We start from the raw sequence: 121896 nt of genomic DNA, 5'->3' as shown, positions 1-121896 counted from the left end.
GAGGGAGGTGAGAACAGGTGACGGACATTGCCCCGCCTCACCAGGGAGACTAGCTTCTTGCTCGGATGGGCCCATCAATCCATGGAATAGAGGGGGGTTAATAGAACACGTCAGTCATCAGTCCCATCCTTCAGTCTGGGGCTCCTAGTTTTATCATCTAGTCTCTGCACAAATACCCAGGCCTGACAGAACCTGAAACTCTCTTGCCCCAACCAAAGCCATCATCACCATCAACTCATGAGCATCATCAGTGTACCCACTTGGATGGAAGGGGTGTGTGAATGTGATCTCCAAAGCTCCCTAATCCCCTCACACACTGCTGTCCTGGGGCACGCAGCACCTCTGCTCCCACCGACACTGCCACCCATGCCCTGAAGACCCCTTGGGTCTGGACTTCTCTTTGGCCCTCATCCTCCTCCCTCCTCCCATCTTAAGTCCTGTTTCCTGCCTGAGGGATTTCATTCTATCTTCCTCTGCCAGCTTTTTCCTCTAAGTCTCATACTTCCCCTGGTCTGTGGGTCTCTGTTTTATGATTTCCCAAACACATTTAGAGCTGGAAAGGAGCATTAGTCAAGTGTTTTTCAAAATGATGTCCTGTGGAACAAAAATGGTCAAATAAAACCGGGGGTTTCTGCCTCCTTAGCCCCACAGAGCTGTGCACTGCCTGCTTACTTGCCCTGTTTTGAAACCCCGGAGAAGCCCACGATGATCTCATTAACTTTCATGCCTACTGTGTACTACACAATTCTCCAAAACATTTGGTCCTCTACCCTTTTTTCCCATGGAGCAGTTAGCATCTCATGTTTCTGGTGTTTTGAAGAGTATATTTTAGGAAACTTCTGATTTGATTTTTTCTCTTAATATGTGAGATTAATTTATGAATCTCTGCCTTCTAAGCCTGTAAACTATGGAGGCCCTGACTTCCCAGGTGAAATAGCCACATCTTGGCTTCTTATGGCCGCACCAGAACAGAACCTGCCACCTCAGGGCCAGGCTGCCTGGACTCTGCCCTCCACACCCAACCTGCCTCCCCCCTCACTCCCTGCTTCTCCCGTGTCTGGCGTGACCCTCTGTGGAGGGCTGGGATCCACTTTAAGCCTGTGACTGACCTGCAGTTCACATACTAGTTTCTAAGGAAGGGTAGCGGGCATGGAGGAGGCAGAATGAGGAAAACAGCCCTTTTCTATTTCTCAAACGGCTTCTGTGCTTCCCTTTCACTCAGCTAAGCCCAGCCCAGGTCCCAGACATCCCTAGAACCTCCCAATCAGGAGCCTGGCCTGCCTCCTGCCAGGCTGTCCTCTCCAGATCGTAGAGGCCCCAGATGTCACAAGAGATGGATGGCCCCCCCCCAAAACTTGCTTGCATGCTTCTGCTAGCCCAGCAAATTGAGGCTTCTTTAGCCAGCCACATCTCCTCCTTAGAACTAGGAAACAATTGCTCAGAAACATTCCAGTTTCCATCTGAGTTAAGGATCCACCCCAGCCTCACCCAAGTCCCAGTCTGCAGGGGCTCCTGCAAGGAGAAAGTTCAACACATACCAAGATCAAATCCCAAGGGTTTTCTGAGACTACAGGCTTGGCCCTGGTGTAAAGGGAGAATGAATGGGTGGGGCTAGGTTTGGATAGAATACCTGATAAGGAGCTCAGGGATTGTTGGGCCCCCCTGGCTCCTATTCCAGACTCACCCACACCCTGGTGCACAGGAGATGAGGCAATGGCTGCTGTGGCCCTGTGCCCACTTCCCTTTTCCCAGCCCCTGTCGCCTTTGCCATGGGTACCCGTGCTGGGCCCCTCTCCCTTAGAGACTATGTCCTAATGAAGCCTTTCACTTTTCCACACTGAATTTTCATTAAGGAAATTGTTCGTCAATGCAGCCTCTAAAAAAATCATTTTCCACTAGGATGGGAAACATTGCAGTCTCCAGGGAGGAGGCCTCTAGGGATGCCTGCCCTCATCCTCACACCAGGCCATCAGCAGTCAGTCAGTAGCTTATACTCAGGGACTCTGCTGATGAGGGCACTCAGGTGATCAATCAATCTTGACTTCTTTCCCCGGGGAAAAGGGGCGGGGTGGGAGAGATGACTAGAGTGCACTCTAACCTACACAGTGGGGTATGTTTCACTGTGAAGGGCATCCCATCGGGCAGAGAGAGAAGACCAGAGCAAGGGGACAGCTGGGAGCTGGTGAGGATTCCTAAGTGAAGCAGAGTCCAGGTCTCTGCCATCAAATGGAGGGGACCATACTAAGGACACTCAAAGCCCAGACTGGCCTGTTAGGAGGACAAGAGGGGGGTTCTGCTCTCACAGAAAAAGGTATAGTAGAATGATATGGCAGACCAGCAGCTTGCTTTGGGCATGACCTCATCTGTTCACTCTGCCTGCAAGCCCCCCCCCCCCCCCAGCTGATAAGAATCTGGTGCTGTTTCCTGTAGTCCAAGGGTCTCAGACAATGGTGTGAACCGCTGGCCCTACTGGAAAGGTCATTGTTCAAGGAAGAAAAAATAACACACCAGCACAAAGCCAGGGCAAGGACCTACCTAAATGCAAGGGACTGTTTACAAATCTCAGATTTCCAAGGGGGGGAACACAATGGGGAATTGTTTGTGGTGAGGCTGGAGTCCCCTCTAGAATACTCCTGGGGGCGGGGGATAGCTTTGATGGCCCAGACAGGTCTCATGCTCTGACAGGGATGGACAGTGATGGCGCGATGCCTTCCTGTTTATCAGGAATACATGTAGGGCAGGATTCCTCAAGGAACAAGTTTACATCACAGATAAGGGGGGGAGGGGTTCCTGAGCCTCATTCCTTCCATCTGGGCCTCACGCTGTCCCATTGTTCAGGGACCCCAGGGCTGAAGGGGTTTGCTAGGGAGAAGGGAAGACAATTTTTTTGTTTTGTTTTGTTTTCTGAAAAACATCAACTCTTTGTTTTATGGCCTCCAATTTCCATGTTGCTTTTGGAAGCAAAATGTACAAGGTATAAGACCTTTGCAAATAGCCAACTTCTCTGGAATGGGGCACCTTGGCTTAGTCATGATGGAGCCTTCTCAGAACTGGGGGCCCCCATGATGCTACAACTCACCTTCAGCCAGCCTGGGAATACATAGGGAGCTGATGCAGTGGCCCTGGGGTCAGGGCCAATGTAGGTGCTCTTTTTCTCAACAATCTCCCACCCTGCCCAAAAGTCATTAGAGCTTTTAAACCACTACCCACAGGCTGCAGTGCCAGTGCATGTGTGGTGGGAGGGCCGGGCAGAAGAGAAACAGATCCATATCACCCCATACCCCTTGGGACTGGCAGTCCCCATCTAGGGGATGAAAGGAGGGCAGCTGGGTTAGAAGGGCTACTGTGGGTCTGGAGAGACCATGAAGGCAATCCTGCCTGAGGATATGACCTGTGATGGAAGTAACATTAGTAACTCTCATACTAATCTCTAAATACAACAGGAGCACAATTCATGAATAAACTCAGAGGGATGTGATTCAAACAAGTGAAGAGCAGTAAATCCTGTGCATCCAAAAATAGAAGCAAGCTTTTCACTAGCCACTCTCAACCTTCTAGGTCTAAAGGGTTACAGTCTTCCTCCACAACATGCTAACAGTGCCCTCTGGTGTTTGAGAGCAAAACAAGGCATATGAATATACAGGGTACGAGCACATCCATCAATCCAGTGGATATTAAACTGCCTCTGACTGTGGAATCCCGAGCCAGACACCACGAGGGGAATAAAGGTTAATAAGACAGACAGGCCCCTGCCCATAAAGGGCTTCCAATTTAGTGGGAGAGACAGATCTACACCTGTAGACCAAATGGAGAATGACAGGGCTACAATAGGGGTATAAGTGGAGTCCAGTGAGAGCACCTAGAGATGAAGAAGTGGACCTTGTGCTGGGTCCAACAGGCTGAGGATAGAGGTTATGGCCCTTCGGACTGTGAATCCCAGATGAGGGCCCAGTATGTCAGGGTAACCAGGGCAGAGTGCCAGGGGTGAGAGGTCCTGGGAGAGGCAGCTGTATGGGACCATACTCGTGGAAGGCCTTGGATGCCAATCTCAGCGGGGGCCATCCGAAGTAAAGAGCTAACAGATGTCTTAATGATAATTTGCAGAAGGGAAAGGGGTGGCTGTGTCAGCAAAGTGAGTGGACCTAAGAAACCATGCAGAGAAAAGGCTTTTGCTGCAGTCTTGTGAGGCCCAGGGGTCTGAACTGAGCACTGGCGATGGGATGAAGAGGAAGGCAAGCATTTAAAAATAGTCAAATTGACAAGAAAGAGGGTGGTTGAGCATAAAAGGAAACAGAAAGAGATTCTGAGGTTTCTGGCCCTGGTTTATGGTTCTTACAAAGGTAAGCATTAGAGTGAGGAGAGCAGATACTTTGGAAAAATTTTATTAATATCCATTTCAATCCTTCACAAGTGAACTATCTGTTCTAGGTCCTAAGCTATAAAATAAAACAGTAATTAATTCTAATAGGCATATCATTTGTGAAAATAGGTATTTAAAATATACAAGATGAGCCTGGGCATCTTGAAGTGCCAAAAAAGTAAAGAAGTATTAAAAAACAGACCGAACACACACTAATAAAGATATATAAAAAGGATATAGGAGCTCCCAATGGCCAAAGCTAGAACAATTTGAGCAACAAAATAAATAAAGTAGTATTGAATTATAACCCAAAGTATACTATACATTTCCATGAGTCCATACTGATACAAATGATTAACAAAATAAATAACTGGGAGAGAATAGGAAAATCGCCTGTGCAAAAGAATTCCAAATAATTTATGTAGATACTCTTTCCTCAAGGAAGGAGGGGGAGTAAATCCCCATTCATTCATTGTAGGCTACATAGCGTTAACTTCCTTCCAAAAGGAATAGTATGGAAAGGGGGACAAGGAGTAACTTTACAGTGGAGAAATCTGACAAACACTACTTTGGCCAGATGATCAAGATCAACATCAACATTGAGAAGTCATGTTGATATAGTATGCAACTTCAATATGATGGGATGACAAAGGCACTTATGTCTTCCTCCCCAATCCCATAAACCTTGTCTAATCATAAGAAAAACATCAGAGAAATCAAGATTGATAGGCACTCTATAAAATACCTGACCAGTAATCCTCAAAACTGTCGAGGTCATCAAAACCAAGGAAAATCTGACAAACTGTTACAGCCAAGAGGAACCTAAGGAGACATGATGACTCAACTCTATGTGGTATCCAGGATGGGACCCTAGAACAGAAAAAAGACATTAGGTAATAACTAAGGAAATCTGACTGAAGTATGGGCTTTAGTTAATAACAACGTATGGACATTGGTTCATTAATTGTGACAAATGTATTACACTAAAATAAGGTGTTACTAATAGGGGAAACTGAGTTTGGGATAAATGGGGATCCCCTCTACTACTTTCACAAATTTTCTTTAAATCTAAAACTATCCCAAATTAAAAGTTTATTTAAGAAAAAAAGCCCAATTATTTAGTAGAGAATGACTGATTATAATGAGGCCCAGATGAAGAATAGAACATTTCAAAGTTGGACTTTCTAGCCTATAACAATGAGGTTGGCTATTCACATCAATGGAGAATAAAGGTGTAAGAAATAGTTGATAGGTGTGAGGTGCATATGTGTGTATGTGTACCAATTGCACATGGAGATTGGGTAGCTGAATGGGTGACAAAAAGCACCACTTATCCCTACTACCCCTGCCACAAGCTCCACCTCCCACCCACTGCAGCTGGAGTCCAGAGGGCACTGTTAAGAGGATCATTACTTTCATTTAAGATTATGATTCTCTGGGGGGATGAGGACAAATATGTGGCACCTTAATCAATAAAGAAATTTTAAAAAAAAAGATTATGATTCTCACACTTTAGTATACAAATTAACTCTTTTTAAAGGAAAAGATACTACCCCAGATGTCTGAGAATATGCCTGGAGAAACACTAGATTAAGAAACTAAAGTTTTAATCTTGAAAAGTGTATTTTCAGTTGTGAATGATCACTGCAAGAGCTGATTCTTCAGGACAAGCAAAATACTGTTAGTGAAATAAAAGTCCACAACTAAAAAAAACTTTATCACTTGCAGAGCTTTGACACAGAGTCCTTGGACAACTAGGATAGGAAGCATAGCACGGAGTCCTCAAACTCACAGGAGAGAAAATGGAGAAAGAGGGCATAGTCATGGGGAGGCCTAGGACAGTGATGGCGAACCTATGACACGCGTGTCAGCACTGACACACGTAGCCATTTCTGATGACACGCGGCCGCTGAGGCGGCCGCATGCCGAGGATGAAACATTTGCTGCTCCTGAGGATGAAACATTTGCGAAATAATGTTTTTTCCTCAAAGTGACACACTACCCGAGTTATGCTCAGTTTTTTGGCAAAGTTTGACACACCAAGCTCAAAAGGTTGCCCATCACTGGCCTAGGATGATATTGTGTGGCAGGCCCAGGAAGCAGCAGCTCAGAAGGAATAGGTTCTCAGAGGCAGATCATCCAGAAAAGAAGTGCAACTGAAGTGATCTGATGCTTGGCCTATAAGGCAAATTGTAGTTTGAAGCAACTGATCATGTGGAACATTTGGGAAGAATTACCCATGGGTATATAGCAAATAAAAAATAGGCAGGAGCCCTAGCTGGTGGATAGCGCGTCAGCCTGTGGACTGAAGGGTCCCAGGTTTGATTCTGGTCAAGGGCACATGCCTGGGTTGTGGGCTCAATCCCCAGTGGGCTCAATCTCTCTCATCACTCTCATTGATGTTTCTCTCTCTCTCTCTCTCTCTCTCTCTCTCTCTCTCTCTCTCTCTCTCTCTCTCTCCCCCTTCCTCTCTGAAATCAATAAAAAGATATTTTTTAAAAGGCAGGTATTTACTTCATTAAAAAAATGTACAGGAGAGGAAAAATAATCATGGTATATTGCCTGGCTTAAAAATAGTGATGCAATTATAAAATAGAATGAAAAGGGAAAGGTTTAAAGGTGCTAGAAATTTATGTAACATAATAGGAAGTCAATAATGTCTAAGATTACTAAGTAAAGAAGTGGCTAAAGGAAGTGGAAAGTTGTTGCCTTTAGGGAGGACTAAGAGTAGGAAGGGTGAGTCAATAGACTATTTTTCATTATAATCCTTTTTGTACTACTTTAAGATTTTTAAAAGTCTATATTACTTTGTTTATATACTTAAATAACAAAAAGACGCAAATTACAATCCCCCGCCACTGTATGTGATTCCAAGTGAAACTGGTCAAATCTGAAGGCGAGCACCATGCACAACTCAATATAAGTCTCCAGGAACAGCAATATTGAACCAAAAACCCCTTCCTCTGCCGTTAGTGACAATGACCCAGCGAGCCCCCTAGAACTCACTATCTGGTGCTGGTCCTGAGTTTGCCCTACTAATAATCCAAATCACACAAAATCATCATAAACAAACAAACGTGAGATAGGTTCTATTCAATCTCTCCCAAGACCTTCAGCCAGGTTCTCATCCTAGCTGCCTTGCTTAATGTAACTATCTTGGCCTGGCTCCCTACCTGCTGGAAATGCCAGAGCCACCAGGCTGAGAGGGTGTGTGTGGAGGTGTGTCTTCACTCATGCTGTGGAGGTTAGTGGAGTCCCTTCTGCCCCACGTGAGCACGGAGTCCAGGGCCCCACGCCTTGTAGCAGTGGCCTATTCTCAGTCCAGTGTGGACTCCTTTGCTGGCTCACCTCCCTAATAAGAACCTGTGTGTTTATTTGCACAATGATGAAATCTGTCTCTATAAAGTCGATTTCCCTGTAAAATGCTTCCCTCCAAAGCAGAGTCTATGTTCTAAATGGAAAGTTCTACATTTAAGTCTTTGAATTTTATAGTTTTCCTATTCCCTCATTCTACCCTCCAGATTCCTTACTGTGCTAGATAAAATCCAGAGTGAATTTATAAGGAGACATCAATGGAGAGAAAGCCTTTATTTGCATAACAAACCTGGGTGAAGTAAGAGGAGGCATATGAGCACCAGATTAGGGTGGAAGAATCTTGGTGGAAGAGAAGAAAGGACCCTCTGGGAAAGAGACAGAAAGAGCAGAGGTGCTAGCTATCATAGCCATACACATGTTCTGCGGTTGGCATCTGGACTGCTCTGTTCTCACTCTCTGGGACTTCTCTTTCCTTGTTCATTGTCTCACAGTCCCAAAGGGCTCCCTCCCCAAACTTGGTGGAGGAGCACAGCTTTGTAGCCAAATGTGCTTGGCAGCAACTACTTAGAAGCTGTTACTTGTATTTGTTGCAGCTTTTAGTGATTTTGACACCCTTGGACCGCCAGGAGTGGCCCCTCCTGCCACCAGAGGATTCTGGTTTCTCTAATAAAGAAGGTTCTGGCCAATCAGTCCAAGAAGGGCCCGAATTCTCTTCCAGGCTGGTGTCTCTGCAGTCATGCCCCCCCAGAGTAGAAGGTGCTGCGGCAGGGGATGTCACCTGAGTTTTCAGATATGTAGTCTGTGGTGAAAGAAAGGTGGGAGAGGAAAACTCAGCCCTCTCTCTCCCAGGTGCAGGTCCTTAAGCCCTTCCATAGCCACTTTCCTTCCCAAACTAAAGGCACCACAGAGTCCCCATCTGGTGGCATGCCCTCCTCCTTTCTTAGGCACCACAATCCCCCCACCCCACCCCACCCCACCCCAGTTCTTAGACCAGACCATCGCTCAGTCCCACCTGTGACTTTAGGCGAAGGTGCACACTCCTCACACTCCCATTTCTTACTGTTGGATCTAAGAGAGGAGCAGTCCCTATGGGTTCCACGGGATCCGCATGTAGCACACAGAACGAGGCTCCACCTCCTACAGGAAGACAAGGAAGGGTTGTGGGCACAAATATAACACTAACTACCGCTTTGGGATGTCACTACAGGGTAGGCCTTTGCTGAGGGCTTCCCAGGCATCTTTGCTGTACATTTCACCCATGATGAATGTGTGGCTGTGTGCTGATCTCAGGACCTTGCAGTTAGGCACAGACACTCGAAAGGCGGATTTGGAAAGGAATTGGCCCCGAGTATCTCTCCACTGGGCTCAAGGAGAAGCAGACCTGCAGAGGGACCTGTTCACCTGCGCATGAATGAGTCCCGGGCTGCGATGTGTTTGCCCTGAGGTCTGCAGCAAAAGTGAATTCTTTGCTCTTAATAACTGCCAAGGTCTAACTCTAAGATGGCACTGATGAGAGATCTTTCTAGCCAGAAGCCTTTCCCTACCCTTCGTCCTCAAAGTTGTCTCTGCCTTGTTCATACAGACAGATGGGGGCATCACAATGCTGATAGCGCTGATACAATTCTGAGAAAGCCCCTGGTTCGAGTTCCCAGGCAGCATCTCTGCAGTGGGAGAAGAAACAGTAAGGGACACATCATTGGTTGGTGAAACCACTGTCCTCCTGGGAAGAACTAGGAAGAAGTCAAACTAGCACAGCAAAGGAGTTCAACAGGCTGCCTGAATAATTTCAGCAAGGTTGGGAAGGTGGCCTGACAGTGGGAGAGGGTTGAAGCCAAATGAATGGAACATGGGGTTCCTTAGTTTCACACTGGAATTGGAGAACCTACCCCTCACCCCGGGAATTCTGATCCCCAAAGCACCCTTTTCAGAAACATGCCTATCCCCAACCCTCAATCCTCCCTCTTTTCTTTTGATACTTGAAAAGCTCTCCCTCTACCCATTTCCTCTTCACCATATAACAATGCCTTGGCTGCTTCTTCATTCTCTAACTATCCTCACGCTCACCTCCTCTCTAGAAATCTAGGCAACCCATTCCCTGGCTCAATTCCTGCTTTAGAGTTTCCACTACCTGTCTGGAATGTGAATTCCCATTCTTAGCATTTCTTGAGGAAACTCTTCTCTATTGTTGCATTGTGGACATTTGAAGAAATGCTTTGCTGATGTGTGGGCATATTTCTGTAAGAGAAACATGATAAAACTTTGTGTTTGTAAAGACTCTATCTTTGATCACCTTATTTCCACCTCCACCCTCATCTCACAAAGAGGATGTTGCTAAGAAAGCTTGACTGGGGCTTACAGGAAAAGGAGTTTGGGTGTGTTAAGGTGAGGGCTGCATATTCCGGTGCCAGACCAGGGACCAAAAGCTTAAGAAAGTTCCCAGGAGTGCCTCAGCTGTCATCTCTGGCTATAAGGCTTAACAGTGCTAACCCAGAAGGGCTGGGGGACCTGTTTCTCTTTTCTTCCATGCGAGGAAGCAAGACTGATTTGGAGGCTACTTGACTCATTCTAGGATGAGCTCATTTGCTCTAGCCATCCTGAGGATTTTCTGCTCAGTTTAAATCTTATCATGAAGGAGGTCCTACAGGTCAAGGGTGACCAGAGACTGGGCTGACTTTCCTCTGACTTCCTGGAACCAGCCCTGCATACAGGCCTCCTGTTGAGATTGCCTGAGCATTCCCAGGGGCTCTGAACTAGGACAACTGTGGAAGGTCCCCTGGGCAGGGAAAGCCCCACCTGTATGCACTTGCGGTGGTAGAGAGTTTGACTACAGCATGGACTCTGGATGTTTTCAACACTTGCTTGGGATAAGTCTTCACAACACAAGACACAGCTTTCCTCTCCCACATTCCCCCGTTGGATGTTCTGTGTTGGGCGATGTTTTTCACAAAATGATCTGTGGCAGAGTAAATAAACTTGGTTTTGATTTATCTTGATGGAGTTTTCCAGCTGCCGGACTTTGGGAGGGCAATCAACTTCCCAGGCTGGTGCTCAGAGGGGAGGGGGAGGAGAGGAGGAGGAGGAGGGTGAAGAACAGCCTTCTCACAGCTGCTCTCCCACTGAGCAAAACTCCCGGACTATCTCTACAGCCCCTCATTCCTGAAAGCCCTACTTCCTTCTGAGCAGCTGTCTAAGAACCTCAGCTGTTTGTAATTTAAGAAGGGGACGGAAGGAAGAAGTAACCCCTGTGAAATTGCCAAGTCAAGACACTGTTTCTCATTATTGAATGGAGGGACAGATTCCCTGGTGAATCAAAACAGGCCCGTGAGAACTAGACTCTGATTTGATTAGTGGCTAATTAAAAGCAAGTTGCAAAAGGGCAACACGACTTTTCCCCTTCATCACTCACTTGTACTCTCCAAAAAATTGTGAAAGGCAACCCCTTTCTTGGCCACAAGGAAGATGGAAGTTTCTGACGCAATGATCCTTCTGGCAGTTGATGGCAGCTCCCTTTTTCTTGCACACAAAGCAGATCTGCAAATGAGAGCCCAGGCAGTGCTCAGGGTCCCAAGAAAGACAAACAGACATTCTGTGGCACATTATTCTTTGGAATGGAAATTCTGTGAAGCAACGAGCATTCCCTTTCCTCAGTGGACCTGTAAGCTCTGGAGCTTCAAGCAGCACTGAGTTACTTTGTTTTCCCAGGATGTTGCTCCCTCTCCTCACTTAGGATACTATGCCCCAGAGAAGCATGGAACTTAAGAGAAGGATCAGTTGGGAAATCCAGGAGTCCTCTGACTTCTAAATTAGCAGCTAGGGGAAAAGAACTAAGGCAGGGATGACCAGGGAGGTATGAAAAGAGGCCTCGCCCAAGGCCCTCATTCCAGGGGATTCTAACCTTCCTAGAAGCCCGGGCTGCCTCCTTTTTGATGTCTTCAGGCAGGAATCCATGGAAACCTCTGTTAGACTGGCCCCGCTGAAGCAGCTTGCTAGAGAGAATCTGGGGAGTGGGAGGCCAGCAGAACCAGGCTGTCAACATTGGTGATCAGTGAAAAAGTGCAGTGGGGTAGAGGAGGACAGAGTAGAAATAGAGCTTGGTGGGATATATAAGCATTTACAGAGTAATTTACTTAATAAAGGCTTACGCAGTATTAACTATTAAGTTGGATGCTCTAAGTGCTTTTCAAATATGAACTCATTTAATCCTCAAGACACAGAACTGCAGAGCCTGAGCTCTTTCCCATCTTTGCTGTGCTGCCTCGCATTATTAAGGACTGCTTTTGTGTGCTGGCACTTTGGGGAAACATTCCCTGTGGTTGGCCATTTTATGTTTACCACAACCCTGTGATACAGATTCTATTTGATCCGCATCTTACAGAGGAGGCCACTGAAGTGCAGCACGGTAAGCAAGCAAGGCTGGGGTCACAAAGCAAGGAGGCAGAAGAGCTGGCATTCACATCCAGGCCTCCAGAACCCACACTCTTACCCCTTCTGCTGTACTGACCCCTCGGTATAGAATAAATACTCTTCTCAGAGTATGCTTTGTATAGGAAGGGAAACGGGGCTTTAAAATGTTCTAATTGTAGTCACTCTACCTTATTGGGAAAGGGGAGGAATTGAAACTTTTCTTTTAAAACACGTTTTAAAGGGCCCTTTGTTTCTGAAAGGCCCCCAAAGCAAAGTCTAGAATGGGAAATCAAGGGGAAAAAAAGCTAAATTGTTATGTACTCATAAACAATGCATATGTACATATATTGGAAGAATGTTAACACCCCACCCCCACTCCAATAATCTTCCAAAAATACTGGAGAGAGTGCTGGACTTCCTGCAGTAATTACATCTTATGTGAATGAGGATTCAGGTTATTTTAACATGATAGAAAAGGTGACCCTATAAGGTTAGATAACTTGACACTTGGATTATAGCCATATATTCTTTTTAAAAATATATATATTTGGGTGAGGCTGAATCCTGGGTCTGGGCGAGGCCGTGCGCCCCTGGAGCCGGGCGAGCCCTGGGCCCCGGGTCCGGGCGAGGCCGCGGGCCCCTGGAGCCGGGCGAGCCCTGGGCCCCGGGTCCGGGCGAGGCCGCGGGCCCCTGGAGCCGGGCGAGCCCTGGGCCCCGGGTCCGGGCGAGGCCGCGGGCCCCTGGAGCCGGGCGAGCCCTGGGCCCCGGGTCCGGGCGAGGCCGCGGGCCCCTGGAGCCGGGCGAGCCCTGGGCCCCGGGTCCAGGTGAAGCCGTGGACCCCTGGATCCGGGTGAAGCAGTGCCCCTGGGTCCAGCCGAGACCAAACCAGAGGGAGTCGGACCTGCATTACCACCATTTGTCCACCATCCAGAGCTGAGGGGTCAGTGCCGACATGTACTCATAGGGAACCGGTGGACATTGATATTGGGTTTCAAAAGAACTGTTGGTCCAGAAAGAAACTCACTACAGACTGATTCATTTGCCTGTCAGCATAACTATTATTGCTCGTCGCACATTCAATTCTTATAAGTATATCTATAGTGACACATGATTTCGCTCATCTAGGGGAAATGATGAACAACATAGACTGATGAACAAGAACAGAACCAGAAACAAGGAGGCATCGATCGGACTATCGGGCCTCAGAGGGAGGATAGGGGAGGGTGGGGGGAGGGCGGAGAGATCAACCAAAGGTCTTGTGTGCATGCATATGAGCCTAACCAATGCTTAAGTTCAACAGAGGGTTGGGGCATCCAAGGGGAGGGGTGTGGGATGGGAATGGGGGGATGAGGACAAATATGTGACACCTTAATCAATAAAGAAATTAAAAAAAAAAAAATATATATATATATATATATATATTATTGATTTTTTTACAGAGAGGAAGGGAGAGGGATAGAGAGCTATAAACATCGATGAGAGAGAAACATTGACCAGCTGCCTCCTGCACACCCCCCACCGGGGATGTGCCCGCAACCAATGTACATGCCCTTGACCGGAATCGAACCTGGGACCTTTCAGTCCACAGACCGACGCTCTATCCACTGAGCCAAACCGGTTTCGGCATAGCCGTATATTCTTAATTAGGCTTAAAACATATCTATTTTAACACTAATTATCTCAGAGCTTTTGGACTATATGAGTGATATCAGTTTTATATATACTTTTAAGTATTACTGTTTTCTACAATGAGCATGCATTATTTCAATAAACAGGAAAATCAACAGTGAAAGATTAGAAACAGCCCTAGCCAGTCTGGCTCAGTGGATAGAACGTCGGCCTATGGAGTGAAGGGTCCCGGGTTCGATTCCAGTTAAGGGCACATGCCTGGGTTGCAGATTTGATCCTCAGTAGGGGATGTGCAGGAGGCAGCCAATCAATGATTCTCTCTCATCATTAACGTTTCTCTCCCTTCCTCTCTGAAATCAATAAAAATATTTTTTAAAAAAGATTAGAAACAATCTAAATGTCCTTTAATAGAGATTTGTTTTAATACTTTTTGGCATAACCATACCATGGAATACCAATTAGCTATTAAAAAGAAAAAACTAGCCCTGCCGGGTTTGGTTCAGTGAATAGAGCGTCGGCCTGCGGACTGAAGGGTCCCAGGTTCAATTCCAGTCAAGGGCATGTACCTTGGTTGCGGGCACATCCCCAGGTGGAGGTGTGCAAGAGGCAGCTGATCGATGTTTCCCTCTCATCGATGTTTCTAACTCTCTTTCCCTCTCCCTTCCTCTCTGTAAAAAATCAATAAAAGCCGAAACCAGTTTGGCTCAGTGGATAGAGCATCGGTCTGCGGACTGAAAGGTCCCAGATTTGATTCCCGTCAAGGGCGTGTACATTGGTTGCGGGCACATCCCCGGTGGGGGGTGTGCAGGAGGCAGCTGGTTGATGTTTCTCTCTCATCGATGTTTATAGCTCTCTATCCCTCTCCCTTCCTCTCTGTGGAAAATCAATAAAATATATTTTTTTAAAAAAAATCAATAAAATATATTTTTTAAAAAATAAAAAGAAAAAACTAGATCAATATGTTAAATATGGAATGACCATAAAAAAGCAAAATACAAATGCAAAACACTGTGTATAGTGTGTGTATTTTTATGTTGAAAATGTATATGCTTGTAAATGCACTGAAATTAATCAAGACCTGACACCAAAACCAGAAAGAAAATCACAGACCAATTTTTCTCATGAGCGTAGATGTAAAAATGAAACAAAATTATTAACAAATTAAATCCAGCACCATATAAAAAAGGATAAAACATCATGACCAAGCAGGATTTATATCAGAAACGCAAAGTTAGTTTAACATAAAATAATTCAATGGATAGAACAAATCACATCAACAAATTAAGGGAAAAAATCATGAGCATCTCAATAGATGCATAAAAAAGTATTTGACAAAATTCAAAACACATTCATGATACCCTCCAGCAAACTAGATATAAAAGGGAACCTATTCAATCTAATGAAAAGAACCCATGAAAAACCTATAGCTAACATCAAATTTTAAAGGTGAAAAATTAGATACTGTCCTCTGATGTTGGAAACAAGACAAGGATATTTACTCACATAACTTCTATTCAACACTAGATTGAAGGTCCCAGCTAGTACAAAAAGTCAAGAAGAATAAATAAAAGACATAAAGATTGAAAAGGAAGAAATAAAACTGTCTTTATTCACATATAACATAATTATATACATAGGAAATCCTAAGGCATTTATAAAAACAACAACAAAAATAGCTACTGAACTAATAAGTGAATTTAACAAGATTGCAGGATATAAAATCAATGTACAAAAATAAATTGCATCTCTATATACCAGCAACAAACATGAAAATGAAATTTTAAAATAGCATAAAATCACAAAATATTTAGAAATACATTTAACAAAAGATGTGCAAGTCTTCTTCATTAAAAATAATTGCTACCTGGCTGGCGTGGCTCAGTGGTTGAGCTTCGATCTATGAACCAGAAGGTCATGGTTCGATTCCTAGTCAGGGCACATGTTCAGTTTGTGGGCTTGATCCCTGGTGTGGGATGTGCAGGAGGCAGCTGATCAATAATTCTCTCTCATCATTGATCTCTCTCTCTCTCTCTCTCTCTCTCTCTCTCTCTCTCTCTCTCTCTCCATCTCTATCCCTGGCTGGTTTGGCTCAGTGGATAGTCAGCCTAGAAGGGTCCCGGGTTTGATTCCGGTCAAGGACACATGCCTGGGTTGTGGGCTTGATCCCCATTTGGGGGCATGCAGGAGGCAGCTGATCAATGATTCTCTCTCATCATTGATGTTTCTATCTCTCCCTCTCCTTTCCTCTCTGAAATCAATAAAAATATATTAGAAAATTGCTAAAATATATTTTAAAAGACCCAAATAAATGGTACACTATATCATGTTCATGGATTGGAAGATTCAATATTGTCTGTCCATTCTACAATGCAATTCCCCATCACAATTCCAAAAGGCTTTTTTTAAGAGAAAAATTTAAAGCTAACTATAAAATTTATATGGTAAAGGAACTGATAACCAAAACAATCTTGGAAAATACTGCAAACTTACAATACTTAATTTCAAGACACTCTAAAGTCACAATAATCAAGACAGTGTTGCACTGGTGGCACTGGTATAAGGATCGACATACAAATCAATAACATAAATAGATCACTGAGATGTACAGGTCAATTGATTTTGAAAAAGACACCGAGATAATTCAATGGGTAGGCAAATATTTCTTGGGACACACAAAAAAGCATTAATGATAAAAATAAATTGATAAACTGGACTTCATCAAAATTAAAAACTTATGTTCTTCAAACAGCATTATTAATAAAATGAAAATAGAAAACCCCAGACGAGTTAAGATTACATTTCTGGAAGAGATTAAAACTGCAATTAGGACAGACTTATTCAGCCACTCTTCTCTTTCCCATCAAAACTTACTTGTCTCAGAAATTCCAAAATGGTGGCAGAGTAAGTAAAAGCTACACCAGGGGTCCTCAAACTTTTTAAACAGGGGGCCAGTTCACTGTCCCTCAGACTGTTGGAGGGCCGGACTATAGTTTAAAAAAAACTATGAACAAATTCCTATGCACACTGCACATACCTTATTTTGAAGTAAAAAAACAAAACGGCAAAAACACCCGCATTGTGGCCCGCGGGCCGTAGTTTGAGGACGCATGAGCTACACTGACATGCTTCCAGGACCAAACTGGAATTACAACTAAAATACAGAAAAATGAATAATCAACTGAAGACTAGCTGGAGAGAACCCTGATAACCAAGGATGAAAAGTGGAGACTACATAGAGACTGGTAGGCAGTGCGGAGGTGCCAAAGGGCTGGCTGGGCTCCCCAGACAGCAGCTGAAGTTCCAGAGGGATATCTCAGCTGTGGGGGGTACCCACTGAGACCTCTGGGGTCTAAAGAAAATGAAAAGGCAAACCACAACAGGGAGGAAATAGTCACAATACTACATATCTGCAAAGAGACTGGTAGCCAGAATATATAAAGAACTCTGAAAGCCCAGCTCGTGTGGCTCAGTGGTTGAGCATCTACCCATGCACCAAGAGGTCTCCAGTTTGATTCCCAGTCAGGTCATATGGGCTCCCCTTCTCCCTTCCTCTCTCTCTCTCAAATCAATAAAAAACATATTTTTAAATATGTAAATGTATTTTACATATGTAAATGTAGACACACACATCCTGTCTTTCCTTCCTTCCTTCCTTCCTTCCTTCCTTCCTTCCTTCCTTCCTTCCTTCCTTCTTTCCTTCCTTCCTTCCTTCCTTCCTTCCTTCCTTCCTTCCTTCCTTCCTTCCTTTTTAAATATATTTTATTGATTTTTTACAGAGAGGAAGGGAGAGGGATAAAGAGTTAGAAACATCAATGAGAGAGAAACATCAATGAGCTGCCTCCTGCACACCCCCTTCTGGTGATGTGCTCACAACCAAAGTACATGCCCTTGACCGGAATCGAACCTGGGACCCTTCAGTTTGCAGGCTGACACTCTATCCACTGAGCCGAACCGGTCAGGGCAATAAAAAAAAAAAAAAAAAAAAAGAACTCTTAAAACTCAATCAGACAAAAGAATCCAATTTTTAAAATGGACAAAATATTTGTTCAGACACTTCATAAAAGAAAATATGTAAATGGCCAATAAGCACATGAAAAGAAGCTCAATATCTTAAGTCATCAGATAAATGCAAATTAAAACCACAGTGCACACACCTCTTAAAATGGGTAAAATTTAAAAGACTGACAATATCAAGTTCTAGCAAGAATATTGTACAACTGGAACTTCATAAATTGCTAGTGGGAGTGTAAATTGGTACAACCACTTTGGAAAGTGACTTGGCAACTTCACATAAAGTTAAACACATAGTTAACATACAACCGGTAATTCTACTCCTAGGCATTTTCCCAAGAGAAGTGAAAACACATGTTCACAAAAAGACTTGTGCATGAATGTTCACAGTTGCTTTATTGATAATAGCCCCCAAATGGAAACAATTCAAATGTCCATCAACAGGTGGATAAACAAATTAAATATTCATACAACAGACTTCTATTGGGGAATAGAAAGGCTACCAACACATGCAACATGGATCAGTCTCTAAAACACTACATTGAGTGAAAGAAGCCAGACACAAAAGAGTACAAATTGTATGATTCCATTTATATGAAGCATAATAGGCAAAAGTAATCTACGGATCAGTGATTATCTTTGAGGGGACTGACTGGAAGTGGGAGGAGGGAACTTTCTAGGATGATGGAAATATTTATTTTGATTCAGACAGTGTTTACATGGGGACATACATTATTTATAACACTAGGGGCCCAATGCACAAATTCATGCACCTTGAAAGGAACTATGGGCCGTGAGGCTGCTGTGGGCACAGGGGCGGGTCTCGGGCCATCCTCCGCGCCCCCACCCAGCCCCTCCCACAACGGTCCCCAGTCCATCTGCCCATAGCCCCACTCTTGCCGCCGCCACTCCCATGTGCTGACAGTGCCGGCCCCATTTGCACCCGTTGAGCGATTGGGGCCAGGACCAGCAGTGGGTGCGAGCGGCAACTGCTGCCCTGATCACTCCTCAGGAGCAGGGCGGGGGAAAAGCCCTGAGGGGCTATCAGGGCTGGCATCCGCTGCTCGCATCCACTGACGGTGCTGAGTGATTGGGGCCAGCAGGAGGTGCAAGTGGTGGCTCCTGCACCAGCAGTGGATGCAAGCAGGGCCTGCGCTGGCAGCTGGTGCAAGTGCCAGGCGGGACCATGGCACGGGAGCAAAGAATTTTCAGTAACCACCAGAGGCTTGCCCCGATGACAGCGACTGGCACCCCACCTTGATCTGGCGCCCCCCATTCACCTGCTCCACCATCCCACAGTGGCTGACGCCTGCCATGTTCTGCGTGCACCCCTTGGTGGTCACTCGTTGTTCAGTTGTTCCACCGTTTGGTCTATTAGCATATTAGGGTTTTATATATATAGACTAGGGGCCTAGTGCACAAAGATTCGTGCACGGGGGGTCGGGGGGGAGTGGGTCTCTCAGCCCGACCTGTACCCTCTCCAATCCGGGAATTTCTGTCTGTCTTTGCAATCATATGAGTGAATTGTCTGAGACCCCAACCCAGTTTGGTTTGTTGCTCACAGAATAATAGAGGCTTTTTTTTTTCTTTGCTTCATTGGTGGAGATTTCCTGGAAGTTTTAGGATATCTTCCCTTTAATTTTTCATAGACACTTTGATTTTACTTATGTCTCTCACCTTTGCTTTTCCTCCATCCCCCACTGCAACAGTAACTTGCTCCAGGCTCACTTTGCTTTAGTGTCTAGGGTATCTGTCTGCCACCAAAACTACGATTCCCAGCATTCCTGGTGCTCCCTGCGCTCTTGGTTTTCCCTTCCTGCTCTGTCTTTGTCCCACGGCCTCCTGCTCTGCCAAGTCCTCCAAGCCACCAGCTCTCCACCTGGCGCCTGTGTATGCAAATTAACCCATCTTTCTTGGGTTAATTTGCATACCCACTCCTGATTGGCTGGTAGGCGTAGCAGAGGTACAGTCAATTTACATGCTTCTCTTTTATTAGTGTAGATTATGTAGGATGGGGAAAGGGAGAAAGATGGGAAATACTGTTTTGGGAAGAGACTTTTTATTGTATATATTTTTATATTGTTAAGATTTTATACCAGGTACGTATATTACTATTCAAAAAATAGATTTTAAAAGAAAAAATTTACTAAGGAAAACAAACAGGGTTGTGGATCTGAGGCTGGATAAAAAAACAGAGAACAGACTGTATAGCAAAAGTGATAAGATATTCAAAGCAAAGGGGGCCTTATACTCACAAGACAGAAATAGTGCACGCTGAGATTGTCTTTCTGAAGAAATTCCCCTAATTTTTCAGGATCCCCAGGTTCTTGAAGGCATAGCCGGCATACTGGAAGACAGAATGTTAAGAACTCACGTTGGGAGCATAACCATCTCTCTACAAAATCAGAGGAGGACAGTATTGGGAAGGGGGCCATTTTGATAAGGAGGGAGGTTGGGATGAAGTGTTACTTGGTATCACTTGGTCTTTATATCATTTTGGCCACATTTGAAGGAGTTGACTACAACTGCTCACTTCATAGTTTCTTTTTTTTTTTAAAAATATATTTTATTGATTTTTTACAGAGAGGAAGAGAGAGGGATAGAGAGTTAGAAACATCGATTAGAGAGAAACATCGATCAGCTGCCTCTTGCACACCCCCTACTGGGGATGTGCCCGCAACCAAGGTACATGCCCTTGACCGGAATCGAACCTGTGACCTTTCAGTCCGCAGGCCGACGCTCTATCCACTGAGCCAAACCGGTTTCGGCTTCATAGTTTCTTAAGTGGCCTTATTAACTTGTTTCTTGAACTTTGGATGTGACATTTAAAAATTATGCACCCTGAGTTCTCAGCATCTTAGATAACCTGGGAAGGAAGTAGGATTGACAGTGAGAGAACCAAGTTTGCTGCCCTACACAGGTAGTCTTTGCTGAGCTTGGGAGGCATCAGCTGAACAAAACCTCCAGTCTTTCTTACCAGGCCCTGAAGATGGCTTCCTCTGGGTCACCCTCCTCGTCTTGGCAGATTTTCTATACAAGAGAAGGAAGAAGTACAAGGTAGTCTTAGAGGATTCTGTCAATATCTCTTGTAACATTTCCCTCAAAATGCCATCCATGGGTCTGATGAAGTACCAGAATACCTAAAGACTAAGACATCAGTTTCTTTTTCTATTTCATATATATATATATATATTTAAATTTTCACCTGAGGATATGTTTTTACTGATTTTGGAGAGAGGAACGGAGGGGGGGAGGGAGAGGGAGAGGAAGAGGAAGAGGGAAAGGGAGAGGGAGAGGGAGAGGCGGGGAGGGAGGGAGGGAGGGAGGGAGGGAGGGAGAGAGAGAGAGAGAAACATCAATATGAGAGAGATACATTGATCAGCTGCTTTCTGGACACACCCTGACAGGGATGGAACCAACATCCTAGGTATGTGCCCTGATCGAGAATCGAACCCCAAACCTTTTGGTACACAGAATGATGCTCCAACTGAGCCACCTAGCCAGGGCTTCTATTTCATATTTTTTGAAAGCATAAAACATACCTACTGAATTGCTTGAATTGTGTGAGATGGTATCCATCTTTCTGTTTCTGGTGCCTGTATTGACTATGTTGATTGAATGAATTCAGGAGCAAATGCCCTTTTACTGTTTCTTCTGCCATCTACTCTGAATCTCAGGTAGTATCACATTCACAAAGCATAATAAAATGATACTAAATTGGATTAATAACTTCCTATTGTTAAGACATTATTCTTGGCTAGAGATTATTCATGTGTTAGCTCAATGAATCTACAGAATGTTCTTAAAAGTGCTATTGCCCTGACCAGTGTGGCTCAGTTGGGTGGGTGTTGTCTGGTGTACCAAAAGATTGTGGGTTCAATTCCTGATCAGGGCACATGCTCAGGTTGTAGGCTCAATCCCCAGTAGGGGATTTTGTTCTCACATGGACGTTTCTCTCTCTCCCTTGCTCGCTCTCTAAAAAATCCATAAAAAATCTTTTAAAAAGTGCATCCTATTATTATGCATATTTTCCAGATGAGGAAATGAAGGCATAAATAAAGTAACCTGTCCCAGGTCACCTCATTAGCAAGTGTTAGAGCCAGTATGAACCCAGGAGTAGGGTCCAAGAGCCAGCACTTTCCTGGGAGGATAGGTTACCGGGCAGCTTCTAAAATACCAATGGTGTGTGCTTCCACACTACCCAACCCTCACTCCCAATACCATGCAAAGGGGGGACAGTACAGTGTATACCACAGGCCATTGAATAATGTATCCCAAATTCCCTTACGTCACCTGCTTTACCTGAATCTTCGACATGCCTTCTCTTTTATAGGCTTCATTCGCTGCAGCCTCTCTCTCCTATCTTGAATTATATTTATTATGAGGATAATAGAGGCTCTTCCAGCTATGAAAATAAACAGGGTTTGGTCAGCAATTTAATCCTACAGTTGGTTATCAAGTTCCACAGGGTCAAAGCAACAGAATATAAGGGACCCACCCAGTATTAGTGCTAGTAATAGCCAATAACTATTAAATCGTGCCAAGAACTATTCTGGACATTTTACCTGTGTTAACTTACAAAACTCTCCCATGCACTAGGTGCCATTATTTTCCCCATTTTTTAAGATGAGGAGACTGAGGCACAGGGAGGTCACAGAGAGGCACCTGCCTAAAGTCAGAGGTACTGCTATCACTCAGCCTGAACTGGCTAACGGGTTGTTTTCTTTGTGCCCGTTAAAATCACGAGGTGGCATTCAGGAAAAACGTCTCCTTTTGCCCCCAAGTATGGGTGCCTTAATTCTGCCCAGTAAAAGGCGAGCCAAGCTAGTCCTTTCCAGGGAGGAGCTGGTGGTATGTCAGCTGCTTAAAGCAAGGGCTCCCTCTAGTGGGAGACAAGAGGTAACACAGACAAACCGCTCCTGTCGCTTTGCCCCAGGCTCAGGTGGCTGTCAACCTTTGTCTGTGGAGACGACACCCTGCCAGTCCTCCCCCTCCCCAGTGTCAGCAGACTGGAAATTGAGCTTTCATTGGCCAGGGGGACAAAAGTAGCAAAACCCACTCCTATGAAGGAAGGACTGTTTAGTCAGGGGAGAGGAGAAGTGAGTGAATCAGGTCACTCCAGGGACAAACACCCCAGGACCATGTCCTCATGGCTGGGGAGCCCCGAGCATCTTTTAGGACTTCCAACTGCTCTGGATGAATACAACCAGAGGCAATACCGCCCTTCCTTTCTCTGTCTCCTCTTTTAACCCACGAGCTGCACCTGCAAGAAGCAGTGACATTGCCCTGGCCGGTTTGGCTCAGTGGATAGAGCGCCGGCCTGCGGACTGAAGGGTCCTGGGTTCGATTCTGGTCAAGGGCATGTACCTTGGTTGCGGGCGCATCCCCAGTAGGGGCTGTGCAGGAGGCAGCTGATGGATGTTTCTGTCTCATCGATGTTTCTAACTCTCTATCCCTCTCTGTAAAAAATCAATAATATATATATATATTTTTTTTAAAAAAGAAGCAATGACATTGGATGGCCTCTTACTCAACAAAGCGCTTGGACAGGCGGGAAGAGAAGGGCGAGCACTAGGGGGTCCACGTGAGCTGACTACTGAGCGGTTCCGAGTTTGGGGGAGATCCTGATCGTCTAGCAATAGAAATAAAACCTTGAAACTTCGGTTCTTTGCATCGCTGGACCAAGACGTTTCTTGAATGGAGTTCTGTGCACACTGGTAGTTTCAGGAAGAAGCAACAGTCTTCAAAGCATGTAAGGAGGGACGGTGCAAAGGCGGGCTTCCACGAGCGGCTCGGGCGGAGATTTCCTAACCGGGCGATGCTCCTTTGAAACGGTTACCAAGTTGTTTTGCTGGACAAATGCTGGGTAAAAGCTTGTTGAGAAAATGAAAAATAAATAAGCGTGTTCGGCCCCGCCGCCACAAGAATAAACAATGATTACTTTGCAAAACAGGTGTCGGTGTGGCCACCACCGTCCCCCAGAGGTAACCGCCGGCGAAGGGGCTCAAGAAGCATCCCGAGAGTGCCAGACCAGGGTCATGCCGCGCCTGCAGGGAGGCTGGTGCGGGCCGGGCCGGAGGTCGCCTCTGCCGCTCGCTCCTCACTGTGCGCACCGGCCGCCGCTCCCGGCCAGGGCCGCCCGTTCAGGTGTCGACGAGGGCGCCTGTGTCTCGGAGCTTTATTCGTTGTAGCTTCCTCACGGGCGGCCGCCCCGCGCGGTGACTGCGCCGGCGTAGGGGCGAGCGCGCAAACGGGGGCCGGGTCACGCGGACTGCGACCCAGGGAGACTGCGGCCCCGGGGGGCTACCGCTATGGTGACCGTTGTCGGAGGGGAACCGCTAACGGCCGCGCGCCCGCCCCCTCCGCCTCGCCCCTTCCCCTTCCCCTCGCGCCGCAGGCGCTACCACCGCGCGCCCCGCCCTCCCTCTAGCCACGCCTCTTCTCAGCGCGCGCTCCCGCGCCACGGGCGCCCACACCATTCGCCCGCCCCCTCCTCTAGCCACGCCCCCTCGCATCGCCCCGCCCCGCGCTAGAGCTCCAGCGTCAGTCTAACCAGCGGAAGACACGCCCAGAAGCCTGGGGGAGACGGTCGCCCTGTGGTGACGTATCCAGCTGGCGCGAGCAAGTGACGCGACGGGACCCGTTGTCTGTGTGTGGGGCTAGGGGCCCCGGGGGCGTCGGGGGCTCCCGGCGGGGCGGCGGTGGGTCGGGAGGGCCTGGACATGGCGCTGAGGGGCCGCCCCGCGGGAAGATGAATAAGGGCTGGCTGGAGCTGGAGAGCGACCCTGGTGAGGAGGGGGCCGGCTGGCCGGGGGTTGGGGAGCTTGGGGGGCCCCCCCGAGAGGCGCCTGCCTGACCATCATCCGCTCCTCTTGTCGCCCCACCAGGCCTCTTCACCCTCCTGGTGGAAGATTTCGGTAAGAGCCTCTCCTACCCGCCGGACCCCGGCTGTGGGGACTCGCTTTCCCGCCCTCGCTGCAGGGCCCGGAGCTGCCCTTCCCGACTTATTTTCTTCCCTGATCGCAGGTGTCAAAGGGGTGCAAGTGGAGGAGATCTATGACCTTCAGAGCAAGTGCCAGGGGTGAGTGGCTTGGCGGCAGGACCGCCTTTCACACCTCGAGGCCTAGAGGTGTCCCTCAAGGGGGGTAGTATCAGGAACCCCAAGTTGTGAAATCTAACATAAGGAAGCATCCCTCCTCTTTGGGTGCTCTCCTGATCAAACTGGTATTTTTGTTTTCTCCCAGTCTCCCCGCATCACTTCCCTTTATGTAGTAGCACCTCCCCCGATCGGTAAAAATTCTAACCATCCTTTGGAATATAGTTCAGCTGCTTTTTCTGGTCTGGAGCAGGAAGCCAGGCCCTTCTCTAGACCCAGATCACACCTGCCTTTTGAGCAGCTGTAATTATTAATTACTGCTTCAAGTGCCCGTGTGTCAGTGCCTTTAATCTCCACACGAGGGTCTTGTATAGATCGGTTGGCACCTACAAGGCCCTCCTGGGTGACCAACCTCAGGGCCTTGTTTTGGTGATCCTGCAAATAGAGGTGGAGGAACCGCTATGATGACTGAATTGAGAAGTCTGCTTTTATTTCCCAAAGGAGGGGCTCATATGGGTGTTCATTTTCTTCCTTGTCTGCATTGGGGCTCAGGCCTTGGGGTTCACAAGTGAGAATTAGTGTTTCAGTTCCTCATCAGAGTTTTTGTTCTCACCTTAACTTCTGCTCCTACCCTGTCCTGGGCCATTGGTTCCAGCTTTTCTTCTCTTATCCCAGAACCATAAACTTCATGAGGACACTGGTGGACTCCTGGAGAACCACAGCCAGAAGCCGATGCTTAGCCTGCCTGTGGCGGGCTTCTGGGGTGTGAGGGCTCAGGGCCACTTTGGGCAGTGTTGGGAAGAAACCAGGAGAGAGATGGGGTTACAGGAGGGGCACCTGAGTGGTAACACAGTGCAGGGGAATAGGGGGAGAGGCAAAGGGGGTACTGGTTTCCTTCCCCAACTTGGCTGGTTTAGCTCTGCTCCTTACTTTCCCCAGCCCCGTGTATGGATTCATTTTCCTGTTCAAATGGATCGAAGAGCGCCGATCCCGTCGCAAGGTCTCTACCTTGGTGGATGATACATCTGTGATTGATGACGATATTGTGAATAATATGTTTTTTGCCCACCAGGTGTGCTGGGCTCTGTGTTCTGTCTGGAGGGTGGGATGCTGCTATTTTCTTTGCTTGGGAAGTGGGAGTGGGAAAAGGCAGGAGGAAGAGATAGGCAGATACTGAGGGTGGTGGTTATGGAAGTCCCTTGGCAGAAGGAACTGAGCTCTTATTAAAAAAGGGAGACTCTTTAGAGCAGTGTGGGGTCTGACTCTACTTTCCATGTCCCCAGACATCTGATGGGTATTTAGTTAAGTGAACAAACTTTGGGCAAAGATGAGGGTTGCTGTCCAGATATGACTGTCCCTCTCTGGGTTCCCATTCCTGATGAATGTGGGCTTCGGTTGAGGGATGTTGTGCATGGGTGACTGTTCTTGGTTTCACAGCTGATCCCCAACTCTTGTGCCACTCATGCCCTGCTGAGCGTGCTCCTGAACTGCAGCAATGTGGACCTGGGGCCCACCCTGAGTCGTATGAAGGACTTCACCAAAGGCTTCAGCCCTGAGGTATGCCACAGTGCCTTAATCCTGGCTCACAGCTGGTGGCACACATCTGACCAGGGCCACTGGTGATGCCACTACATGACATTTGGCACTGTGAGGCTTTTTACTTTTCACATGCTCATTTACACATTTGACTCTTAAGTGAATTGTGAAAGGCAGTTGGTTTTAGGCCCAATTGTCAGGAAAGGAGACAAACCTAGGGAAGGAAGGAACATTTGCTTAAGTGACACCATTTTAGGACTTTGTCGGCATTTTGGAGGCCACGTTGCTCCCAGTGTCCGCTTATTACTGTGCAAGGCCATTAGAGCCCATCTACTGCGGGCTCCAGAGCTCTCTTCTGCCCTTTAGGAGAGTCCACCTGTGCTTCAGGTTCCTGGAACACCTCCAGGCCTGCTCTTCTAAGCTCAGTTCCCACCCAGAGGCTCAGCTGAGAAGTTGTTCTGATGTGGTCTCATTTTCTTCCCTCTAGAGCAAAGGATATGCGATTGGCAATGCCCCGGAGTTGGCCAAGGCACATAATAGCCATGCCAGGTGTGTGGGAGCTGTGGGAGCTGTTGGGGGTGGGGGTAAGGAAGGGCTGTCTTATTCGGGGCCCTGACTGTGTCCTTCTCCAGGCCCGAGCCACGCCACCTCCCTGAGAAGCAGAATGGCCTTAGTGCAGTGCGGACCATGGAGGCATTCCACTTTGTCAGCTATGTGCCTATCACAGGCCGGCTTTTTGAACTGGATGGGCTCAAGGTCTATCCCATTGACCATGGTAAGCACTCTGAGCTGGGGGCCCTTTGGGTTTCTCTGCTTAATTCTTAAGGAGCTGGGGTCTAGGGTCCTCAGGTGCTTGGAACTCAGCGGTGGGGGGTGGGTATTCAGCTCATCTGGCTTTGGCCGTATGGCACCCTGCAGTGCATTGCCTTATTAGCCCCTGACTCCCTGACTCAACTACTCTCCATCCTCCCTCCCATTCTTGGCTTGCCCAAACTCAGGGCTTCCCACCTGCTGACTCCTTGTCTTGGTGTTCCTTAGGGCCCTGGGGTGAGGATGAGGAGTGGACAGACAAGGCCCGGCGGGTCATCATGGAGCGTATTGGCCTCGCCACTGCAGGGTAAGGGTCCTGTGCCTGCCCTACCCTCTGGAGCTGTGCCCCCATTGCGATGGGCACAGAAAAGGGAACCAAGGCAGAGAAGGTGACCTGTGCCATGGTGAATCTGGCAGGATCAGGCTTGAATCTTGGGCTCCCAAATCATTGCTCTGTGGCCTGCTTTGGGAAGGGGCAGGGCTTGGTGGAGCCCTAGGTGGCCCAGGTATGCTGGCTCACTTCCTGCCAGGCCCCTCACACCGCTTGTTGGAAGGCACCAGCTCCCGTGCCCGGTATACGTGGTCAGCGGCTGCCTGCCTGTTGGGGTGGGGCCTATACCTATGGCTGCAGGGTGACTTCAGGGAGCCCTGCCAGGATATCTGCCTCAACCTGATGGCGGGGCCGGGGTGGGAGCTGCTCTCACAGCTGCAGCTGTGACTGCAGGGAGCCCTACCACGACATCCGCTTCAACCTGATGGCGGTGGTGCCCGACCGCAGGATCAAGTATGAGGCCAGGCTGCATGTCCTCAAGGTGAACCGTCAGATCATACTGGAGGCCCTGCAGCAGGTGGGTACTCTCCTGCCCGGTCCCTGTCCAGCCATTTTCTCCTTCCCCTCACTGGGGCATTTGTCTATGATTCCCAAATCATCATGGATCTGGACTTCAACTGACCACTCCTCCTTTGAGCCCTTTCCGGGAAAGGGGTGGTGAGGGAAAGTAGTTTCTAGAAGGAGGTTTGGGTTTGACTGTTGTGTTTTTCTGTGAGGGAGTGGGGAGAGCCAAGGCCCTTAGCTGTCCAAGGTAGAGGCTGGGGCTGCCTTCTCTCCTCAGCCTTGGCTTCTCTTTTTAGGTGATCAGGGTAACACAGCCTGAGCTGATTCAGACCCACAAGTCTCAAGAGTCACAGCTGCCTGAGGAGTCCAAACCAGCCAGTGGCAAGTCCCCCGTGGCTCTGGAGGCGAGCAGGGGCCCAGTGTCCTCTGAGGGCACCCACACAGGTACTAGGGATCTTAGGGCTTCTCATGGGCCTCAGAGTGACCCCTCATAGCTTGACCTGGAAGACTGAAGGCACTTGGGCAGTGATTCAGAGGCTGCTACGCAAGGCCTGAAGCCCAGTGCTTGCATCCCTCTCCCGTCCAAACATGGAGGGAGAGCAATTTTCCCTAAAGAAAGGCATCTGTAAAGGGCTGCCATTACCACAGGCCCCTGCGCCTTTTCTGTAATGCATATTCCCTTTCTGGTTTTCTTCAAGGCTTTTTTTCTTTCTGCCTCCCTTTCTTTTTCCATCTTGTTCTTCTCTTGTCTTGCTGTGGGCCCATGACTGACTTCCATCTAACCAGCTGGCTCAGCTGTCACAGGACTGGGGAGACAGCGGGCTGGGGACAGCTTTTTTTGAGGATCTGGCTGAAGGTCCTGCCTGTGCTTCTCTCAGACGGTGTGGAGGAGGTGGCTGGTTCATGCCCACAAGCCCTGACCCACAGCCCTCCCAGCAAACCCAAGCTGGTGGTGAAACCTTCAGGGAGCAGCCTCAATGGTGTTCCCCCCAACCCCACTCCCATTGTCCAGCGGCTGCCAGCTTTTCTGGACAATCACAACTATGCCAAGTCCCCCATGCAGGTGAGCTGGGAATGCTGCCACGGGAGTGTCCTCAGGTGGTTCTTTGTTGTTCAGCCCCCACCCGGGCCTGGTTCCTCTGTCTGATACTCAGAAGCACCCACAAAGGCAGGGGCTTAGGAGACAGAGAAATGGCAGGGGCTTAGGCAGAGAGAGCTCCGCTGACTGAGTCCAGCCACACAGCTATGGGGCTAAATGTTTGGGTCATGTTCCTTGGTACAGTTCTGTGGGTTGGATTCTGCTGCAAAATCAAGGCACGTTTCAGGGATTCTGCTGCAAAATTAAGGCACAAGACTCTCCGAAGCCTGTGTAGGCAGGTAGTGGGGTGGGCAGCAGCTTTTCCCAGAGCCAGGCTGGGCCCTGAACACCTGGAGGGGTTCTGGACTTGACCTGAGAGCCATTCCGGCTTTCTCTCTGGCTGTGAACGCGATGCGTAGCCTGGGCTGACTGACCCCTGCTCATGGCTGCCCTGGGTTTTGCCTCAGGAGGAGGAAGACCTGGCTGCAGGTGTGGGCCGTAGCCGAGTTCCAGTTCGCCCACCCCAGCAGTACTCGGACGATGAGGATGACTATGAGGATGAAGAGGAGGACGATGTGCAGAACACCAACCCTGCCATCAGGTCAGCTCAGCTCTAGGCTGGAGGCTCTGAGTGCTGCAGATCCTATCTTGACTATTTCAGTGTGTATCTGAGAATGCCCTTCAGCAGATGGATAACACTGAGCACCTGCTGAATACAGGGTCCCTAGGAAGGCTGGCATGAAGGGGCTGATTTCAGGTCCCAAGAAGCTTTTGGAGGGATGCGGGGAGGGCTGAGCACATTTAACCAGACATCAAAATATGTTCTGTTGGGAGGTGGCCTTTTGGTTAGGTTTTGGAAGAAGAATTGGATGAAATGGGAGGAGGAGATGGGGTAGGGGTAGCTTTTCTGGAAGACATGGCATTGGCAAAAGGCCAGCAGATGAAATAAAGAAGGTGTCCTTTGAGGATACCTGGCTGTAGCTGTGAGAGCTTAGGGTGCCAGGCTTGGCATGGCTGGGTCAGGCTGCTGGACGAATGAGGAGCTGCAGGATCAGTCCCTGGATGCCAGGCTGTGTGCAGGCAGTTCTAGGCATTGCTGGGTGTGTGGTCATCTGACCCACTCCCTTGGCTCATGTCTCGTTGGGCCCCACAGGTACAAGCGAAAAGGGCCAGGAAAGCCAGGGCCATTGAGTGGCTCCGGGGAAGGGCAGCTGTCGGTGCTGCAGCCCAACACTATCAACGTCTTGGCCGAGAAGCTCAAAGAGTCCCAGAAAGACCTCTCGATCCCCCTGTCCATCAAGACCAGCAGCGGCGCTGGGAGTCCGGCTGTGGCAGTACCCATGCACTCGCAGCCCTCGCCCACCCCCAGCAACGAGAGCACAGACACAGCCTCTGAGATTGGCAGCGCTTTCAACTCACCACTGCGCTCACCCATTCGCTCAGCCAACCCCACACGGCCCTCCAGCCCTGTCACCTCCCACATCTCCAAGGTGCTTTTTGGAGAAGATGACAGCCTGCTGCGTGTTGACTGTATACGCTACAATCGTGCTGTACGTGACCTGGGTCCTGTCATCAGCACAGGCCTGCTGCACTTGGCTGAGGATGGTGTGCTGGGTCCCCTGGCACTGACAGGTGCGCCTCGTGCTGACTCACTGGCCACTTGGTGTACCAAGGGTGGAAGAGGGAGGTAGCCAAGTGACCACCAAGTGTCCTGCACTCTGATGGGTCTTCTCATGCCTTCTTTTCCCAGAGGGTGGGAAGGGTTCCTCGCCCTCCAGCAGACCAAGCCAGGGCAGCCAGGGGTCCAGCGGCCCAGAGGAGAAGGAGGTGGTGGAAGCTGCAGATGGCAGAGAGAAGTCTGGGCTGGCCAGGTCCGGGGAGCCCTTGAGTGGGGAGAAGTACTCACCCAAGGTGAGCCCCTGCAGTTTTCTAACCCTGGCAGAGGGAAGGGCCTGGGGCTGCTGCCTAGGGCTCGGTTCTTGATTGGAGTTTGGGGGGAGGTTGGTGGCTGTGAAGCCCATCTGGGTTGGACAGTGGAAGAAGCCTCGGTCAGCTCCAGGCACTCTGGCTGCTTATTCTTGCCTCTAGCTGCTTCCTGGTAGTGTGGCTTTGGTGCTGGCCAGCCTCCCTCATGGGTGCAATGCTGGGTTTTGGCAGGAGCTGCTGGCACTGCTGAAGTGTGTGGAGGCTGAGATTGCAAACTATGAGGCTTGCCTCAAGGAAGAAGTGGAGAAGAGGAAGAAGTTCAAGGTGGGTAATTTCTCCAGCTGCCTGGTCCTCTGTCCATGACTGTCTTCCTGGAGGTGCAACTTCTCGAGGTCAGCTGGTGGCAGCTCTGGGAGATGCTGCAGTGTCTTCATCCTTTTCTCCCACAGATTGACGACCAGAGAAGGACACACAACTATGACGAGTTCATCTGCACGTTCATCTCCATGCTAGCTCAAGAAGGTGGGGGTACTCATTATTGCATCTTACCTGGCATACCCTGCTGAGGGCCATGTTCCTCAGGTCCCCCCTCTGCCAGGCCTCTGCTGGGGATTGAGCAGACGGTGGGTCTCAGAGAGGTCCCTAAGACCCTCTGCTCTTGGCCCGAGTCTGTGGCCTATTGAGCAGGTGGCTGCTGGGCATCCAGCCACTTGCTCAAGGGCCTCTGCCTCTCTGTAGGGATGCTGGCCAACCTGGTGGAGCAGAACATCTCGGTGCGGCGGCGCCAAGGCGTCAGCATTGGCCGGCTCCACAAGCAGCGGAAGCCTGACCGGCGGAAACGTTCACGCCCCTACAAGGCCAAGCGCCAATGAGGATGCTGGCCCCAACTCTGCAGCCTGCTCTTGCCTTGTGGCCTCACCAGGGCCCCTTCCATGCCCCACTCCCCTTCCCAGTATTACTGAATAGTTCCAGCCAGAGAGCTCAGACCCTGGAAAGGGAAGCCAGGCCAGGATTCCCTGCATTGTACTCGGGTAGGTTAAGCCCATAGCGCTCAGGAAGCAGCAGCTGGAGCTGGGAAAGCGAGGTGCTGCAGCTTCCTCCACAGCCGGCTGTGGGCTGCAGGACCTGGCCTTTCTGCCTGGGCAGCAGAATATATATTTTACCTACAGAGACGTCTATTTTTTCTGGGCTCTGGCCCGTTTTGCCACCACTGTGTTGACATAGCCGGCTTCCTGACTCTGCTTTCTCTCCTAACAGTTGCCATCCTGGTGGGGCCTGGGTGGCTTGGCCTGCAGCTCTAGCTGTAGCGGCCAGTTGTCTCTTGTGAGGAAGCCAGGTCTGCTCTTCATTCCTCCTGGGAGAGCTCCAAACTCAGGGACCTGGCTTCTGGGCTAGGTTGGGAGTGGGGTGTCCCAGCGGGGGTGAGGGGAGCAACCTGCTGGGGTCCCATGGCCTGAGCAGAGAGAAGTGTTTGAGCTGTTTGGTGGTTTGGTCCCTTCCTGGCTATAGTCGGGCTTGTCAAGTCTGCTGTCCACAGCAGGGTTCTGGGGCTCTTTGCCTTCAGTGTTGTGGCACTGGGCCTGCCTTGGACTCCCGGGCTCCGTCCTGGAGCCTGGGGCTCAGAGGAGCCTCTGCCCAGCCCCTCAGTATTACCATATCCCCCTCCTAGGGTAGCAGAGACAGGGCTGCTTGCAGGAGACTGGCACCCCGCAGCTCTCCCTGCCACACCAGCTTCCTCAGCCTCTGCAAGGCACTCAGGTTGGGGACTGCAGGACCAAGACAACCAGTTGGAAACCCTATGTTCCCGGAGGGCCTGATGCCAAGGGGTAACGGGCCCAGAACTCCTCTGGAGCTCAGCCCCCAAATATAGCCCCTTACCCTCTGCCAGATGGCTTTGAACGAGATCCAAGGAGGCCCCTTATCTGTACATAGTGATCTGGGGGAGGGGTGGGAACAGCTGGCAGCCCTGGCAGTTGTCTCTGACTGAGCATAGCCTGACCCCTCGACCCCATGTAAATATTGGATCATTGAGTGAATAAAACTCCTAAAAAAAAACAAACAAAAAAAAACCTCCTGTGGTTGCTGGCTTGAGGTTTGTAGTCTAGGTGGAGGTGGGAGTGAGGAGCTAACCAGGCCTGGGCCCGAGGCTCAAAGACCAGAGGTGAGAAATATGCATTCTTGGGTATTCAGCTTTCTGGGGCAGAGATTTTTGGGATGCTAGGCCTGGAATTCAGGACCTGAGCTGAGGGGCGTCGGGTGGGCTGTGGAATGTGAAGAGTTGTGTTAAAGGTGCACTTTGGGAGGAGAAGGCCATGCCAAAGCTTTCACCAGATCTGATAGCTTTGCAACCTGGAGAGAGGCTGGGGTTCTGGGCTGAAGCAGGGCTGCCTCTAGTCCTGCTGGGTGTGCTCTCCCTGGAGGGGCTCTGAGATCCTGGAGGGGTCCCCTCTCGTTGCACCTGGACAGATCCAGCAGGTCAAAGCTGCTACCTCTGCCACCTCTTCCCCTTGCTAACCACATTCTCTTGAGGCTGCTGTAGCCCCTTATCCCCACTGTTTCCCTGGTAGTGAGTCCTACAGAAGGGGCCTGATGTAAGCAGGTAAGGCTCAGCTGGACTACTTAGAAAACTCAACTTTAATGGCTCCCACCCTTTTATCCAAGTCTAGTAGTCCAGGGCACAGATGAGGGCCACACCACGCTTTATCCAGTGTCGCTGAGGCTGGTCGGAGGGGATCTCCACAGCAATGACGTAGTTGGTGGAGTGGCCTGTGGTTGATAGTGTTCCTGGAACAGGCAACGGGGGAGGGTTAAGTTGTCTGCCACAGTTAGGGACAGGGTAAAGGCAATGGACTTGGCAGATTTGGGGACAAGGAAGGAATCCTGGCCTAAGGGCAAGCCTGCTTGGTGATGGTCTGGCCAAGGCTCAGGCCTGTCCAGGGTTAATGCACTGATGAGGACAGGCAGTAATGGGAGAATTGACGCCATCACTCATTTCCTGTTGGACTCAGCCCAGGCCCATCCTCCTCTCCGGGCCTCAGTTACCCCCTCTGAACCTCTACTGTCAGGCTAGGGCTCCCAGGACCCACAGTGGATCTGCTAAGGGAGGCAACAAGATGGTGACCTCAGGGGCCACCATAGACTGAGCCAGCTGCTGGATACCACCGTGCCTGCTGCTGCCAGGCTATGTCCTGCCTGGTTGGTCTGAGGACTGCTGGCTAACCTCGGCCATCTTGGTCAGCTAACCTGGATCAGCCTAACTGGCCTGGGCTGGCCCAGGCCTAGGCCCCCACCTGTGGTGTAGGCTCCCTGCCCTGGGCCTCGTACCAGCACGGGTCAGCGTCTTGTAGATGGGGCACAGGTAGAAGGCCTGGTCCTGAACTTGGCGGTTGGGCACAGGTAGGAGCCAGATAACAGCCATCTCCGTGTATAGCTCCTTGGGTCGAGACTCTGCCAGCTGGAAGTCTGTGGGGTCCCAGCGGGCACCTTCCAGGAACAGTCCATGGATGTAGCACCCCTGTTCTGGCTTTTCCTTGAGCTCTGACACTGATTGGCGCAATACCTATAATACATATATGCCCCACACATATCAACACCCAGAATCTGGATTAGAATTTGGGTCCAAAGGCACAAACTCCCTCGTGAGTTTTGCCTACCTGCCCATCACACCCACCATTTTAGCTGGTAACCTGCAGTCTATGTCCCACCCCTCGTGATTTCCCTGGGCTCCTGGCCTGGCTCTCCTTTCCCCGCAACCCCGGCTCAGGGGTCCTCTGACTCTGTCAGCCAGCACTTAGGCTCCTCCTGTCTGGGCTGTACCCCAACTTGTCACCTGACCTGGCCCTAGCTGTATCCAGACCTTGAAATCGAAGGAGATGGTGTCGATGGAGATGACAGACTTGCGGGCAAAGTTCTGCAGGGTGCCTGTCAGGAAAGCCTGGGGGAAGAAGAATCCACTGATCCAGAACACAACTGGGATGCCCTCTTTGATCCAGGTCTGTAGGAAGTCAAGGCGCTGCAGCAGATCCATGACCCATGAGGACAGTGGCTTGAGTGATGGATAGGCCTTGGCATTCCAAAGCTCGGGCACAGTGTTGTTGTACAGGCTGGCAGCCATCAGTTCCAGCTGCGAGGACATCACCACCAGCCCCTTGAGTGCCTTGAGCAGATCTCGCAGCGACTGTGTGATCACCTGCATCAGCCGGTTGTACCTATGGGCCAGTGGCAAGGAGGCAGGCAGTGGGCCAGGGCCCTCTAGTAGCATCTACACTCCCCAGTTGTGGGCCATAGACAAAAAACCCACCAAAACAATGGCTGAATACAGAGGCTACAGCATAGAGCTGGTTGGGTAGCCTGGGTACCAATCCCAGCTCTGATCCTTAGCACATATGTGACCTTAGTTCACTTAACCTTTTTGGGTCTTGGCTTCTCATTTGTAAAATGGGATAATAAAACTGTGGCTGAGTTAGAGGATGGATTCATTGCACTTGGTATGGCACTTGGCCCATAGTACCTCTTCCTGTCATTTCTCTACAGCCCCAGTGGTCTGCTGACTCAGGGCTGGGGGTGGTGGGGGATTACCGAATGACTTCCTGTATTAGCACCGTGTTCATTGACTCCTCATACAGCACGGGGTACGTGGTCATCACCCACTGCAAGTTGATGGGCTCAGGTACCTGGAGTAGAATGTTCATGGCCACATCTTCCACTATCTGTAGGGGCAAAGAGATAGTGGGGGTCAGGGCTGGCTCCCACAACCCTTGTAGGATTCCACATGCACAGAGTTCCATCCCACAAGAGAGCAGGCAGGGTGGTGGGTGGGAGATTAGCCCTGCCCAACCCTTGGGCCCTTTCCTTCCCACTGTCACCCACCTCTTCTCTGCCCTGACCGCCCACAGAGGATGATTTGGGTTGCAGCTGTACGATAGCACCAAGCAGGGCGAAAGTCTCATTTTGGGCAAAAGTGATGTTGGCGTTGTCATGCAGGCCAAAGATCTCAGGCATGTCGTTGAGGGGAAGGCCTTTGATATAGGAGAGGTAGCCCTGGGGGATAGGAAGGCACAACAGCTGAAGCCCCAGCCTGTGGTGGCCCTCCAACTGAACACAGCCCCCCCGCCCCATCACCCTGGTTGTAACCCTATTATTTTGGGGACCCCAAGGCCCCTGAGGCATCATGTGGGTGGCCCCCTTCTCACTGTCATCCATCTCCCAGCTCCTTCATTTGGCTGCTCAAACCTGTTACACTCTCTCCTTTCTACTGATGACCCACGAATGGGAGTGCCTGACCCAGCCCCTGACCAGCCCCTTAGCTGAAGCAGCGTGTCCTCAGGGAGCCTCCCTGACTGTGGGCTGGGTTGGGTTGCCCCTGCCTCACTGAGGGCCCCCAGACACTGGTGACTGTCTTTGTGGGGTGGATCAGTCAGTGAGAAGGAGCTAGTGTAGGGCAGGGGCCACAACTCCTCTTACCCAGCACTCAGGTGTCCACTACCCCAGAACCCAGGCTGTGCTCACGTTGAGGTCGTAGGTGGGTTGGATCTGGTGGTAGATGCCTGAGGCGCTGTAGTTGTGCTCGGGGGAGAGCACTTCGGGGTTGTAGAAGTCCTCCAGGATGTTCATGACACAGCGGCGGTCCCAGTCGTCCGTGACACGGCCCCCATAGTTGATTTCCCCTGCCGTGTACTTGAGGACCTATGCAGTGGGTGGGTGAGAGGACCCCACGAGCACCTGGCCCTCTGCCCCCAGCCTGTCCCCAGCCCACCTTGTAGGGGATGTTCTCATACTCATCCAGGAACATCTTGAGCTGGCTGATGCAGATGCGCAGGTCCCCGTCCGTGAACTCATAGGGGATGTTGAAGCCCAGGGGCCCAAACTTGCGGCGCTCCAGAGCATTGCCATGGAACAGGCACAGGGACAGCAGCAGGGACTTGAACTCCATCGCCTGCGAGAGGTGAGGGGCGGGGACGTGAGGGGAGAGGATCAGGGCAGGTAAGCAGGGCATTGCAAAGTGTGCCTCACCTTGTGACAGGAATTGAGAAAGTCATCGCTGAGGCTGCTGTAGGACTTGAGCAGGTTGGCCTTGACACCACGCGGCGGCTCGATGGTCATCTTGGAGCCATTCTGCAGGATGGACACTGGGAACTTGTTGCTGGGCAGGCTGGTAAGCCACAGGCGGAAGTCCCGGTGCACCTGGTGGCCATGTTCCACATGAGCATCAGGACCCATACCTGGTGGCCTCCCCAATACCAAGCTTCCTCCTACCCAGGGACCATGGGCCACCCTATCCTCTGGGTGGGCCAGGCCAGGCTGCATGGACCACGAGTTAAGAATATGAGCTTTGGCAAGTTCCAGGGTCACCGGTTTGTGCTGGGTGGCCTTGAGCAAGTCACATCACCACTGGTAATGTGAACTGGGAAGATTAATGCAATCAATGCATGTTCCATTTGTCGGTTCCCAAGCATTCCCTGTGTGCCTGAGCGTTTTGTGGGACCATCGCATTTAGCTTCACAGTCCTGGGTAGACACTCAGTACTCCCTCAGCAGAGGAGGCTGGCGCACCTTGTCGGGATTGATGTGTTCAATGAGGCGCTCGAGGGCTGGCATCCAGCTTGGGGCCAGGTGGCAGTTCTGGAAGAAGACCCACTTGCCCCTCTCTATGGAGCTGCGCATCATGGCTTCTGCCAGAGGGCCCTGTGGGGGCGGGAGTGCTGAGTGGTGGGACCAGCTGGCCTGGCCCCTCATCCCTCCTTGTCCCACCCCTACCTGGCCCTGGCCCAGGGAGATGGCAGAGAGCTTCTTGGAGAACTTCATCTCTTCAGCAAACTTGTATAAGTCGGCAGCAGGGTCAGTGCCAGGCGACAGCACAAAGATGAGGGGCGTGGTGGAGTTGGAGTCTTTGAACACCACTGACAGGTTGGCTGTCTGCAGGGCAGGGAGAGATGCTGGGGCTAAGGAGGCACAGGGACCCTGGCAACGGAGGGCAATCTTGGGGCTTCCAGAGAGTTCCCAGGGGGCCTTATGAGTGGGGCCTGGAGGGGTAGGGCTAGGAGTTCTGATTGGCCAAGGCTGCAAACTGGCCTGTCCAGGTGCAGCCAGGCCCCTGGCACCCCAGGTGGGGGTTAGCTAGTGGTACTTGCCTGGGGTTCAATGAAGCGTGGCTCCAGGTTGGCGGCCACAAAGTCCTGCATGGCGTTCGTAACCTTGTCTCCACGCAGGCAGCGCAGGACCAGCAGCTTCTGGAACTGGTCCAGGTACTTGTCCCAGGTGCCAGGCAATGGCTCCCTGCAATAATGCCCATGCCCCCCTGAATGCTGACCTGTGGGAGGGCACTGGCCACAGAGACTCTGCTGGCTGCATGACAGAGGAGAGTGGGGTGTCTGGGGATATGTGGCCAGGGGCGTGGAAGAGATGTGGCCACAGCCGCAGGGCAACCTTGGGTTGCTCCTGTCTCTGGGATCTCACCCCCTCAATGTGCCCACCCTGCCATGCTTTGGGGCCCAGCTCACCGGTGGGGCTCAGGGCTGTCGAAGATAGCCCGGAATTCTGAGAGGTATTCCACGAAGTCAGTGGCGAAGGAGGAGAAGGCTTGCAGGTTAGAGAGTGCCAGGATGTCTCGCCAGGCCCGGTCTGACAGCCAGTCCACTGCAGGGTTCTCAGTTGTGGCCTGGATGGAACCCCCGGACAGGAGGTAGCGCCACTCATTCTGGCAGGGGACAGAGGGAGGCTAGTGCCAGGCCCTGTATACCCATGAGCCCACCCAGTAACAGTGAGGGTTGAGCAGTGGTGGCTGTCACTCTCACTAACTTGGCTGTGCTTTCCAACACATCACGAAATGCCTGGGGCTCCTGAGGACATGAGCTGGGAGGCCCAGGCCTGCCTCTGTGCCCACCAGCACACTCAAGGCTCTGAGAGACCTGCTCACAGGACTCTTGGGCCACAACTAACCCAGGGTCTCTGGCTGTTTCAAGCAAGGAACCGTGCTTCTGCCCCTCTGCCCTTTTGCTCTTGCTGCTGTGCCTCCATGCCTGGCCTTTCCTTTCCTTCCACCCTGTTCTCCAGGCCCTACGACAGGGCAACTGCTCAGACTGTCCTGGCCCACTGGCCCACCCGGCTGCCTCTCTACTCATGCACCTGGTTGATCTTGTCTGCATTCATCATGATGCGGGCACACAGCAGGAAGGCGAACATCAGCTTGTGCTTCTCAAAAAGGCTGCGGCAGACGTTGCTGTAGAGGCTGTAGGTCAGGTAGCGATTGATGTTGGCGATGCGCTTCTTCAGGTTGTCTGCAAGGTAGAGAGGTGATGCAGCACACGGGGAGAGGGAGGGAAGCGAGAGCCAGGGGTCCAGCCCAGCCAGTCTCCCAGGAGCCACAGGGCAGTCGGTGCCTCCCCTGGGGGCATTTGGAGTTCCCAGCAAAAGGGCTCCGAGGAGGGAAGGGAGGGGGCTGTGTTCGTATGTCGAGTGTGTCTGAGATGAGAGCATGTGCAAGTGACTACGGGTGTGAGTTTGTGTATGTGCCCACTGTGAAAATGTGTTCACGCGTCCCATCTGTGCCAGGGTGGGAGCCTGGCGTTTGTGTCCACATGTGCATGTATGCCAGGGCTACCTGCCCTCTCTGAGTTGGCGATGCCTGAGAGGAAGATGCTGAGAAACCACTCGAGGGAGTACTGGTACATGGGGTCCACGTTGGCCAGGTCAGACACACAGAAGAATAGGATCTGGGTGCGGACGGCCACAGGTATGTACTCCATGCGCGTGAGGTCAATGTCCTTTTCTGTCTGCTCTGCAATCCTGACCTTGGCCTGGGGGTGCAGTGGAGGGGCCTGGTCAGACCCAGGTAGGCTGGCGAAGAGCAGCAGGTAGAGGTGGGTGGGGACAGGGGCAGACAGGGTGGGGAGAGGCAGGCAGGGTGGGGAGAGGCAGGCAGGGTGGGGAGAGGCAGGCAGGGGCCGACCTGGATCTCCGCAGCCTTCATTTTGGAAGCCTCCAGCACCTTGATGAGCTCCATGTCATCCACCGGGTTACCCTCGGAGGAGCTGAGCCGGTACAGGATCTGGTCTTCTATGTCCTTCAGCTCCTGGCGCATCTTGGCATTACTGACAATCAGCTGGTTCTTGGCTTCCTCCAGGTCTGGCCGCTCCTCAGCCACTACCTGGCCTAGCAACTGGTCCTCTAGGCCACTGCCAGGGGCGGGGAACACCCTGTCTGTAATACCCGGTGGCCCCAAGGCAGCCCCCTGTCTATCTGTGCTCCTGGGCTCCAAGAGCAGAGTCCCTGCTGGTGTCAGCCTGGGAGGCCTAACCTGTCTCAGGCGGCAGATATAATGCCGAGCCTGTTTTTAAAGTGATCAGTTCTCAGAGACCTTGGGTGGCAGCCTGGAACCCAGCAGGGGCCAGGCGTTGGATGTGTGAGTTGCTGGGGTCTCTGAAAAAACTCCCTCTCAGCAGGAAGGGGCTGAAGGTGACTGGGAGGGCCAGGCCTTAAGGGCGTTTCCACCCGCTGTTCTGTGGGGAGGTTCACAGTGGCCACTATGCCTCGGGGTCTGTGGGTGGTCAATGAAGGCCCTAGTGCCTGGCTCACAGCAGCCCGGGCAGGATCGGGGCTGGGTGCCCGACCCAGGGCTCCAGGACAGCGTGGGCGGTGAGTGCACAAGGGCCTGCAAAGGGCTGAACTGCAAGGGAAGAGACAAGAGCTCTTGAGGGAGGCTGGGGGTAGGATTTTGACCAGGGATCAGGATGAGTTGGGGGTGGGGGTTTTAGGTGGAAAGAGTGGAAATACTATTTGGTGGAAGGGCTAGAAAGGCCCGGAGGAAGCTGACAGAGCCTCTGAGTGGAGGAAAGACCCAGTAACTCCTGACCTGAGGGTAGGAGAGGGGCAGCTGGATAGGCCGAGGTGTAGCTGATACTTGGGAGCCTGGGGGCTGGGGGCTGGGGGCTTACCTGGGCGACAGGGTGAAATTGATGAGGGTGAGTTTGGTGGCGACCTCGGGTGTGTAGTGTGGGTTGGGCAGCTTGGTGGTGATGTACATCCTGAAGTCCTCGTGGTAGGGGATCACTGTGTCCCCTAGTTTCAGCACTGTGTTCCCCTGCTGCTTGTATGTCTGTGGCGGGCGGGATGGGCAAGAGCTGTCTGTGGCCCGGGCTTCGTCAGTGTGGCAGGGGAGGGAGGCTGTCAGTCCACTCCCACCCACCCACGCTGCAGGTTTACCTGCTTGAGCAGCACGGGCTCCAGAGCGGGGTCCAGCTCCTCGCCCACATTCTCCAGAAGGCAGGGCTTGCCAAAGCGGATGGCATTCTCCATGCTGCGTAGGAAGTCGCGGTCACTCAGCTTGAACACATCCAGCCCACTTTCCTTCTCCTGTGGGAGTGGGGACAGGGAGTGGTTGTGGGGGCTGAGAGCCACCCTGAGGCTCAGCTACTCCTCTTGTGCCTGCTAAGCCTGGTGGGAGGGGTGGTGGCACCTGGCAGGTAGACTTACCATGTTCTTGATCCATTTGTTGGCCTGGCTCTGAGGGTCAATGAAGTGGGTCCAGCGCTGGGAGAACTGGTTGATGACCCCGTTCTCCACTGATAGTGTGTCGTTGGGGAGGCCAGCGATCTGTGGGGCACCAGGCGCCATAGTGGGCCGGGGCTCTCACATGAACAGTGTCAGCTGGGGCATCAGCTACTCCCAACCTCATGCTTGGCTATGCCTGTCCTCTCCTGATTGTGCCCTCTTGGAGGTGAGGGCAAGTGCCAGTGTGCTCCTAGGCTGAGTCCCAACACCCTCCTTCACTGGGCTTCTCTGTCCTTTTGCCTACTGAGCTCTCACTCCATTAGACCATCGCCACAGAGCCTGCAGCCCATCGGCCCTCCCAGCCCATGCACCTCTACCTACTGCCTCTTGGTTCTCTCCCAGCCCTCACCTGCCAACCCTACCTATCTTTAGGGTCTAGCTGAGACACAACTTATTTTAGGAACTTTTCTTAATCCTCCCCCCAGACACTGCTTTCCCAGCTTCACCCCCACATTTCAAGCACTGCTTGAATTCTCTGCCCACAGTTAGCTAGCATCTGAGCCACACTGCGCTCAGCTTTCTCCTCTCCTACCTACCACCCTCTTGCTGGGCCTGGGTGGGTTCAGGGGTGGCATCTCTGAGCAGATGAAGGAAAGAGGGTGGGAGAGGCAGGAGGTTCCTGGCCCAGCTTGTACCACACCACAGGCCCAGCCCAGTCGCTCTAACCCCCCGGTGGGTACCTGCCACGAGCGAATCTTCACGGGGTTCCCCAGTGTCCCGATGAGCGTAGGCTCGGAGGTATGTGGGACATTTTGGGCCACGAGCTGCTTGACCCACTGGTCATAGAGCACTGTGCGGTACTGGCCCTGGGGAGATGCCAGACTCAGATCCACCTCAACACGACACCTGTGACACCCTCCCACCTCCCTCCGCACCCCAGCACGTGGCAGTTGTACAGAGGTGAGGTCAGAACTCAGACATGGAGCCGACACCTGCACTCTAGTTCCACTTTGGGTGAATTCCTTGGCCTCCATAAACCTCAACCCCACATTTGTGAATCAGGGGTAATCATAACAATGCCCACTGTCAGGGCTTCTGTGAGGACTGAATGACCTGCACACAGCAAGCCCGGAAGTGCAAGCTCACATTTCCCACTGGAAGGCCAGCCCCACCAGGGTGGGTTTTCTGGCTGTTTCATGCGCTGCTATATCCTCAGTGCCTGGAACAGCACCTGGCTCAGACAGGGCGCCTGGTAAGTGCTTGCTGAATGAGTGAGGGAGGAAAGAGCTGTCCACAGGCTGCCCCTCAGGGAGGTGAGGCCTTAAGATGGGGCCTCGTTGGGAGGTGAGCTGCCCAGGCAGGGTTGGGGGCTCCTTACCGTGAAGGGGCCCAGGTAGGCCACAAAGCCAGCAGCCACCAGCACGTCTCCAGAGATGTTGTCAAGCATGTTCTCCAGGTTCTCCACTGTCTCCTGCCAGCGCACCTTCTCATCCGCCAGACCGCCGATGAGCTGCAGAGGGAGCCCCATGGGGTGGGCTCTGGGAGGCTAGGCCAGGGGCCGGGGTGTCCCTGCCCAGGGCAGCCCCCGGCTGCCGGGGAGGAGTTGCAGACAGCCACCCTAGGACCCCACCACCACCCAGACCCTTCTAGCCCCTGTACAGGACAAGCCATGTCTACAAGCCCTCTCCAGGGGTGTGTGTGCACCTTGTCAGCTCGGCCCAGCCGCTGCTCACACTGCTCACACTTCAGCTCCAGCTCCTCCTTCTTGGCGACACATTCTCGGTACCTGGCCTGCATCATGGCGATGCCGTCCTCCACCTCCTGCAGGTGCTGCTTTGCCTCATCCAAGATCTTCTGTGTCACTTCCAGGTCATCCTGGGCCTCCCGCAGGGCTTGCTGCAGGCACAGGGCACAGGGACAGCTTGTTGAGTGCCCTGGGGAGCCCTCACCCCTCTCCCCTGCCCCCCAGCTATACCCGGCCCTCACCCGCTTGGGCTCCACAGCCTTGGCCACGAAGTGGTACTTGTGCATGGCGCGCACCCACTGGCAGATGGAGGTGCAGGCTTTGGACACCTTGGCGATGGCGGCGGGCTGGAACTCTTCATTGTCTATGTACGGCTGGATGGCTCTGATCACCGCCTCTGAAATGTTGTCCTGGACGTGGAAACCATGGGCCTCAGAGGGCTACTTCCCAGGGAGGAGGGGTAGTGGGCTGCTAAAGGATACCCTGATGCTGCTTCTGTGCCCCCGCTCTGTGCAGGCCTCAGTACAGGTGTCTTTTTGGGGGTAAAAATGATCCAAAAAACTGGCCAGAAGAGGAACTTCCGTGTTCCAGGATTTCAGATAACACAATTAGAGATTTGAGAAATGATGCAGCCTCAAGATCTGATAATACACAGGCCCCATTTAAAACTCACCTAGGGCTGCTTCCTCACAGGTGTGCAGACAAGTCATGTTCAAGGATAATAATCCCTGCCCCAAGAGGTCACCACACCCTGGTGCTCTTGTCCCAGCCCCAGAGACTCCAACCCTGTAGTGCAGGACGGGCCCAGGAAGATGCATTGTTTGTGAGCTCCCAGAGCTCAGAGCCTGGGACCCAGGAGCCTGAGCACAGGCCCTGAGCACTCCTGATTTTGGCTTAATTAGGCCTGTGGGGCCTCTGGTTTCTAGTCTGATGGAAGAAGAGGAGGAGAGATGGGAAGCTCATAGGGGGTCCCACTGCCTTCCAGTGCACCCCAGGAAGTGCCTGGGGCCCCAATCCCAACACCTGGTGTTGGTGTTGGGTGGCCCACATGAGACAGACAGTTGCCCCCTAGCCAATTTCTGGGCTGAAGAGGGGCCCTCCAGGAGCGTCTCCCAAGAATGCATATGCCCATGGACAAGGAAAGCCCCAGACGGACAGGAAGAGGAACCCAAAGCCAAACAGGGGAAGCTTAATCTCAGGTGCTGAGGCTGAGGCCGAGGCAATGATCAAACAGATGGTGAATGTCTAGGCCAAGGCCATGGGGGCCGCAGGAAGGAAGGGTCACGAGAATCTCCAGGCTGGGAGTAACTGAGGGTGATGTCTATGGGCACAGGAGACTGCCCGGGGCCTGATGTCCTCCATACCTGTCTGTTGGTGACGAGTTCCTCCAGGCCAAGATCTGGTTTCTGTCAGCTCTGTGGCCATAAGGCTGTGTGCATGCAGGCAGAGGGAGACAGGACACACTCTCCCCACTTCACGGCCCAGCTGGGTAGCCCTCACTCACTGGCTGCCAGGTGCCTGGCGTGCTCACCTTGTCAAACTTGAAGAGGCTCTCCAAGAAGCGGCCGGGGTCCTGCAGCAGCCCCTTGCCGGGCTCCCAGTAGTCATCCACCTTGGAGCCAGGCTTCTCTCCAGGAACCTTCTTGGGCTTGATGCCCTTTAGGATGCACACAGCTTCTATGACCAGCTTCACGCCTGGGGGAGGCCGTTGCATGGCACGCACCTGTGGGCCCAGCCAGAGTAGAGAAGGGGGAAATCCATTGCTGAGTGGGTACCCCTGGGCAGGGACAGCTGCCAGGCAGGGTGGGCCTCACCAACCAAGTCTCTACCACCACAGTCAAAGGGCACGCCTGGAGCCCTCGAGGCTGGCCGCAGCCCACTGCCCCTCCATGTACCCAGGCCTGGCCACAGTACTCACTTTTCAGGGCCCAAAGCCCTCCCAGGGCCCTGGGGCTGGTACAGGGAGGTAAGGGTAGGTAGCTGGGTTCAAGCTCTAGTTCTACCATCACCTCTCGGCACATGACCCCCAAGGGATGTGTAGAGGGAGGGTCTGGACACCAGGACCCAAGAGGCACCGGGAAGAAATGCCAGGGGGAGGACTGGGAGATGCCTGCCCGCCCACCTCAGTCACATCATTTTTGTTGAGGTTGCGCAGGCTGGCCAGGGCTGCGTCCAGGGCAGGCAGTGCCTCATCCAGATCCTTCTGGGCATCATCGGCAATCGCTTGTGCCTTCTGGGCCTTCTCGTTGGCCTTGATCTCCTCTGCCTGCACTGACTTCCGGGTCTCCTCGGCAATGGTCGTGTCCACCTGGGGACCAGAGGCAGGGAGGGCCCAGCTGGTGGCCAGTGGCAGGGATGGGTGTGCCCTCCCCTTTCTCCTCTTTGCCTCTCAGTCTCCTCAGGTGGAAGGAAATGAGGGTTGGGCTGCCCCATCCTCCGTGGACTCTCTTAACTTTGACAGGCCTTGGAGATCTGGAATGCTAAGAGCCCTTTCTAATCCTGAGTGCTCCCTGTGGCCTGGCCTGGGGCTCGGCTTTACAGGATTGAGCATAACAGCCCTATGGGCAGGGCCCCCTAGGCCCACAGGGCACCTCAATGTAAGACAGAGAAGGAGCTCCTCCCACTGCTCCCTGTCTCTCCATCTGCTGGGAAAAGTTTCCATACACTGACTTGTAGAGCAGGACTACTTCCGCCAGAAAGCCGTCATGGTGGCTGCGCAAATCTGCGATGTCTGCAGGGGGTGGGGCTCAGACACCTCCCAGAGAGACTGGGCAGGCTCTGCATGGCTGCCTGTGCTGGCTCTGCCATTTAGCCATTTTGTTATTATTAGGGTTTGGATTTGTCTTGCTCTTTTTAAAAAATGTATTTTATTTTTTAAAATGTATCTTTATTGTTGAAAGTATTAAAGATGCTCCCCCCCTTTCCCCTATTGACCCTCTCCACCCTCCTCAATTCCCGCCCCCACCCCCCGCCCAGTGTTTGTCTTTCTCTTCACCATATCCCCTGCCCGGTGCAGTGCTTGACAAAGAATAGGCTCTGACCAAGCATTTGTTGAGTAAACAATTGACTACTGAATGAGGAGATGGTGCAGACAGGCTAAGCAACCTGCAGAGGTCAGACAGCAGTGATTGGCCGGGAACACCCCCCACCTTGATCTGCTCCATGGTGAGCAAGGTGTCTTTGGCAGCCTCTTCCAGCAGGGGGCGCATAATCTCCAGTTCCTCCTGCATCTTGGCCACATCCTCCGAAGTTCGCAGCAGCTGGGGTTGGAGGGCACCGGTGTGACAGGGGACCAGAGAGAGAGCCTGACCTGGAGGGGGCTGGAAGGGGGGCCCTGCAGGGCTGTCCTCACTAATGAGAGGGTGTGGCCGGCAGCTTCAGTGGCCCCGAGGTTGCCCAGAGGAAGGGAGCAGGCCCCTGAGAACCTGTGGAGAAATCTGCTTTGGCCTTGCCTTTGGACTGGCAGCTTTTGCTCTTTTGATAAAGAAGGAAGCCACCCATTTAATCACTGCGGCTGCCAACTGAAAGGCGAGGCTGGGCTGCCTGGATCAGGGCTAAGGTTGAGGGGGCAGAACCACGTGCAGCTGGCCGTTGCCCACACGCTCCACCCCAGCTCACCTTGTCCAGGCCACTCTTCATGCGGTTCTTGGCGGTTTTAAGCTCCTGTTTCTTCTGCCCGATGAGGATGGAGAAAATATTGAGCAGCTCCAGGTAGCTCTTGGGGGTCACATAGTTGTGTCGGGCCAACTCGGCCAGGTACTCAACACACTTCTTGGTCACTGACTGGTGGATATACACGCAAACCTGAATCTGTGGGGTGGGAGACCACTGATGACGGCCTTGTAGAGCCCCCAGCAAAGAGAGGGTACCAGGGTGCCCTGGAAGTCACTATAGCCTGGTCCTGAGAAGAGAGCATGTGCAGGAATCTCGATGCCCCTCATACTCACTCTCTCCTATGACCTCACAACCTTACCTATTCTACAGATAAAAAACCCATGACCCAGCCTGTCCAGTGTTGCTCAGTGGTTGAGCATCAACCCAGGAACCAGGAGGTAGGGTGTTCATTCCCGGTCAGGACACATGCCCGGGTTGCAGGCTCGATCCCCAGTAGGGGTTGTGTAGGAGGCAACCAATCAGAGATTCTATTGATGTTTCTATCTTTCCTTCTCCCTTCCTCTCTGAAATCAATAAAGACATTTTGAAAAAAATTCATGACCCAGAGAAGTTAAGGGGCTGTCAGAGCAGAGCTGACTTTGAATGTGGACTTAGCATCTTATCTCCCAGCTCTTGGCCCAGTCACAGCCCCATGACCTGCCTCTCTTTAAGGGCCCTAAGGTGAGGTCCCCTCTTAGACTGGATCTGAGGTATGGGAGGGCCCAAGGCCTCAGCACAACTGAGGGGAAATGGGTTCACCCTAACTCTTGGCCTTCATGTGACTGTCACTCATGTTGGACCAGACAATTCTAGCCTCTCCCCGCCCACTCCATCTGTGGTCTCTGGGTTGTGACAGGGAGTTCTTTGAAGAAGGCTGCCACAAAGCCCTCAGGGAATAAGATAGATGGTAACTAACTGTGTGCCCAACCTCCTACATCGCCGTGATGACCTTGTGGCACTCCCATTTTACAGATAAGGAAACTGAGGCTTAGACAGATAAAGCTGTTTACTTAAAGGCTTACCATCAGTTGTGGGCCTAGGACTCTCACCCAGGCCTTGGTGACCCCAAGCCCAAACCTAAACATTTTCCCCTGATGGCTTGTTTCTAACCAAGACACTTACCAGTCCTTCAATTACTTCAGAGGTAGCTTCCAGTTCTGGAATCTCATTCAGATATATGGTGGCCACAGACTGCAGGGCCTCTGCCGGCCACTCGTTAAACCAGTCGATGGTACAGCAGTTGACTAAGGACGGGAACTGCCTCAGGCGAGCTCGGAAGACCTCTCCGATGGGGCTAGAGGGCCAGGAGTCCAAATGAGGCCCTGAGACACCGACTTACACCCCCAGGAACCCAGGACCCCGGGCCCTTCCACAGCCCAGTGGCATGGCAGCCGGGAGGCAACAGACCCAATGGTACGGTGGCAAGGCCCAGGCCATTTCTCAGGGCTGGCCAAGTGCACCCCACCCAGCCGTGCTGTCCCTGTGTGGCCATGATGGCTGCCTGTACCTCATACACAGCACCATGTGGATGTTGCTGCGCACCCGCCCAGTATAGGCCGCCATGAGGTTGGCCTTGGTGGGCTGAAGGCCATGCTCCTGGATGTAGGGCCGCATGGTGTTGAGAATCTGGTCCTGCTCATCCAGGGTGTAGAGGTTGGGAATGTCCCCTGAGTTCAGGACGTTGTTGATGTCCTCCAGGAAGGACTCGCTCTTGATCTGGGGATGGATGGGGGTGCGGGAGCTGAGCCTTGAAGATGGCTCCCGGGTGTTGGACTCCACAACCATGGTCTCACTGGACCTTCACAACAGCCCCTCCTGCCACCGAGTCTCAGAGAATCCCAGGGTCACATAAGTGACCTCACAAGTCGTGGTGTGGGGCTTGCATCCAGGCCTGCCCTACAGCAGACCCTGGCACCACCACTGTGCTGCGGAAAGGCCCTGGATTCTGGGTGGGAGCTGTGGCATTTTCCTGTTCGTTTTTCCTGCCGCTCCATGTCTCAGTTTTCTCACAGGAAGGAACCTGGCCACAGGCAGAAATGGGTCCTGGCCCAACTCATATGGTCAGCGTCTGGCCAGCGCCAGTGTCAGAGGGCATGCTCCCTTGGCTGACTCTGTGAGTCCAGGAGTAGGAGCAGAGGGGTCCTTGTCAGGGTGGGGCACATCCCAGGGATTTAGCCACGGCCCAACCCTGACCACCAGCCAGGTTTAATCTCTGCTCTATTTGTCTTGAGGCCCCAGAACAACAACCTCTCCTCTCAGAGTTGTGGGGAGAGGCCTCATGCATAGGGAGCTCCCCCGAGGGAGCAGCCCCCCAGGGGGAGCCATGGGCACAGCACTTTGGGCACAAGTTGGGTGGTCCTTGAGGCAGGAAGCTGTTGGCCAGTGAGTGGGTGCTGCTTGTGGTCAGCTATAGTGCCAGGGGCCTTCTTTACAGTTGGGGAGTAGTAACGATATATGCCCCAAGTGCCTGACCCACTCAGCTGTGGATCCCCTGGTCCCGACCGTCCCTCCTAAGACCCACCCCATTGGCAGTGCCCTGGGCATGAGGGACTGAGACCATCTGCCAGGATACCAGAATGGATGAGGTTATATCCACCCACCCTGAACCCTGACCATTGCCCATGGTGGTGGCACCTGGGTGTCCGAGAACAGAAAGGTGATGGGCAGGTTTTGCATGCCAGCCTTTAACAAGACCTTTTTGACATCTTCGCGCCACTCAGCCATGCCATAGCTCTTGGATAGCTCAATCTGGAAGCACTCGTACTCGGCCCTGGAGATGAGTTGGGAGAGGGATGACAAAGCTTGGGACCAAGTGCTGAGGTGCTAGTAGGTGCTCACCCCCACCCAGTCAACCAGAGTCATGCTCCCACCCCAAGCATATCTGCAGACTCTCTAGGCCCTGACCTGCTCTCTTGCCTCCAGACCTTTGTTTAGGCTGTTCCCTAGACCTGAAATGCCCTTCCCTCCCATCCTCCCAGCTCTGATTCTAGAGCAGGCCCACAGCCGCCACCACCAAGCATCCCTCCTGGATGGCTGCATGTCCCCCTCCCCTCAGCAGCACAGGGCACTGCTGCTGCCTCTTCTTGCGCCCCAGGTCTTTCCAGTTCTCAGTCCTTCCAGAAGCCCATGGGCTGGGCGGGGCTGGTGTGGGGCTGCCTTGCCTTCCCAGCACTGTGGAAGAACATGGATGGAACCGACAGTCTGCCCCCAGCTGCCCCCTGCCCACCGTGCCCGGGGCCCTCACATGTGCGAGGTGAGCTGTGTGAGGGAGCTGCGTCCGCTGCCGCCAACGCCCAGCAGGAGTGCGTTGCCCAGTGCCTGGCGCAGGGTGCGGCTGATGCGGCAGATGTGGCTCAGGGCGTCCATGAACAGGACCAGCTTCAGCTTGGTTGTGTTGATCTGGTTGTAGTCCTCCATGTACTCCTCGATCACCTGCATCATCTGGGGTGGGGTGGGGGCGCAGAACTGGGTCCTCCCTCTCTGTCTGTGCACCTGGACCCGGAGGGAAGGCGCTCCTTCCCACAGCCTGCCCTGCTCCTCTGTGTGTGGAAGGGTGTGGGGCCTTAAGAAGCCAGGTCTACCTGGACGAGGCTTGACCCGTTGGACACACGGAGGCCTGAAGTTCAGGGTCAGAACCCTGCCTTCTGTCTCTGGGGCTCACCAGGACGTACGGACCTGGGACCCTGGTGGGAGCTCTTGGGAACGAGAGAGAGGTGTGGAGCGAGGCCATCAGGAGGCTCACAGCCTCACAGCCTAAGCCTCTGACCCAGGCCTCTGCCTGCCTCCCTGGGCCCTAACTCAGACTCGGGCCAGGGGCCCTGCGGGCCCTCTGTGAGTGGATGAGAGCCCCCAAACAGGCACAGCAGGTCCCTGTTCACAGAGCCTGTCTCGGCTGAACCACAGGCTTGGGCCAACAGGGCCAACCATACCTAACTGACAGGTGAGGAGCCAGGGCTCAGAGGCAAATGCTGCCTGAAGTCCCAGAACTGGCCTAACCCAGGTCCTGACGCTCGGCCAGTTATCACTGGCTGCAGAGGGCGTGGGCCCCAGGGGTGCAGAGTGAGGAGGCCCCACCAGGGGTAGGGTAGCAGCCAGGCCCCCTTACCTTCTTTTGGCTGGTGATGAGCTCGTAGGACTTGACGTCAGAGCCTGGTGACATGAAGTCCCCATAAAGGATGGGCTGGAAGGGGCAGACCTCTTCGAAGGTGACCTCCCACTCCTCCATGCGGCTTTCTAGGAGCTTGTCGAACCAGCTGCGGTCCTCCTCGTTCACCAGGCGGTCACGGAACACGCGGCAGTTCTCGTGGTACCACAGCCGCAGCAGCTGCACTTTGTCCTGTGGCCACCCCAGCATCAGTGCCCGCCTCAGCCCGGGGTCCTCAGCCCCCCCTCAAAGCTCCAGGGCTGGGAGGGGGGGAGGAGCCGCAGCCCTCAGGCCTGGCCCTGCACGGAGACCAGGCGAGGGCCTCTTGCAGAGGCTGCTGGAGGCGCACCTGCTGACCGACTGAGGGCCGAGCCCTGTAGTGCTGCCTGCTGGGCACCCAGCTCCATCAGCCGGTCATCACTTCTCCCCTGCAATGGCTCCCGTGGCTCCCCAAACGCTAAGCCTGGGAGGAATGCCTGATTTTTTTTTATACCTTCCCAATATGTCACATCTAACCACTCAGCAAACTCCACTGATTTGACCCCTCTGACTCTGCCCCATCTCTGTCTCTGCTGCCTCCATCCCAGCTCCCCGCCTCCCCTGGGCGATGAGACCACCCTCAGGAACCCCCCAGGCTTTTCTCTCAATTCCTTTGGTTACAGCTTGGTGGGGCCAGGGGGCTACCGTCTTGTTCACTGTCTCTCCCTGGTCCCCGGGCTCCACACACACACTGACCCACCAATTCTCCATTATGCAGATCTGTCCCCCGCACCCCTACCCCCCGCCCCCAGCTTCCATCTCCTTTGGGATGCTGTTCCCCTGGCAGCCCACAGAGTGTGCCTGAGCCGTCCAGCACACCTGACACCTGCTCCCTGCTGTACTTCCTGCTCCTTCCACCTAGGCGCCTTTTATTGCTGGAAGGCATTCCACTCACTCTCTTCCATCAGGAGCCCTTTCTGCCTGGCCTTGCCCTGCTCTGTATGGCCCTGTCACCGCTGCCATTCTAGGCACGGGCTTGCCCTGTAGGATGGAGCTCAGCTGCACCAACACAGGGCTCCTGGGGGCCTGGCTTGATCAGGGCTGGGGAGTTTGGGCAGGGAGGCCTGGAATTGGGGGGCTGGAGAGGATAGGGAGGGCAGAGTGGGCGCTTCTCGGCGGGACACTGGGGAGGGCCTGCGAGAGCCTCACCTCGACCTTGGCTGGGTCGGCCATGAGCATGCCCTGGAAGACCTTGGAGAGGTCCCTCAGGTTGAAGGTGTAGTGGGACTTGGCTGGCGTGGGCAGCAGCTGCGAGGTGATGGTGGAGTACACCATGATGGTAGCTTCCACGAGGGGATCCGTGAAGTGGGCGATGTGGGGGGCCCCGGCTATGGGAACAGAAGTGGGCCTGGGTCACACAGGCAGGAGCTCCCTGTGCAGCCTCTGAAGATCCTGGCCCCTGCCCTCGCTGGTGCTGTGTTCTCACCCAGACACCCCTTCTTCGGGTGGCATGCTTGGACTCCACCACCCTTCGGCTCCTCTCGGATGCCATCTCCTCCACCAGGCCTTCCTGACGTCCCCCCCTCATGGTGGGGAGTCTCCCCCTTTTGCATTCTCATTACTGACAGCCTGTCTGTGCACTGGGCACGGGGATGCATTCAGTGCTGGGCGGGCCATGACTCTCTTGCCCTAGGGGACTGTGTCCCAGACCTGAAACATGCCAGTGCTGAGCCACGCACGGGGAGAGTCGCATGGTCCACATGGGACTTCACAGCGAACTAGTGGGGCTGGAGCTCAGCTATAACCCTCAGGCTCACCTTGGAGTTGCGCAACCTCCAGCCGCCTGCCTCTTCACTAACGACCCATTTGCTTGCTCTTTGAAAACCATCTAACTCTTTGTTGGGAACCACAATTCTGTCAGCAGGAACCTGGGCAGAGGGAGGCCCCAGAAGCGGGAAAGTAAAAGGGTTCTTCTGCACAGGCAGGTGCTGGGCACAGACAGTCCTCACTCAACAAGCGAGCATGCTCGTGGGAGACAGACGGACAGATCCACCAGCAAGTGGGCAGAAACAGGTGACAGAAAGCGCTGTGGAGAGGCTGGTAGCAGAGAGAGGTTGGGGAGAGCCGGGGTGGGGGATTCTGACATAGGCCTCACGGAGGAAGGGCTTCAAGCAGAAACGTAAAGGGAGGTGCAAGCAGCCCCAGAACTGGAGACAGGGTTCAGAGACAGGGCCACGAGGGTGAAGGCCCTGCGGGCTGGGCACAGGCCCTGAGGCGGGCACACCGGGGTGTTAAGGACCAGGTCCGATGGGGTGGCTTTGTCTGCCACTGTTGAGACTTGGAGGCTTGCCAGAGAGAGAGAGACAGAGACAGAGACATAGAGAGAGAGACAGAGACAGAGAGACAGAGAGAGACAGAGACAGAGAGAATGTTATCTGATTTAACATTTGAATGGGTCCCTCTGGCAGCAAGTAGAAGATGGACAGACAGAACAGATGGAAGCCGATGGATAGATGCAGGGGGTGAAGGCAGAAGCAGGGGACCAGGGAGAGGGCTGCTGCTACGGCTGGTGAGTGAGGATGAGGGTGGCTGGGTGGGTTCTGGAGGGACAGTCAGCAGGACCTCCTGACAGATGTGGTGTGAGAGAGAGGAGTCTGGGGGACGCTAACGCTCTTGACCTGAGTGACTGAAAGACACAACTGCTATCACCTGAGATGAGAGGGCCTGGGTCTGACATGTTCAGTCTGAGATGCCCAGTGGAAATCTAAGAGGCGATGTGAGGTCAGGGGCTTGGGAGAGAGGTCAGCACCAGGATGGGCTTCATTGCTGGGGCAGGATGAGATGGGGGGCAGGGGGAGTGAGGTCAGAGGGGGAAGAGGCTGGAAAGCAGGCCCCAGTCACTCTAGGGAGGGGTGGCTAGGGCAGGGGGGACCTGAGAGAACGAGGGTGGGTCGTTGCCCACAACCAGGGCAGGGGAGGACCCAGAGCTGACCTTTGGTCTGGCCACACGAGGCACTCCACAAGCGCACTCCTAGGGCAGTGGAGGGGCTGAGGGAACGTGGGAGGAAAGGGCTGGAGCCAGCAGCAGGGGACAGAGCTTTTGGAGCTTTTCTGTCGAGGCGAGCTGAGAAATGGAGTGATGCCCTGGGCAGGTGGGAAGGGCCCTAGAGAGGTGATTTTGTCTTTTGTTGTTAAGATGAGAGAAATCAAGACATGTTTGCAGGAGGGACTGCTGGTGTTGGAGAGGCTGGAGGTGGGGCGGAGCCAGGTCTTCACGCAGGCAACAGGGGCTGGGGTTCAGGTCTCAGAGGAGGGCTTGGCCGCGTGGGGAAGTAGGGAAGTTCATTCCTGGAAGTAGGAAAAATTGCAGGAGAGAACCCTGAGGGAGGCCTGGGTGCTGGTCAGAGGGAATGTGGGGGCCGAGGGAAGGTGCTGTCTGCTGATAGCCTCTTTCAGCTGAGGGGGAGCAGAGGTGGGACAGAGGTGGGGACAGAGTTCTGCAGTGTCCACAGCCCTGCTGCAATGACCGGCAGACCTGCCCTGTGTGAGCTGCCTCAGGAGGGATGCCCGACCCCCTGCAGGTCCCCCAGCTCTTGGTCCATGCTGCCTCTTGGAGCGGCCGGCTCTCCTTTGAGCCTCTGCCTCTTCGCACAGCCTTTATTCATCCATACTTGGCTGCTACTATGGGCCAGACACTAACCCAGGCATGAAGGACTGACAGCTAGAAGAAGGGGTGAGTGAGCCTAGGAAGACAATGGCCTCGGCGCTAACCTTTGCTCTAGCAAAGGCCCAAGGTCCCCAGAGGAGCCTGAGGATGGTTCACAGCCTCAGCCACACCCAACTGGAGCCTGAGCCCCTTCCCACCCAGGCCTGCACTTACGCACGGGATCCCGGTAACTCTTTTCTCCGAGGAGCCCGGCTAGAGGGTGGGAGAGAGACATGAGCTTGGAGTTAGGTAGGGCCCTTGCTGCTCACCTGGTTGGCTGCTCCGAGAGTAGCCACTGACCCCCCACCCCAAGCAATGTAGTCCCCACCCCTAAGCTGGGCATGTAGGCACACCTGGCCTATAGCACCTGGGGGCAGGGCAGGCAAGGCCCAAGGACCGAAGACCTGAGGAAGCTTGACTCCCATCATCCATAACCTGGCAGAGTGCCCAGTGGAGCTCACAGACAGAATGTGTTGGGTGGGAGGTGGACTGGTGGGGGAAAATTCTCTCCTGGGTAGACTTTTCCCCCAAACCCATGAAGGATCAGGGCCACTCTGGCCATTCTATCTTGATGGCTTTTCCCGAGTTCCAAAAGTAAATCCTCCCACCAGAGTTTCTGAGCAAGTACTAACAGATACATGGGTTCTCAGGCAGCTAAATGCATATGTGTACATATGTATATATCATATTTAGCAGTCGCCACCTGCCAGGCTTCATGCTAGATGCTCTACATGCAATGTCTTACTTAAACTTCAGGACTTGGAGTGGTGAGTACTAATATTATTGCCCATTTTACAGGGGAAGAAACTGAGGCTCAGAGAGGGTCATGAATTTGCAAAGGTAACATAGCTAAATAAGGGGCGAAGCCAGGTCAGTGGTTCAGCCCTCCACCCTTTCCAGCAGCTGCCCAGCTGTCCTTGGTGTCCGGCCTGGGCTTCTGCCTCTGCCATGGCCTCCCCCACTCCTGCCCAATGCTCACCCATCCAACTGCCCAGGATGGTGGAGAAGATGCACTTCTTGCTGACCTCGTCCATCTCAGAAAAGGGCAGGTAATTGAAATGGCGTGTCAGCCGTGGAGTGATGGGATTCCTGCCTCCGCCCGGGGGGCCCATGGCACAGACGAAGTTGATGTCCACCAGTTTCTTGAAGGCTCCTGGAGTGGAGGCAGGAAGTCAGGAGGGGCCCTGCCCAGGGCTGCGGTATGACTTTCGTGGGCCCTAGGCACTTTGGTCTTGATGGGCCTCCTCCTCCATTAAAAAAGATTTACAATGGTAATTTACAACAGCATGGGTATAAAGACAAATATATTCATGTACATTAAATTTTCTTGGAGCTAAAAGTTCATTTGTCCCATGAGTTTGAAATAAGTTAAAACATTTCTGTGGACCCTCTGAAAGTACCATGGCCCTAGGCCCTGTGCCTACAGTGCCTAATGAAGGAATGCCCTGCCCTGCCCACTCGCCACTGCCCCAGGCCCGCCGGCACGCACCGATGTTCTTGCGGTCATACCAGCCACCATGGTCCATCCACTGGCGCAACAGCTCGATAGGTGGCTGGGCACCATATGTCTCCAAGGCTGGCATGTTCAGGTCATCGATGAAGAAGATGAAGTTACGCCCCAGGGGCGGTCCAAACACGCCCTTCCGCCTATGAGGAGGGGCTACGTGAACCCGGCCCCCATGGACACCAGGTCCTCTGGGAATCCAGGGGCAACTTCTGGAAAGCCCTCATCAACTTTGGCCTCATCTGAATTGCTGGATCTCTTGAGCAGTCCCTTGTCCCATCCTGAGCGTCCTAGCACATCACACCTGGCTGCCCTAAGTCTGGTTTCTCTCAAGGTGTCTTGCCTCCCAGGCATATGGATACTAGGCCCTGCCCAAGGCAAGCACGTGGGGAAGGGCTCAGTAGGAATTTCTGATGGAAGAAGGCTCCAGAACAGTCGTCAAGGGAGCCCAGCTTTTCCCCCACCCCGCACCACCACCACCACCACCACTGGGGAGGTTTCTGGCAAACCCAGGAGCATAATTTGGTGGGGAGGTGAGACAACAGTTGGTTCCGCCAGGCTGGGGGGACCTTGGAGCCTAGGCAGGAACGAGGAGAGCGTGCCTCTTGTCCAGCTTGCTGTCGATGAGGTCCTGGGTCTGGTTGGCCGAGGTGCGGGCTGAGAAGACGAGGAAGTGGCTGATGTACTCCATCGGCAGGTTCTTTAGGAGCTTGTCCGAGATGGTGAGGGTCTTCCCGGTGCCTGTTGGCCCGATGCACAGCACCTGGGAGTGTGGGGGTCTCTTACAGGGCCCAGTGCAGAGCAGGGGCCAGCCACCCCGACCTGGGCCTTGGGGTAGGGTGAGGCAGGGCACGGTGGGGCACTCACAGGCTTGTGGTTGGTGAGCAGCATGCCCAGCAAGTAGGACATCTGCACGGTATCCATGGTGGGCACGATGATGTTGCAGTAGTTGGTTTCTGGCATCATGGTGAATGGAGCCGAAGAGTCCATCCACTTCACCCAGGCAACCTGGAACCCCAGGTGGCTCAGGGCTGGTACCCCGCCCCACCCGAACCCTGGCCAAGTGCACCAGGAAGGCAAGGAGCTGTATTGCTGGGCCTTGGCAAGAAGGTCCAAGTGAGGGGCTGCTTCTGACAAAAATAGAAAGCCCCATGCCCTACCCTCTGTCTGGGTGGGGTGGGAGTGGGGCTTCTAGAACAAACCACCAGGAATGGGAGGTCTCTCTGCACACAGCTGCCTCCAGTGGGAGGCTCTCTACATGAAGGAGATACTCTGGGAATTGAACAACACAGAATGAAAAGGTCTTTGCTATGTAGTTTCAGGCTGTCCAAGAGTATGAGGGCCAGAACTATGGGTGCTGGCATCACCTGGACACTCAGAGGTCACCTGGCCTGGTCTCCCCCACCATCCTTACCTGCATGAATCCCTTTACCCACAGCCCTGACCCAGCTTGCAGCCCTCCCTTGGCGGGGGCACTCACAGACATGTCCCATTGGGAACAGTTCTGACCGTTAGACCCAAATGTGCTCTGTGAGGTTCCCACTAGGACCCTGCACTGTGACCATTTCTGAAGATTCCTCTCTGCCCCTTCCTCCTTCTGAGCTGGTCCTGATCCTGGTATGAGGTTAGGTGCAAGGCTGATAGGAGGGATGGGAACTGGCTGATAGGAGGGATGGGAACAGTGAGGCAGGTTATGGGGACTTGCCCTCCCATTCCTGGGGAGCCCAGGCCTGGACAAATGGGGCTTTAATAAATATTTTTTTTAAATTTATTTCAGAGAGGAAGGGAGAGGGAGAGAGAGATAGAAACATCAATGATGAGAATCATTGACCTGTTACCTCCTGCATGCCCCCCACAGGGGATCGAGCCTGCAACCTGCCCACAGGTGGTGGGCAAGTGCCTGACCGGGAATGAACCATGACCTCATGGTTCATAGGTCGACACTCAACCACTAAGCCACACTGGCCAGGCAAATGGGGCTTTTAAGTAAAACAGAGGCAACCAGTCCTGGACTCAACATCAGCAAAGAGGAGACAGTGTGTATGGTTGAGAAGGGAGGTGCTCAACATCTTCCAGATCCAGGTTCAAGTCCAGCTCTGCAATGACGAGCTGGGTGTGACTGTTCTGAGCCTTGGTCTCCTTGTTTGGGAAATAACCACCTATGGGTTTGTGAGGATGCATGAGATGACGCACCTATCCCTAACCTGAGATGTGTGGCCGTTAACATGGCCTGCTCTCTCTAGTAATTATTCATCAAGGAGGACAGCCACCACCCAATGGGGCCCTCCCTGTCCTGTCCCCTGGGGGCAGGCCTGCAGTCACCTGCTTGCCCTCCTCCTCTTCGTCCTCATCATTCGTATTGCTGATGCCAGCGTCCTCCAGCTTGTAATCAAACACCAGCCCCTCCTCTGGGAAGTGCATGGTCAGCTGTGAGAACGAGGAGGAAAGTCAGGTTGTGAGGCCCAGTATTTTGTGTGGCTACTTGTCCCAGAACACCCAGCATTCAGCACACGCATCCCTCTTACGTTTTCTACTGTCATCTTGACCCTGAGCCAGTTGCTGAAGCTGACCCGGCTGGCGCTGTCTCCTGTGGCACCCACACTCCAGATTAGGGAGAAGATGAACCAGGGCTCAATCAGCTCTGGGACGCGGCTCAGCTTTTCAGGGGGTATTTTCTTGAGGCCCTGGGGACAGAGGGGCAGCATCAAGCTAAGCAGGAACAGTACTGAGTGGCCTGAGGAAGCTGGCAGGTGGGGGACATCCCTTGGTCTCCACGGCACAGTTTTGTGTCTAGAGCAGAATTTGCAGGGTGTTCCCATGACCCAGGTGAGCCAATCCAATTCTCTCTTCCAGGAAGCTGGACTGGGACTCAGGGCCCTCAGGCAGCCAGGCAAGAACAGGGAACCAGCCCCCAGCTTAGAGCCGCACCTCTCTAGGCAAGAAGGGCTTGAAGAAGCAGTCCAGGAGCTTGAGGAGACTCAAGATTAGGTTGCTGTTGGTTGTGGCAATCACCTCCTTCACTGAAGACCGGACGAAAGTGATGGCTTCCTGCAGGGGATGGCACTCAGCTCCCGTGGCTGGCGGACACAGCGCCCCGCTGCCACGCCCAGGCCAGACATACTGTGGCCTCACTTACCTCCAGGAAGTTGACAAAGAGGGTCTTGAAGTGCTCCTGGTAGGGCTTGAATACGGCAGGGATCCTCTTCAGCCAGCACTCGACAAAGGGCATGAGCCCCAGGATGCTGGGCTCCAGGTACACCATGCCACAGCGGGACACAGTGGCTGGTGAGGCCACTGCCAGGTCCTGCACCTCAAACATCATGGTCATCTCCTGGCACCAAAATGAACTGTGTGAGTGGGCCAGCTGCCAGCCCCAGGGCCAGGAAAGGGGCTGCAGGGCCATGGGGAGGGAGTGCTCATCTTGTAGCTGTGTGCAGTGGCCAGCAGTGGGCCAGGAGCCGTGCTGGGGTGGGGGATGCAGGAACCACTTGGCCCTCAGCTGATGATGTGGCCCTCCCTTGGGCCTTGAGGAGGAACATGAGGTCAGGAGATTCCTGGGAGCTCTCTGGCCTGGGGTCAGGGCATTTGGGGGTCCTTAGAGGCCTGGGGAAATCTGATGGGAGCTATGCTCTGCTCCTGAGCCCACACCTGTGTACATGGACATAAGTTCACAATGACCTTCAGGTGCTCAAAGAAGGGCTCAAGAGATTGGCTCGGTGTAGACATGGTAAACTGCCTTTACTCCCAGGTGGTACCCCTCCTTCTCTGAGAACTGCCCCTCACACACCAGGGAGGCATCCTGTGGCCAGGACTGTACCACCCGTCCCTGTCTCTGGGCACACTGCCAGAATGGAATGGTGACTTAGACTGGGCCTCCATGGCCAAAAGTGGGCCTGGGAGGCGCAAAGCAGCACCAGCTGGGAGCTGGGAGCGGTGGGTGGTGGTCCTAGTCCAGGGCCAGAGCATCACAGGAGGTGCGGGAACTTGGGGACAGGAGGGGTGACTGCACGAGATGCAGCTGTGGCCCGAGAGGGAGGGGTGGGCAGGCAACAAAGTTTGGCCAAGCACAGTATGGCCTCGGGCCCACCCAGCTGCAGAGTGGAGTGGTGAGCGGACAGGTGGACGCACCTCTGTGAGCTTGATGATCTCGCCGGAACTGAGGCACAGCTTCTTGTTGTCGTCCAGCACCGTGTTCATGTTCTCAATCCAGACGGCGTCCACGGGCCCATCGAACATGAACCACTTCTTGCTGGTGTCGGACGCGGTGGCCCCCGTCCGGATGAGGGAGGGGAAAATCCCATCTGTCCTGCAGCCACCAGGGAGGGGAGGGTTGTAGGTGCGGGAGGCAAGGCGGCAAGCACAGCTGGCTCCCAAGGAAACCTGCCTGCCAGGCTGGCCCTGCTCTGCTTGTTTTTTTGTTTTGGTCCCCCCCACCCCCCATTCTTCAGTATCTTCATTCATTTAAAAAATTTAATAGGGAAAATAAAACTTTTTGATATAACTTGAAAATGGATGCTTATATTCCCTCGGTTGAATCCCTGATAAAGCGATATTAAAGGAAGATAAAAGAAGATACCCCGAAAAGGAAAAGGAAGTAAGGGAGGAGGCAACAAGGGAAACGGGGGTCCATGCAGCTCTGAAGATGGAGAGATGGAGAGAGGGACAGGACCAAGCAGAGAAGCGGCTGTGGGTTGTGAGATGATTCTAGTTCCAGCCACAGAACCAGAAGGCTCAGATTTCAGAGGCACCACCTGCAGGGAAGGGGCTGTAGGGGGACATTCTTCTAATCTGATCCCAAGGCCCCCATTTACCCACACAGGAGCCTGGAGGGGGTATGGATGAGACCCCTCACCAGAAATGAGGGAAGGACAGGCCTGCATTCAGAAAGAGGGGTGACTCCCCCTCCAGTGCCTGTCCCCCACTGGGTTTCCAGAACCCTAGAGCCAAGCAGATACCCCAGCAGAAGACTGGAAACTTCTTTGGAGATACAGAATTTCCCCAGAGAAAAGGCCCAGAGGTGCTGATATTTGGAGGGTCTCAACCCTGTTGCCATTCTGCCAGCTCAGCACATGTCCTTTAAAATGCATGCCTCTCAGCTTGGTTCAGTGGTTGAGAGTTGACCTATGAACCAGGAAGTTGATTCCTGGTCAGGGCACAAGCCTGGGTTGCAGGCTCCACCCCCAGTGTGGGGTGTGCTGGAGGCAGATGATCAATGATTCTCTCTCATTGATGTTTCTTTCTCTCTTCCTCTCCCTTTCTCTCTGAAATAAATAAAATAATATGTGAAGTGCACGCCTCAGCCTGGGAGCAGAGGCCCTGAGAGGGACCACCAGCCTCTCCTGGGACAATGACAGAAGTCAGCATTCACTGAGCACTTGGTGTGTGCCACAACGTCCAGGCACCTTTCCTGTGGTAAGCTCATTTTCTCCCTCCTGTAACAATGGTGCCGTTTTTATCTCCACTTTAGATGAGGGGACCAAAGCCCAGGAGGTGAGGAAGGTCACTCGGCCAGGAAGTGCAGTGGTGGGTAGAGTCCCAGGCTTTGGGCTCCAGAGCCTGAGCTCCAGACCTTTCACTAGAGGAGTGGGAGGGGGCCCATGGTCCACAGCCTCCAGAGATCTGGGAGCAGGACTGTCACTGGCAGGGAGTCAGGGATCACTCACCACTCATGGGTGAGCAGGTCAAACTCCCCGTACAGCTGGCCCATAGTGATGGACTTGGGGTTGAGCACATAGTAGTGGACAGCCTCATACACGCCACCACTGATGGATGGCTGCCCTTTCAGCATCGTCATGGCGGCTGCCAGGACCCTGTAACACTGGGGAGACAGGTACCCAAGAGTGAGCCTCTTGACCCCCCCAGAGAGCAGGGCTGGAGTGGGCTGTGGGCCACAGGGGACAGGAGGTGTTCTAGAGAAGAGGTACAGGTGGCAACCCTCTGAGGCTGCAAGGCCCTCGGCCCAATGCCTGGCACGGGGCTGCCTGGCTTGGCTGCACTTACGTTACTCTTGCCGGAGCCTGTGGGCCCGACAAGCATGAGGCCGTGCCGTACCACTGTGGTCTCATAGAGCTGGATGCACTTGGTCAGGAAGCCTGGGGAGACATGCCAGGGGAACCCAGAGGTCAGAGCATGGGCTTAGGTCCCATCTCTGTGCCAACTTGCTGTGTCCCCTCAGATGGTCACCTCACTCTCTGGGCTTCAGTTTCCTCATCTGTAAAATGAGGCCACATAGTTCTCATGGGCAGGGGCGGGTGAATCCCTAAGCACGGAGCCTGGCAGAGAGCAGGAACTCTCTGCTCACAGCCAGCCGTGGTTCCCATGGGACTATCACTCCCTCACATCCATCAGTCAGGTGGCAGACCACATGGGCCTGCTCAGTCAGCTGTCACAGGCCCACAGTCAACTCCAGCCCCAAAGCCACTGCTCAGTCTGCTGACAGCATGGCTCCGAGTAAGTGCTGGCACACACAGGCAAAACCCCAGGGACAAAACCTGAGGGTTAGTCAGGAGCTTTAATTGACCAAGACCCGGGCTGTAGGGCCAGCTGCCAGCTGTAGGTGGGAGGCCAGGCCCACGAGGGTAGGAAATGAGAGCATTACTTTGGCCCAAGAGTGTGTGTGTGTTGGGGGGAGGAGGGAGGGAAGCTGTGGCACTGCAGGTCGGGGATCCTCGTCAAAGGAACAAGGGCTCATTATTCAATGATGGCAAAGCTGACCCAAGACCATCAGGGGGAGAAGAGCTTTTGGCTTCATTCACCGAGCCTGCTGGGACCTGAGGGGAGGTGCCGGGGTGGGGGTGGGTGGGTACAGGAGGTAGGGTCAGAGACATGTGTGGAAAGAACAATGGAGGGCACAAGGGACGGCTTGCAGCTGAGCATATCCGGCCCCAGAGGAGGGCCCGCATAATCAGGGTGGCGGTGTGACTTCCTGGTAGAGCACCATTCTACCTCTCAAAGGACCACAGGAGGGTCTGCAAGGAGGACAGGGCCACCAGGCTGGGCTGTGGGGACAAGAGCAGCATGCCCACGTGGTAGCAGAGCTGGGATCCCCCCATTTCTATCAGGGAAGGGGTTTTGGGTCATAGGAAGTCTAATTGGGGGTGGTGCCCCCCCGGAGCCCTTCTAGCTGCACGTGGCCTTTGTAACAAGCCAGTGCTCCTGTAGAAGCTAAGGCTGTAGTTTCCCAAGGAATGTGAGCAAGTCCTGCCGGTGGGAGCAACATGCTTTGCCTGTGCATGGAGCCCTCGTTCAAAAGAGAGGAGTGTTGGCTGGGGTGAGGTGGGGTAGGTGGTGGACAGGCCACAGCTTACCATCTTCCCCAATCATGACATCAAGCCCCAATCAGGGACAGAGCAGAGGACATCTTCTGTGAGGAAAGAGCAAGGCCCAAGAGGGGCCAAATGCTGGGACTGTTCATATGGGAGGAGAGGCTACAGCAAGAGGTCTGGGGGAGGGAACACCACCTGCTTCCTCACTGTGAAATAATCCTATATAATAAAAGCCTAATATGCTAAGTGTCTGGTTGTCCGTTCAACCAATCAAAGTGTAATATGCTAATGATATGCTAAGGCCACTCAACTGCTCATTATGAGGTGCACTGACCACCAGGGGGCAGATGCTCCAACCGGTAGGTTAGCTTGCTTCTGGGTCCGGCCAATGGGACTGAACAAGATGGGCTGGACTCACTCTGGAGCCCTCCCACAGTCCCTCCCCAACTGGACAACCTCCGCCGTCCCTCCCTGGCCCCAATCGTGCACTGGTAGGGTCCCTCGGCCTGGCCTGCACCTTCTCGCAATCTGGGACCCCTCGGGGATGTCGGAGAGCCAGTTTCGGCCTGATCACTCAGGCTAGGCCGAGGGACCCCACTGGTACACAAATTCGTGCACTGGGCCTCTAGTAAATATATTTTGGTCTCTGCCCCGGTATCTGAGACAGAGCTCCTCAAACGCTTGTAAAGAGGGATGTTAGGAGAATCTTCTTTTCTAATATTTAGTCTTTGACCCTGGTTCCTGACAGAGCTCCTCAATCTTTGTAATTTCCTGAGTGCTGGGAACTCTTAGTCTAATGAGGCGACTCTTGATGCTGAGCTCCACCAAGCCATTATTAGAAACTTGGAACTTGGGAGAGGAGCTGGAAGTGGAGTTAATAACTGATCACACCTACATGATGAAGTCTCCATAAAAATCCCAAAAGTGCAGGGTTTGAAGAGTATCAGGTTGGTGAACACATCCACATGCTGAGGGGACACAACCCCAACTCTATGGGACAAATCTCACCCTATGCATCTCCTCATCTGCCTGTTCATCTGTGTCCTTTACCATATGTATCCTTTATCTAATAAACCAATAAACAAAAGTAAGTGTTTCCCTGAGTTGTGTGAGCCGTTCTAGCCAATGGTCAAACCTGAGGAGGGGGTCATGGGAACCTCTGATCTGTAGCCAAGTCAGACAGAAGTTGTGGGTAACTTGGGGACCCACTACATGCAACAGGCATCTGAAGTGGGAACAGTCTTTGGAACGGAGCCCTTAACCTGTGGGGTGTATGCTAACTCTGATCAACGTCAGAATTGAATTGAGTTTTAAGACACCCAGCCAGTGTCAGAATTGGTTGGTGTAGGAAGTATAGTGTGAGAGTAAAGGAGATTTTCCTAGACAGCCATCACCTGATGGCTTGGAGACAGGGCTTGGGGCATCTGCCCTGCCCCATGGGCTGCTTGACAGAGATCCCCAGCCCTCCGCACACTTGGCCAGGCCTGAGGGCCTCTGAGGCCAGTCTGCCTGTCTCTGTTCCCCTGCCCAAGATCCCAAGGAGGCTGGAGCCAGCAGGGGCCAGGGGCTCACCGTCCACGTCCCTGAGGTTGCTCTTCTCACAGGCCTTGCGGATGGCCTTGTCCAGGATGCCATAGTCAGTTTCCTCCTCTTTGATGGTGGGGAACAGGTCTGATACGATCCCAGAGAAGAGCTTGAGGTCCTCTAGCAGGAACTTGGGCACGTTCACGTCACGGATGGCTCGGAGGCAGATCAGCTCCTGCAGCAGAGGCCGGAGGAACCTTCAGGGTGGCCCAGGCCAGATGCCCCTCCAGCCGCTCTGGGGCCCTCCTCGAGCCCTCTCCCAGGCAGCCCTCTGGAGGGCACTTACCTCATCCATGCTGGGGTTTTCTCGCTTGAGGTTCCCAGCAGCCGAGATCACAGTTTTCACAGCTCTCATCCCGAAGTCGTAGTGATCCTGTTGCCGCCGTACAGGAGAGGGTAGGTGGGCACTGTCCCTTTTGGGGCTTCTGCCTGGAACACTCTGTCTCCACCTGGCATCTGGCCCATTGCCCAGCTTGCAGCTGAAATGTCACTTCCCCTGCAGGCCATCTATGACCACCTGCAGCCCTAGCTGGGCCAGGCGTCCTCCTTCGGGCTCCTCTACCACCTCCTTCTTCACCATCCTAGCAGCCTCTCCTTTTACCCTTCGGTGCCCGCTGCTTGACTCTTGGCCCCTGAGGATAAAGACTCTGCCTGGGTTGCAACTAAATCCCTGCAGTCCCAGCATGGTGCCAAGAGCAGGGAGGCACTCCAGTTTTATTCACAAAGTGAACAAAGGAGTTTCCCATGTGTGCCTTTGAACTTCCTTCTAAGATTCTCTGGTAACATCTCTCCAGACCCACCCTTTCAGTCACACTACCATGGCTTTTCCCACTGGTCCTGTTTCTCCCCATTATACAGCAGGTGCTGGGAACAGTTAAATTTATCAGATTGCCCCATGGTGCCAGGCCATAGCATACATCTGGACCCACAGACTAGACATCTTGGACTTGAATGAAGGGACTGGGCTTGATTTGGGGTCACTGTCATTTAAGGGGTGAGGTTATTTCCAGGACCATGTGGGAATAGTTGCTCTATTAAAGAGGAAAGAATTTTTAAAATAAAAAAAAATAGGAAAGCATTTTTGAAAGTGGATGGTTAGAAGGAAGGTGTGTGGATGTGTCAGCACCCAGGATGCACTGTGGTGGACAGCTGTTTTTCCCAGTAATAGATTGTGTCTCCTCCAGCCCATGGTTTTTGGTGGGCTCCACCTGGCCAAAGGCAATATGGTTTCCCCTTAGCCACAGTGATTGGTGTTCATGCATGAATAGGTCACCCAGAGAGGGTGATACTAGAGACTTTTTCTGGAACTATTAGGAAAGACAAACTAAGCTGGTAGCATGTGAGTCCAGACAGAGTTGGGGCTCATCTCTGCCACTGCAAAGGGGAGAGGGGGATGCTGAGAATGGAGCCAAATAGGAAAGCTTGTCCACCAGTGCTGGTGCCTGAACCAACAGTATCTAACCTTGAAACCTGGGCTCAGCACTGAATGCAAGGCCCACGGCTGGGCGGCTCAGGTAGGGGGCTGGCTATCCCACTCTGTCCCCATGAGGCCAGATGCACCTGATCTGAAGCCTTGGGTTGTGTGGCTCTTGGCCTCCTCATTAATGGTTGACTCTCCCCTGCCCTTGAACTAGCAGGTTGGGCATCTGTTCCTGGCTCCTGCTCCCACTCCCCTGTGCACTGCATGAGCCTGCCCAGTCTCTTCGCTGCTTAGGGTCTCAGTGTCCTCAGCTGAGAAATGGGGATGTAATTCCTATCTCATGGGGTTGCTGGGGACAGACAGCGGCTCTCAGAGCCTGGAAGCTGGTTGGGGCAGGGCCTCACCTGAGAGCTGAGTTGCTCAGAAGCCAGCTTGAAGGTGGTGGTGATCTTCTTGGCCAGCATATTGGCTTCATTGAAGCCAAAGGAGTAGAGGGAGATCTCAGCGATCATGGTGTAATCCGGAACCATCATGGCCACAGGCCGGAAGAGCGCCTGGGGCCCCGCGGTGCACATGTGAACGGAGAGGCAGACCTCCCCGCCAGAGCACTACCTGCGTATGGACTGCCCTCCTCCCCCACCGATGCTTAGATCCCTCTCGGCAGCATGCCTGCCCAAGCTGAGGCTTACACTCCTCTGTGGCTGGACCACTCTGCCCTTTAGAAACCGGTCTTTTGTGCTGACCTGAATCTGTCCCCTGACTTCTCCCAAGCCTGGGACAAACCTGGGGCCTCCTCTCCATGCCTGGGGATGGGCCTCAGGACCTCTGAGGAGGAGGCCTGCCATGGAGTCACAGTCCCTGATGTCTGGCAGCTGTGTGCCTTTCGTAAGTGCTTTAGCATCTCTGAGCCCAGGCCACAGGCTCCGCTGCCTCCCAGTGCCCGGGGTGGCCTACCAGGCCTGAACTCACCTTCAGGTTATCAGGCAGCTCGGTGCGGCCGGCATACCCTGGGTTCATAGTGATAAACACCGCACAGGATGGCACGAGGGGGATCTCGACGCCCTCAAACATGAAGCGTTCCACCTACAGGGTGGCAGGGTTGACTCACCTGCCCCTCCTCTGGATGGGCCCCTCATCCCCTGTTAATGGCCTTGTCCTGACTATAGCTTGTCAGCCCAGACCAGATTCCTGATGATGAGCTGCCTCCTCTCTCAGGTTCTGGCCTAAGACCTCCGGTCCCAGTAGCTACCTATGGCCTCCCAAGTCCTGGTTACCTGAGGTCTTCACAAATCTCCTATTCCCACACCCAGACCTGAACAAGCTTAGCTCTGACTGGGACCCAGGGCCCTACTAGTTTGGAGCTGTGGCACTTGCCAGCCTCCCAGCTCGTGTTCCCAGGAGAAGACGGCTGGCCACTCTGAACAAGGCTAGAGGGAGGGGCCTCTTCATCCACTGCAGCTTGGAGTGGGAGCCACCCCCAGAGTGGGGTCGGGATATGGGCTCCCTGATGGGCTACGATAGCCCCAGGGAGAGCTCCAGGTAGGGGAAGGGGGAAGTGCCCAGTCCTCTATAAGATGAGAGAGGCTGGGCTCAGCACAGGCTCAGTGCCTGGCTTCTCACCCTGCAGGGTGGGGAGTCACAAGAAGGCATAGGTGTGGCGGGTATAGATGAAGTGATGAGGTGGTGACTTGGGGGGTTGGAGGGGAATGGCTCACCCGCTGTTGCTGTGCCTTCTGGATGGTAGTGATCTGCTGAGCCACCACAGACAGCACCTCAATGTCGATGCGATTGAACTCGTCGAAGCAGGCCCAGGCCCCAGAACTAAATGGGGTGAGAACAAGAGATGGATATGAGTTCAGAGCCCACCTGACACCTCCAAGGGCCCCTCTGACTCCACTGGGGAAGAAGTGGCCATAGAGGCTCCACCCAGCACACCCCTGCTGCATACCACCATCCCCAGTGCCCACAGGGGCTGAGCCTTTGACTCCTGTCATCCCCTCCTGTCCCCTCCCCATCCTGTGAGGCTCCTCTCAGCAGTGTCCCCAGGAGAGCTCCGCCTTCCTGCCCTGGCCTGTGCCACCCTCACACCAGCCTCACCTGGCTAGGCCCTTGAAGAACTTGCCCATGGCCATGAAGTCGAGCTGATCAGAGCAGTTGAACACAACAGTCTGGATGGCCAAGGCCTTGCCCAGGTCTTTGGTGGTCTCTGTTTTCCCTGTGCCGGCTGGGCCAGCTGGGGCGCCCCCAAACTTGAGATGCAAGGCACCAGTCAGGGTCAGATAGCACCTGTAGGAGAGAGAGGAGGTACATACGGGATTCCACAGACATAGGAAGAGAGCCTCCCCTGCTTGGCCCCGCGGATGAGCGGCTCTTGCTCCTCCTTCTTCTCAGGGCCCAGCTGTGCGCAGGCCCGGCTGCTGGGGTCAGGATGGCAGCCCCTGCGCAGTGCTTCCCCACCCCACCTGGTGGCCTGGGGGTGAGTTCAGGACTCACCCCCGGGGGAGAGGAGTGTCTTAGGCAGGGGTGGCAGGCAGAGCCAGGATAAAAAATAGACACGCACTGAGAAGGCTGATCTGTGGCCACACGTCACTTCCCTTAGTCAAAACCCAACTTGAAAACCTGCTACTAAATACAGTTGGCAAGAGGAAACAACTGATTCTTCTGGCATATTAAAAGGAGTATTTGGATGAAAAAAAAATTGTAAAGCTCACATCCATTAATGTTTACTGAGCTATGAGCTTTACATATCAGTTCATGAAACTCTCATAAACCCCGAGGAAGCCACAGAGGAAACTAAGGCATAGAGGGGTTGAGTCACCTGTCCAAGGTCATTCAGCCTGTGACAGTCGGAGCTGTTTTTTTGTTTGTTTTGTTTTGTTTGCATACATGCCTTTTATTGGTCTGACCAGCATGACTAGTTGGGGGCATGGGCAGAGCTCCCCAATCTGTCCTGGCCCCCATCTTCCCTCTCCTGGGAGTTCAGAACTCACCCCCAGGGGAGAGGAGAGGAGTGTCTTAGGCAGGGGTGGCAGGCAGAGCCAGGATAAAAAGCAGGTTTGGGATTTGAAAGGGGCTCAGGGTGATGTAAAAACACAGGCTGGGTTACCAGACCATCCAGATAATACGTCCGTCAGGGTAAAGCAGAGCCCATTTCCCCGCACAGGCCCCTTCCCTTGCAGGGCAGGGGAGGGGTCAGGAGGAAGAGCTGCCCTCGGGGCTTCCTACTGTGCCCCTCCTGCCATCAGCACCTCCCAATGTCCTCAGCTTCCTTCATGCTGTGTGCCAGGTAGGATTTTTTTCTGTCCCAATCCTTTAATTTTTTCTTCTGCTATTTTCTGTTTCTGTAACAGCTGACTGTAAATTTCTTCCCTGGACTGAAGAATAAACATTCTTCCTACACCTTCCTACATGTTAGTCTCATCTACCAAAGCCATAATCTCTGTATCTGTAAGATGGGCGTGCTTGCTTGTTCCGTTTAGCGGTTCAGGCTGTATGTCTGCAAGCTTCACCTTCTGTTGAGCGTCAATGACTTTGGCTTGAAGCTCTTCGAAGGCCTTTTCAACTCTAGATCCACGGGCGCTGCAGCTCTGTGCCTCCAGAGCTGGTTTTAAACCTGAAGCACATGCTCATAACCATGCATGCTCTGACGGACTGGCTGCACCTTTTGTCCCTGCTCTTCTGAGCCAGCTAGAGCTGGGGGAAGGGTCCCCGTGCAGGGGGGCCTGTGGGCAGGGAGACTCTTACCTGTCTGTGAGGGGTGTGATCACCAGCCTCCCGCTGTTGCCTAGGTACTCATAGCCATAGATGAACTCAGCATTCACGGCTCGAATGTACAGGTTGTTATTCGTCCAGTAGTACCTGGAATTGCAGGAAAATGGGTTCCCGGGCCATGGGGACCATAGGCCACCGGGCAGGGTATGTGGTTGAGGAGATGTGGTTCTTTTGGTGAATAAGGGCATTAGGTACCTCTGCCCAGCTTGTCCAGGGCCTCGAGGACCGGGAACAGCAATTGTTGATTGACTCTCCACCCTCCCCTGGCCCCAGCCTGCAGCTGTTCTGACCCTGGGGGTGTCTGGGCCAAGGACTTCTGTCTCCTCACCTCAGCTGTGAGATCCACTCGAAGTCATTCACACTGACCACCTTCTCCTGGATCAGCTTGCCCACCACATCCTTGGCATGGACCTCGATGACAATTAGTGCTGATAGCACCGCCCGCTGCATGCGGGACAGCTTCCCACGCACCAGGGCCACCAGGTCGCTGAGCTGCAGGAGTTGGGGGACACTGTCGGGCAGAGTCGTGCAAGGGGTAGGGTCTCTCTCCTTTGCACAGAGGGTGGGATTTTGTCAGGAACAACCCCTCTATCCTGGGGGCTTCTGATGGTCTGGGATGGGAGGGGCACAGGGAAGGCATGGTAGCATGAGAAGTCTGGCAGGGAAGTAAATAGAAAAGGAGACACACACATGGCATCTGCTCCCTGTAGGGTATGGTGCCATCTGAGCCTTCAATGGCCAGGTGGTGGGGCCTGGTGAGGAGCTTGAGGAAAGATGTGGAATAGCAGGGGTAGTGAGGATGGTGCAAGATATGGCTCCCTCAGTGACCAACTGGGGAGGGAACCTGCCTGGACTCAGAGCTCTCCTCAGACCCCCAGTCCCTCCTGCTGGTGGCTGGTTGTGAGACACTCATTTCTGGGGTGTCTGACCTGCTGTTTGGATCCAACCCAAGGCCTCTTTCAGGCTCAGTACAGGAGAAAGCTCCTGGAGGGACTGGGCTTTCCCCAGGCCGGGATATGTGGGGAGCGGATGATGACCCCCCGACTCCCACCTGCTGGGCGAGCTGGGGGAACAGCATGTTACTAATGTTGCTGGCCTCCAGGGCCTTTTCCACTTCCATAGTCCAGTAGGTCTGGCACCCAGCGATGGTCACCTGGCCAGGCCAGTTCAGAACCCACTGGGTCCTGGGCATCTGGAAGATAACACAGGCAGGGCTGACCCAGGCAGCTGGCAGCCCCAACCCTGCAGCCTTTTCCCCTTAAACACATCATCTGTGCTTTGGCCTTTTTTGAACTCTGGGCTCAAATTGTTAATTCCACCTCAAAAGCAGAGAAGCCATTAAGCTCTGGGCCCCTCAGGGGTGGCAGTCATCACTTCCCCAACAGAGACCTTGAGGCAGAGGGTTGGGAGCGCAGGATCAGGGACATACAGCCCTGGGTTCAAACCCTGGCTCTGCCACCTGTGAATCACATGCCTTTGGGCAGAAAATATCTCTGAACTGATTTTGTAGGATAAGGGTTAACCCCCAGCCCTGCTGTTGACTGTGGGGCTGGGAGAAGTAATGCCGGTGAAGTCCCAGCCCAGGCCTGGCACATAGTGAGTGCTTGAAACATAATAAACAATTGATTATTATTGGGAGCAAGTTTCATTTTCTGGAGCCTATTTGCAGATCCTCCCTGAGTAGGCCTCAAGGACCCCCTCTCTCCAGAGATCCCAAAGGCTATCGCTTGAGGATGAGGCATGCAGGCAGCCCAGCTACCACGATAGTGCTAAGAGCAAACAGAAGGACGACGAGGCTGGGGGGCTGTGCAGGGGTGAGAGGCATGGCTCACTGTGGGGTAGGCCCTGATGGCCCTCTCGATGATGTCCCGTATGCTGGTCTTCATGCTGAGTTCCACCTCCCGCAGCCAGTCCTCTACGTTGCTGGATGGGTAGATGGAGAAGGACAACTGCACCTCCTCACCCTCTGCTGAGTACATGTGTGTGATCTCCAGGTCCTCCTGGAATAGCAGCTGTGGGTGGGGCAGGGTGGGGCAAACAAGAGTGGGGGTTGCACCAGGTGTGCCCAGAGGCTCAACCCAGCACAGCCCCTGAGCTGACCTGCCTGTGCCCTTCACCTCCAGAAGACAGCCCTGCCTCGGGGGGCCCACCTGAACATCTGTCCGGCTGGGCCTTCCCTGACTGTGTATTCAGGCAGGATGGGTCTGCCTGTCCCTAGCTGTGGTCCAGCCAGCCCACTTGGGGAAGGAGGCTAACCCTGCCTGCGAGTCCCCCTCTTGCACAGGTCTGTGCAGCCTCCCTTGTATGCAACAATGAGGACAAGGAGAGTCAGGAGCCTCTAGCCTCATGGGTTTCTCAATCCAGCCAGCACCTCAATGTATTGTGGAGACGGGCCTCCCCTGGATGAGCTGAGAGCAGGGTCTCCCAGTCCTGAGCTGGGAGTTTTGTAGCTGACCTTCCTCCCACAGGTGCATCTCACTTGCCACTTCATTTCCTGATAAAAGGACTCAGGCTAGAGAAGAGCTGTGATCCTCGGGAAGGAGTCCCAATGCTTCTGGCCCTGAGCCCAAGGCCTTGAGCCCCAGGCCCAGTCACCCACCCGGGCAATGTTCTCGAAGCACTTGCGCAAGTGGGGCTGCACAGCAGTGGGGTCCTTAGTCTGGGATAAGATCTCAAGTAGTTCATCATCTGACAGGAAGTAGAATCTGCCAAGGGAACAGGTAGAATCTGGTAAGGGAGTGAAGGGAGTGGGTCAGTACAACTGAACCCCTGCAGCTCAGCCTGGGTGGGGTCCTCAATGCCCAGCCACATGGGCAGGCACTGACAGAGTGGGCACGGGGCAGGCGGTGCTCACCTGGGGAAGGCCCTCCTCTTGGTCTCCAAGTACTCGCTGAGGCCCTTTTGCACCATGTCTAGCAGCTTGTTGCAATCCCGCAGGCTGTCCAGCAGCCTCTGGTCAGAGCACACATTGATCACCTGCGTGGTCCGGACCAGAGACAAACCAGAAGTGAGCATGGTCCAACTGGGAGGCATTAAGGTGGGCTAAAGAGCACCCATATGGGCCAGAGACCCTCAGTGGGGCCTGGGAAGGAACAGGGGTAGGAAAACGGCCCTGAGCTAGGGGTTGCATTTATCACCCGTGTCAGTACCACAGAAAAAAGTCCATGGTCAAAAAAGTTAGGGTTAAACAAAGCCAAGGGGTTTGATTTGCTGCAGGACTTTAAAATGCTAACGTGGACGGAAAATTTCCATGAAGAAAATAATGCTGTGTTTCTCAGAAGTGTCTCTTATGACTGGAGAGCTCACTTGGTAACATAGGCCAAGACCAAAAGCCTTGGACTTTTTTCTCTTCTTTCTTGTTCAGGGAGAGATGAGACCAGGAGGCTCCCAACAATGTGACGGGGGCCTTTAGGGGTCACAGATTCCCCATCCCATCCCTGTGTGAGCTCACCTCCCGGTTTTCATAGGTGTTCTTCATGATCTTCCTCCAGATCCGTTCCATCGTCTGGTAGCGTTTGCTCTCCACGGGCAACTGCCGATTGATGTCCTCAGAGCTAAAGATAGGCTCCAGGTAGAGCCAGGACCGCTGACAGTTCAGCCACTCCTCCAGCACTTCCTGGGCAAAGCATGGATTGTCAGCACCCAGGGTCCAAGAGGGGGGTCCTGTCCTCATGACCTAGACATTTCACCACACCGAGTGCTGGGCAGACAACTGGCATCAGAGCCAGTGTCTGTGGGGAAATTTCTAGATGGCAATGCCAGCCACAGTACTCCCAGGAACAAAGAGGCTGCATAAATGCCTGCCCTCCAGAGAAACCCAAGCCCCCCACAGGATGCCTGAGCCTCCAAAGAGCTGGGAGCCATCCTTCCCTAGGAGGAACCACACCCAAACCAGCAAACCCTGAAGTAACAGGAAAAATTCCCAGTGCATGGAAGCCAAATCAGCCTCCTTTCCTGACAGGACTTTGGGGTCTATGACCCAGAATCCTCTGAGGTGTATTGGAACTTGAGCTTGAGATCTCTAAAATACTCTGAAACATTAGTTCAAGAGTGAGACATCTTCAAAGCAGGCTACCTCCTCTCCTCCCCCCAAATTTTGCCTCCAAATTCCCCTTTCAGGATTTATCTCTTGTCTTTTCCTATCAATGCAAAGTCATTCATTTCATTCATTCATTTATTCATTCATTCTCTTCCTCTTGAGATGCATGTCATGGTCAGCTCTGTGCCAGGCCCATGTGGGCACCAGGAGAAGCAGAGGGGAACAGGATGTGGTCCACTAAATGGCCACAGTCCACTAAATGGCCAGTTCTACCTCTGAATCACCAAGAGCCTGGCATGAGCGACAGACTCTGTAAGAGGCACTGACCAAGGGCTATGATGGGAACGCCTTGCTGGCAGGTGTGGGGAATCAGTGAGAGCTGCTTAATTCTGAGCCTTGGAGATGGAAGGTAGGGATGGAACTCCAGATGCAAGGGACAGAGTGAGCAAAAGCGAGAACCCAGGGATAATACTGACCAGCTCAGGTATCTCTGGGTGGTCTAAGGAACATACACACAAGACCTCCTCACTTGGATACTAGCCTTCCCTGGAGGTTTCCAAAAAGCTTGCAGGAGGCCCCAGGGAAGGGGCTGTCAGAATCACACAGGTCGGCCTGGCCCCAGCACAGTGTTGCAGGGCTCTGTAGACAGCCCTTGCCTCTGACCTTGAAAGCTCTAAAGAGGTACAGTCCCTAGTGCTCTGGCAACCTCACCCCAAGCCAGCTCTGAATGAGACAGGAATGGGAGGCTCAGGGCAGAGTGGGAGAGGGCATAGGGAACCTCAGAGCTTTGTGGTGTCCAGTCCAGAAATTCCAAGACTGGAGGTTCTAGTTGTTCCAAGTCCAGGCAGTCCTTCGGAGGTCTGCTGGCAGGTTTCAGGCCCTTCCTTAGCCACAGCTTTTGACCAATTAGTGGCCCACCCCCACATCCTGAATTGCTTTCTCCAGCAGCCAAACCTCAGAGATGGAGAGCCCCCTTCTAGTCACCCTCCTCTGAACAAGGGTCCTGCCAGCCAGCCAGGAGCTGTGAAACCTGGACAAGGCTCTCCAGCACTTCGAGCACCACCCAGACACCATAAAGAGCCACTTATGGGACAGATGCTGCCAGGGTAAGGGAGGAATAAAGGAAGGCCATGGAGGGCCCACCTGAGTCAGCTTCAACTTGTTCTCCCAGGAGTTGATGCGTTGCTCAAAGGGCTTCTTGTAGGGCGAGAAGGACATGCTCTGGGTCATGACAATATGGTCGTCAAGCAGCTGTGAGGCCTCATCTGGGCTCTTGAGGATGTAGGTCTCTGTCTCCTTGTAGGGCAGCACATTGAACAGGATGGCTGACCACTCTTTCTCCATCTTGTCCAGTGCCTGGGGTGGGGTACAAGTCAGTCTGGGTCCTGAAAAGGGCTGGCCCACATTCTGTCTGACCAGCACTGCAGGGAAGAGCAGGCTCTACCCAGCCATGACCTTCACTTGGGTCCCTCTGGCAAATACTCTCTGCCACTCTGACCAAAAAAATCCCCCATGGACCCTCATCTGAATTAAAAGCCAACTGGCTCTCACACATGTGCTACATGAGTACAACATGCATGTACATGCATATTGGGAGACAGCTAAGGTGCTAGTTAGGAGCTCTGGTCCCAGTTACAGCCCTTACTGGCTATGTCACCCTAACCACTTGCTGAAACTCTCTGAGCCTTAATTTACTGATCCACTAAATGAGGGCAATGCTATTAGCTCTATCCTGGGAGAGGAAGTAACTTAGAGGAGTACCTTAGTAATAACTGGTCTTCTCCACCCACGTGTCATGGCCAGCTCTGTGCCAGGCCCATGTGGGTACCAGAAGCAGAGGATGTTGTCCCTGCCCTCAAGGGACCATTATTAACTCAATTAACAGACTGCACCTCAACCCCTAGAACTGGTGAAGGACCTCAGGGATGGAGCCCAATACTGCTGTCCTCCTATGCCAGGTGTCCTCAAACTACGGCCCGCGGGCCACATGTGGGTGTTCTTGCCGTTTTGTTTTTTTACTTCAAAATAAGATATGTGCAGTGTGCATAGGAATTTGTTCATAGTTTTTTTAAAACTATAGTCCGGCCCTCCAACAGTCTGAGGGACAGTGAACTGGCCCCCTATTTAAAAAGTTTGAGGACCCCTGTCCTATGCTGTTGGGCAGGGCCTGGGTGGGGCAGGGTGAGCCTGCTGGCTGCCCACCTGCTCAATGGTGTACTCCTTGCCGGCCACCTCAGCCACCTTGCTGATGCTCTCAATGTGGTCCTGTAGGTTCATCTCAAGGCAGCGGGCGAAGGTCAGGTTGGCCTTGGGCCTGACATTAATGTTAATTTCATTGGACAGCACCTCCCAGTGCCGGTTCCGCATGCCAGGGTTTCGTAGCCCCTGGATCAGTGGGATGTATGGCTTGAACTCCTCGATGCGGGCCCGGATGTCCAAGGCCACCTCCTGGCAGGCTGCGGGGCAGGGTAGGCGGGTGTGAGAAGCAGCCAGCACAGGCAGGGAAGCAGGGGATGGACTGACTTGGTCACCTACCTGGGATGTCCTTGAACTGCTTCACACACTTGTGCATGGTCTTAAAGGACTCAATAACATTCTTCTCTAGCTGCTCAGCATCAATGGCTGACAGGGGGTCGTTCATCCAGCTCTCAGACCAGCGCAGCCAGTCAGAGGCGGTGGTCCAGAGGTCCAGGTAGGGCTGGAACTCCTTCACCATCCTGGAGAGTTTGTCATACTGCAGAGACAGAAGACCCAGGCTGCCTTAGGGTGATCTCTCTATGCTGCTCCTTTGGGCCAGGTCCCCTCCCCATCCTTGCTCCTGGCTGCTGTCCCTAATCCTGCCCCGTGGACTTGAGCCTGGCCTCCCTTCTTCCTGACCCCTTCAGGCTCTGGGCTCCGAGTGGCTGAGCAATGCCTGCACTGACCCTCAGGTCTCTTGCCTGGTTCTAGCCAATCTCCTTGCCTTGAGGGCCAAGGGTGGTTTATTTCCTCTCTGCAGCCTGCTTGGTCCTGCCCCCAAATGCCAGGGCCCTGCAACCTGGTAGCTGGGTTCTCATATAGCCACAAACACATGGGATCACTCTCAAACCCTGGGAGTTAGAGGACAGGGTGCCCACAGGAGGCCTACGTTGGTGATGGGCAAGCCGAAGATGCGTTCGCGGTTGTTATAGAGCGCGGCCAGCTGCTGGCAATCCTTCAGCTGCTTCTTGACTCGCCGCACTTCATTGGCGATCTCGTGTGCTCGTGCAATCTCCACGTGTGTGGAGAAGCCAGCTACCACAAGCTGCAAGGAGCAAGGAGTCAGAGGCCTCTGTGGCCCAACCCATGCCCACATGCACCCAGGAAGCCCAAGATCCCTAGGCATGAGCATCTCCCAGTTCTGAGGGCACTTTCTTCTCCAAGAGTGAGCAGGCAGCTGACCCATCACAGGCCGCTGACTACCCTGTGGTAACATAGCATATTCAGAGAAAGACCCCGTGCCCTGATCACTGAGCCCACTGCCCACTGGGCATGAAGGACACAACAGAAGCATTGGGGCTCTTTGCTACTCTGAATTCTTCTGTAGCTTGCTAGCCAGACACCCCTCTGGCTTTTCAATTCATTGTTTTTTTGTTTTTGTTTTTTCAGTTCATCCTTTCAGGCATTTGTTCATTCATCCACCAATTCTTCCATCAAACATTGACATAGCAACTCCTGAATACAAGAAGCAAGGCCCAGCCCTGGAGAAGTGAGTGTGTGTGTGTGTGTGTGTGTGTGTGTGTGTGTGTGTTGTGTATTGGGAGCCAATCCCAGCAGAGCCTCAGCCAAACCCTACCTGTAGCCCTTCCAGCTTCTCCTGGAAGTTGTTCTGATCCATAATCTGGATTTTGTGGAACTTCTCCTCTTCTTCCATGTGCTGCTGCCGCACCAACTCTATCTGCCCGAGGATCTTAGAAGGCCAATTGTTGGCAGCCCATCTGGATGGGGCAGTGGTGAGGGTTGGTGGGGGGAGGGGGGGCGCGTCAAAGTTGAAATCAAGATGGCCTCTGGCATCTTGGCAGGGCATTTCTGGTGTGACTGCACAGCCATCGTCACAAAGATATTTGAAAGCCGCTGTAGCTTAACACCTCTTCCCCTACCTCCTGCTGTCCACCACCCACCTAGGGAGGGTGGAGACCAAGCTCCCACTCACTTGTCATTGAAGTCATCTGTGCTGAGGTTGTAATGGAATTCATCCATGATCTGGTAGTCATCCATGACCTTCACAATCCGCTCCTGTAGGGACAGGTAGTGATGAGAATGCCTGTGTGCCTGGGCTCCCCAAGGTGAATGGGTGCTAGAGAGAGGCTGCTCTCTTCCAGAGAGGGGAGACCTGGGGTTGGGGAGGAGGCATGGGGTGTAAGGCCAGCATTGGGCTCAGAGCTCCTAGGGCCATGGCCACCACACCTCCAACCTTCAGCCCCTGACCCGTATCTTCCATCCTCCTCACCTCCTAGACAGCACAGCTCTGAACGTTCACTGTGCACCCAGCCTCATAGCTCTCCCTAGCCCCACCTGTCCTCTGAATCTACCTCACCTTTGGCCCCATCTGTCCTCTGTGTCTACCTCACCTCTGGCCTCAGTGTTCCTGATCTCCCGGCCCCTGCCTTCAGACCTGAGCAATGGCGCATGACTCCCAGCTCCCCAGTTCACAGTCTGCCCACCTGACTTCCAGCCCCACCAAGATCTTGGACAGTAGTAGCCCCGCTCTCTGGTTCCCATGTGTGTGCCTCACCTCCAGCACCACCAGCTTTTCAGGGATGCCCTTCATCCACTCTCGAAGCTCAGCCAGCTCCTCTATGCTGTTCGGCTTCTCGTAGATCTTGCGGCTGATGCTGCGAAACTCCTCACAGATCTGGCGGTGGGAGGAGGGCACTAGGGAGGCCGGGTGCCTCTTTCTTGCCTTCCCTGGGGCCTGCTCCCCCTTACTGGTCCCCACTGTTTCCAGATAGGAAATTGCTCCCACTCCACCACATCCTGCAGCCGGCTCACTGGGGAGTTGCAGCCTTGCGGTGGGGCAAGAGCATCACCAAGCACACTTCACCTTCCCCAGCCTCCTGGGCTGAGCCAACACACACACACACACACACACACACACACACACACACGACTTCTGAGGCCTGCACTTGCACATCCTCAGCTCTGTGAAACAACCCATCTCAGGGTGTTCTTCATGAGAAGTTCCCAGTTCTCTACAAGCTTAGAGAAGGAGGTAGCAGCACCCTCTCCCTGCCCCCCCCCCGCCCCCCCGCATATAGGACAGCTCTCTGCAGACAGGCAGGGTCAAGGAAGGATGACTTCCAGGTCCTTCCACTGGCCTGGTGTCTGCAGACACCCCTGACCTTGCCTGGAGACATCTTGCTTGTAGGAGTTCACCCTGGACACAAGGGTACAGGTGTTGCTGCGTCACTGGGGCTGGACCCGGGTGGGGGGGCACTTACGTCTTCCACTTCCTTGTGCAGGTTCTTGGCCAGGATGTCCAGCATGGAAGTGGCCAGGGCCTTGCGCTTCTTGGACAGGCTCTGCTTGACATTGTCCACATTGATGTAGAAGGGCCCAATGACAATGCTGGTGGGCAGCGAGCTGTCCAGGATCTCTTTCTCCTGTAGGTGGGTGAGCACCACCTTCTGCACCTCCTCAGCTGACGGGCATTGTGTCTGGTAGGCCCTGTGGACAGCAGGCACACAAGGGGTAGAGGGTGGTGAGAGTGTGAGTGGGGGTCACACAGACACACTTAGATACACGCACGCACACACGCACTTGAGGAATGTGCTGATGTCATTGTTGTTCAGCTCCAGGTACTTTCTGTACTTCTTGGCGTAGGCCTGCAGTGGGATCATGGCCTTGCGCACAGCGTTGGCGATGGTGGCCCTCAGCTCTTCCACCAGGGGCTCGTGAAGTCCCACTGACTCCAGCAGGGGGTTACCGCTGATGAAGATGTCTTCCATCACCAGCTGTTGAGTGGGGGTGGGGCACAGAACTGGATGAGCCATGAGCAGGTGGGCAGAGGAGTTGGAAATGTGATTCAAAGACTGAGTGTGGCCACGCACAGAGAGCATGGTGGGGGTGGGGACAGGGCAGGGCTGTGGATCAATACAAGACCAAAAGCCCCGTAGAGTCCACCAAGGGGCACTGTCTTTTTCCGTCTGTGCCTGACTCAGCCCATTGCAAGGAAAGAAACAGATGGAACAACCAGGTCAGTGATGGCTCTGACTGACCAGCAAGGAAGACAGGAGGGAACTGGAGCTACAGAGGCTGTGGACCAGGGCTTGGGCTCTGTGCAGATCTGGTAATGAAATGGGGACTTCTGACTAGAGTGTGGAGGTTGGTCTGTGTCCACATCTTAGCTGAAGAGAGGTCAGGAGCTGGGTGGGGTCAAGAAGGTGGGATCTGGGTCAGACATGGCTGTGGCAGAAGTGGGCCAGTGAGCCCAGTTGGGTTCACAGGTCTGACAGCAGCTATGTGACCTCTGGCTAAACTTCCCTGAGTCTCACGACAAAATGTGGATGTTGATGGTTCCCAACTCAGCTTATGGTGAGGATGAAATGAGCTACTCAAGAATTAAAGGGCGGAGCACCCTGCAGCCAGGTGAGAGGCCCATGATAAAGCTGAACTGCTCTTATACTCAGAGCAGCACCTGAGACTGCAGTAGCCACTAGCAGCCACAGCAGCAGGTGCCTGGGCCTTGTGCGTACCTTCTCCAGCTGGGGCACTGCGTGGGTGGCCAGGATGCCCTTGTCGAAGAGGTTGAGCAGAGCTGTCTCGAACTGCTCTAGCGGTGTGCTGTAGTGCACTCCTGAGCTGTCCAGCACCAGGTCCACGATGAACAGAGGATTCTTCCGAGGCCTGTGGGGCAATGGCGGGCTGACCGTAGGCAGGGGCCTGAGGAGGCCTGAGTGCAACAGGCCCACCCCTCTGCCCTTTCTGCCACCATGGTGGCTCTTGAGCGCTCCATGCATGAGACTTGCCTCCTCCCTCCTCCCAGAAACCTCCAAGTTACCAGAGAGAAAGCCCCAGACCAGCCAAACAGGCTCTGGCCACTTACCCAGAGTTCCATGTGCACCAGGGAGGGGGAGGACCCTCTGGGTGGTCTGGAGTTCATCAGGACAGGTTGGCCACACCCTGGGTACTGTGGCTCCCCACTCTCCCTGGGAGCCCTCTAGCCTTGGCTTCCAATACTCACTACATATGACAACAAGTCTCAAACCTGGATACATGCTGGGCTTCCGCTCTGCATTCTGGATTTCCACCCACCCACCCGGACCTCTGATGGCATCTCAATCATCCCGTGTCCCCTGACTCCTCCCAGCTCCCCCTAGGGCTTGGTCCTAGGAGTGGACACCAGAGTCAGCCTTGTCTCCTTCCCCTGCAGCCAGAATGAAGGTCACAGAAGCAATGCAAGCCAGGACGGAAGCCAACAACCAGGGTGGAAGCCAGGACCTCCCTGCTGTCCAGGACCTGGCAGTGATGGGCACCCTGACCCTGGTCCCTTTGGTCCCCACACCCTGCACCACCCTAGCCACTGGGGCCTGGCAAGGAATAGTTCTGGTGTCAACAGGTGCCTCGGCCCAGGGGGCCCACCTGTAGGGGCTGTTGATGAAATCTTCGCCCCATTCCATGTCTTCAGCGCAGTCAAGCACACTGCAGCAGGCGTCACTGATGAACTGGGAGAAGCTGGTCAGCGAGTCCTGCACCAGGAAGCGCAGCGTGTCCTGCAGCATGTACTTGATCAGCTCCATCAGCTTGCGCAGCTTCGACATGAGGTACACCTCCCAGTTGTTCTCGTAGAGGTTGTACCAGCCCTTGCTCATGTCCCGCAGGCTGCTGCGCATGGCCACCTTGAGCGTGCTGATCCAGCTGTCCTTGAGGAACATCTGCACCTGGAGTGGCCAAAGGTGGCATCATGTGGCCACCCTAGGGAACCGCTGCCCACAGCTGCCATGCTCAGGGACTCTTGGCACCAGGGTGCTCTAGTGGCCTCAGGACTCAGATGACTACACAGGGATCTCCCCCAAGCCAAAGTTATTGACAATCCCTGCCAACCAACACCCTCCGGTGACCCTGGGAACCAGGGCTGCTCTGGGGGAAGCAGGGAGAGAGGGGAAACGAAGCAGGGCTTTCCTTCCAGCCAAGGGAGAGAGACAGAGAGACAGAGACACCAGAAATGAGGCAGAGACAGATAATGGAGCAGAGAGGGGCAGAGACAGAGGAAGCCTTTCGGCCATCTGGCAGCCGTCTCCCATGAGGCGGAACCCCTTCTCTCTGGTACCCAATCCTCAGGGAGACACAGGGTGCATGGAGTTCCTGCTTTTGCTTCAGAGGCCACTAGGGTCAGGATGGAAAGTGACTGGCTCTCCTTTTCTCTTCAGGGTGAGCCACCCCCCTTGGCACCCACCCCAGCCTACCAGAGGTCTAGGAAGAGGCGAGGCCTGGTTTGTAGGAGAGCAGGGCTCTCAGCCTCACCACTGGCTCATGGGTCCTGGGTGCCCACGCACCTGAGCGAAGGTCTGTGACTGGATCTGCTCGAACTCTTCCAGGCGGCTGTACTTGGAGAGGCTCGAGTGGAACAGGGACATGGCGATCACCTTGTTGCACTCAGCCCGCACCTTGCTGAGGGCTGTGATGACCTCCGGCCGTGTGAGCAAGGACACAAAGGTGAAGTCCCCCTTCTGCTCCCGGAAAGGGTACTTGGGGACACTCACCAGCCCTGGGGGGGAGGAGGTGGGGGCCAAAGGCCAGTGTCAGATGGGCCGAGGACACACCCGGGGTCAGGACAGATCTAGAGGGTCAGAGCTCCTGCCTCCTCCCTGGAAGAGGCACACATGTCCCCAGAACCCCTCTCTTTCCACGGTCTGTTAGAGGGGCCCTAGGACGCCACAATGAGGTGCCTGCTCTCGGGTGTGGAATGAATTTCCTCCAGGCCCCTCTGGGTCACAGACCTTCTGAAGTGGGTGAGAACTGTGAACCCTCTCCCCATCCACTCCTGCCCACTCTGCACACAACCCCTGATGCCCATCTGGGCCTTCCCTGGGATAGCAAGAAAAGATGTGGGCACCACCAGGACCCTTGGAATGCCCACTGTCCACACCCGCCCCAGCTTCCTGGGCACTTTATACATGCAGAAGATGGACCCCAGGAAAAGAAATTAGCAAAGATTGGGGAGCTCAAAGCCAGGAGGACTTGGGGGGACCTGAGGTAAGACAATCAGATTGTCCTGAGGTCAGACAATCAGAGAGCCCTTCTCATCCACTTCTGAACAGTTGTTTTCCTAGTACACATTTCCCTTTTGCTCCTGCTGTCCTACTCAGACTATTGTTCTTAAAAGGAGCCTTCACCAACTACCCAGCTCCCCAGGCAGTCAGGAAAAGGAGGGAGATGAATGCTGGGGACAGGAGAGGTGCAGGTGAGTGTTGGGTTTATAGAAGGAGGGGAGGAAGGGACTCTGGCTGGGTGGGTGGCCCTGGGTCCTCCTTTGCCTAATGCCCTCACCTTGCTTGGGCACCTTCTCCTCTTCCTTCTTAGGCAGGGTCACGTAGGAGAATGTGTCGGGCTTGGAGGAGACAATTTGGTCAAAGTTGATCTTGTTCATGCTGCGCTCATAGTCTAGGTTCACTTCTTTGGATAGAGTGCTGAGGTGCTCCAGAACCCTGTCCATGGGGACCAAGAGAGGGGAGTCAGGGGGCTCCACACACCCTGTCACCCACCCTGGCATGGGCCTGAGGACATGGGTTTGGGGTTTCCTCTGGCATGGATGGATGCACCTCCCACCTAGACCCCTGGCCACTGACCTCATTACCCTTGTCAGCTGCCTCTTTCATGCCACTCCCATCCTCACATCAGTCCCTGACTCTGCAGTTTGCTTCTCACTTCTCAATGTTATCTAGTGCAGGCCACCCTCCCTGTCTAGTCCCCTCACCCCCACCCCTGCCCATTCTAATCCATTCCCTGTGCCCACCTAGTCCACCCCAGGCAGCCCCTGAGTTCGTAGAGGTACCAAGCTCTCACGTATCTTTGAGCCTCTGCACACGCTGTTCCCTCTGGCAGCCACACCTGATAGATCCAGATCCAACTCCACCTGACCAGCCTTGCTCTCCCTGGGGGTTTCTCTCCTGGGCATATTCGTCCTCTTTGGATGAAGGAAGGCCCCATTTATGCTCCCAAAGTGCTCCCCTGGCCATGACACTCTTGGTTCCCTCTGGTCAGTAAGCACAGGATGAGGAACAGTGTGTGCATGGGATATGTCCAGCTTATGGTCATTTCTGCAGAGCCTTGAACAGGGCCTTGTATTAAAGGGTTCCCAGCACGCAGGTGTTGAGTGCACACATAAAGAAATGAATGATTCAAAGACTAGAGGCACCGAACAGACTGCCTAACCTTAGAGGGAAGGCAAGGGAGGTTTGTTTGTTTGTTTGTTTGTTTGTTTGTTTGTTTGGGGGGGTAAAGAGATCAACCAAAGGACTTGTATGCATGCATATAAGAATAACCAAGGGACATAGACAGGGGGGTGAGGGGCTGTGCTGGGGGGCGGGAGCGGGTGGGGAGAGGTCAATGCGGGGAAAAAGGAGACTTATATAATACTTTCAACAGAATAAAAAAAAAACACACAAAAAAAGAATGAAAATATATCCATGGCTCAGAGCCCCATATCACAAGCAGGCAAGGCTCTGGCGGGAGGTGGCCCATGACATCCAGGAGCCCTCCTGTTGTCCAGGGACATCCTTCACCCAGTCCCTGGCCTGCAGCTCTCCTTCTGCACTTCTCTGCTGCCCAGTCCAGCAGACTCAGCTCAAGAGCTGCTTCCTCCAATGACCAATAACTGAGGCAAACACAAAAAATCAAGCCCCCTTGTCCTGTCTCCCTCAGGATAAATTCTGTGGTGACATTCATGCTTTAGAGTTCCCCATGGGATCAGAGGCTAGACTCGTCCTAAATCCACATCTTTGCCTCATTGCTTCCTCTACCATATCCTTCTCTCCCCTACAGATTTCTCCTGAGAGGACTTCATCAACAAATCAATCACTTACACAAAATCCCCGAATCAGACTTTGCTTCTAGGGACTCTGGCCTATGGCAGGACTTAATGGACCCTGAACCTGTGCTTCGGAAACTGCTGCTGCCATCCAGCCTGGAGATGAAGCCAGCATGCACTGGAGGCATGCTGAGCCCCCGCACACTGAGCCTGAGGCCGCCTGCATCAGATTACTTATTACAGCTAAAGTAGTGTACTAGAATATTTCCCTGATGTCTAAGCCAATCTGAGCCCAGCATCTTTATTATGTAAATGTTCTAAATAACCTAAAACTGAAGAAATGAGATTCTGGGCAACCAAGGTAACGGTGGCTACATCAATTCAACTCTCCCAGCACACTCTCAAAAACACATACATACATACATACATACATACATACATACATAGAAAAAAAGAAAAGCAAGAACAAATAACACCTTTAGCATAACTAGAATAGAGAGAATGCTCAAACTTTACATTATTTTGAAATAGAAAAATAAACATCAACTCCCAGTGAGCTGTTGCTCATATTCCTGCTGCAAGCCTTCCCGGAGAACAAGGGAAGACTGAGGAAAACTGTGAAAGAGGGAGTAGTGGTAGCCCTAAGATTGATCTGAAGTCCTGCCAGAAAGAGCAAGCCAATCCCACCTGCAGATATACTGAGCAAGAGTCCTGGCAAAGCATAAGGAAGAAACTGACATGCATGCATTCAACGTAGCTTCTCGGAAGGGCATGACTTATGAGGAGGAAGGTGACAGAAGAGAGGAGTCATTTGGAGATTGGAAGGTGACTGGGGAAAAAGTAAAAGTGAAAATTGGAGTCCTAAAAGATAAGAGAGAACAAAAAACCTTGGAGGACACACAATTCTTCTTAAAAACACACACACACACACACACACACACACACACACACACACACACACAGAGCCATCCATTAAAAACAGAAAGCTAGTTTGTTACACTAACAGCAGAGGGCAACCTTGAACTAGGAATCTTGTAAAACATCCCAAATCCATGGAGTAGGTGAAAGTGAAGTACATTTTTTAAGTTACTATAAGAAAAAGAGAGAGAAGACTTTAACTGATGAAAAGTCTCATGCACTCCTCAAAAAACAAAACAAAACAACAACAAAAAACACACACACAGACAGACAAAACAGGAGAAAACTAACACAACTCTTCAAACTGAACTAAACATCTTCAAACAAGTATTTGGGCACATGAACAAAACACCTTAAATCAGATTCAAAAACACAACACAGAAATAGGAAAATGGGAAGAAAAGATATTTGACTGAAAAGAAAATAAATGGAAGAAACAAAACTTTCTCAGGAAGGAAGGCTAAATTACAAAGTGCCCAAGAAAGAAGAGAGCCAAATAAATAAATGTAATCATAGAGTCAATAAGAAATGTAATAAAGTACATTGAAGAAAGGCAGGAATATAATGAAGAGAATAAAACTGATAAAGAGAAAGAACTAAAAGGGGTCAGAAAATGGTTGAATTAGAAATTGGCAAAGAAGCAGCAAGATAGAGAGGTAGAAAGGTAGATAGATAGATATAATGGAATCTCTGATGAAGAAAAAAACAAAACAAAAGAACAAAACTAATATTTAAAACTATAATTCAGGAGAAGGAGGAGGTGTGCAGTGGGTAGACAGCTGGAGAATTTGGGGTTGCTGAGCCATTCGTCCATACATACCAACAAACCTTGTCAAACTAGCCCCTATCTTCCTAGTTACTTCTTCACCAGGGACTCCCCACCCCCATCCTAAACCAACCCCTCTATCTCTCCATTCTTCACAAATCTATTGATTCTTTGTCTAAAAGGTATAAAAGCTTCCTGCTCTGGAAAATACACACACCTGTAATTCAAAAGAAACTTCCAGAAATAAAAGAATATCTGAATTTCTGTGTTTAAAAGGCCCATTGTGTACTTGGGAAAACTGACCCAGAATGATCAACTCTGATGCATACTTTAGTAAAATGATTGGGCTTTAAAAGATTAAAAAAATCCTCAAGGACTCCAAGCAAAATAATCAAACATATCCTTCAAAATAATCTACCATATCCTTCTACATGTCTACAAGTAGACATGGGATATGTCCAGCTTATGGTCATTTCTGCAGAGCCTTGAACAGGGCCTTGTATCAAAGGGTTCCCAGTACACAGGTGTTGAGTGCACACATAAAGAAATGAATGATCCAAAGACTAGAGGCACCGAACAGACTGCCAAACCTCAGAGGGAAGGCAAGGGAGGTTTGGGGGGAGGGGGGATGTAAGAGATCAACCAAAGAACATGCATGTTTAAAACTTGAAGGACAACCTGACTGAATATAAAATTCTTGGTTCACACTTTTATTCCAAGAGGGGTTTTTGTTTGTTTGTTTTCGATCCTCATTGGAAGACATTTCCTTCTATTTATTGATTTTTAGAGAGAGTGGAAGGGAAGTGGGGAGACATAGAGAGAGAAACATCTATGTGAGAGAGACACATGTTGCTTTTGAAAAGCCTGATACCAGTCCAATGCCCCGGACTGGTATCAGGCTTTTCAAAAGCAACATACAAAGGGACGGGGCATTGGACTGGTATCAGGCTTTTCAAAAGCAACATACAAAGCAAGGCAAGCATTAAAACAAAACAAACCCTAGCCAGTTTTGCTCAGTGGATAGAGCATCAGCCACGACTGAAGGGTCCCGGGTTCGGTTTTGGTCAGGGTGCATGCAGGTAACTGATGTGTCTCTCTCACATAGATGTTTCTCTATGTCTCCCCCCTTCCCTTCCACTCTCTCTAAAAATCAATAAATGGAAAGAAATATCTTCCAATGAGGATCAAAAACAAAACAAAACAAAAAAACCCTCTTGGAATAAAAGTGTGAACCAAGGATTTTATATTGAGTCAGGTTGTCCTTCAAGTTTTAAACATGCAAGAACTCTAGAACGCTATACCCTTGAGCTTTTATAAGAATACTAGAGGCCCGGTGCACAAAATTCATAAACGGGGGTGTGTGTGTCCCACATTACCCCAAAATATGGACCTTCGCATACTGAATGTTTTAAGCTGAAGGAATTTGAGAAAGAGCAGGAGCAGGAAGAACCCTCTGCCCTTGTCCTGAGGCAGGTCATTAGACTCTGTCATGAGAGGCGCTCTCCTACACCTTGGAGGAAAGGACAACCTTAGCTCTCAGGTGGCGCACTGCCAAGAGGAACTGAAGGAACAGGCCTTGCTAAGTTTTCCCAGTTTACTACCCTAGCTCAGCGGTCGGCAAACTGCAGCTCGCGAGCCACATGTGGCTCTTTGGCCCCTTGAGTGTGGCTCTTCCACAAAATACCACAGCCTGGGTGAGTCTATTTTGAAGAAGTGGCGTTAGAAGAAGTTTAAGTTTAAAAAATTAGGCTCTCAAAAGAAATTTCAATCGTTGTACTATTGATATTTGGCTCTGTTGACTAATGAGTTTGCCGACCACTGCCCTAGCTCATATCCTTCTGTCCTATCACATTTTCCCACAGCTTTCCACTCCTCACCAAGACTAGCATAAAAACACTTGGGCTTAACCTCTTCAAGTCTTCATTTCCTTATGGAGGGTCCCATGTCAACTAACTAAAACATATTAAATACATTTGTATGCTTTCCTCCTGTTAGTCTGTCCTTTATTACAGAGCCCCAGCAGAAAACCTAGAAAGGTGTAAGGAAAAAGGACTTTCTTCCTCCCCTATGAAATGATAGGGGAAACGTCAGGAAAGAAGACTAATATGCTTAATATATTTAATTGTAGACTTTAGGCTAACACAAAGATACAGATGAGAGTGAAAAAATACCATGTTAAAATATTCAGTAGAAAAGAGCAACTAAAAATGGAAGGAGAAAGAAGAATGAGATTGAGGATTGTTGCAGAGAAAATAGAAGAGAGTTAGAAATACCATTAAAAACTGACAAACTGGATATTAAAAGGTTAAGTAGGAAAGGAGGAGTTTACAGGAATTATAAAGAGGAGAAGAACAAAAGAATCCACTAAAATGAAGGTACAAACCTTCTTAAATACCAAAATGAATTTTAAAAGTACAAGAACAAAGAAAATACATCATGTAGAGAAACACAGCATCTATAATAATAAAAGGGTAATATGCTAATTAGACCAGACTTCCTTCTGGACATCCTTCCGGATGACATTCTGGACGAAGCCGGGGCTGCTAGCAAAGCCCGGGTCCCGGGTGCCAGAGGGAAGCTGGTGCCGGCAACCGGGGGAAGGAAGGCCTACTCTTGCACGAATTTTGTGCATCGGGCCTCTAGTAATAACTATAATCCTATCTAATAAAAGAGTAATATGAAAATTGACCATCACTACAACACACAAGATGGCTGCACCCATGTGGACACAATATGGCCACCACAAGATGGCCAGCAGGGAAGGGCAGTTGGGAGGGACCAGGCCTGCAAGGGAGGGCAGTTGGGGGTGATCAAGCCTGCAGGGGAGGGCAGTTAGGGGTGACCAGGTCTGCAGGGGAGGGCAGTTAGGGGTGACCAGGCCTACAGGGGAGGGCAGTTAGGGGTGACCAGGCCTGCAGAGGAGGGCAGTTAGGGGCAATCAGGCTGGCAGGGAAGCAGTTATGCATCAATCAAGCTGGCAGGGGAGTGCTTAGGGGGTGATCAGGCTGGCAGGCGGAAGCGGTTAGGGGCAATCAGGAAGGCAGGCAGGCGAGCAGTTGGGAGCCAGAGGTCCTGGATTGTGAGAGGGATGTCTGACTGCCCATTCAGGCCCGATCCCAGTAGGATCGGGCCTAAACGGGCAGTTGGACATCCCTCGAGGGGTTCCAGATTGGAGAGGGTGCAGGCTGGGCTGAGGGACACACCCTCCGGTGCACAAATTTCGTGCACTGGGCCTCTAGTATTAAATAATATGACATAATTGAGATTAAACATATCAGCTCTATCACTTATTACAAGAAAAAGATTTTTAATTTGACTCACAAAGACCCAATATGTTGATAACAAGACCTCTCTAAAACAGAAAGGCTAAAAATAGAAAGATGCATCAGGAAGATGGAAACAACAAAAAAAGCCAGATTATAATTCTGATATCAAACAAAGTAAAATTCAAGTTAAAAAGCATTAGAGCTTTTTTTCTGCTCTAGGCCCGAGTGGCTGCATTCGAAATGGGCAAGTTTATGAAACCCAGGAAGGTGGTGCTGGTCCTGGCTGGACGCTACTCCGGACGCAAAGCCATCATCGTAAAGAACATTGATGATGGCACCTCGGACCGCCCCTACAGCCATGCTCTAGTGGCTGGAATTGACCGCTACCCCCGAAAAGTGACAGCTGCCATGGGCAAGAAGAAAATTGCCAAGAGGTCAAAGATCAAGTCTTTTGTGAAAGTTTATAACTACAATCACCTCATGCCCACAAGGTACTCTGTGGACATCCCCTTGGACAAAACTGTTGTCAACAAGGACGTTTTCAGAGACCCTGCTCTAAAACGCAAGGCCCGACGGGAGGCCAAAGTCAAGTTTGAAGAGAGGTACAAGACTGGCAAGAACAAATGGTTCTTCCAGAAGCTGCGGTTTTAGATATTTTTTGTTTCTGTCATTAAAAAGCCATAAAAATAATAAATAAATAAATAAAAATTAAAAAAATAAAAAGCATTAGACCTGATAAAGGACACTTTTTAATGCTAAAAGCTGCAATTCATAATGATGATATAACATTTTCTCTCAGTGGACAAAAGTAAGTGAAGATATAGAAGACATAAATATGCCGAGCCGAAACCGGTTTGGCTCAGTGGATAGAGCATCAGCCTGTGGACTGGAAGGTCCCAGGTTAGATTCCGGTCAAGGGCATATACCTTGGTTGCGGGCACATCCCCAGTAGGGGGTGTGCAGGAGGCAGCTGGTTGATGTTTCTCTCTCATCGACGTTTCTAGCTCTCTATCCCTCTCCCTTCCTCCCTGTAAAAATCAATAAAATATATTTAAAAAATAAAAATAAAAATAAATAAATATGCCGAAACCGGTTTGGCTCAGTGGATAGAGTGTCAGCCTGCGGACTGAAAGGTCCCAGGTTTGAATCCGGTCCCTTGATTGGTTGTGGGCACATCCCCAGTGGGAGGCGTGCAGGAGGCAGCTGATCGATGTTTCTAGCTCTCTGTCCCTCTCCCTTCTTCTCTGTAAAAAATCAATAAAATATATTTTAAAAAGAAAAGAAGACATAAATAACATAGTAATCAATAAAGTAGATTTTATGGAATAATTTTATAGTGCATAAAATATATATTATATATTTTTATAAAATATATATTATGTATATTATATATAATACATATTATTAGAGTACAATACACCCTAATAATTGATATAATTTTATACCCTAATACTAGCACTATGCCCCTTCCCAAGTACAAATGGAATATTCACAAAAACTGATTATATATTAGGTCACAAAGAAAACATCAGCAAGTTTTATATAATAGAAATATTGTAGACCTAGCTGATTTGGCTCAGTGGATAGAGCATTGGCCTGCGGACTGAAGGGTCCCGTGTTCAATTCTGGTCAAGAGCACATGCCTGGGTTACGGGCTCGATCCCCAGTGGGGGGCATGCAGGAGGCAGCTGATCAATGATTCTCTTTCATGATTGATGTTTCTATCTCTCCTTCTCCCCTCCTCTCTGAAATCAATAAAAAGAAATAAAAAATAAAAAGAAATGCTTTCCCAGTAGCAATGAGCACATCTAATGCCCAGATCTTGGCTTTTAAATACCATTGCCCACTAAAAGGAACCAGGGCTCCTTAGAGAAATAGCTGATTTCGGGGCTAGGTCTGGGAAAGTACAAGATGAGTCCAGAACTTCTCGCTGTGCCATAAAGTAAAAACATGCTAAAAACAACAACAATAGGAACATATCAGAAGGACACTGGAATCACCTTGAGGAGGCTCCCACTGGCCAAATCTGGGACAATTTGAGCATCAAAATAAAAAAAATGGTAGTAATAGATTATAACCCTTTGAATAAAATAGGAACCCATGAGCCCATATTGATAATAAGAGATCTGGAAATGAACAAGAAATTATTTGGGTCCAAGAAGTCCATAGTGCCCTAGCTGGTTTGGATGATTGTATAGTGTCTGCCTGCAGACTGAAGGGTCCCGGGTTCAATTATGGTCAAGGGCACATGCACAGGTTGCGGGCTCGTTCCCCAGTAGGGAGTGTGCAGACGGCAGCCAATCAATGATTCTCTCTCATCATTGATGTTTCTATCTCTCATCTCTCTCTCCCTTCCTCTCTGAAATAAATAATATAAATATAAATATAAATATAAATATAAATATAAATATAAATATAAATATAAATATAAATATAAATATAAATATAAAGTGTGTGTGTGTGTATATATATATATGTATATATATATATATATATATATATATATATATATATGTATATATATATATATAAAAGTCCATAGTGCAGTGGGAGAGATAGCCCTAAACAGATAAGAATGAAGGGAGCACTACCCCTGGGCAGCACTAGGTCCCCACGGGAGGGCTTCCTGGAGGTGGCAATGTTTGGGCTTGGGGAAAGGTCTGGCAGGGACTCACGTGGGCCCTTTGCGCATCCGGGGCGTGCTCATGGCCCACTGCTTGATCTTGCTCATGCTCTGCTCATTGAGGAGCTGGTGGCCCTCGGAGGGCATGCAGTCCACATAGAGGTTGTACAGCAGCAGCGCCTCCGTGTTCTTGCGTAGGGCGTTGGCCTGGACCACCCGCTGCGTAAACACACGTGGGTCCTCAGCACAGAAGAGAAGCTGGATCCGTGGCACCCAGTATTGGCAGTTCATGAGGGGTGGCCTTCCTGAGGCCGGGGGAGGGGGGGGGGGAGAGAATACTCTGTCAGATCTCTGGGCTGGACACCAGGTTGCAGCCTGGCTCCGTGGCTGCTGCATGGTAGCCCAAGCAGGTGGTTCCCTTTTCTGACCCCCATCACATCTGTGAAATGGGTCTGATGACACTCCCTGCCCTGCCCACCTCTCGGGTTGTCTTGGATGGATGTGCAAGTGCTTTGCAAACTGTAAAGAGCTTTGCACAAACAAGGAACTATACAGGGGTGGCTGTTTAAGTGCCCATTCCTTGATGCCACACGAGGACAGACATCACCAATTGAGGGCCTCGGGCTCCTTCTCAGCATCATGCTGAAGGTGGCACATACCAAATAATGGCCATTTGCCCTTCCTGGGGTCTCGGAGTGATGGGCCCTCTGATCTCACTGGTCAGGGACAGACAGCCACAGGACAAACGGAGCAAGGGAGAATTCCAACCTGAGCTGGCTGTGCCCTAGGTGGGGGTTGGCTTCAGTCACGGGCCAGGCACAACCTGAGGTGGGGGTCCGCCTGGATCAGGGTCAGGGAGCTTGTACCTTCAGCAGTGACCCCTCCGTTCAGGATGGGCTGCCCCATCTCATCTCGCACCAAGCCATTCTCATCTGTCTTGTGCACCAGGTACAGCTTCTTCTCCTTGTCGTAGTCCAGGACACCAACACTGCACCATTCATACTTCAGCTCCCGACTTTTGGGGTCCTCTGAAATAGGATGGGAACCCACCAGTGTTCCCTGCACGGGGTGAGCAGGGGCCTCTGAGTGTGAGCAGCAGGGGCTGGAAACAAGTTCAGAGGTCACTAGTCTGGCCTCACTCACACCAGGAAGACCCCCTCTGGCCCCAGCAGAACGGGGGCCTTGCTTCCTCCCAGCTGAGCTGGACTCTGGAGAACCCGGGCAGCAGGAGGAGCCAGATGGAGCCTCTCAGCCCTTGTGCTCGGCATGTCCCCAAAGGGGCAGAGAGAGAGACAGGAAAGCCCCAGCAACAGACCCATAGAGGGTCTGGTTGTAAAGGTCATCATGTCTGAGCTAGACCCCTTTAAACAGACAAGTCCAGGGTGACTTATGCCCTTCCCATAGGCTGAGGAAGGGCAAGTGACCTGCACCCTCCCCACAGGCTGCCTGTGGCAGCTGAGCCCGAGCCCCTCAGATCAGGACAGCCTAAGGCAGAGTAGAAGCCTGCTGCCCTGTGATGTCCTCAAGGGGGCCTCAGGGCCTGTTGGGTCTGGATGGGCCTCCCTCCACGCCCCAGGCTGAAAGCCTGCTTCTCCGGCTCACCCCCTGCCACTGCACCCCACACATTTCTCTCCTGGATGCCTGACTCTTCCTGAGGCTTTGGAGCTTGCTCCTGCCTTGGCATTGGCTGTGCCCTCTGCCAACAGTCTTCACTCAAGTTACCTTATTGCTGGTTTGTTCCCTGCTCAAGTGGTTTCTCCCTGGGAGAAGCCTCTCTGCCTAAAATAGCGCCTTTGCCCCAGGCACTCTCTGAGCGCTTAGGTCATACAGTGCAGCATCCTCTCCGGTGCTGGTCAGCCTCCTCACACGAGCATCCGCGCCCCAAGGGCAGAAGTGACTGTTGTCCCACCTTGATTACAGCTGCATCCCTACACCTAGAATGGAATCTGGTACGTATAGTAGGTGCTCAATAACCTTGTACAGAAGTAAAGACAAGCATGGCACGGTGCCAGGTGGAGAAGGCCTCAATACATAGTGGCTTAAAACAAATGTGGGCAACAGAGTGGACTGAGGAAGGAAGGCTGGCGTTCCCAGGAAGCACTCCCCGGGGGCTGATGCTGGCTAGATGAGTACAGGAGGTTGCTGTGGAATACCTCACCGGCTGTGGTTCTGTTTGTGCTTTTTAAATATGTTTTTATTGACTTTAGAGAGAGAGAGAGGAAGAGAAAGCTAGAAACATCGATGAGGAAGAAATACTGATTGGCTGCCGCCTGCACACCCTCAGGGATTGAGCCCGAAACCCTGGCATATACCCTGACCAGGAATCACACTGGGGTCTCCTGATTCATGGGTCGACAATCAACCACTGAGCCACACGAGCCGGGCTTTGGCTCTATTTTTGTTTTCTCTTCCTTTCTTCGTAAGTTTCCTTTTTGAAAATGCTGACCTTGTTTTGGCTCAACTCAGAGGAAAAGACATCACCGAAGCCCCCACCGAAAGCGAGCGCTCTGGCAGAGACGCTCCCGGCCAGCCCTCCTCCAGCTTCAAGGCCAGGGCCCACGAGGGGTAGGAGCAGAAGCACTCCGGGAGGCTGCTACTTGGTGCATTTAAGGTTAATGCAGCCCCAAACCTTCTGGTTTATCACCAGGAATTGGCAATCTGGGAACAATTGAGTTAAATTATTTTTGTAATTAAGTAAAAAATAAAGGGAACATTCTAGCCTTCTTGTCTAGTTCAGAGAAATTGATTCCAGCATTAACCTGATTTTAAATTGAAACATAAAGTTAACAGCGTGCTCAATGGACTCACTGAGGGCCCCCAGGACGCTGAGCAGCCTAAAAACCAACATGGCTCTCGCACTCCTACCTGCACCTGGCCCCCTCCTTGCTCCATGGTGGCTGGTCCAGCCACTGGCAGGAAGCAGAGTGACCCTCAGCCTCACACACGGGCATGGCCACCTCCAAACTCCAACCACATGACCTAGACCTTCCAAGACACCTACACAGAGCCAGCCACACAGGCCGGGGTGGTGGCCGAGGAAGCTCACCCTGGCACTGTTCCCAACAGCAGCCAACTGGAGAGAGCCTCCCGGCCCCCAGGGCAGACCCAGCTCCCGAGGACATGCCAACATAGACAAGGCCAAGCAAACCTGGGCATCGGTGTGGGTATGTGGGGGGGGGGATGCGATAGTGGTTGCAAGTGTGTGTGTGTGTGTGTGTGTGGTAAAAATGTGCATGAGTGCGACTGCATGTTTGTGTGTGGAATGGTGCATGGGATAGCGTGCTTGTGAACGTGTGTGATTGTGTCTCTGAGAGTTTGCAAATGTGTGAGTGTGTGTGACAGTGTATGTATTATTCATGTAGAGGTGAAGGCTAACGGGCCACAATTTGAGCTGGAGCAATGGTGAGTTCTGGGTGGTGGGATGAAAGGGCTCAAACTGTGCCCCTATTCACATGTGTACATCTCTAACAGACGTATATTTTTTATTACCATTAAGTCAAAGTTGTTTTGTTTTTAACTCTAGACACCATCCAGCAGTCCCTTCCCCAGCCCTCCACTGATGTCATCCCTGGTCCCTGCATTTCTGGCCTTTGTGTAGCCATCCCCTTGGCCTGTATGCCAGCTGGGAGGTCTAAAAAGGTGGGGCCCTCACCTCCCAGGGCTTCCAGGTCCCAGGGCAGCCCAGGGACCCATGGCAGGGCTACTGCTGGGCCAGGATGGTACCATCCAGGGTCCTGCCCCCTCCCAGGCTGGCCCTGCTCACCGTGCCCCAGGACGTCATTGGTGGGCAGGAGGGCTTTTCCTGGGACTGGTCTCCTGACCTGAGAGCCTGGCTCCAAACCCATGTTGATCCACTCGCTGGGAGTCCGGCAGTCAAACTCCTCATTGTCAAACACCTGGAAGAAAGCAGCAGATGTCAGGAGAAGGCAGCTCAACCCACGGGGGCCTGAGTGGCTGGGCAGGCAGAGGATGGGGCACCTACGTAGGCTCCTCCAGGTGTAGGTGCTGCAGACTGGGGACCAGAAAGCTGAGCACCTCCTCTGCTGTTCACAGGGGCCCATGAGGGGCCCATGAGGGGCCCATGAGTTCTGTTTCTATGGAACCCTGGATCCTTGTCAAACTAAACCATCCTGAGGTTCAGGCAGAAGGGTACCTGGGCTCACAGGGGGATAGGGGCTCTCCCTCCTACTGCTCAGGACCATCTAGCTCAGGTCCAGGGCAAGAGGTGGCCCTTGGATTTTCCTGGGCACCCCACCAAGACTTGGAAATGATGGAGAGTCAGGGTTGTCAGGCCACCCTAGAAGGGCGATGTGCAACTGGATTCAGCTCTGCCTCCCCAAGAGACACTCAGGGCCATGGAGAGGAAGGATGGAGAGGCAGGTAAAAGCCAGGGCAGGTTATCTTCCCTCTTTCTTCTCCCTGGGCTCAGTTTCCCCATTGGTACCCCAAAGGGGCTGCAATGATGTCCTCCACTCCATCTCCTCATCTCAGTGAGCCTAGAACAGTGTGAGGGAGGCCTGTACATATTCCACAGTCCAGCTGGGCTGCTACTTGGTGTCTTGTGGGGGGGCGGCGGGGGGGGGGGGGGCGGCAGGAGCAGGCCTACAAGGCTGCCTAGGCTCCCAGGGAAGAAGTGGAGAATCAGCATCCCATGAGTCCTCGGGCCCCTCTGTCCCAGCCTGGGATGCTTGAGACTCCTAGGGGACTCCAATGATGCAGTTGCCATGTTTGACAAGTACTTGTGATTGCCATGGGGTCCCCTTTCTGGTTTGACCCCTCAACTAAGGTCCTGTACCCCAACCCCCTGACCACCAGCCCTCCGTGGAAGTTGGACTCACCTTCAGTGGGAGATAAATGGGGAAGAGCGGGTCGTTGCCCTGCTCGATAGTCTGGGGGTGGTAGGGGTCTGGGTGCCTGGGCATGAGCTTGTTGGAGTCGATGCCCTCATTGGCCAGCAATTTCGCAATGTCCAGGCTCAGGTACAGTCGCTTCCGCCTGGCGGAGGAAGACAAGGGAAATCTCATGATGGCTTGTGTGAACAAAATGAATGTCAGCAAAAGCCCATAGGATCGAGGTGGCAGGGATGTGGCCCAGGGACCCCTCCAGAGCCCTTTGCCCCTCTGAGACTCAGCAGGAAGCAGTGCAAGGACTGGAGCTGGTGTACTGGACTCCAACTGCCCTTCTGTCCTGCCTGCAGTTCTACCACGCTGACCCAAATGTCACCCTCCCCGATTCCACAGCAAGGAAAGCACTTTGTTCCCATTAAAAGACCAAAGGCCTAGAGGCTTTGATGTGAAAACTTGCACCCAGACTCATTTTAGTGACCTCTGTGGGAAGGGTCACTGAATTGCCCGCTGTCCCTCACCCCAAGTTGTGGGGACACAGCCTCCTAGAGGACAGGCCCTCCCACAGCCCACCAGCCATACCTCTCAATCTCAATCTTGCGGGGGCACTGGCCTGGCAGCACCAGGAAGGGCACCTGCACCTTGGGCTCATAGGCCTGCAGCGGGAAGTCGGCCTGGGTGAGCACCTCAGTGGTGGCGCCGATGCGCTCCTGCTTCAGGCGCTCCTCCAAGTCCTCAGGAAGCTCAAAGGTTCTGACTGCAGGTGGAGGAGGGGCAGGAGCTGCAGAGACTCAGGCTGGGGCTCAACGCCGCCCCCCTCCCGCCCCCAAGACAAAGCACTAGGCAGGCATGAGGCATACACACTACTTTGGGACATGGTGTGTATGTTAGCCTATGGCCGGGCAGTGGTGGGAGAAGCCAGACATGGTGCCAGGCACCCAAAGGAGTGCAAGCCTGAGGGACGAAGCCTCCCGAAGGTCTGCTCGGTCCTGCCCTCCTTGCCCAGAGCCAGCATGCTCCATCTTTCCCTTCCACACCGCCCACAACCCCGGCACCAGTGGCCTTTGCTCAGGCCAGATGCTGAACCAAACCTCCGGTGAGGACTACAACTAGACAGGAAGGCAAAGTGATAGCTCCCTGCACATTTGGGATGGGTTCCTGCTATCCCTACCCTAGAACCCTTTCCCCCCTCCCCCCGCCCAAAGGATATCAGTCTGAAATCCATCCACTCCCTGGGACCATTTTAAACTCAGGGCAACCTGGTGGCCATAGAGCTGAGGCACCACCACCTGGGCCCTGGGCACCTTCAAGTCACAAAATGGACACCTCTCCTTAGACACCCAGCCAGACAGAGGCGTTCGTGCCATGTCTGGGGGGAGCTGGTAGACAGAGACTTATTGGTAGGGTGACCATTCCAGCTTCCTGGTGCTGAGGTGTTGCTCAGGGTTTGGGCTGTTACGTGGAAAATTCCAGGAAAACTGAGACCATGGAGCTGGGAAATGAGGCGTGGGAAGATGCTTCAGAGACTCAGGGGCTGGAGGGGCTCAGGACAGCTCAGTGATGGTCCCCCTCCATCTCCTGGGGCCCTCTGACTCTCCTTGGGCCTCACCCTCTCTCTGGGGCCCCACAGAAGCCTCCAGGGGCTCAGCTGAGCCCATTCTTTCACCAAAACTGCCAAGTGCTCGGGGAACCTCGCAGCACAAGGTCTGGCCAAGAAGGCAGTTTTCAGACCCCTGGTCACCTGCTCTTGAGCCTGTGGGTCCATGACACCATTCCACTGCCAGAACATGGGCTCCTGGGCCTGCCCTGAGTCTCAGGGCCAAGACGGAGCCAGGGCGAGGAAGCAAAGCCTGGCCTCTGGCCCCTGCTGCCTCGACGAGCCTGCTGGCAGCACAGTGGACTTCTGCTGCTGGCTGCCCAGAACCCTGACTGCCTTTCAGCAGAGCTGCTGACCACCCCACCTTCCCCACCGTGGATGGTGGCAGCACCATTCCCAGCACCCTCACAGCTCTCACATCTGTGGTTTGTAACCGTTTTCTGGGCCACATGTACTTGTGAGACTGTTGAACACAACAGGCTGGATCCTCAGGTCACAGAATGCACACACATGTGATGTTCCCTCTGCCACTTTGGAGTTCACAGGCGCCATGAGACCCGTGGTCCTGGCAGGATTCATCTGGGTGGTGCCAACGAAGAGCCAGGCCTCTGCTGGGCTTGGAGAGCTGGGGCAGACAGCTAGGGCCGTGGGACAGCTGTGCCTGATGAAGGGCTGTCCTGTCTGCCAGCACGTGGGAGGGCCCCACCTAGCTCCTCACTGCCACTCGGGGCCCCACCCTGCTCGCTGCCTCTCCTGGAACCACCCTTTCCTTCCCTCCACCACTGGGACTGCCCACTTCCTGCAGACCCCTCCTGGTCCTTACCAGACTCATCACAGACACAGGACAGAGTCCTTATGCCCTCTTTCAGCAAACAGCGCCTGCGCACCGTCCTGTGCCAGGCTCTGTTCGAGGTGCTGAGGCCCTAGCGGGGAACAGCTCAGACACGGCCCTGGCCTTCTCCAAGCCCCGTCCCAGGGGAGGCAGAAAAGGCACATGTAAATGCCCTACCATCCCCAGCTGGGAGGAGGGAACGGGAGCCGGGCCCTCAGCACCCCATGCCCTCCACCCGGTACCCTTGTCACAGCTCTGAGAGAGTGTGATAAAGCAGCTGTGGCTCACTCAGCACTCCGTTCAGTGAGCAGGGCCCTTGCAAAGCACCTTGTCCCTTGTTATCCCCATTTTACATTCGAGGAGACCTTCAGCCAGGGTCTCCCTGAAGCTAGAGGCCCTGCTTCTAACCTTACCCGCCCACCCAGCCCTCCAGGGCACTGACCTTTTGGGGTGAACTTGTCAAGGTCGGCCTGCCGTAAGAGGTTCTGGTTCATGCGAGGGCCACAGCATACTTCCTAGAAGCAAACCGCAGAACCCCAAGGGGGCATAAACATCCCGGGGACAGTTAGGACCTGGGAGGGACCCCAAGGCCAGGTGTCTTCCTGGAGTCCACTGGAGAGCACCACAGGGGAATGGGGGTAGGGCAGAACCTGAGAGTTTGTACAATTCCCCATTCGCAGCTGCAGTGGGCCCTACCCCTTCTGGTCTGGCACTCCTCCCTCCGAGAGCGCTCCTGGTGTAGGTCCTGGAACTGAGCCGCAAGGCAGAGGTGCTGCAAGGCCAGCAGGGTCTCTGTGTGGACCTCCCATCTCCAGGCAGACTGGGTATCAGTGGGTCCTTGTCCTATCTCTCTTGGCCCCTCCCCTGCCTAAAACCTTCCTAACACTGGTGCCTGAATGGCTCAGTGAACCCCCCCTCTGTCCTCTCCCTGCCCCAAGCCTCTATGTCTTCTCTCACAGTGTACTTTCCTCCACATGAGCCATGAGCTCTGTCAGGGACCCTAAGCCTTTGTACCTTCTGTACCTTCTGCCTGGGAACTGCACCCCCCCCCCTCCACACACACACACACACTCCACCAGACATCTTATCTCTTAGATCTCAGCAGTATGCAACCTCATACAAGGACCCCTCCCAAACCAGAGCTGGGGAGTCGTAACTTCTCCACCAAAGCCATTGCCCCATGACAATAGAGACATTATCTCTCATCTGTACTATATCCAGTGCTCAGTCCAGGGCCTGTCACACAGCAGGTTGTTGAATGAGTATATATAGGTGGACAGATGGATAGTCAGGAGGACGGAAGGAAGGGTGGATGAGTGGGTGGGTGGATGAATGGACAAATTAATAGATGGATGGGTCGATAGGTGGATGGATAAGTGAACAAATGAACTGATGGGTGGGTGGATGGGTGGATGGATAGATGGAAGGAAGGAAAGAAGGATGAGCAAATGGAACTCATAAGGAGGGCTCAGGCTTGGTAGGAGATGGCTGCCACACTCACCCCAAGTTCATCCAAGGATCCAGGGCTGAGGACGTCAGAGTAGAATCCACGCTGTTTCATCAGTGGGTACTGCTTACCAGAGCTCGTCAGGGGCAATTTCTGGAGCTGCTCCAAATCTGGGAGTGTGGGCGGGACTACAGGCCAGGGTGTACCTGGGGACTGGAGCTCAGGGCTTGGAGGCTTCTCCGACCCAGAATCTGATCCCAGAACAGTCTTTCTCAGGTTCTGCTCTAGGCTGGCAGGCGACTTCCTCACAGTATACTTTGGGGCCTCAGCAATATTGCATTTCTTAGGGCTACTTCCTGGGCAGTAGCCTTCTTTCTTAGCCGGTTCCATGCTGCTTCTCGGGGCAATGTCCCAGCCAGAGCTCCTAGGAGAAGATACTGGCATCACTGGGCCTGGCTAGCCTCTGCTCAGTCCCCAGGGACACCATCATACAGGATGCCTGTTTGCCACCCAATACAGTCCCAGCCTTCCATGCACGGATAAGAGAAGAGGAAGCGCTGAGGAAAGGTGGTCTCTGCCTAGTCTGGACCGGCACACAGAGCAGGGAGGGTCCCACCGGGAGCCAGGGCATTCCCTGCAGGTTGCCTGTGAGAAATGAGCCCCCGAGTCAGGGCTGAGTAAGAGAGTCTGGGAAGCTCTGCAAATGCCCCCACCCCGATGCACCCTCCTGCACTTGCTCACCCCTCTCCCCCGTGTTAGAGAGCGAGGCCTGGTTTCTCACAAGGGGAGACAGAGGGCGGCCCAGAGCTCACTCACGCAAAGAAGGGCCCTGTTTGGTTTTCCCTAAAATGACTCACCCACTGGCAGCCCTGGTGCCCTCAGTCCGGCCCTGCTGGATGCCCTGCCTCCCCAACCCATGCCTACCCTCCCAACCATATCCCAGGATCCAGAAGACAAAATGGCCTCCACAGAGGGACACGATTCTCCACCATCCACAGATCCCACTGCCAGAAACTTCGCTCAGGGTCAGCCAGTTTAGGAAACACAGCCCGCCCCCCTCCCCCATCTCCCTCAAAGGGAGCAACAGATGTGCCACTGGGTTGCACGATCAACCACCACCCTAAGGTCAAGGGTGAGCAGAATTTTCATTGTTGGGTGAACAAGCCCTTGGCCACCTCAAAATGCACCAGAGTGACCTCCTTGGTCAGGGGAGCATTGTGAGAAATTGGACAAAGGTATGGGAGAGAAGAAGTTTCTATATAATACCCATGCAAAAATAAAATGAATGAGTTTACAATTATCTAAAAAATGTCAATAAAGCCCTAACTGGTTTTGCTCAGTGGATAGAGAGGATTGAAGGGTCCCAGGTTCAATTCCGGTCAAGGGCATGTACCTTGGTTGCGGGCACATCCCCAGTAGGGGTTGTGCAGGAGGCAGCTGATCAATGTTTCTCTCTCATTGATGTTTCTAACTCTCTATCCCTCTCCCTTCCTCTCTGTAAAAAACCAATAAAATATATATATATTTTTAAATGTCAATTAAAAAAGTGGAATCCTACCTAATAAAATGGTAATATGTAAATTACCATCACTCTGCTACGCCCACAATTGGGCCAGAGGGAGGCGCAGGGGGCGGGACTCGGGGTGGCCGGGGTAGCCGATTGGGCCAGCAGGACGCTGAGCTCGCGTCACCAGTGGCGGTGCAAGCTCAGCATCTGCGCCATGGCTGTGCTGCGGAACAGAAGGGGCCTCTGGGGCAGCGAGCTCACGTCCAGCCGCGGACCATCAAAAGCGGGGGAGCTGGGTGCCTGTCTGCTCCGGCACCAGGCCTTTCAGAAGGCTCCGCCGAGCCGGAGGCTTCTGAAAGGCCTGGTGCACCAGCGGACAGGTACCCAGCTCCCCCGCGATCGAAAGCGAAAGCGTGTAGGGGACCCTACACGTGCATGATTCAATCATGCACTGGGCCTCTAGTATCTTAATAAAAGGACACAAGGCCCTGGTCCAAGTAATACCCTCTCCCCCTTCCCCATTCCATTTCCCACCCTATGTATGCTGGGAGGAGGCTGAATTTGCAATACAGGTCACTCTTTTGACTAGGTGTTCCATGCTCCGTCATCTCTATTTTAACCACTGTAGGGACTGGCTCATGCAGGCCTCCTGTTGGATCATGGCAGGGGAATCTTGCCTGGACTGACCTGAAAAGCAGGTAGGCAGTCGGGGCCGTCTGGTGCAAGCTCCCCAGCAATGCTGAAGCAGCCTGCAGTTGCTGAGTCCATTGTAGGAAGGGGATGGTGAGTTGGCAAGACAACTGGAGGGACTGTGAAGAGCAGATGGAGCTCTGGCAGGAAGTCCCAGACTCAGCCCAAAGGCTGACTAGCTTCTATCCAGTTAAGCATGCTGGGGTTACCAGAACTCTGCTCCCTGAATCCCACTCCTGGTGGCCAGCTGCCTCCCAGAACAGGTGCTGAAAACAATGTTAAGTCTGGTCCACCTGTCTAACAGTCACCAGGATGCTCTTCCTAGAGCAGTGATGGGCAACCTTTTGAGCTTGGTGTGTCAAACTTTGCCAAAAAACTGAGCATGACTCGGGTAGTGTGTCACTTTGAGGAAAAAACTAACTCCAAGACTCTAGTCGCAAATGTTTCATCCTCAGGAGCAGCAAATGTTTCATCCTCGGCATGTGGTCGCGTGTCATCAGAAATGGCTACGCGTGTCAGTGCTGACACGCGTGTCATAGGTTCGCCATCACTGTCCTAGAGCATCCTGAAGGACAGAGGTCCCACTGGAGATCAGCCCCATCACAGCTGCAAACCTACAGATGGCCGTCTCATCCTTGAACAGAATCAACACATAGAGCAGACCTTGGAGAGGCGAAGGTCCCAGTTCCACCGGAAAGCATTCCCTTCCCTGGTTTCACCAGCTCCCAAATAGGCTTGAATATGCTCGGCTGCTTCACTGGTATACACTGAATGGCCAAATTATTATGATCTCTGAATGCATATGCAAATTGTCCCCTCAACCAGGAGTTCGACCAGCAGGCAGGCCGGCCAACCGCCCATGTCCCCTCTCCCTGGCCAGGATTGCCGGATCCCACCCATGCACGAATTCATGCACCGGGCCTCTAATACACACACACACACACACACACACACACACACACACACACACACACACAAGAGATTCGTGCAATAGGCCTTCCTTCCCTTGGCTTCCAGCACCAGTTTTCCTCCGGCACCCGGGACCCAGGCCTTCACTCCGGCCAGAGACTGCCATCTTCATCTTCGCTGCAGACTCTGGCCAGAGTGTGCCATCTTGTCTTTGCTGCAGACTCTGGCCGGCCAGAGTATGCCATCTTCGCTGCAGACTGCTGTCTTCCTCTTCGCTGCAGACTCCAGAGTCTGCAGTCTTGTCTTCGCTGAGGCACTCTGCTCCGGTATAACCCTTCGCCCCCCCCACCCTCCCTCTCATAGCAGGCATCCTGGCCTGCCTGGCCACTCCGCACCTGGAGCAGCTGGGTGGCCACCATCTTTGGCCTTCTAATTTGCATACTCACTCTGATTGGCTGTGGGCGTAGCAGTACGGTCAACTTACATGTTTGTCTATTATTAGGTAAGATATATATATATATATATATGTATATATATATATATACACACACATACACATACATACATACACATACACATACATACATACACTGAGTGGCCAGATTATTATGCGTTCAGAGATCTTAATAATCTGGCCACTCAGTGTATTATAAGGACTGATGGAGAGAGATGCAGAAATGTCCAGGAAACCAGTGTTGCTGAGGGCAAAAGGAGTCTGTGACTGGGGGATTTGCTGCCTCTGTGAGCCATTTCCCTCTGAACAGGTTGACAGTGGGAGCACCCATCCAGGCATGTCCCAATAAGGAAGATGGAAAAGTGAGCTGCAAACTCGGGAGTCCTGTTTCCTGTCAACCCTTCACAAAGATCAATAGCTCCCTTCCAGTCCCACCCATCCCAGCAGTGTGCACAGGGCCTGTGACAGACAGACAAACAGACTTCTCTCTTCTGTCACAGCCCATGGGTGATGGCAGCAGCTGCATGGGAATGAGTGTGGCTGGCAAGAGGGAGAGGACATGGCTCCCAGCAAAACCTCTGCTGGGCACTCTCCTTCATTTGTGTGAGGGAACTGGCCAGTAAGATGCCAGTATTGGAGACGATGAATGCTATTAAGGGGTCTAAATGTAGTTCATGTGTCATCTCTTTAAACCTCTGAGGTGGGAACTGAGACCATCTTCATTTCTCAGAGGTGGGAAAAACAAGGATCAGAGAGGTTAAGTGACCTATGCAAGGTCACACAGCCAGCAAGAAGCATAGTTAGAATTTGAACCCAATTTATTCTTTCTCCCTTGTCAGATCACCTGGGAGCTCTCTTGGCTTGAGCTGGAGGAAGTTTCAGGTTAGATCAGTGATGGTGAACCTATGACATGCGTGTCAGCACTGACACGCGTAGCCACTTCTGATGACACGCGGCCGCATGCCGAGGATGAAACATTTGCTGCTCCTGAGGATGAAACATTTGCGACTAGAGTCTTGGAGTTAGTTTTTTCCTCAAAGTGACACACTACCCAAGTTATGCTCAGTTTTTTGGCGAAGTTTGACACACCAAGCTCAAAAGGTTGCCCATCACTGGGTTAGATTCACAGACATTCAACCCCATGTGACCCAACAACCTGGCAGGTACTGGGCTGAATGGACAAGGATGAAAAGTGTATTTGATCTTCACAACAGGTACTATTTTTATCACAAATCCACAAACAAGGAAACTAAGGTCTAGAGAAGTCTAGAAACTTGCAAAGGACACGCAGCCAAGAACTGGCAGAACCAGAATGGAAACTGAGGTCTTCACCTCTGGCTGACCCAAACGTCCATGTCCCTAGTACCATAACAGTGGTTCTCAAACTGGGTACCAAGGAACCCTGAGGTTTTGCTAAGTGAGAACCTGTGGGGAGGTGAGCCTAAGCAGGGGGGCTTCTAAGCCACCCACCCTGATTCAACAAGGACCCTGTGCCTTTGTGTTTCACGTACTAGAGTTCTGTGTAAGATCTCACTTGACAAATGGATCTGTGGCGTAAGGGTTTTGGGAAGTATCTGTCCTTGCCGGCTACCTGGCAAACAATACTGTGGGTGCTAATAACCCCCACGGGCTGGGGTTCTCTCCTTTTCGGAGCACTCACCTGATGTGACCCCCTCTGTGTTCCCACCTGAATGAGGCTCCTCCCACCAGTGAACATCTCCCTTATTATATGTAAACACCTGACTCACTGGCCTGCTGAGCATGAGGGCTGCAATTAGAGGAATTTTCTAGTAACATTGATCTTTAGAACCTTGGTACCTAGCAGGGGACTGACACAGGCTTTGCACACACAGGGTAGGTGCCTAAAGTGTTTGTGGAAGGAAGGGAGGGAGGGAAAGAGGGAGGGAAGGAGGGAGGGAGGGAGGAAAGAGAGGAAAGAAATGGAGGCTGTTGATTTCTGTAGCAACTTGTGAGACAGGTGCCTCAGTTCTGTGCCAATTTCTAGATGGGGACACCAAGGACTAAGGAGACGATGTGGTAGCTATCAGGGAGGGCGACTGCGTGGCTGACGAGGGCCAGAATCTCGGCCCCTTCTCTTCTTGGGGCTCCCACAGGAGGTGGGGGTCCAGGAGCAGAGTCCCTCAAACCGCGCGCTCTGGTAAACACAGGACTTATCTGCAAAGTTGTTTAAAAATGCGCCCATTTGCCCGGCCTGCGTGCCTCAGTGGTCGACCCTCGACCTATGAACCAGGAAGTCACCTTAATTCCCGGTCAGGGCACATGCCCAGGTTTCGGACTTGGTCCCCAGTGTGGGGTGATTCTCTTCCATCACTGATGCTTCTCTCTCTCTCTCCCTCTCTAAAAATCAGTAAAAAATACATATATTTTAAAATGCGCCACTCCTTTCCCACTTGCTTAGGCTCAGACACGACGCTCAGACTCATGGGCAGGGATGCGGCCCCTGGGACGGGAGAGCGGCCTCCTTCCTGTCCTCGGACCTCTGCGCCTGACTGGGACCCCCTGCCCGCGCTCGCCCCGCCGAGCCTCCATCCCACCGACCTACCGACCTTCCGACCTACCGGCTGCACAGCGCAACGTCGTGTCTTGCCGCCGGTCTCTAGGGAGGTTGGCTGGGCCGGTTGCTAAGGGGCGGGACCATCGGGCTCTGTGGGGCCGGAGCTTCCGTCGGAACCTCCCCAAGTCTGCACCCGCTTCCCCCCCCCCACACTCGGCACTTGGTTCCTCCCGCCTCCCTCGGAGTTTCCCCTCCCGCCGGGCCACCGTGGAGCCGCGGGCCAGGGTCAGCCCTCTGGGGTCTCACATCCAGGCCCTGCAATCCCTCTCCCCTCCCAGACTCTTCCACAGTGAGCGACAGTACAGCCAAGTGCATTGTGAGAACTTTGAATCCCGTTGTTGTTGTTTTTAAGCTGTGTAAATAATTTGGGGAGAATAATAGGGGACATTTACGAATTGGACGTTTGTATTTAAGCCACAGCCGCAGGACTGAGGGTCAGATCATCGCCAAAACCGTGGCTTCTGGTTCTCTTGGGGGGGTGGGGAGGGGGGATGCAGGGGAAGAGGGGGGAGAAAGGCGGCAGGGGAGGCGCTCATAGTAACAGCTGTACCCACCCAACTCCTCCTCCATCTCCCCGGGTGGGCAGTGGGTGCGCCTGCTCCCCCTCCCTGGTTTCATGCGCCCATTGCTCCAATGACCTGGCAGGGGTTCGGGCTTTTTTATCCTCCTGCCTGTGCTGGATCTTGAATTATGTTTAATTTTCTTAGATGTGATAATGGTGTTGTGGCTGTACAGTAAACTGTCCTTGTCTTAGCTGATGTGGACTGAACATTTTCAGGACAAATGTCACAATGTCTGCAGCTGCGACTTCCTTTCCAATGGTTCAGCAAAACTGATACATAGGGAAGTGTAGGTAGGTCCTGGCTGGTAGCTCAGTTGGTTAGAGCATCCGCCTGATATGCCACAGTTGTGGGTTTGATCCTGGTCACGGCACATACAAGACTCAACCAATGAATGCATAAATAAGTGAAATAACAAATCAGTGTTTTTCTCCCCCCCCCCATCAATCAATCAATAAATAACTATAGGTAGGAGATAAATCAACAGTGGTCCAATGCTAACAATTAGGGAATCTGAAGGTTTACAGATGTCCACTTACCAGTCTTTCAATTTTTCTGTAAAGAAAAGAGATGGGTTACAAACCCAAAAAAATAAAATAAAATACCAATCACCCCACCTCAACCTAAGAAGCCTTGCCCACAGCCTTCTCAGAATTGGCCCCATTTCATAAGTGGGGAAACTGAGGCTTGGTAAGAAAGATTCCTATCGAAGGAGGTAGTAGGACCTGATGCTCATTACATAGATGTCTTATTTTATTTGACATCTTAGTAATGCTAGTTTGGTGCCAGGCCTGTGCTGAGCATTAAGTGTCCAGATTTGAACTGGACCCTGTCCCGACCATAAAATGCCTGTCGAGTAGGAGCGCCAGAGTGGCCAGGCCTGAGGAGCTCAGAGGGAGGGCATAACATGCGATTGGAAACAGTGAGTCAACCTTTGCACAGACTTCTGCTTCCTCTCTCCACTACTCCTGGCCAACGCCTTTTCATTTCTCAACACCCTTTGCTGGTGCAACCTTGTCTGAGCCCCAGCCATGGTTCTATTTGCGTTTCTTGTTGGCATTCACATGGTAGGTACTCAGTGATCATTGTGGAAGGAAGGGAAGAAGACGTGTGAGGGGGATTGGGAGCAAGGGTGGCCATAGCTCTTCCAGGGGATGGAGCCCCCCCAAAGCCCTGTTTTGGGCAGCCTGGGGTTAGACTGTGTGCCCCACTTGGCCTGTGCAGAGGCACTTGCTTCCCTGCTTTTGCCTGGCATTTCCCACACTGGGTACAGCTGTCCAAAAAGCTGCAGTACCCATCTGGTTGCCAGGGCAACATCAGCCCATGGCGGGACGTCAGGGATGACAGAGGCAGAGTGCTAATCCTGAAAAGTTGCCAAGCAACACAGTGGGTTGGTGACATCACAGGGGCCATGGCTGATGGGCACATGGACAGGCGACTGCAGAGAGGGTCTACGCTCAGGAGATTCAGCTCACAGAGTCACTCACCCCCTGCTATGCAATGATCACTGTGGCATCCCTCAACTGGAAGGTGGGCTTGAGTAACGGGGACCAGGGGGTGCTGCTTTGCGCAGCAGCCCTGGCAGCTCCACCTTGCACCTCTCCAGGTGCGGGCAGTGGGTGTGACTGCCTCCCTCTCTCCCTGGCAGGAGACTGTGGCACCATCTGCGTCTCTGGTGCCCACCCTCTAATGGCCCCATCTTCCCCCATGGTTGGGAATGGGATCAGGCTTTGATGTCCCTGCCCTGCCCTGGAGGCCACCATAGCTACTTGTTCGCTGGGAGAAGAACAAGGGGCTGAGCTATGAGCGCACCCTAAGCTCCTTGCCCCTCCTCTTGTGGTGGAAGGACAGCCTCTTGCCCTGTACTGGCAGGAAAGGAGGTCAGATTTGCTCTTGTTGAAATGAGGGGAGACCTGATTTTGCCAGAGTTTGTAGGGGGGCGGGGCAGTTCTCTGCCCATCTCTGGTGGCCTGGAAGCTCAGGGCTTGGGCAGACAAATTGCTTTGGGGGCCCTGGCCCAGCTCAGCCCTTCCGGGTGAGGGATGTGAGGGCATAGCAGCCCTGCGCTCCCGCCCTGAGCCTGCTCGCGGGCAGTGCTGAGGCAGAGCTCCGCTTCCCTGCCTGCAGAGATGAAAGTCCGTGTGAATGGGCGACAGAGAGCAACAGGCGTCCAGACAGGAGGGGGAACCACCTGCGCCCCACCTGCCCTGGGGGCCCCAGGATCTCCCTCTGGTTTGCTAGGCCAGGGGCTCTGAGCTGCTGCCAAGTAAAACCTAGTCATAGGCCTGGGGGTGTCAGAGAGGGCTGGTGAGGTCTGGGGTTCACCCTCTCCTCAGGCCTCCCCTGCCCCCCTGCCCCTGCCATTGGCCAGCTGGCCTCAGCAGTTCCAACCAGAATTTTCTTTGATGAATAAAAATGGAAACAAATCCTCCTTTGATCCACATGGTCAGCGTGACAGCCCAGATCACAGGGAGGAGGGGTGGAAAGGAATTCCTGGGGGCTGTAGGATTGAGAAGCACTGGCCCGTGGATGCTCAGTTCTCATCCCAGCCCCCCTCCCCACCCCTCCTCCGCTGAAGCTCCTTCCCACCTGTACTTCCCAGCTGGAGTCTCCTCCCTCTCAGTCTCCCTACAACTTCCCATCGCATCTCGGGCTACCTCCTCAGGAAGCCCTCCCTCAGCCCACAGAGCACGCTCATACTCTCCTCAGGGTCCCAGAGGACCATGGTCAGTGCCCCTTGGTAGGCAACCACACAGCGGTCACTGCTGTGTCCTCCAGCTGGAGGGTGGGCTTGAGCAACAGGACCAAGAGTTACTGCTTTTCCCAGCAGCCCTGCCAACCCGTCACTCCTAGAAAGACCCTTCGGAAATGACTAGGAGGCAGAGCAACTCACATCGCAGCCACCACCCTGAAGATGGTGGCACGGACAGCAGCCCAGCTGCGCACGACCCGTGTCCCCCATCCCCGCCCTCTGACCTGTACTTCCAGACCACACCGGGGGACAGGGTCCCGGCTGCTGAGGCTCCAGAAGCAGCTGCCAGGAGGCCATCCCACTGGCCCCTACCTACCTGGGCCAAAGCTCCAGGTGACAGGCGACAGGACAGTGATGTCTTCCGACATTTCTATGGGGCCCTGAGAAGCTGCAGAGAGCTGTTCATCTCTGGGGACAACCCAGCTCAGATCTCCTTCCGAGCTCTGAGGGAGGGAGTGGCTGCTCCCATTTTACAGGTAAGAAGACGGAGGCCCTGAAGTAGAGGCCTTGTTAAGGTCACATACACTGCTGACCAGGCAGCGCTGGCTTGGCCGCTGGACCCCCTGCTCTTGCCTGGGGACCTCCCGGCTACCCATTCTGGTTCCATGGCCCCTCTTGGCTGACCCTCAGAGCAGGCAGCTGGGCCTGGGGATGGGCAGGGAGTGCCTTGAGGAGGGTGCCTGGGCTGGGGAGCAGGTGTGGTGTCTGTGGGGGTAGCAGGTGCAGGATAATGGGGCCACTGGGGGAGACCCAGGAAGCAGGTGCTGCCATGGAGGGGGTGAGGTTGCCATTGTACGCCTGGCTCTGGAGGGGGATCCCTGTGAGCTCCTGGGCCACCCTGGCTGATGCTCAGAGGTCGTCCAGATGCCTGGGCTCAGGCACACAGCCAAGCCCCTCCCCTGGGTCCCAGCAAGCGCCAGGTTGTCATGACAACCAGCACTTTCATCCCTGTCCTTTTGTCTGGTCACGGTCCAGCTTTTGTGGACCAGCCATAATTGGGGGTATGGAGCAGGGGGCCTTGCCTCAGGACACACGCAGTGGGGCGGAGTTGTGAACGTCAGCAGAGGGGGCTGAAGCGCAGGTGAAAGAAAACTGGAGACAAAAAAGACTGGGCTTTGCTGGCCGCTGACCCCTGCAGCCTCCTCTCCTAGTGGCTGACCACACCCCCGAGCAGGGTCTGCGAGCCTGGGGGTGACCTGGGGCCCAGGCCCTCCTGTCCCCTTTCTGAGCCTCATTTTTCCTTCTGTGAGTGGAGCTGTGAACAACCCCTCTCCCTTGGTGCACTGTGGCTCTGGGAAGTGAAAGAGCATGGGCCAACCAGAGTTTGATAATTCCCCTGTACAACTGGGGAAACTGAGGCACAGAGCAAAGCTGGGCCCTGGCCTGGATCACACCACAGTAAGCAAGTGGCAGAGCCAGGCCTGCAGGGAAACCAGGACATCAAGGCATCAGACCCCCGCAAAGCAAATGCGAATTGAGCCTCAGGGTCATCCCTCCTTCTGACACCCCCACTGGGAGGAGCTTAGCCTGTTTGGAGTGAGCGTCTGCCAGGTCCGCCACCCTCCAGGGGATCTGGGGCCCTGCAGGCCCCTCACACTCAGGGCAGACCAGACATGACGGGGTCTCGTGACATGCCCCAGAGATGCCTCCAGGTAGACACCTCAGTCAGGGTGCGTCTGCATCCCCCTTCTCCGCCACCGCTGGCTCCCCGAATGAAATTGAGGAGCAGGAGGCCACAGGGGAGGGGCTGGGGTGGCACCTGCATCTGGAGGAATACTGACCAGAGAACCGATTTCCACAAGCAGGGCAGGCCCCACATCGAAGCACGGCTTGGCTCAGCCATCTCAAGAAAATGTCACTTCCTCTCCCCCATGAACATCTTCCTCTGGGGTTAGCTCTGCGTCTGCGCTGGAGGTGAGAGGGGGCAGCGGTGGGGTCTGGTACTTGAGGCTAACATTTGGATGCCAAATCCTGGGCTGAGGCTGCCTCGCCGGGCAACCCTCACCAGGAGGACGGTGTCCATCTCTGTAGTTGTTCAATGTTGTTGTGCATGATTAGCCCATTCTCGGGGACTTAGCATGTGTCATGAGGTCACTGCACATTATGTCATTTAATCCTTGCACCAGCCCAGAGAGGTTAAGCTGTCTTGGGAAAGGAGATCAGCAGACCCACCTGTGAAATGGGGAAGGGTAGAGCTGAGGCCACTGTTAGGTAGAAGATAGTGCAAGGGAAAAACATTTTTTAAAAATTTTGGCTCAGGGAAAAACATTTTTATTTATTTATTTTTTAAAATATATTTTATTGATTTTTTACAGAGAGGAAGAGAGAGGGATAGAGAGTTAGAAACATCGATGAGAGAGAAACATCGATCAGCTGCCTCTTGCACACCCCCTACTGGGGATGTGCCCGCAACCAAGGTACATGCCCTTGACCGGAATCGAACCTGGGACCCTTCAGTCGGCAGGCCGACGCTCTATCCACTGAGCCAAACCGGTTTTGGCAAAACATTTTTAAAAAATATATTTTTATTGATGTCAGATAGGAAGGGAGAGGGAAAGAGAGAAAGAAACACCAATGATGAGAGAGAATCATGGATCGGCTGCCTCCTGCACGCCTCCTACTGGGGATAAAGCACACAACCAGGGCATGTGCCCTGACCAGGAATCGAACCGTGACCTCCTGGTTCATGGGTTGATGCTCAACCTCTGAGCCACATTGGCAGGGCCAAGGGAAAACTTTTTTTTTTTTTTAATATATTTTATTGATTTTTTTACAGAGAGGAAGGGAGAGGGATAGAGAGCCAGAAACATGGATGAGAGAGAGACATTGATCAGCTGCCTCCTGCACACTCCCTACTGGGTATGTGCCCGCAACCAAGGTACATGCCCTTGACCAGAATCGAACCTGGGACCCTTGAGTCTGCAGGCCGACGCTCTATCCACTGAGCCAAAACAGTTAGGACAGGGAGAAAACTTCTTATAATGGCCCAAGTCAAGGCTACCCAGGTGGCAGGGAGCTCCCTATCATGAGAGACATGCCAATAGAAGCTGGATGGAGCCCTGTCATTCAGGCATCAGAATGGAAACAGAGTACTAGTCCAGAGCAGTGGTCGGCAAACTGCAGCTCGCAAGCCACATGCGGCTCTTTGGCCCCTTGAGTTTTTAGCAAAGGCCAGCTTAGGAGTACCCTAATTAAGTTAATAACAATGTACCTACCTATATAGTTTAAGTTTAAAAAATTTGGCTCTCAAAAGAAATTTCAATCGTTGTACTGTTGATATTTGGCTCTGTTGACTAATGAGTTTGCCGACCACTGGTCCAGAATGTGTAAGACCCACTCCAATCCTGGAGGGTACAGAAAAAGCAGCATCTCCAGGAAGGGGCTGAGGGACAGTGGGGACACTCTGCCCAGAACTGCTCCCCTGTTGCCCCGTCTCCAGGGGTGACTTCCACTTTCTTGAAATGTCTTTCTTAGTGAGAAATCTCAGAGGACCAGGGACAGAGCACAGGTGGGAGCACAAGGCGGAGAGTAAGCATCCCAAATTTTGCATGCTGGGCACTTCCCTTCCCTAGTCCCGGCCCTGTGGGGATGTCTCAGAGCCCAACCCGACTCCCAAGGCCCCTCTCAGGGGCTGGCAGCTCTGCTAGCACCCCTCACACTCAGCTGCTCCTCTCCAGGTTTTTAGCCGCACCCCTGGCCTCCTCACTGCCAGGTACCAGTACCTTTTCTCCCCAGCAGCCCTGCGTAGGCTCCTCCACGGCCCCCTCACTCCTGCCTGATTGGGTCCCTCATTCTCCCAAGGGCACCCGGTGCTGTCCTCCGGCCAGAGGGAGGCCCATTTAGTTCCTGCCACCCACCGGGGCCTGCCCCTCCTCACCTGGGTCATAGTCACTGCAGTCAGACCCTTTCCTCCCAGGTCTGGGTGAAGTGCCCCTGTGCCCCCAGGCCACGACTAAACTGTGTGGCGAGGGCCATTGGTGTGTGTCTCCTCCAAAAGACCAAAGGCGCCATGGGGCAGGGTCCCACCTGTTTTGCCCAGCCTGTGTCCCCAGCCCTGGCCCTAATCGCCTAGCACAGAGGAGATGCTCAGTGAGCGACAGCCGAATGGATGAGCGAATGGGAGTGTGACCACCTTCCAGCCATGCTGTGCCCACCCTGCTCAGCCAGAGGGGGAAGATGCCTGTTGGTGGCTTTGCACAACCTCCCACCCTGACCCCTGACAGGGGAACACGTTTGAGAGTTCAGTAGGTTTTCCTAGGCCGGGCTGACCTGGAACCTCCAGCTACCGCTCTCCCCGAGTGGTCCCCGGCCTGCGAGGCTGCCACACACCCCTCCCAGCTGAGTGGCAGCCTCCTGACTCTCTGGCGGGCTTCCAGGCCTCGGAGGAGGCCACCGCCTTTGCCACCCCTGCTTCTGTGAAAATGCAATTACACCCAACAGCCTCTGCCTCACTTGAGCCTCGCCATTCACACCTGGAACGAATTAACTTAATTAGGCCTTAATGAGCTACACTGGTCGGAAGGCCTATTTTTACTTAATTATCCCGTAATGTGCTTGCGTGGAGGCGCGGGTCCTGGAGGATGGCTTTGGCGGTGGCAGTGCAGCCATCTCTTCTCTCTGCAGAAAGGATGCCCGGGAGTGATGCCTGACTGCCAGGGGTAGGCCCCCAAAAGCAGAGAGTCTGGGAGTGGAGGGTGAGGCAGGAACCAAGGGCCATGCCTGTGGGAACAGCACCCCCCCCCCCCCCTCACCTCACACAGTCCCATCCTTCTGGCTGCCCTGCCTCAGCTGGGGCTAACGCCACAGGGCTCTGCTGAGGGTGTGGCAGGCAGGACCTGGCTGGCTTTTGCATTCACAGACCTCTGGCAGGGGCCGGTGAGGCTCGGAGTTATTTCTCCAACTGTCTCTGATGGGGAGCCAGGCTCAGGGAAGTAAGGGGCTTGCCTGAGGACACACAGCTAACTTGTGGGGTTGGAGGTCCCCAGACCCTCTGAAGGAGACTTTCAAGGCATGATAGGACCCTGTCAGGGTGGGGTCTAGCCCTTCCCACGCTGGGCCGGGTACAGGTGGGCAGAGGATCACCCAGACAGCTGGCCTCCAGGATTTCCATGGAGGCACCTTCCACCCCTAGTTGGGCCTTCGCTCAAAAAACAAACAAACACAAGTTTGTGTAATCAATTTCTCCAGCTTTGGGGCGAGGGGAGGTGGTCTTGGCTCATTGGGCAGATATGAGGGAGGCATGGAGAGCAGGGTCCTTTCCAATTGGCCTCTGCCTTGGCCCTGCTGAGCTGGGGGGCTGGGCAAGTAGGGGGAGTGGGTCCTAGATGATTTGGCTCATTTGGATCTCTGGGTTCCTGGGGCTGCGGGGGGGGGGGGGGGGACTTTGGCTAAAGATGGATCAATCCTCTCTCCCTGGAGCAGTCCTCTCTCTGGAACTCCAGGCTTAAGTCTGACAACTGTTGCCTTGGTTCCTCCAGCCCTACCTGGCCCTGGATGTCCCTCTCACCGGCCAGCTCTTCCCAGCATTCCCCTCTTCTGAAAATGGCCACACCATTCACTGATGTGTTCAGGCCAGGAACTGAGAGTCACCCTTGACACCCCACAGCTGCCTGTCAGGAGTCCTGATGGTCATGCTTCCAATCAGCATCCCCAGATACCAACTTCCCAGCGAGCACCCCATCCTGGCCACCATCATCTCCCATCGGGGCAGCCCTCCACAACCCAGTGTCCACATAGCTGCCACAGTGATTTTAAAAATCACTCCCAGTTCAAAACCCTCCAATGACTTCCTGTCCCACACAGAATAAGGTCCATGGGCCTTAGCCTGACCTATCGTGCCTGCCCGCCTCTCTGGTCTCATCACCTCCTTTCTCTTGTCCTTGCTCCAGTCACGTGGGCTGCCCTTTAGTGCCGCTAAAGCTCAGGGATTTTGTACTTCCTGCTCCTCCTGCCTAGTATGCTCTTCCCCCTGACCTCTAGGTCCCTTGGATCTTGGTTTAAATGTCACTGCAGACTTTCCTGGCCCCACACTCTAGTCTCCTAGCATATCAGCGTGTGAGGATCTTCTGCCTGGCACCTGCATGACATTGCTCTTGTCTTCCTGTCTCCCATGACTAGAGAATAGGCAACATGGGGCCAAGGATTTCACCTGTCTTGGTCCCTGCTGAATCCCTAGCCTACAACACCATATGCCTGGCACACAATAGGGACTTTTTGTTGAGTGGATGTTGAGAGAATGTTTTGTCCTTCCTTCAAACAGCCAGAGTCCCCACCACCTTCCTCGAGCTCCCCAGGCCCATTCAAACACCTCACACTTGAGCATGGCATCCCCACATCCTACACTGGCCCCGGGCTCGGCTCACACGGTCCTCAACACCTGAAGTGCTCCTTTCCCCATCAGCTGTGGACTGAGACCCCTGCCTCCCAGGCCCTGTGCTGCTCCTGACCAGTGAGGGAGAGCATTGGACCTCTGCCTGTTTGAACTGTATGCTTGGCTTGGCCCTTGGCCTTGGCTCTTCCCTGCACTTATCTCTGCCTGTCCTTTGGAGGAGACCCCTTGGGCCTGGGTCTGATTGTACCGAGAAGCCATAAGCCCCTGGAGGTGGTGACCATCATCTCTGCTTGCCTATCACCCCCCCATCCTGCCCCAGCAGCCAGGCCCAAGATGGCTGGCCCATAGTCAGTGATTAGCAAACAAGTCAGCTCACCCTCACATATGGCTCTAGACCTGAGGAGGGGCTCTGATAAGAGCAGGGCCCTGCTATCTAGGGGAATGGAGTATAGGATGGAGCACCGCTGAGTGGGAAGGTCAGAATCCAGGCTTCCCAGACAGGAGACAAGCGTTACCCAGTTCAGAAGGGCAGGGGGCCCAGATGGGCCCACAGAATTGCCAGTCAGAACTAAGTGGGACACAAAGGGATGGATAACTGTGATGATGTACTTTGGAGGGAGGGACAATAGATGTCAAGTTCCTTGGGTCCCATTTCGCACGGGCTCTGGACAGGCCCGGGATATCTGAGACTCTCTCTTTTCACACCGGGAAACTGAGGCCTGAGGTAAGGGATCAGCCCTGCTGACCCAGCCAGGTGGGGAGTAGGGTTGCTGAGCAGTGACTCCCATCCTCTTTCACGTCCCTGCACCCCCTTCCCTCAGAGCTGTGAGGTTCCCTGATGGGAAGGCTGTGATGGTCTCCAGGGTCAGGACCCTGCCTTCCAGCTTTGTTGAAGGCGGTAAGAGGAAGGGTGGAGAAGGCTGATTCCAAAGGCAGCCCTGCCCGCTCCACGGGGCAGGAGACCTCCCTAAAGCTGAGGGTGACTTACCTGGGCTTGAGGCATCTCTAGCCACGTTGGGCTGCCTTTTAGGGTTGGCACTGCCAGGACTGGCTCTACCACTTTTCTTGCCCCAAGAAATCTCAGTCTCCCCCCCACCCCCGCCCAGTCCAATAAGGAAAAGAGTAGTCATCCCAGACCTGTGGCCTCGTAGGGTCACCATGTAGGGACAGTGGCTCCTGTGAGCGGCAAAGCCCTGAAGAGAGAAGAGACAGCACCCTAATGAGGGCAGAAGAACCTAGAACACTCAGGCCCCGAATCTCAGCCACCCCAGCCAAGTCCCTACGCTGGGGTTGTGTGGGTTGGCGATGCCCAGATGTGATGGGAGAGGCTTCGTCGGGGACTCCATCAGCCCTGGACTGTGCCTTTCTGTCCTCACTGACTCTCCTGTCCCAGGCTGCTGTCAGCTGCCAGCAGCCACCCCATGTACACACGCACAGCAGCCACTCCCGCCTCCCCTCTGAGCCGAGACAGCTGCTGCGGCCTCCATGCTGGAACCAAAATTGAAGGAGCATTTTCACAATGTCGCCTCCCACTGAGGCTCCTAGTTGCATGCTGAAGCCATGTGATGGAGCCCACGTTACACTAATTATGTCATTACCCTAACGAAGTAAATACTGTATGTGCTAATTGGCTGAAATTTCTTCAGGGGGCTAGGCAGGGGGAGAGGAGGCCAGTGTCCCCTGGGCTATCCGATGGGTGGGCTGGAGGCAAGAGATGCGGGGAGGGAGGATGAAGGAGGATGAGGGGGGCTTCTCCCTTAGTTCAGCAGGTCCTGTGGTCACCCAAGTGAGGACCCTCGGTCACCGCCCTGGACAGAGGAAGAAGCAGACGGTGCCGAACAGGAGGTCAGAGACCCGAGTGGGAGGCCTGCCTTTGCCCTGACAGGCTCGTGGTCTTGAACAAGCCTTTTTCCTCTCTCAAGGGAAAAAGTGGGTCTCCTAGTTCACCCCCAACCTCAGCCAGTCCAGAGCCTATGGATTCTGAGACATACTGGGCACAGTGGCATCAGAGGGACTCCATGTTCTGGCAGGACTAATCGAGCCACTGTCAATCCTCTGTGGGACATCAGTTACATGCCCCGCCTGGTGGCCTGAGCAAAGCCTTAAGGCCCTGGGGGCAATGTCAGTGTGAACCAGCAAAGGAACAAACAGGGTTGGCATTCCCCAGAAGCCATCTGAGGTGGATAATCTGAAGAAATCTGGGGGACTTCCTGAAGGAGGAGGACTTCACCTAGAGGGAAAGAGGAAATCAGGGCTTCAGAGCTCAGATTATCTTTCCAGGTGTGATTTTTAAATGCCAGACTTCTTAACCATAACCTTGAGGTGGGGGTTAGGAGGGATAAGAGGGCAGCCATCTGAAGGACAGCCTCCAGATGGGAATCTAACCCCTTTGGAGGGCCTAGAGGACACAGGAGCCATTACATAAGCCCCAGTATGACCACAGCCTCTATCCTCCCCTCTCTGAGTTGATCAGCATGGCCAGCTGTCAAGGAGGGCCCCCATCCCTGCCCTGTCCTTCATGGGGTTGTGGAGAGGGTCCCAAAGGCAAGAGGTCAAGTCCTTGGCACTGTGGCTGGGGCCTCCAGCAGCTGGGTCTTCTCAAGCCCACTCAGGGCCAGGCAGTGCCCAGTCTCCTGAGTGTGCCCAGGGGCCGCAGCGTGGGCATCCCTGCTCTCCCAGCTCCACCCCACCCATCTGTTGCCATCTCCGCAGACATATGCTGCAGCTCCACACCCAGAAAACACCACATGCTCACTTTGGTGGGCAATGGCTCCCTGCCGCCCAGGCTGGAGGAGAGAACAAAACGCGAGGGATGTGGGACCTAGCTCCACACCGGCCCGACTTCCACGGCGCCTTGGCCAAGCCCTTCCAGCTCCCAGCCTCAGGCGCCCAGTAGATGATGTCCACTTACGCGGTGCCTGTCCCAGGCCTTTATTCATTCCACACGGTATGGTCTGGCTCTAGGCGACAGAAACAGATAAACTGTCTTTTCAGCTGTGATGTCTGCAACTTCCTCTCAAATGGCTCAGGAAAAAAATTATGTATGACTACACACACACACACACACACACACACACACATATATATATATATATATATATATATATATATATATATATATATATATATGTTGAGAGAGAGAGAAAGTGATGCAAAATGTTACAAATATGACTAATGGGTATATGGGTGTCATACTATTCTTATTCTGACAACTTTCCTGTAAGTTTTAAATTATTTCTAAATAAAAAGTAGAAGAAAAGAAGGAAGGGAGGGAGGGAGGGAGGAAAGTCCCAGGCTACAAGAGGAGGCAGCTGGCCCAGGGGGAGTCGGGTTGATGTGGCCCTGCATGAGGGGCCCGGAGGGCTTCCCTGGGGAGGCGGTAGGGAGCGGGGTCAGGCAGAGTCTGAGGGGAATGTAGCAGGGTGCGGTGGGGGCTGACTCTCCCTCTCCACACAGCTCCAGGCTCCACCCACGGCTCCCTCTCCTCCCGGCCCTCCAGAGAAGGCGGGTGCTCTGGAGTTCCTCTGAGGAGTCTCCAGTGGGAACACGAGGGACTTGCCTTGGTCAGAGGCCTGGGAAGGCCGCCTGTGGCTCCGGGCGTGGCAGGAGACTGGCCCAGCCCAGGGCAGTGTGCCCTGGAGTAGGAAGGGATGGGGGAGCCACGGGCAAGGCCACCCCACCTCGCCTGCCTCAGCAGCACCAACACAGTCCTGTGCCCAGCTGCCCTGGGCTGGGCCAGTCTCCTGCCATGCCCGGAGCCACAGGCGGCCCTGGTGCCCTGGCCTGCCACAGCAGTGCCCAGCCGGAGGGCAGCCTCGGGGAAGAGGCTCCGTACTCCATCCTCGGTCTGGTTAAGCAGTCCAAGGATTGTGGGTGGGGAGGGGGCTCTGCAGCTCTTGCAGCCCGCTCTCCCCCTCCTCCCGCCCCTATGCCCTGCCTGCCCACTCCCTTCATCCTCAGCCTCCTCTGGCCCATTGCACCCACCCGCCTTCCCTCCTCCCTGGGGGCCCCCAATGTTCGTTCCTAAAAGGGGACTTCCCCTACCCAGTGCGCAGTCCAGCTTTGGACCCCTCCCCCCAAGGAGACAGAGGCGCGGGCGTCCTGGTGTGTGGTCACTCACAGGTGTGTTCCCAGCTCGCACCGCCGGAAGGGGCCCCGCCCCCTCACAGCCCAGCCCCTCTCCCCTGGACCTCAGGCTGCCACTTCCGAGCCTGGACCGCCCCAGAGTGGACCTGCCTCCGTTCAGGAGACTATCCGGGACGCTCCCGACTGCGGCACCCGGAGGTCAGCAGGGGCTGCTTCCTGCACTCAGACACCTTTGTTCTTCTCCCGCCTTTGTCCCTGGCCCCTGGCCTTGCAGCCAGCCCCCCGGCTCAGTGCCTCCCTGCTGGCCTGGCTGCTCACCTCCCCCTGCCATTCCCCTTCCTGGTCTTTTGCTGATTCAAATGCCAGACCCTATCCTGGGACAGGGGTGCGGCGGCTCTGCCCGCCCAGCCCAGCCCCCCAGCCCGGCTGCCTGCCCCCTGCAACCTGCCTCTCAC

The 121896-nt window shown here is 53.4% G+C and overlaps 4 protein-coding genes across 4 annotated transcripts; 2 read left to right on the top strand and 2 right to left on the bottom strand.

The window, feature by feature from the left end:
* Positions 1-4654: 4654 nt before the first annotated feature.
* On the bottom strand, positions 4655-24052 carry PHF7 (PHD finger protein 7). The gene is made up of 11 exons (XM_079795707.1): positions 23250-24052; positions 22022-22124; positions 20697-20749; positions 19975-20066; positions 11571-11672; positions 11082-11206; positions 10469-10628; positions 9804-9910; positions 9220-9336; positions 8688-8812; positions 4655-5230 (listed from the first exon to the last, which is right to left on the bottom strand). The coding sequence occupies exons 2-11, from the start codon at positions 22057-22059 to the stop codon at positions 5166-5168; spliced, it is 984 nt and encodes a 327-aa protein (XP_079651833.1). The 5' UTR covers positions 22060-22124; positions 23250-24052; the 3' UTR covers positions 4655-5165.
* A 283-nt stretch (positions 24053-24335) lies between these two features.
* Positions 24336-33049, top strand: BAP1 (BRCA1 associated deubiquitinase 1). Its single transcript, XM_079795689.1, has 17 exons — positions 24336-24507; positions 24607-24636; positions 24746-24800; positions 25755-25887; positions 26253-26372; positions 26839-26900; positions 26984-27126; positions 27390-27468; positions 27886-28009; positions 28293-28440; positions 28875-29059; positions 29542-29675; positions 30228-30706; positions 30825-30985; positions 31232-31324; positions 31450-31522; positions 31739-33049. Exons 1-17 carry the CDS (start codon positions 24471-24473, stop codon positions 31870-31872), a joined length of 2190 nt encoding a protein of 729 aa, XP_079651815.1. The 5' UTR covers positions 24336-24470; the 3' UTR covers positions 31873-33049.
* A 596-nt stretch (positions 33050-33645) lies between these two features.
* Positions 33646-107737, bottom strand: DNAH1 (dynein axonemal heavy chain 1). Its single transcript, XM_079795393.1, has 79 exons — positions 107705-107737; positions 107397-107495; positions 101632-102001; positions 100573-100645; positions 98284-98458; positions 97696-97852; positions 96621-96753; positions 93724-93885; positions 92910-93162; positions 83805-83962; positions 82811-83022; positions 81897-82195; positions 81011-81161; positions 80076-80269; positions 79757-79982; positions 79051-79170; positions 78469-78551; positions 78112-78253; positions 77425-77580; positions 76833-77031; positions 76500-76753; positions 75441-75653; positions 73710-73874; positions 73113-73234; positions 72858-72963; positions 72091-72270; positions 71310-71450; positions 70587-70750; positions 70232-70345; positions 68585-68773; positions 68203-68308; positions 67457-67570; positions 66892-67041; positions 65354-65440; positions 65056-65242; positions 62219-62310; positions 61882-62036; positions 60347-60524; positions 59355-59549; positions 59147-59266; positions 58744-58902; positions 58541-58645; positions 57086-57226; positions 56821-56981; positions 56204-56361; positions 55694-55867; positions 54889-54927; positions 52218-52396; positions 50991-51221; positions 50130-50326; positions 49520-49655; positions 48393-48601; positions 48008-48179; positions 46850-47041; positions 46381-46491; positions 45354-45539; positions 44763-44954; positions 43474-43641; positions 43192-43383; positions 42866-42997; positions 42228-42353; positions 41470-41589; positions 41200-41349; positions 40932-41092; positions 39947-40172; positions 39599-39794; positions 39124-39275; positions 38499-38695; positions 38126-38274; positions 37756-37910; positions 37552-37683; positions 37013-37183; positions 36756-36935; positions 36509-36685; positions 35870-36040; positions 35579-35709; positions 34857-35208; positions 34325-34559; positions 33646-33784 (listed from the first exon to the last, which is right to left on the bottom strand). The coding sequence occupies exons 2-79, from the start codon at positions 107417-107419 to the stop codon at positions 33663-33665; spliced, it is 12855 nt and encodes a 4284-aa protein (XP_079651519.1). The 5' UTR covers positions 107420-107495; positions 107705-107737; the 3' UTR covers positions 33646-33662.
* On the top strand, positions 90364-90915 carry LOC307113591 (large ribosomal subunit protein eL27-like). The gene has a single exon (XM_079795392.1). The coding sequence runs from the start codon at positions 90475-90477 to the stop codon at positions 90883-90885; it is 411 nt and encodes a 136-aa protein (XP_079651518.1). The 5' UTR covers positions 90364-90474; the 3' UTR covers positions 90886-90915.
* Positions 107738-121896: the final 14159 nt, after the last annotated feature.

This window comes from Cnephaeus nilssonii (assembly GCF_951640355.1).
Source record: "Cnephaeus nilssonii genome assembly, chromosome: 17".
NCBI classification, from domain to species: Eukaryota; Metazoa; Chordata; class Mammalia; order Chiroptera; family Vespertilionidae; genus Cnephaeus; species Cnephaeus nilssonii.
Note: the sequence above shows the minus strand (reverse complement) of the source record. Positions and strands in the feature narration are given on the sequence as shown.

What these genes read in the sequence shown, in the direction of transcription:
- PHF7 (XM_079795707.1), bottom strand. Translation starts at nt 22,059, where the DNA reads ATGAAGCCTATAAAAGAGAAGGCATGTCGAAGATTCAG. An exon ending in AAGGCATGTCGAAGATTCAG is followed by an intron (nt 20,750 to 22,021) that starts GTAAAGCAGGTG and finishes TCTCTTGTATAG; the next exon opens with AAAATCTGCCAAGACGAGGA. An exon ending in CAGCCCGGGCTTCTAGGAAG is followed by an intron (nt 11,207 to 11,570) that starts GTTAGAATCCCC and finishes TCTCATTTGCAG; the next exon opens with ATCTGCTTTGTGTGCAAGAA.
- BAP1 (XM_079795689.1), top strand. Translation starts at nt 24,471, where the DNA reads ATGAATAAGGGCTGGCTGGAGCTGGAGAGCGACCCTG. An exon ending in GCACATAATAGCCATGCCAG is followed by an intron (nt 26,901 to 26,983) that starts GTGTGTGGGAGC and finishes GTCCTTCTCCAG; the next exon opens with GCCCGAGCCACGCCACCTCC. An exon ending in CTCTGAGGGCACCCACACAG is followed by an intron (nt 28,441 to 28,874) that starts GTACTAGGGATC and finishes TGCTTCTCTCAG; the next exon opens with ACGGTGTGGAGGAGGTGGCT.
- LOC307113591 (XM_079795392.1), top strand. Translation starts at nt 90,475, where the DNA reads ATGGGCAAGTTTATGAAACCCAGGAAGGTGGTGCTGGTCCTGGCTGGA.
- DNAH1 (XM_079795393.1), bottom strand. Translation starts at nt 107,419, where the DNA reads ATGTGCCCTGACCGGGAATTAAG. An exon ending in TTCATCAACAGCCCCTACAG is followed by an intron (nt 81,162 to 81,896) that starts GTGGGCCCCCTG and finishes ATTGCCCCACAG; the next exon opens with GCCTCGGAAGAATCCTCTGT. An exon ending in GACAGCCCTGAGCCCCACCG is followed by an intron (nt 38,275 to 38,498) that starts GTGAGCTGGGCC and finishes GCATTATTGCAG; the next exon opens with GGAGCCATTGCCTGGCACCT.